The sequence below is a fragment of the Salvia hispanica genome, chromosome 2 (assembly GCF_029641045.1).
Source record: "Salvia hispanica isolate PSC_SH4W2 chromosome 2, Shi_PSC_v1, whole genome shotgun sequence".
Taxonomy (NCBI): domain Eukaryota; kingdom Viridiplantae; phylum Streptophyta; class Magnoliopsida; order Lamiales; family Lamiaceae; genus Salvia; species Salvia hispanica.
The window spans coordinates 13,429,753-13,572,341 of NC_142693.1; the positions used below are offsets into that span (position 1 = coordinate 13,429,753).

The 142,589-nt window shown below is 36.0% G+C and overlaps 13 protein-coding genes, 1 long non-coding RNA gene and 2 pseudogenes across 27 annotated transcripts in view; 7 read left to right on the plus strand and 9 right to left on the minus strand.

The window, feature by feature from the left end:
• The first annotated feature begins 6,267 nt into the window (after positions 1-6,267).
• On the plus strand, positions 6,268-7,172 carry LOC125202468 (uncharacterized). The gene is made up of 3 exons (XM_048100867.2): positions 6,268-6,396; positions 6,473-6,816; positions 6,899-7,172. The coding sequence occupies exons 1-3, from the start codon at positions 6,381-6,383 to the stop codon at positions 6,986-6,988; spliced, it is 450 nt and encodes a 149-aa protein (XP_047956824.1). The 5' UTR covers positions 6,268-6,380; the 3' UTR covers positions 6,989-7,172.
• Positions 7,173-8,745: 1,573 nt separating this feature from the next.
• On the plus strand, positions 8,746-14,570 carry LOC125207067 (protein ANTHESIS PROMOTING FACTOR 1-like; annotated as a pseudogene). Its single transcript, XR_016135939.1, has 9 exons — positions 8,746-9,197; positions 9,294-9,335; positions 10,221-10,450; positions 10,552-10,649; positions 10,713-10,844; positions 10,930-11,067; positions 11,166-11,250; positions 11,858-11,917; positions 12,528-14,570. The product of XR_016135939.1 is annotated as a protein ANTHESIS PROMOTING FACTOR 1-like (transcript).
• Positions 14,571-17,066: 2,496 nt separating this feature from the next.
• WUS (Homeodomain-like superfamily protein) lies at positions 17,067-18,862 on the minus strand. The gene is made up of 3 exons (XM_048103335.2): positions 18,338-18,862; positions 18,159-18,256; positions 17,067-17,610 (listed from the first exon to the last, which is right to left on the minus strand). The coding sequence occupies exons 1-3, from the start codon at positions 18,699-18,701 to the stop codon at positions 17,302-17,304; spliced, it is 771 nt and encodes a 256-aa protein (XP_047959292.1). The 5' UTR covers positions 18,702-18,862; the 3' UTR covers positions 17,067-17,301.
• A 5,645-nt stretch (positions 18,863-24,507) lies between these two features.
• On the minus strand, positions 24,508-28,639 carry LOC125201504 (RNA demethylase ALKBH9B-like). 2 transcript variants are annotated; one of them, XR_007172915.2, is made up of 7 exons: positions 28,378-28,639; positions 27,406-27,999; positions 25,984-26,069; positions 25,572-25,882; positions 25,416-25,487; positions 24,941-25,333; positions 24,508-24,698 (listed from the first exon to the last, which is right to left on the minus strand). XR_007172915.2 is itself a non-coding variant. In XM_048099650.2 (6 exons), exons 1-6 carry the CDS (start codon positions 28,547-28,549, stop codon positions 25,048-25,050), a joined length of 1,521 nt encoding a protein of 506 aa, XP_047955607.1. In that variant the 5' UTR covers positions 28,550-28,639; the 3' UTR covers positions 24,508-25,047. The 2 variants fall into 2 exon arrangements, 1 of the variants encoding a protein (XP_047955607.1); XM_048099650.2 differs by having other exon boundaries at positions 24,508-25,333.
• Positions 28,640-32,840: 4,201 nt separating this feature from the next.
• LOC125201182 (zinc finger (Ran-binding) family protein) lies at positions 32,841-37,733 on the minus strand. 2 transcript variants are annotated; one of them, XM_048099165.2, is made up of 7 exons: positions 37,450-37,733; positions 36,004-36,419; positions 35,230-35,293; positions 34,220-34,293; positions 33,929-34,104; positions 33,466-33,546; positions 32,841-33,192 (listed from the first exon to the last, which is right to left on the minus strand). In XM_048099165.2, exons 1-7 carry the CDS (start codon positions 37,619-37,621, stop codon positions 33,144-33,146), a joined length of 1,032 nt encoding a protein of 343 aa, XP_047955122.1. In that variant the 5' UTR covers positions 37,622-37,733; the 3' UTR covers positions 32,841-33,143. The 2 variants fall into 2 exon arrangements, with proteins under 2 accessions (XP_047955122.1, XP_047955123.1); XM_048099166.2 differs by having other exon boundaries at positions 33,929-34,089; positions 37,450-37,732.
• Positions 37,734-40,344: 2,611 nt separating this feature from the next.
• LOC125211073 (endoglucanase 2-like) lies at positions 40,345-42,552 on the plus strand. The gene is made up of 3 exons (XM_048110796.2): positions 40,345-40,673; positions 40,788-41,651; positions 41,967-42,552. The coding sequence occupies exons 1-3, from the start codon at positions 40,457-40,459 to the stop codon at positions 42,464-42,466; spliced, it is 1,581 nt and encodes a 526-aa protein (XP_047966753.2). The 5' UTR covers positions 40,345-40,456; the 3' UTR covers positions 42,467-42,552.
• Positions 42,553-43,564: 1,012 nt separating this feature from the next.
• LOC125222115 (uncharacterized) lies at positions 43,565-47,443 on the minus strand. 2 transcript variants are annotated; one of them, XM_048124575.2, is made up of 3 exons: positions 47,138-47,443; positions 44,609-45,471; positions 43,565-43,981 (listed from the first exon to the last, which is right to left on the minus strand). In XM_048124575.2, the coding sequence occupies exons 2-3, from the start codon at positions 45,466-45,468 to the stop codon at positions 43,807-43,809; spliced, it is 1,035 nt and encodes a 344-aa protein (XP_047980532.1). In that variant the 5' UTR covers positions 45,469-45,471; positions 47,138-47,443; the 3' UTR covers positions 43,565-43,806. The 2 variants fall into 2 exon arrangements, with proteins under 2 accessions (XP_047980532.1, XP_088921986.1); XM_089065860.1 differs by lacking the exon at positions 47,138-47,443 and having other exon boundaries at positions 44,609-47,116.
• A 5,658-nt stretch (positions 47,444-53,101) lies between these two features.
• Positions 53,102-56,883, plus strand: LOC125222122 (transcription initiation factor TFIID subunit 14b-like). Of its 4 annotated transcripts, none has more exons than XR_016135100.1 (7): positions 53,102-53,338; positions 54,145-54,233; positions 54,326-54,547; positions 54,633-54,817; positions 54,922-55,028; positions 56,321-56,391; positions 56,527-56,883. XR_016135100.1 is itself a non-coding variant. In XM_048124596.2 (6 exons), exons 1-6 carry the CDS (start codon positions 53,228-53,230, stop codon positions 56,614-56,616), a joined length of 804 nt encoding a protein of 267 aa, XP_047980553.1. In that variant the 5' UTR covers positions 53,103-53,227; the 3' UTR covers positions 56,617-56,883. The 4 variants fall into 4 exon arrangements, 2 of the variants coding, with proteins under 2 accessions (XP_047980553.1, XP_047980545.1); XR_007176478.2 differs by having other exon boundaries at positions 53,104-53,338; positions 54,919-55,028; XM_048124596.2 differs by lacking the exon at positions 56,321-56,391 and having other exon boundaries at positions 53,103-53,338.
• A 1,980-nt stretch (positions 56,884-58,863) lies between these two features.
• LOC125202601 (uncharacterized) lies at positions 58,864-60,192 on the plus strand. The gene is made up of 2 exons (XR_007173132.2): positions 58,864-59,563; positions 59,790-60,192. It is a non-coding gene; the product is annotated as an uncharacterized LOC125202601 (long non-coding RNA).
• Positions 60,193-63,138: 2,946 nt separating this feature from the next.
• LOC148931612 (auxin-responsive protein SAUR50 pseudogene) lies at positions 63,139-63,616 on the plus strand (annotated as a pseudogene).
• A 961-nt stretch (positions 63,617-64,577) lies between these two features.
• On the minus strand, positions 64,578-72,849 carry PRP39 (Tetratricopeptide repeat (TPR)-like superfamily protein). 4 transcript variants are annotated; one of them, XM_048120792.2, is made up of 14 exons: positions 72,690-72,849; positions 71,699-72,169; positions 70,963-71,066; positions 70,487-70,716; positions 69,755-69,922; positions 68,964-69,315; positions 68,328-68,471; positions 67,633-67,785; positions 67,433-67,549; positions 66,877-66,957; positions 66,522-66,671; positions 65,849-66,139; positions 65,451-65,555; positions 64,578-64,897 (listed from the first exon to the last, which is right to left on the minus strand). In XM_048120792.2, the coding sequence occupies exons 2-14, from the start codon at positions 72,123-72,125 to the stop codon at positions 64,805-64,807; spliced, it is 2,415 nt and encodes an 804-aa protein (XP_047976749.2). In that variant the 5' UTR covers positions 72,126-72,169; positions 72,690-72,849; the 3' UTR covers positions 64,578-64,804. The 4 variants fall into 4 exon arrangements, with proteins under 4 accessions (XP_047976749.2, XP_088920866.1, XP_088920867.1 ...); XM_089064740.1 differs by having other exon boundaries at positions 72,620-72,744; XM_089064741.1 differs by lacking the exon at positions 72,690-72,849 and having other exon boundaries at positions 71,699-71,790; positions 71,888-72,026.
• Positions 72,850-80,945: 8,096 nt separating this feature from the next.
• LOC125207077 (uncharacterized) lies at positions 80,946-86,558 on the minus strand. Of its 2 annotated transcripts, none has more exons than XM_048106292.2 (4): positions 86,271-86,558; positions 83,437-83,613; positions 83,235-83,344; positions 80,946-83,153 (listed from the first exon to the last, which is right to left on the minus strand). In XM_048106292.2, the coding sequence occupies exons 1-4, from the start codon at positions 86,322-86,324 to the stop codon at positions 81,086-81,088; spliced, it is 2,409 nt and encodes an 802-aa protein (XP_047962249.2). In that variant the 5' UTR covers positions 86,325-86,558; the 3' UTR covers positions 80,946-81,085. The 2 variants fall into 2 exon arrangements, with proteins under 2 accessions (XP_047962249.2, XP_047962241.2); XM_048106284.2 differs by having other exon boundaries at positions 86,253-86,558.
• Positions 86,559-88,479: 1,921 nt separating this feature from the next.
• On the minus strand, positions 88,480-91,366 carry LOC125214859 (uncharacterized). Of its 3 annotated transcripts, none has more exons than XM_048116054.2 (7): positions 91,198-91,366; positions 90,983-91,066; positions 90,821-90,905; positions 90,003-90,091; positions 89,265-89,376; positions 88,908-89,124; positions 88,480-88,737 (listed from the first exon to the last, which is right to left on the minus strand). In XM_048116054.2, the coding sequence occupies exons 1-7, from the start codon at positions 91,231-91,233 to the stop codon at positions 88,677-88,679; spliced, it is 684 nt and encodes a 227-aa protein (XP_047972011.1). In that variant the 5' UTR covers positions 91,234-91,366; the 3' UTR covers positions 88,480-88,676. The 3 variants fall into 3 exon arrangements, with proteins under 3 accessions (XP_047972011.1, XP_047972021.1, XP_088920256.1); XM_048116064.2 differs by having other exon boundaries at positions 88,480-88,762; positions 91,198-91,365; XM_089064130.1 differs by lacking the exon at positions 88,480-88,737 and having other exon boundaries at positions 88,764-89,124; positions 91,198-91,365.
• Positions 91,367-116,977: 25,611 nt separating this feature from the next.
• On the plus strand, positions 116,978-117,828 carry HIS1-3 (histone H1-3). The gene is made up of 2 exons (XM_048101331.2): positions 116,978-117,200; positions 117,280-117,828. The coding sequence occupies exons 1-2, from the start codon at positions 117,060-117,062 to the stop codon at positions 117,700-117,702; spliced, it is 564 nt and encodes a 187-aa protein (XP_047957288.1). The 5' UTR covers positions 116,978-117,059; the 3' UTR covers positions 117,703-117,828.
• A 19,341-nt stretch (positions 117,829-137,169) lies between these two features.
• LOC125187116 (pseudouridine-5'-phosphate glycosidase-like) lies at positions 137,170-140,503 on the minus strand. Its single transcript, XM_089063390.1, has 12 exons — positions 140,386-140,503; positions 139,528-139,624; positions 139,337-139,442; positions 139,148-139,258; positions 138,546-138,622; positions 138,388-138,447; positions 138,267-138,303; positions 138,060-138,160; positions 137,908-137,985; positions 137,779-137,824; positions 137,584-137,698; positions 137,170-137,501 (listed from the first exon to the last, which is right to left on the minus strand). The coding sequence occupies exons 2-12, from the start codon at positions 139,612-139,614 to the stop codon at positions 137,357-137,359; spliced, it is 963 nt and encodes a 320-aa protein (XP_088919516.1). The 5' UTR covers positions 139,615-139,624; positions 140,386-140,503; the 3' UTR covers positions 137,170-137,356.
• A 1,775-nt stretch (positions 140,504-142,278) lies between these two features.
• Positions 142,279-142,589, minus strand: part of LOC125196477 (homeobox-leucine zipper protein ROC8-like) — a 2,997-nt gene continuing 2,686 nt past the window's right edge. Inside the window, exon 8 of the mRNA XM_089063817.1 lies at positions 142,279-142,589. This exon is cut by the window's right edge and continues 49 nt beyond it. Coding sequence (XP_088919943.1) covers positions 142,279-142,589 — 311 coding nt within the window.

Here is a 142,589-nt window from a genome sequence, read left to right on the forward strand (position 1 = left end):
AAATATAAATTTTAGAAGTATTATGTGCATATAGAATTATGTAAATTTATTTTCATGTTATTGAGAATATGAAATTTTAGTTCTGAAAGATGAGGAATATGAGGCGCATCAAATTAATGAATCATTTTGGGAGAGCAGATAGGCGGGACGAATTTCTCAAATCCATACTAGTACTAGATAATTTATTAGTTACCATATTAGTCTCAACTTAACCTTAGTTTGATTAATTAGAAACGAAAATTCGAAGTACATTGTGCATGTGTTTTGTTGCTTGGAAGAAATAAATACGGAATACGAAGAAAGTTTTTCTTAACGACGTCGTTTAAATAGCAAATTAAAACATTTTATTCACGTAGTATTTTTCATATGTCAAATCATACATAATATCGTCCAAATCATACTATGAACAATTACGAAAAATATCAAAATTATGATGTATAAAATTGATTAAACTTACAAAAAAATGCCGGTTTGCATAATTTGAATATTACTACTACTCGTAGTATTTAACTTAGTGCTGACATATATTTAGCATAATAACCTGACGTTCTGACATGCTAAGCGATAGTACATGTAAATGGACACATTATAAAAATAAAAACACATTAATTAATGCCCCCCTTAAACACATTATAAAAATAAAAACACATTAATTAATGCCCCTTAAGTATTTAATAGTTGTTACAAAAAATGCTAATGTTTGTGGCAGTTGATAGGTTGCCAATATTGAAACGAGAGCTCAATGTTGAAATGTGGATATATTTAAACTTGTCTTTATCTTTACAAAATTTAAACTTCGCGAAAAGTTCGATTTGAAATGTGGATATTTTTAATATTTATTGTACTCCAAATTTTATAAGCTAAATGTTGTATTCTCGATACGAATCTACATCATCTAGTCCCTACACGGACATGTTTTAAAAGTCATTGAAAACTACATTCCGAATAAAAATTGTGTTAGTATTTCTTAGTAAAAATTAAAATATATTCATGATTTGATATATCAACCAAGTGAACCTCAACCAACCAATCCTAGTAGTAGTACATTTGAGTGTGTAATTTGCCGCGTGATGATTTTGATTATTGAGCAAGTCGTGTTGCTGACTTTCGCCGACACTGAAGTCATACTGCTGACTAAGTCATCCCATAGAATTTTTTTAGTTTTAAACGAAGCTATTTATCAGTCTACTGAGACTGTTTGTCCCATTCTCGACGCATGCATGACTTGATAGTTCATAGTTGAGACGTAAATATTAAATTCAACTTATTCTGTAGTACCAATCGAAACTAATCGATTGCAACTACACATTTTCGTCGAAAACGGTTCAAATAATATTTAGTTTTATTATTATTATTATTATTATTATTATTATTATTATTAAACTTAATTATGAAGTAGAATACTTCTGATCGGATAATATTGATACGGCAAAATTAATAAGAGATCATATGTTTTTTATACCAGTATCTCTATTATTTAGTTTAGTTATTGATATATTTTATCTTATATTTAGGATATGACATGATTTGATTGATTTACTTTAATTTAGTAAGATATTTATGTTATAACTATGTGTAGGAGACCATCATATTATTCAATCAATAATCAGAATTACTTTTAATTTATCTTGCTATTTACTTTCTTTGCAAGTTTATCATTCCAAAACCCTAGTTAGGGTTATTTCGGCCAATTCTCGCTAATATCTTGCCAATTCTTCGTATCAGTTTCGACCTCAACTTATTACTAGTACATGTTATAAGAGTATCGACCCCAAGTTATTACTACCACATGGTAATAAGAGTGATGGGATCAACGTGTTTAGGCATTATTAGCGTGGTTAGGCAATGCCTAAGATCATCTCAAATGAAATACTAAAACCTAAAATGGAGTAGTCATTTAGTTCTAATGGTGATCTAAAACCAATATCATTTTTGGTTTGAGTAAAGAAATGTCTATTTTAGGTTTACACTAAAACAAACCCAATAAATTTTTGAAATTTAATTTTGTGAGTAAAAGAGCATAATATAGAAAATATTCTTTTAAGTTTAAATTTAGTATAAATGGTTGTAGTAAAATAATTATTTAATAGTATTACATTACACTAAAATGAGTTTGAGTTTAGTATAAGGGCATGTTTGGTAGCGCTTAGAAACTCATAATCTATATCTATACTAATATAAAAGTCGAGTTTTTGGCTACATTTTGAATATTTAAAAGTTTTGGGCATGATATAAGATGTGGCTAATATATAAAATTTATGATTGATTATCATAATTTAAAGGCTAAGTTGTCGTTACTATCATGATTATGCATTTGTGTACATGTAGATTTTATATGTAATTATTGATGAGGTCGTTGCCTATCTAAAATTGATGACATTTATTATTTGCTAGAAATTTATGTTATATTTCAATAGATATAATGAAGGATTATAATCCAATCAAAAGCTATATTCACTAACGTATATATTTGTATACATTAAAACTTATTGAATTACAATCATAATGTCATTAATTAAAAACAAACGGTTTTTAAAAATTAATTATAAATAATTGGAGAAGTGAAAGGCTTTTTTTCAACTATAAATCTATGACATGTGGTGGCTCTAAATCCACAAACTCATTACGTTATTTCCTATTTCTATAGCATTTGTCACAGAATTTCTAATAAACTTTATTCTTTGGTTTCATCTTCCGATAAATATATTCTACGGTCTCCTATAAACGTGATTTGATAGATTTGATTAACTCTTATTGTTTATGTAATCGCAGGAATTATATACACTATGTGAATTGTGGTGTTGGAGGTAATTGCTTAATGCATAAAATTAAAACTTTTTTATGTAAGTATGAGATTCGTAGTTTACCTCACTCATTACATTATTTCATATTTCTATGACATTTATCACTTAATTTCTAATAACCTTTATTCTTTGGTTTCATCTTTCGACAACCTTTATTCTTTATTCTATGGTTTTCTATAATTGGGCTTGGATAAATTTGATTAACTCATTATAGGAATTATATACACTACGTGAAATGTGGTGTTGAATACAAATATTTAAGCATAAAATTAAAACTTTTGTTATTGAAGTATGAGATTTGTAGTTTATTTCGAGAATTGGTATTGAGATGTAACATTTTCCTTCATTTCAGTTACAGATGTAAATATTAATATAATATGTCTTCTAAGATAATAAAATTTGATATCGAATTGTTAGTTGACCGCAAACAAGGAGGAAATAGGGTTGAGGGTAAGTTACGGCGAATGTATATTTAGTGTGTAATTATTTTTAGGCTTGACCTTGGAAATAATTACATGCGCAATTATAGCAAGCAATATATATTTTTTGGCTGGAACGTAAGAAAGATTGTTTGAATTTTTTTGAAAATTTTAATTTGTATCAACGAGGTTGACTGTACTTGTGATTCCACTGTTAATAATGTGTATTAAAAAGTCTCCTTAGTATTGATGATTATTGCTTTGTTTTAATTTTTTTATGTAAATGGTATTCAAGTTATAAAATTATGATTGTTGTTTTGTGTTAGATATAAAAAATTAGTCATTGGAACTTTGATTAATTTTATAAATAATGCAGATTCCATACCATTATCTTAAAATGTGTATGCACTTGGTTGATTTCCAAATTTGTTAAATTTAATGTTTTGGGATGTACATTTAAATTATTTTACATGTTTGCGATTTTTAAACCTTAAATAATATAGTTGTATCGTATTTAAAAATAATTAATTTTAAATATAAATATATTTATGAAATCAAATTAATTCGTGCATCGCACGGGTGTGATACTAGTACCTCATAAAAACCCACCAAACTGGTCAACATCTCACCTTCTCCCCCATTTGGTAGCGGACGATTTTCTCTCAGAACCCAACACTAAATTCTCGGATCTCACCGAATTTGGCAACAATTTCAGCGGTTCCAGCAATTCTTTATACCAGAAAGTTTGATCATGTATTATATTTTCTCCGATATTTCGACTTCATGTTGTGGTTTTTTATTCCCAAATTAACCCTTCTAATTTGGCATCCCATTCGGCACCAATGACGGGTCAACCCCACCGTCGTCCGACGAGCACTGCCGGAAACTCCATTCATGGAGTTCCGAAATCCCGTGCTACTCCACCTTCGACCCCACGTAGCTCCGCCGTGACCCCGAGCAACAGATCCCAACCACAATCCTTCAGCCTTCGCCGGAAATAAAAGAAAAAGATAGAGAATACCGTGATTCGTGGGAAGAATAGTGAGAGAAATGGAGAGGGCATCAATGTCAGAGTTTCAGATCTACTGTGAAGAAGACGAGTAATTGTTTGATAAAATGGGCTAAATATTGGGCTTACTATTAAAATCAGAGCTCCTTACTTCATACTATGAATTGTGATGGGTACACTTTATTGAATTAAAATAGTTATTGATTAAATAAAACATAATTATATTTACAATTTTTTATTGGCGATAATTTCATTTTAACTTAATAGAATTTATAATCTTTTCCTAAATTATTGATAAACATTAAAGTGATTATTTTAAAAAATATTTAAATACAACTTAAAACTACTTATTTATAATAGAAAATAAACTATCTAAATTATAATATATTTTATTAAATAATTAATTAAATATAACTATATTTTATTATTTTGTACTATTATATTTTACCCCAGTTTCATGTTAATTTTCTTCAATTTGTTATAATTCTATTTACAGTTTTGCAAATTCGCATATTGAATTTAATTAATTTTTATCCATTTTGTGGCATTCATTTGATTTGATGAGTCAATTTTTTGTTTTTATTATTTGTATGGAATATTAAATTGGGATAAAAGAACTTCATTCCACCCAATTTATTTTCTGATGAAAAAGCAAGGCTAAATTTGTCAACTCAATATGTAATAGCATTTTCAAGTATAAAGACAAATCCCTATCAAATGATGTATTACCTATAATAAAATTTCTACCAAACAGCATATAAAATAATCGAAAAAGTCAAATATATGAAAACTTAATAAAAGCCATGGAAAGCTACCAAACGCACCCTAAAGTTAAATGGTTGGAAATGCTATAAGCATGTGTAGGGCTGCGGAATTATACCGAAATAACGGAATATCAGACTTACCATACCGAAAAAATACCAAAAATACCGATTTTTCGGTATACCGTAATTTTTCGGTATGGTATGATCTTTCAGTACAGTAACGATATTAGATTTCCTATACTGTGGTATACCACTATATACCGGCATACCGAAAAATCGGTATATACCGACGCTTCGATAAACCATTGATTATTAAATATATATATACCTACCTATATATATAATATTTATGTTATATTTATAGGATTATTATTATTATATATATATATAACCTTTATATTTATAGTAGATTGGATCCTCCATTTTAGTCTCATCTACAAGTAATATCTTTTGTCTAATTTATCAACAAGATTCCAAGAAATGAAGATAATGTTACTCATTATTTTATAATTTTTTTTTATTTGGTGGTCAAAGTTTTATAAATTTGAATATTAGAATGACTGTATGGAGTTTAATTATTTTATACCTTTTGAAGTAGTTGAACAATAGAATTAGTTTTTTTTAATATTTTAGGTATAATATACTTATTTTTCCGGTATAACAAATATAACGGTATGGAGTACTGAAGTTCGATATACCGAAAACATGGTATGGTAACGGTATAAAAAACTATCATACCAAATTTCCGGTTTACCGAAAAATTCGATACGGTATTGATATGGTGTTTTGTCATACCGTAACTTTCGGTACGGTATATGGTATGACACTCAAAGTACGGTATACCGTACCGAACCACCCCTAAGCATATGCACGTCCTTAAGCACCGAGCACAAGTCCATACTAAAATTCAAAATAATAATATAATAAATTAGAGAACTCACTAACTTGATTCTCTTACAAAATACTACTATGGTCTATGAGATGGCTGATTATCAATTGAATAGCGTGGATAAAATCGAGCATTATCGTTGTCCAAAATTGCAAAAAATATTAAAATAGTTCTCCGCCACCTAAGAGAAACCCAGCAAACTTTATTGGCCACACATTTTTATTTCCTATTTATTTCGGGTTGCATGGGCTAAAGCCCAATAGAAAGTGGGCCAAACAAAATACTAGTAATTGGTTCCGACCCATTTTAATCATAACGGCTAGTTTCCTCCGATTTGCCTCGCTCTAACGGTCAAATTTCCCGTTCCAAAATCCATTCTATCATAATGTTATTATAAAATCTTTCAATCCCCACCACCTCCCCAATCACCGCCGGCGATCGCAAAATCCGAACTTTCCGGCGACCCACATCATTAAATTCCGATCACTTTCTTCAATGGAAACCCCATCAAGTACGTTAATTCAGCTCCATTTCAGAAACCCTATAAAAAATCATAAACAATTATCTAATCTGTTTCCCTTTTTCAGTGAAAACTGAAGAATCATCGATGCAGAAAAGGGCCAAGCAAGATCGGTATGCCCTATTCGATATAACCAACGATTCCCCAATCGTAGGGCTTGCAATGGGTAGTCTGAAAACCCCGTCTTCGGGTTTATCGAAGACGAGAGTGAGCAATAAAGGGCGGTTCACCCGAACCCCGGGCTCGGGTGAAGCCCTCTTGAGAGGCCAGGTGAAGAGCCTTCTCCAGAAGGTCGAGGAAGAGGCGATGATCGCCCTCGAAAAACGGCCTTTCTTCAATCTTGATGCACCAACTCCTGCAAACACACCTCAATTGTTCAATCTTGATGGTGATTGTGATTTCCTCCCACAGGTTTGTGTGTTTGTTTGTTTGTTCATTAATTTTTTTCATGATTTGGTATTGAAATTTTGAATGTGTTGTTTTGTGAGAGAAGATGAGGAATGGTGCAGTTGATGAGGAGAAGCATGAGAGCGTGATCAGTAGGTCTCTGTTTCTTGATTTCATCTGTGGTGACATGCCATGACTTTGAAGGCTCATTTACATCATAGGTGTCTCTCTTTTGACACCATCTTTGGGATGATTTGTTTCCTTTGTTTGATTATTCACATAATTTTGTGATGGTTTGTTACTTGAATCAGAATCCAATTTTATTGAGTTAGTAAAGAATTGTGGAAATGGTTGGTTCTATATCCACAACTTTTTCTCAACGTGGCCGCAAATTCTACTATCTAATACTAATACTTGCAATCATACCGATTGACAATTAAACAGTTAATTGTCACAGATTCATCAAATTAAAACCGTCCAAATCGGCAATATCATTAATTAAAATCATCCTAGACATTAATTATAAATCTTCCAAAATCGATATTCAAAAGATAATACGCAGACTGATCAAATTAAAATCCATCCACCATTTGATTATATGCCAACTAAAACTAAATCAGCATTAAATTTGGGGTAATTACACCGTACATACAAAATGTTTCATCAATGTTTCAAATTAGTATAAAAAGTTTTAAGTTAGCATATATCATACAAAATGTTAAACTAGTGATTCATATTAGTACATTCCATCCAAATCACTTTTAACACCGTTACTTTTGTATTCAACTTCATCGTACATATTGCATTCATGAATTTTTAGAGAGAACTCACTCTCATTCGTTCCATCGAATATATTGCAGTCCATAATTCGTAGTTATGGCTCTCCCTCTCCCCTCCGATCCGCCGCACTCCACCCAACTTCAGCGCCAGCTCGCCAACAAGATGCTCAACCACCTCACCCGCTCAGACAATCCCCACAAGGCGCTCATGTTTTTCAAGCGATGTAGAACAAATTCTTTCCCATACACAGAGCGGCGTCGAGGCTCTATCTCTCAGTGAAGGGAAGATAATACACGGGCTGGCCGCGAAGCTTGGGTATGAATCTGACCGTTTTGTCCAAACTGCATTGTTGGGAATCTACGCTGATGGGCTAACATTGGAGAGAAGGGGGGTGGGAATGATGAAAAGTAATGGTGTGGGAAGGATGAAAAGTAACGGTGTTAGAGTGATTTGGATGGAACATACTAATATGAATCACTAGTTAAACTTTTAGTATGATATTATATTCTAACTTAAAATTTTTTATACTAATTTGAAACATTGATGAAACATTTTGTATGTATGGTATAATTACTCCTTAAATTTGAGAATATTTAGTCAGTAGTCCTAGTCGCAGTTGTAGAAATGACATATCTACAAGATCAAATTAAATGCAGTTAAAGATCATTTACTACACAGTATTGTCAATCGCATGTTGATTCTTAACACGTTTTATAATAGTATGAAATACACTTATCTAAAAGTACAATGGACCTATTCGGATGAGATGGGTCAAGCGATACACATTCGTAGAATTTGGATAATCTTTTGTCCCGGTACAAACTCACAAACATTCTTATAATTCCTGCACAATTTTTAAATAAATCCTAATCTACCAAATTAGGACAGAAAAAACCAAATTCAAGTAAAATAAGATGCAAAACTTTACGTAAAACTCACGAGATTTGGAACCCTGAGCCGAGTCTGTTCTGTTTAGTTTGCAAGATTGTATCTGAGATTAAATTTATAGTGTGTTCGGTTCATGAGATTTAACCTCACAATTCAATCATAAATGGATAATCATTGAATAATTAATCATAGCTAACCCTCTAAAATAATCTCACAGTTCAATCCTAAATTGTATCTTCATATTATTTTATCTTGAAAATCGAAAGGAAGAGTTCTTAAAAAAAACTTCCCGGCCGAGAAGTTAGTTTGCATAGTTTAACACAGTGGCAAACCTCCTTCAACGCCATAGCCTAATCCCCCATATCTTTGGACTTCTTATCTTCCCCTTCCACACCACACTTCCTCTGCAAACTCCATTTTTATCCCGCTTAAAAAACCCTAATTCATACCCCAATCGATGCCTAGGCTACCTAATTCGAATTGCGAGTAACTTGAGCTCCGAGGAATCAGTTTTTATCTCCGTTTATGAATTGTCAAGGATTCGGAGAAGCTCCAATGAACATCCTAATATGCATATTCAAATCTCCTTTCACTTTTCTCCGGATTTTTGTGTGTGTGTGATAGTCTGTAGCTGCTTCCGTTTGAGTTTATGCTACAATTTGAAGCTTGTTTAAACTTTTTGTTTAAGCTGGTCGGTATAGAGAAGACAATGTTTCATTGGAAGCTGGATTGGCTATGTATGCGTTCTTTGCTCTACTCTTCGTAATTTTGTTTATTCATTTACTGGAAAACTGTTTACCTTTTAGATGACCTTCATATTTTCCTTGCTGTAGGCTATTTTCCATTGCTCTTAAATTTTCGCACAGCTGTTGTAGGTGAGCGCGGGTATGATGGTTTTGAACATGTATTTATTCGTCAATTTTGGTTTCTGGTGTATAGTATTTTTCTGAAGACTTATTGAACTTTGATAAGTTGCTTTTGGATTGCTGAAATTAATGTTTAATATCTAGAACCGATTGGAATATTCAACGAGCATAGTTTTTCGTAGTGCTAAACATTTTTTTTTCAGTTGTTTTACGTATTCAGTGTGTATATTTTATATTAGTACTTCTTTTCCGCTGAATGGAAGAATCATAAGTCATCAGGTCATTTGGTAACTGCTAGCGATGATGAATCCATTCGTCTCTATGATTTGCTAATGCCACATATGGATCCTCTCCCCATTTGCAGATTGCAGTTCAAGTTTTCATGTTGAATTGTGCTTTCTATGCTATGCAAAATAGTGCTCTTTTGATAATAAAGAAAGCTTCATACAGAGATCTCTTTCTTTGTTATGCATACATATAAAATGACTTAAGGAAGCTATGCACTGCTTTGTGACTGTTATCTTCAACTAAATTCTTGTAATATTCTGACATGCAAACTTTTCACAGTGTATTTCTCTAGAGTCAAATTTATAAATGTCTATGAATTGTACATGGGGATTTATGGTTCTCTGGATATCCATATGCACCAAGTCATGTCACACTGTTCTCATCTTGCATCATGTGACAGCAATACTTATTATATAGTAATTGTGTTTTTCATTTCTGCCAACACAGCATATTCTTTTCTTATATGGGAAGGCATGCATACATTCTTGAGTGTAGTTGGAGTGTCATTATGAACTTTGATATTGCTTCACATCATTGAGTAAAGTTGGAGCCTGCTTAAGATTACATCTGCATGATATGCTAAGAGAGGCTTCTTATTGCATTCAGATTTCTGATGACAATCAACAGTAAAAGTTATGGGGTTGATCTGGTTAGCTTTACCTCTCGTCCTACAACTGTTATTTACTCATCAAAGAATGGCTTTTAGATAACTCATCTGCCAAAATTTTGATGTAACACATGCAAGCACTATCTAAACATATTCCAACAGAATCACTGCGGCTTCTTTCGTTGCATGTCAACAAGTACTTGAGGTACTTCAAGGGTCACCACGACAGGCATGCAATCTGAACCTTTATGTGGCTTACACTTCTCGGATTCGGCATTCTCTCTCTCTTTTTTATAAATAACAATGGAGAATATGATGTTGGTGTTACAGGGCTGGTTCCCTAAGTCTCTGCTCTAGAAATGATGTTTGTTTCTGGATAACTGAATAGAACTGTCTTGCTTTGGAACATAAGGGCTGAGAAATGTCAGGTGCAAAGTGTGAATTACATTATTAATTTGTTAAATTATTTTCTTATCGATCTTTATTAAAAGTGTCCCTATGGAAGTTGGGGTCTTCTATGTGTTCAAGGGAGGCCAGCTGCAACTTATGACGACCAAGGACTTGTTTTTGTTGTTGCCTTTGGAGGATACATAAGGATGTTTGATGCTAGGAAATATGAAAAGGTCAGAATATATCATATGAGTGAATCATCATACATCATTAATTATTTACGAAATTTTCAGGTTCTGATTAAGAAAATGTTTATAGGGCCCTTTTGACATATTTTCTCTTGGAGGAGATGTTTCAGAAGCCAATGTTGTGAAGTTCAGTAATGACTGAAGACTTATGCTTCTGACAACATCACATGGACATATTCATGTGCTTGATTCTCTCCAAAGAACCCTTGTGAGTTATCTTATATATTTCCTAGAAAACTCATATGTAATGTAGTATCTTCAATGGATGAGAGTGGGCTCTTATTTAAGCTTGTCATGTTATTCTAGTTGGCGACACAAAACGTCAAGCCAATTTCAAGAAATTCTACTTTGGAGGCTTCTTTCAGTCCTGAGGCAATGTTTGTCATATCAGGTTCAACTATTTTACATCTTTGCAGGAGACATTGATACTAATGCTATTCTGTAGTTTTTACATTAACTGGAGTTTCTTGGGGATGTTCTCTAATGGTGTTTATCTGTTCGATAAATAAACCATATACTATCTTATACAATCTTCAACAATGAAGTAATTTGTTTCTGATACACATCGCGCAAGAATAAATTAGTGCAACAATTACTTAAATTAATACTGTAATAATGATGGAGTAGTGGGAGTCATTACAAGGTTTAGGAAAATAAATTGAGCTGAAAATAGATTTGCGTCAGCGTGCAGAAAGAATGTTTGGGAATTATATAATAGTAGTCTGAAATGCCATAAAGATGAAGAATTCATGTTTCTAAATGTTATTTCTACTGGGATCCAGTTAAACCAGGCTTAAACTTTAGTATCATAATCTGGATAGAGAATGGACCTGAAATCTCTACACTATATTCTTTTAAATGAGCTTTAGTTGACATATTATATCTAACTAGGCCTTTTGCCCTTTTGATCCTTGTGAATGTGAGTTCATCTCATGAAGATGCCTCCAGCCTAGTAAAAGAGGCACTAACAATTTTCTTTTCCTTTGTTGCTTTTAAAGTACATGAAAGGTTCAAGAGATGGTAGCGTTTATGTTTGGAATGTTCGGAGTGGAGAAGAGGTATGCTAGGCTGATTTTATCGTAGTTCGTTTAATCTTCATTCTTCTTCTTTAGTACTATGCTGAGGGTTATCAAACGTTTTACATGACATGGTAATATTTTTTCAACAAGCTCATATGAAAAAAGAGATTCTCACCACACAAAGATTCATAAGCTGACAAGAGTCCAAGATGGAACCCGAAGGCTTTCATGCAAAAATGTATAATATACGCCTGCAGTTAATGCTGGAAAAACTTGTGTACAAAGAGTATTGTCAGCCTTCTGAAATTATAAAATTCTGTCTATATTGATATTAATTTGCTTTCACATGGTAATCCTTTTTCATAATTATCATAGTAAGTAGGAATTATTAATACTAGCAGTGTATGTCGGAAGGAAGTAGGAATTTGCACTGGCACCTGATCTGTGCTTTGCCTGCATGTTTATGGTGATCCCACAGAATGGCATGAAATTTTTTATTCACCAAGCTTTTGCCTTCTACTCTACGGGAACACATGGTAAGCCTTCTGAAGCATAATTATCATGTGCTGCTCCATCTAAACATTGTAATTTGTAAACTACTTTTATTGCTCGAAGGCTATATTTTCTTCATTGTTTCTACATGTTTCAGGTTACCAGTTGGATGAATACCGAAGCAGAATCTCCTGTAATCAAATGGGACCCAGGAAGCTTAATGTTTGCAACTGGCTCTTCTGAATTATCCTTCTGGATAACGGACTTATTAATACTAGCAGTGTATGTCTGAAGGAAGTAGGAATTTGCACTGACACCTGATCTGCGCTTTTGCCTGCATGTTTATGGTGATCCCACTGAATAGCATGAAATTTTTTATCCACCAAGCATTTTCCTGCTACTCTACAGGAACAAATCAGTTAAAGACTAAGAGATGGAGATTACAAACTATTGCTGCACTCCACGTGAGAAACTAAAGCAGTTTTATATGCTTTCAATATTATTCCAATTCATGGCAGCTTCTTGAGGTCTGGCGTGGCGCGTGAGGGACTATTATTGGAGTTGAGAATTGTTGAAGCAACAAGTCATCTTGGAGCGTCTAGTAGGTATTCCATGCAACTCTTACTGATCTGATCTGTTTTAGATATTTCTTTGTATATGATAGGTTGTGAAATGAATAGCTGGCGAGCCTACAATGCTCGAAAGATACTGAAATGAATATACTGAATGAAACAGAGTGCATACCAGTTGTTTGGTAACATTACTGAATAATGAAAGAATGGAAAACAAACTCAGACATCCTCTTACGAGGCCCATGCCAAACAACTAAAACTCAAAGACAAGATTCTCCTCTCAACTTCCAGAGGTATTTAGAGAAACGAAACCAAATTGGAATAAAGAATAAGGATACAACTTCTAACAAGAATAAAACAGGAAAAGATAAACATAAACTTAAAAGCTAAATGTTTTATAGTACTATGTAGAGGATAAACATAAACTTAAAAGACTGTCCTAACAGACTTTAATATCTAAATGATAATTCTTCCCATCCGTATCAGTATAAAGCTCGATATGTACAATCCTATGCTTCCCATATATGATAGCAGTAGAACATTGGATGTTGTAGCTATTTGACATATGTAGACTGATTGTTTCTCATTATGCAATTGAATAATGGCTTTGATTGTACATTAGAGTGGAGTATAATTTGTGTAGGACATGTGTAGACTGAGGTATCAAAACATAGAATTTGCTAGCGTATCACGTATGACTTCCTCAACCGGCTAGAGAATGCACTTGTTCATTTATATTTTCCAATAGATAACCATTCCTATATTGATAAGCAGGAAATGAATAGTATTTTTCGCTCCATAAAATAGCTGAAAGAAATGTAGGAGGAAAGAATTTTGTTATTAACTAGCAATGTAAAGCTGCAATTGAATATCTGAAATGCATCCTTGCTTTAATATCTCATTTGCTAGGGGAATTTGAAGTTAGATGAGGTCATATAGAAATCCTATTTTATTTATAGGAGTATTGTGCAAGGGTGTCATCAGAAACTCAGAATACATTAATGGTCCAGAGTAGCCAAATTATTAGCTAGATCCCCACGCTAGTAGTAAATTCTACCTGTTTCATGAGAGAGAGAGACAGAGAAGGAAGGTTCAGTAAGGTGAAAGAATATGGCAGTGATGGGGTTATTCTTGGTATTACGTAACAAAAGACATAAAGGGGGTTGGAAGATCTGAAAGTTGGATCTATGTATGAAACTAAATGTTGATGGATGAGGATGCTTCATTTCACATGCACCACTTACCCTTTTCTGGGCTCCCCTTATTTTTGGATAATGCCTCATCAATTGCCATAAAGCATGCAATTTTGTCAATCCAACTTCAGCAAACCACATCCATATCAAATCTTTCTGATTGTGACCTTCTTCTATATCATAATTCACCTTCTCTTCCTCTCATTTAATTTAGGTGACTAATTCTGTGACAGAATATTCACACATTCATGCCTGAAACTTCTATTTATATGCATATACAGCTCAGCCTCCTTTGGTTGGATGTACTAAAATTTCAATTTCTACAAAGGCTTTGTATTTTTAAAGTTTAGTTGCTGTGATTAGAGTTGATCTAGTCTAATGATCAATTATAATATTTGAATTTTATTTTTTGGAATACATATATATGGGGGGTGAGAGAGAGTATGTGTTACTTGAAGTTGTTGGCACTTATAATTGAGTGAATGCTCAATTTGTCTTGCATCATTTGGCCCACATGTCAGTTACATGGCCTTGTCTGTTATCCGTGCAACTATGAATTAACTTATGCTACATCCATATATCTTTGGCAAACCTATATAGTTAGGTGGTCGTTTTATTTTTACTTTAATTTTTTATTTGTGGACAATGTTGCAATGATTCAATCTTTACTCGGCTCAAATACTTGCCATTTTCCAATGTTGTAATTTTTTAGGAAATCAATGACTAGGTTTAGACAAAATAGTTAGAAAGAATTTTCAACTACCCACACAATTATTTGTTTTTCCAAAACCTAAATTAGGACTAGTGAATTACTAATTTTTTACAACATTTTCTATATGATTTCCTTGCGAATGTAAAAGTTACTAAAGAGTTGCAGATTAATATCTACATATGAATTTACAATAAACTCAAAATTAATTTATTATACTAAAAAGTACTGACATGCGTATACGGCCGCCTAGTCACGATTCTCAAACAGTGGCTTAAATAAAACATATCAGAGCCTTCGAATGAAGGAAGTAGTCAATTAGATACAAACCCTAAAGTTGTGTTTGATTTATATAAAGAAAAACACTACAAGAAATTCCTAAAATTTCGACGGAAAAACATTCATACAAATTTATGGCAATATTTGCAATGGACTAGGAAGGTGGCGCCAAATTATTGTGCTGCAATTATGCAAAATAGAAGTCACATACCTAGTTTGTGATACAACTTTGGTAAAATGTTTTCCCTTCAATTAATAAATAAGGGGCGGCTTAAGAGTTCAAGTCATCGTGAGAATAGATGATGAAAATTACTAAACCCTCTACAAAATTGAGTATATTACGACATTTGACAAATATAGTTTATATGATATATAGTAATATATTTTCAGTATATTACTAGGGATGTGATTAATTGCTAACTAATTATCAATCCAAAATTGAGACCAATTTTTAACCATTAGATTAGAAGATCTTGTGGTTGATATAATGTCAAGTGTAATATATTTTAAATTTAAATAATTATTAATTAAATTAAAAAGGTATTAATATCAAATCTTATATGTAGTAATTATAACTAACTAATTTCTCTCTCCTCAATATCATCTCAAATCTTTAAATTTACGTAATTCTCTCAATTTACATTATTTTTTCACAAAAAATATATCAAATTAAAGATAATTTAATAAGGATTCCAACGAGATCTCAATTGCATATGTTCCGACGATGTTCGGGTGATGAAATTTGATAAATTATATTTCAATTTTCGTACATGTTGTTAAGCAGCTTTTATCAACAAATGCAACAAAAATCCCAATATATTATAGGCAAAATCTAAATATTATGCATGTCCAATCTCAATAAAAATGTGTTGATATTTTCTTGTCCTTGTGTTGATATTATAATGTCATATTGTTGATATTTGTAATACACAATGTTGATATAAAAAAACACTCACGAAAATTATCATATGATAACATAATGACGATATTATCCTTTTGTTGATATTTTGTCTACTATTTATTGAGATTTGTGAGCTTTAATCTCATTCACTCATTTTAAAATCCAGGAGTGGAGATTTAGTCTTGATTTTAGATTAGGGTGCTATAAGCATTAGAATAGGACCCTATTACTGCATTTTGACACATATATACTTTATATGATAATATATTTTGAGACATGGATAATAATTATTAAGATAACAATTGCTTTATTTATATTTGAATGCGTGAACAATTGATAAGCACTAAATATAGTTAGATAAAGAAAACTTGTGATGGCCAATGCCAAAGAAAATTTGTAGTAGTTAAAATTAACATTAGAAAGAGAACAAACGTAAAGTGAGCTTGATAATAATGCATTATCCTTTTAATTTGCAACACGAATTTTGTAACATAAATTTAGATTAAATCATTTGTTTCTCAAGTAAAATATACAATAAATAACAACTTTTTTGTATGAGATGGAAAACAAAATTTCCATCCCATTTATTTATTGTACTATATTTCATGCTAGGATCCGGCGAGTGAGTTTTAACATTTTGATTGAAATTCTTTCAAAATTTAACGAATTATACGAAATAGTTACATTAATATAGTTTTCTGAAAATGGACAATTATAGATAGCTAACTGCCATTGACCTTTCTCTACATACTACTGCAACTAGTTTAGTAAATTACTGTTGGGATTGCTTGCAAGAACATTAAATACTCGAGTATGTCCACATCAATAATTTAATGTTACAACAGATAATTAATTGGGTTCTAATTTGCAAATATTGCCATTACATGCGAAATCAAATTCATATTGTATATATGGAGTATTAATAAGGTCATGTTGTAAATTCTGTAGTTAACTTACCCAAAATAGAAACAGAAAATCAAATTCTTGGATACTAAGAAAAAAACCATGTGCTATGTACAATTGAGCAACATAAATTCCTACAACATTCTTCAACCAAACTCATCATTAATAAGCTGACATATGCCAAGTTGTAATCAACAACCTGATTTGGGCAATGGGCATCACCCCCACAACATTAAGCATAATTAACTAATTACACATAGATTCATGAAAATGCCCTAATTTAGTCATCATCATCATCATCATCATCATATTATATGGATTAATAGCAATCAATTACTTTACAATTATTTCATGTAGCCCCAAATATTGAAGCCCTAGTGAGGGAATCCGGCTGCATAGGAGTTAAGGCTAAGTTCCAACGAAGTCCTAGAACCGGCGGCCATGGCATCGTCGCCGCGATGGTGCCACCCGTTGAAGTCCTGCTTGATGTCGCCGTGCATAGGGAAGAGCGGGAGGGTCTCGATCTCCGGCGCCTCCTCCTCATCCTCCTCAGCTGTTTCTAGGGTTTGGTCGTTGATGCTTCTTTTCCTTTCGAGAAAAGGGTAGGGAGAAGAGTAGGGATCAACCCCAATCCATGCAAAATTCTGCCCTCCCACATTTGCATTTGGTGTTATGGAGCATTCCTGCATAATTACATACAAAAATATGATCTTTTTTCAAGAATCTTAAACAAAAAATTGAGCATGATTACAAAGCATCTTAAGCTAATTTGGTCTTGCCCTCAATTTCTTGAAGATCAAATTCTTGATCTATAATTTGAACCAAGAAACCTGATTAGAGGGCTTCTCTCCCTCCCTCCTTACATTTTAGTAGTAAAGATAAAATTTTTGAAAATGAATTTGATTTGAACCAACAAATTTAAAAGGCTTCTTTGTGTTTCTCCACATTTTCATGAATCTAACTTAAAAGGGTTTCTCCCTCTACTCTCTCTCTCTCCTCATTTTATTGAAGATTCTTACATAAGAAAAGGCTGAACATTTGATCTTGTGTACCAATCACAAAATCAAATAGACAGACTGCTTTAGTTACACATATGGAAACTTATGTTTGTGTTGTATGTTGTCTGAAAGTGAGCCAACAGACACGAACTAATCAAAGTGGGAAGCAAACAAAACAGAAATCATCTGCCAATTCATGAGAATCTGTACTGCATTTTGTAATTTGTACTCACCCTAAAGCTTTTCTCCATGGCCACAGATCCATACCCATAGCCTCCAACATTCAGCAAATTACCACCCGCAGAGGAAGCAGATGAAGACGCAAAATTCCCTAAAAAAGCACACATCTTTCTTCAATTCACGGAAAAGGGTCACAGAAAAAGATGATCTTTCAACGAAATTCACAAAATACCAGGGTTTATGTTAGGGAATTTGCCGTAAATGTGGTGATCGGCGGAGGAGGTGGGTCTGTGCATTGGGATGTCGGCGGTGAAGCGCTTCTTCTGGCGCTCGCGGGCCTTGTGATTCTGGAACCAGTAAAAGACGTTTTTGCCCTCGATCTTGCCGTACTGCCTTAGCTTGGCGGAGATGCGCTGAATCTGCTCGGCGGTGGGAGACCTCACGCCGTTGTTGTAATAAAGATCCTTCAAGATTCTGATCTGGTCCGTTGTCGGAGTCCACCTCGTGCTGCTCTGCCTGCAGAGGAAGCTCGTCGTCGTAGCTTTGCCACCACCACCACCTTGATCTTCGTTTCCTCCCACCTGCTGCTGTTCCATGACTGAGAGAGAGAGAGAGAGGGCTAATTGAGTTGAGTGAGGTGGGATGGGAATTATAAAGAGGGAGGGAGAGAGAAGATGACAGGAGGGCACATGGAGGATTTGAGAGAGAGGATATCAGAGAGATATCTGGGAGAGAAGGACTGAAGTTGACAGAGCAAGGCTAACAAAAAGGAAGGGACAAAATAGGAACTAGAAAGGAGCAATTCAGACACCAATTGCTTGGATCAAAAGCCATCCATCATCAAGATTTTCTTCTCATTATTGTTACCCTTCTCTTCTTTCAATCACATGGATCATATCATTTCACACTTCACACACACACGCGCATAAAAACCCTCATTTTATTAGAACAAAAGATTGGAGTTTTAGTACAAATCATTGATGAGCTAGCCTAAAATTAAATCCCCATTTAATCTATAGAAAAAAAGATTGGATTTTTAGTACAATCACTTGATCCTAGATCAAAACCTAGCTCATTTTGCAGAAAAAGATTGGATTTTTAGTACAATCACGTGCCCTAAATGGAACCCTAATTTTGTAAGAAAGAATGGATTTTTTTTGGTAGTTAGAACCCCCATTTAGGAGAAAAAAAGGTTGGAATTTAAGTGCATTTAACCGACTGAGCCTAATTAAACCGTCATTTACAAGAAAATATTGGAATTTAAGTACAATCAGTGCAACCATTTGTCCCATTAACGTGTGTGTGTGTGTGGAAAGTTTGAAGGAGGATTATTCTTTTATTGGAGATTTGTAGAGAAGGTCCTTTCTTACTAAACAGATTTTTCGAGAGATATTCTAGTGTACTGTGAAAAAGGGCCTACAATCGTCTACCCCCATAAATGGTTTTCCTTTTGGCTGCAAAAGTTAAATTATTTTCTCTTTGAATAAATTAGGAAAAGTTGTGACAGAGAAATTAATTAGTGTGTGATTGAGACATTGATGAAAACAGGCATCTCTAGCTATCTGTCTACCTAGCTACATTTGTGCTCAAATGATTTAGTGTGTAATGAAGTCATTAGGGTTTTACAGACATCATCATATTATACTAAAACTTCGTTACCATTAATTGTTTGTGGATGTATGTGCCACAGGACTCGACATGATTAATCTACAGATCTTGTTGGAACTTGAATTGATGTTGTACATAAACCATGTTCTAAGTGTACATTATCTTTATAGGAGTAACACTAGTATTTATGTGTTTTAATTGGAACTCCATGGCTCCCTTGCTAGAGGCGATTATGAGGTACTCCCTTAATTTCCAACGAAGGTGACTTTTTTTTAAGGGATATTTTCAAAAAGTTTGGGTTTTTCTCACAAACTTTAAAATTGGCAAATAATATCATGAACTTTATCCCGGGTTTGTTTTTTCCTAAGAATGATAAAATTCTCCAAATAATATTATGATATGGATTTTTTTTCGTAATTTCTCAACAACAATTTTGAGAGCTTCAAGTTTTTCAATCTTTGAAGATATATAGTTTTTCTTGTAGCACTCCCTCCAAAATTGTTCTTCAATCTATTAAAATAACATGAATTTTTTCATTCGTGGAAAAAAACAAACTCGGGGTAAAGTTCGTAATATTATTTGTCAATTTTAAAGTTCATGGGAAAAATCCAACTTTTTGAAAGTTTCATGATATTACATTTCAATATCCCTTTTTTTAATTAGATAGTATGAGAGTTTATACACTTTTATTTTAAAGAGTTAAGAAAGAAAATGTTGTTGAATGTTTTATACTCCCTTTGTCCCAAGATAAGCGAGTCACATTTCTTTTTGGGACGTCTCACCGTAAGTGGGTCATTTCTCTTTTTAGCAAAAAAATCATCTCTCTTACGTTATTCTTCACTTACTTTATTTTATCTTCACTCCTCTACTTTTCTCTATCCACTTTAACTCTTTAAATATCAATTCTTTAAATCTTGTGCTCAAAAGAAATGATTCGTTTGTCTTGGGACGGAAGGAGTAGTAGAAAAGATGAATAAAGTAAGAGAAAAAAAAAATTATTAGATGTTTTAAAATAGAAAAGAGGAATAAAGTAAAAGAGAGAAAAGATTAGTGATTGTTTTAGATTACAAGAGGAGTATAAACTATAAAGTATGAGAGAAAAAGTTGTTGAATATATCAATTATTTCCTAATTACTTCCTTCGTCCCACAAGAATATGCACTTTTGGTTGGACACTAGTTTTAATGCATAATTAATAAAGTTAGAGATAAATAAAAGAAAAGGTAATTAAAGTTTTGTTAGTGGAGTATGTGTCTCACCTCATTAGAGAGATAAGAGTATCTAAATTTAGAAAATGCATATTCTTATAGTACGGACTAAAAAGGGAAGGGTTGATACTCCAAAAATTGTTGTTCTACCAACCTCCAAACGTTTTGCTCTCCAGTCTCCTCCCCGGTTATTGGTTGTGGATGTGCCACTGATGCACCTCACTTTGCCAAGTCTCATGTTGAGCTATTGCATTGCATTTCCTGATTGATTTTTCATGGTCTAAAGTTCCAAACAGGTTCTCCTATTTTTAACCTCCCCTTCATCCCTCTATCTTCCCATCCATAATATTTTGAAGGAGCCATGTCTCAAGGAAGTATAAAATAGATCTAAAAAATAAAGAAACATGTCCGTGAGAGGATCTAGGGAGAAAATAAACATTATTAGCTACTCTTTCCATCCACGAACCACGAACAAGAGTTTTGCTTTTTTTTTCTAGCACGTGTTTGAATAGATGTGTGTTGAAATTATTAATATAATATGTATCACATTTTTATATATTATTAATTTTATAATGAATATGAATTGAATTATTAATAGAATGTGATGTTTACTTATTATTTATAATAAAAATAAAATGATAATTCTATTAACCGACCAATTGACAAATATTTAGGGGTGATAATGAAAAATGAAAACGTGAATTTCTGAAAAACAAAAAGCACGCGCCCAAGTAATTAATGTTACGTACATACAGAGTCATGTTATGGTAATACTAATCCATTAATAATTAATAAATTTCAATTTTGTGTATAAAAATTATCAATACAAAGATATAATTATATCAATACAACATGTAAATTTAAATATCAACTCAAGGACATAAGTTTATCAACACAAGAAGATTGATAAATTTATATCTTTATGTTGATATTTTCAACGTACAAAATTGAAATTAATTATTACTTATTATCGAAAATTAGTTAATATTTGATCACACATCCGTACATGGCATATACTAATACCTAAACTATATAACCCCCTCTATTCATTCAAGATCATCGATATACAAATAACGTTTACCTGCTAATTACTGCAATATTGAGAGCACACAGTTATTCTTTTATAATAAGAGCATCCGCAATGGTCGGCTAGCGACCGGCTAGCCGATTCGTCGCGCTGGCCGATCGGCTAGCCGAACCATTGGAGTCGGCCAGCGCGAAATCGGCGAGCTGATCGGCGTGGGCTGGCCGATGCGCTGGCCGCCATTGTGGCGGCCCGATCGGCCAGCGCCGAATTTTTTTTTTTTTTATTCTTTTTTTTAATTTTTTTTTAATTCTTTTTTAAAAAAAATTTAATTCTTTTTTAAAATTTTTGAAAAACTATATAAACGCGATTTTCTCTATCTCTAAATTTGTGTATAAGAGCCACATCTAGCGATGGACAACAACAACTAGCCCAATACAAAATTAAGACCTAAAACAGAAACATGTCATACCCCCGTTCGGCTAGCGTCAAACTATAACAGATTCAAGGCGGCTCGTGTGTGGAAGCCCGGATTTTTTTTTATTATGTTATTTTTATGATTTTTAGTTAATGTACTTTTTTTTATTTAAATAAAATTAATGAATTTTCCCGTATATGTCTCGTAAATTTAATTCCGTATTTTAATCGTAATTTTAATTCCGTAAATGTAGTATATTTTGAATTATTTTTATTGCGGCTAGCCTATGGCTGGCCTAAATCTGATGTGGCAGGTAGATTTTTTAGTGTTACTGACGTGGCAGAGGAAAAAATGACTGGCCTATGACTGGCCTATTGCTGGCCTAAGCACCATTGCGGATGCTCTAAAGCACTCGAAATGCTTCAAGAAAAAATATAGTTAAAATAATGATGAGTACGCCTATAAGGTTTAATAGAATCCTCGTGCACGAGTGATTTTGTTGTTAGAGATTCCGAATCTTTCAACATAAAAACAAGTTTATAGTGTTTCGAGTTTAAACTAAAAAAAACAGTCCAAACTATTATGGCACGGCTCCAAAGGCATTTTGAGTGAGAATCAATGGATATCATGATTGAACATGTGTACATATAATTAGGTTTTATTATGTGGTGTGGATGGTAGGATTCATTTAAACTGAAGGGGAGATTGAGAGGAAAATTAGTCAAATTTAATTACTTTAATTAATGTCCTTCCTTTGTTTCAAGGTAACTAAGTCATATTTTTCTCGGATCATTTCAAGATAATTAAGTTTTTCTTTTAAATGGAAAATCTTATTCTCTCCTGCTTTATTACTGCTCTTATCTATATTATTATCTCTTACTTTACTATCATTTTTATAAAACGAGTGCAGAAAAATAATAGAAAGCGGAACAAAAGAGAATTTTTTTTCTTCTAATAGTTACTAATACTATGTTTCATACTTTATTCTTTCTCATTTTAACCTTTAAATATTAATTTCTTTAATCCAGTTTTTAAAAGAAACGTCTCAACTATTTTGGGACGGAGGTATACCTCATTTGCCTTGCAACAAGAACTACTAATTTAGATATGTATATATGTCGTGGATGTTTTGGTATTCATGCGTTACAATCATATTAGAGATAATAACAATATGAATAAATAGAACATCGTCACTACAAAAAAATCGAATTATTTTCTTGATTGTGCAAATTGCTGAACTGGGATAAAAGTTATTCCTAGTCCCTCCTTGAAATCATCTTCGTTCCACTTTTCTGCCTCTCTGTGATGGATTGGTTCAACTTTTGAGATTGCTTCCCAATTTTCTTTGATTTTGACACTACCATCATCATACTTTCTTAGTCTATCTATTAATTTTCTAGCTTTACAATCTTTTTGTCTCTATTAAATTTCTAGCTTTAATTTTCTTATATATGTGGTCATTTCTTAGTCTAATTACCCATCAACTAGCTGGCTGTATGATTAGGCAGTAAAAATCAGTCCTACTATTCCATCCCAAATCCTGGATAGCTTACCTACATTCTATTTTCCAATAACTCTTTTCTTATGCGTAATCATCTTCTTCTTTTCCCATATCTCCAAAGATCTCTCTCTCTCTCACACACACAGACACACATTCTTGCTTTTCTTGAATTGAATTATCGGAAAGTGACATACAAAACCATAAACAGCAAACTCTATATATCAACCACTAATACTTATAGCATCAAGTTTGTATTTAATGCTCTAGTTCAAAAGTTGAAAGCTACTATCCCATTGCAAATACAAGAACAACTATTTGAATAATTCTCCTCCTATTAAATTGCAGCAACTATTATATGCAGTGTGTAGTGTGCAATGAAAGTGTGTGTTGTGTGTGTGTGTGTATTTCATTCAATTCTTACATCATTTGTCATCAAACATAGGAGGATTGACAATTTCATTCTATTCCTTTCTTAATTTCATTCATACTTCATTCTATTCTACCTTCATTTCATTCCATCGTACCAAGAATGACCATAAATTATTGCCTTTGTGTTAAAACATCTAGGAAAAAAATGAAGCCCAGCATGATTCGGAGAATCCCTAATACTTATTTAAACTGATAACTCAATACAATAACAGTCATGAAAAAAACCGACTTAAATAAATATCCGTGTTCATCCATCCTCAAATACAAGCAAATTATGGAAGAAAAAAATAATTGAAAAACAATCTTCAATGAATTTCCCCTTGAATGGTTGTAGCCGTTTTCTTATATTCCAGCCAGCTTTCTAGGTTCGAACTTCGAATTCAACTACTCATTTTCGCAGCTGAGCCTGCGATATTAACACCACTCGGAGATGAACACCGTCATCATATCGTCCTATCTTCGAAATAGGAAGCACAAATACCACAACAGAGCATCCGAACACCCACTCACAAATTCACCCCCTAACTAACATTGACTCTTTTAAGTAAGGAACAGGACTCGGACAACAGTTTGCTGTAGCTATACGCAAAGCACACGCATCATAATAACCTTAAACCAAGATGCTTCCAGTGATAATTTAGATGATACCTGATGAGTGGCGACAGAGAGTCGCTCAACAGATATGTAGGGGAATATCCGAATATATATGAGACCACTGGGAATGCAGTAACCAACTCTAAAAGATCTTTCACTCATCAATATTCCAGATTAGACTGGAACCTTCTCCTATTTGGAGGGCCTTGTCTTGTTCGTCCTGAATAACGGGGATTTGGGTTTTCCGAAGCCAATCCTCTTCCCCTATCTATCCTGGACTCCCTTCCATCTGCTGGCCTTCTCGAAGCACGTCTGTTTCTTGAAGCATTATCCTTTCTGAATCTTTCCTCTTCATCCAGCAATGGTTGAAGCCCTTGCAAATCTGGTTCAGGAGTGTACCCGATTGGCCTTTTAGTTTCATCCATTCTCCTAAAGGTAATCGATATCCTGGTAAAAACACAGGGTAGGCATCAAATTTTGGTAGATTGTGTTGGAGAGAAGAAATAATCAATCTTCTATTTAACAATACCTTCTGGAAGGGACGGCTGGGATGCAATGTTTAGCCACATCAGCTCCATTTCCATTCAATACAAGAACAGATCTGGTCGGAAATTAGGGAAAGAAGATTTAGATGAATTGAAAGATCCAGAATAAAATAAATGTGTAAGGTCCATCATATACTTACCCAAGTGGCAGGGGAATCGCAAAATCACCTTCAAATTCACCAGGGCCAGCTATTTTCAAGTTCGACCCAAAAAGTATATCACACTCGCTAAGAAACGAGACTGTACAGAATGGCCTAACAAACTCATGATTGTCAATATGAGGCGGTATACAGTCCCCTTCTTCGTAGATATTCACGATACAGCTATCAGGCACACAAGAAGACGGCAAAACATGCCACCGGACAAGCCTTTTGATCATAACCTTGAACAAATGAGGCAACGGATCAACAATTTCAGCCTTGAGGATGCCTGGTGGATTTCCCCTTTTATCCTGCCATCCAATTATCATTACTATGGAATCTGATAGACATAAACTATTGAAACCACTTAAACATTATTTGCATATCAAAAGCAGCATTCCGGGGCACTTACTGTGGCATAGTTGTAACAGCAACCGAATTGAAGAGTTATACGCCCCTTCCCTCTCATCCACTTCTGAGGAGCGGTATATGTGCGCGCTACAATCAAGTACCATACAAAGAATCTTAATCAGTACAGTGCCTCAGGTAACTAAAAACTACTCTTAACTGTGGCAGAATAAAGATACTGGAGTATATCAGTTTGAACCATGGAACGGATCATATCAGTCATCAATGGTGTGGATCCAAGAATCCATCAGTGTAGGGCAACACTAGAAAGCATGAAAAGGGAAGGATTCTATTTTTTCCAATAATAAGCAGGAAACACCACATTCAGCCGAATGTTCTAGATATTTCATTGATGTACAATTTCCCAATATCAGCCACCTGTTTTGCATTAAACTTCTTTCTTTAATATTTTGAATCCCCACAATTACTCCTAACATCTACATAAAAAGAAGTTGAAAGTAAACAGAATAAAATTCCCTACTGCTTAAAAATCAAAAGCAAATACAGGACTATTTTATCAAGTCAACTCAATATTCCGGCAAAAGCATGGCAGAAAATAGGGATACTACAGTAAAATATCAACCGTTGTGTGACTCTGAAAATTGGTCATAAAAGGCCACAACAGATTTTGTCAATTTTTAAATTCCTTTATCTAGTCCACTCAATGCATCAAGTCATCAACTATCTCATTAAGCATATAAGTTACAAAGGTAATCATTCTTTAGCAACCAAAAATGAAAAAAAAAAAAAAAACAGAAACTCTAACAATCATTATATTCAAGAAATCCTGAGTGAGTTGGAAAGATTGAAACCCAAGACTTTGAACCAAATATAGAATCCTGGGGGAGCTATATCTTTCAGCAAATTATTGGAGTATATAATGCATGTAAACAAGAATGGTATGCAATATTTTGTAATGTAAGTTACAGAATGGTAGATATAAATCTCCCTTCTACTACACGATTATACTTACTTATTCAAGTTATTATATATTGCATAGATGTGCAAAAAGGTATACATCTAATTAAACCTTATATTAACATGGCATCTTCTACACTATGAACATGCATGTATGCATATTGAAAGCGAGGTATGAGATATGCAATTCATTCTAATATACACATTTACCCTCAATATATATGCCTATTTAAGAACACATTTGAAAATAAGAAATGGAAACCAAGAGTTATAAAACCATGTTTCCCTTAGTAAGGCATTTCACTTTACCTAACGGGAAAATGGATTTCATTACAAAGTAATTAAATCGACAACATAGATCACACAAAAAATAGAGATATGCTCATATAATGAGTCTTTGATATATAGGTATTCTTAATTTCTTACGATCATCATAGGCAAGGTAACTCAAATATTATAGCTGAACTAAACACATAATATATCACTCAATTATGCGATAAACACTCACATTTCAATTTTCCATTCCTTCCCATCTCTTCAAGCTCCTCAACGTAACTAACAATTCTTTTCTGCTCTGCTGCACTGAAGACAGCTTTATGTAGCTCCAACCCATCTACGATGTTTACAAGCTTTCCATTGATCCTTTCCAAACATATAAAGTCCTTTTTCCTTTGGACTCCAGAGAACCGAATGTATTCTCTCTGATCCCTTGACAATACCACCTTTGGCTTAGCTACAGCCACGGAGGTTCCCTCTGAAAAAGAATCATTCGCCTCAACAAGCCCATTGCTATCCTCATTGTCTTCTTCTGCTGCAAGCTCATCCTCCATAGCCATATCTGCCCAAGACTTTTTAAACCTAGGGCTTTGTTGCCGTGCTGAGGAGTTTAGCACTTCGCTTGTAGACGATGCTTCAACAGTCTGTTCTGATAATCGATCCGCCTCATCCTTCCAACTACCCAAAGAATGTGAATCATCATCATCACCATCATCATCATCATAGTTATCTGCACCGTCTTTTGCAATCCAGTCCGAACGGGCACTACAGTTACCCGAATCTTCCTTGCAGTTAATACTTGGTGTAGAAACAGCAGCATCCCGTTCTACATACACAAGTTTCAAGCTTAATTCAGTTGCTAAAAAAACTCACAAACTTGATAAAACCTATCGAGTTTTAGAAATTCAGGGGAAAAAAACTCTAATAAGTTACAATTCAGTCAAAAGAGGAATAGAAAAATCGAAATTCAGAGGAAAAGTTAAAAAAAAAAAAAAAAAAAAAAAAAAAAAAATCACAATTGCGGCCGTGAATACGTTTGAATAGCAAATATAAGCTGGAATTCCTAATTTGAATAGCCGAGAAAGATTCAGGATTTTATTGGAGAAATCTGAAAGGGAAAGAGAATAGCTTTAAAGAGTAGTAGTAACAATTAATTAGAGCAGCACATAGACATATGCAGGGATGATTAGGAGGAAATGGAGACCTGTGTGGAGAGATCGGATGGTGTGGGAGATGGTGTGGGTGCAAGATTGGCAGAGGCCGCGAGCTAAGAAGGGCAACCAATTGGACAAAAATTCGGCAGCGATGCGGACTTCGTTGTCGTCGTAATTGAGGAGGAAATCGTCAGGGTTTAGAGGTTTGGCGTGGCCAGTCATGGCGGATGAGTCGCTGCAGAGTCACAGAGAAACAAAGAAAGAGAGGTAGCTGAGTCAGTGGAATGAGTCTTCCTGTCAGATTGATGGTTGGTATCATAATCACGGTATGTATGCCAATTAGCTTAATAAAAAGTACTCCTACGATTACTAATTTACTAACATAACAAAACCAAAATCCAGCTTGTAATAAATTAATAATACTAGTAATTTAATATGGACTAATAAAAGTAATGAAAATATATATACTAGTGCTATTCATATTTATTATCGGTAAAAGTTTTTTAGTTATGAAGTGCTCTCTTTGTCCATACTTAAATAACCGGACTTTAAGAAATTAGTGCTCTTTATGCTATATTCAAAATAAAATACTAAGTAGTACTTTTCTTTTTTGAATTGTCTCGTGAAAATGATATATTTTCTAAAATGAAAATATCAACATTTCTTTTTTGTCTTTTTCTATTTAATTCAGAAAACAACATTATGCTTAAAAGCAATGTTTCAATATTAGTGGAACGAAATACTGATTCATTTATTACTATTAAAGAAAATTCATTTGTAAACACCGTAAAATGATTAAACGAGCCAGTATTTCAAAGGTGAAGGGAGTAATACATTTACATAATCAAAATCCCATGAGTATATAAACTTAAGTGCATAGTGGCACTGGCATGAATCTTTTTATGGTCCATAATTCACATAGTATATAACCAAATCACCGCATTATCAATCGCTAATAATAATAATAACTTGCAGGTCCATTTGATAAATGGAATTAGAAGTGAAATTGAATTGGAATTTGAGCATTCACCACGAAAGATCCTTTCAAATGGTCTATCTATCGAGGCCTATCTAACTTTCCATTTCATTTCCACGTCATCACTATTTTTCACACTTCTATATTAAATATGTTATCAATTTAATTAGATTAAAACTTAAAAATAATACTCCATCTATCTCATGTTACTTGCACTTTTCATTTTGCATCCTAAATTAGGATTGATTTTTTAGTATAATTAAATTAATATTTTAAGTGTATTGATAAATCACCTAATATAGGAACACTTAACTAACCCAATATATTAATTAAATACTCTTGTTCTTACTAAATATAGAAATAGTGTAAGAAGTTTGGGACGAGCCGAAAAAGCCAAAATCAAAAAGTGCGAGTGGTTTGGGACAGAGAGTATAATACTTGAAATAAATTTTAATTGATCCCAATATGTGACAAGTATTAATTAATTAGATGAAAACCTAAATTAGGTCATCTCTTATCTATAGTCCATTTATTTAATGAAATTATTGGCCCACTAATAAGCCCAATAGAATTAATAAAATTAGTTTAAATATACATTAGGTTACATTTTCTCTTCTTCCTCAACTAGCCGTATCTTCTTCGTCTTCCTCCAACATATTTCTTCTTCCTCTCTTCTTTCTTTCTCAGCAAACATAAGAAAAAAATCGATCATAGGGCCGATCATTGGCCCTATCACCACAATGGAGGGCCGATCGACGGCCCTATGGGATCGGTCATGGCCGATACACCCATTTAAAAATCGACCATTTTATTGTTGAACAAGTTACAGTAGAAGTAGAAGTAGAAGTAGAACTAGAACTAGAACTAGAACTAGAACGAAGGGAGTATTAAAAGTTACATTTACCATTTTTACCCCTTTGCATCATTATATTTGATCTACGAAATAAATCCAAATGAGACGTATATTCATTTGTCCGAGAACTTCATATTATTTGACTTTTTATGAATAAATTTAATTAAATAAATCATTTGTGGCCTTAATTCTTAAATACTATTGGGTACCAATTTTGGATTATGGTATGGAATAAGGGTAATTACATCATACATAAAAAAAATATTACACCAGTATTTCAAATTAATATAAAAAGTTTTAAGTTAGTATATATATACTCTTTCCGCCCCATTTGTTGGCACTAATTTCTTTTTTCGTCTGTCCCCAATTAATTGACACTCTTACTTTTTACAACTATTTGGTAACGAGCCTCGCATTTCACTAACACACTCAACTAACATTTTATTATAAAATTAATGCATAGTACTCAGTATATAAAAATAGGATATATGTTCCACTAACTTTTTCCACCCACTTTTTACTACTCCCTCCGTCACACAAAAGATATCACACTTTCCTTTTTAGTTTGTCCCACAAAAGATGTCACATTTTCATTTTTAGAAAAAGTTCTCTCTCACATGAATATAGAAATAATATTTTCTCTCTCCATTTAACATTCAAAATAAAATCTCCTAAAATCTCGTATTGTCCCACAAATGTAATATCTTTTGTGGGACGGAGGGAGTATATTTTTTGAAACGCATATCAAGTCAAACGTTGTCAATTAATAAGGGATGGAGAGAAATAGAATACTATACAAAAAATTTGATTAATATATCAAATTAATACATTCCATCCATTAACAATGTTACTTTTTCTTATTTTTCATACTAAATACACACCTCATTCAAATATTCTGTCCCTGATGATAATACAAGGAATATTATTGAGCTGCAGATAGCAAGCCCGAATAAGGAAAACTGATCTCCAGCTCTCAGGACTTGTCAAGTCCAATGGCTCAGCCTTAGCACCCCAGAAGACTACTTGTATGCCGTCTTAGATACCAGCCGTGTTACACACCCCCATGGCAATTCCTGCTTATCTTGGAGCCACATCCATATGGTTAATGGCAAATCCAGCTCTTCCAAGTCCCAAAAAACCAAGGGCCAGTGACGCACAGAGCACGACCCCATTAGGCGTTCCAAATAAGGGGAGACGAACCAACGCACACAAAGCCACCATGAATCCCACTGTGTTTAAAAGCTTTCTAGTTTTAGTCACATTATTCCCCTGGTAATCATGTAATCCACCATAATCTCACTCTCACCAATATTTAAGAACAGAAACATGTTTAGACAAGGAACCCATTTCTTGAAGACCTAGAATAGGGGTGGAAAAAAATACCGACATACCGGACTTACCATACCGAAAATACCGATTTTTCGGTATACTGTAGTTTTTGGTACGGTATCATACCGTACCGGAAGTTTTCGGCATTGTAACGGTATCAAATATCTCATACGGCGACGGCGGTATACCGTGGTATACCGAATCTTCGGTATGTACCATACATGCGATATACCGCAGTATACCGAATCTTCGGTATAATATGCAATATGTATAAACTTAAAATATTTAATATACATAATCTAATTAAATAGTACTATATAAAAGACCTCAAACCCTACTTTCAAATTTAATCCCTTCGCCCACATCTCACGTAGATTCATTTGGCACATATTTGAACAGTAACCTAAACTGTGTCTCATTTTATACTCCCTCCGTCCCGTTTTAGTAGTCCCGGTTGAGTTGGACACATGTTTTAAGAAAGTGTTTCAGTGTGTAATAAATAAATGTTGTAATGGATGTTGGGATCCACTTTTAACATTTTTTTACTTACTTTGTAGGCATTTTTTTTATTAGTTTATACCAATAGGGACTCCTAAAGCAGGACATTAGAAATTGATCAACCGGGACTCCTAAAGCGGGACAGATGGAGTATTTAATATTAATATCAATAGTTAGATTATGATGATATCATTAAGTTTAAGTTTAAATGTTATTTTAAATATTTTGGGTATAGGTTTGGTTGTTTTAGATTTGGATTTGAATTGTTGAAGTTTTATTGTTTTGGACTTTTTTCAAATAGTTGAACATTTGAAAATGTTACAGTATTTTAAATATTTTGGATATAATTTGTTTATAACATGTATAACGGTATTACGGTATACCATAAATGTACGGTATACCGCATTAACAAAATGATAATGGTATTGAAAATTATCATACTGAATTATCGGTATACCGAAGTCCGGTATACCAAAAATTCGGTAAGGTATCAGTATGGAATTTTGTCATATCACTACTTTCGGTACGGTATGCGGTATGACACTCTAGGCACGGTATACCGTACCGATCCACCCCTAGCCTAGAAAGCCAATTCATGAGTACATAAAGAGCATAGTAAAAAGTAAAATTATTTGCAACTATTGCCCAGATTGGCAAGCTGAAGATTATCCTCTTCCATGGAATTTTAACATGACATAATTTTGGAGTGAATAGGATGAGAAGTTTCAGAAAAAAAAATAAAGTATTAGTGATTTTAGACCGAATATACTAATTTGAAACACTAATTAGGACTTTTGTATGATATATGCTTACTCAAAACTTTTTATACACTAAACCCTAAAATTATCCCTAATAAATGAGATTCAACTATTTTTGCATTAATATCAATCGAATACAAATACTTCCACACAATAATACTTGGTAACACTTCTGCTATAATATTAAAGAAGACGAAGAAAAGGGAAAAAATATCCATAGTTCGTCAAATACTGCAAATTACCATCAGCCGCAGGCAGGCAACCATGATTGAATCTACAATACACTTCCAAACAAACACATCGCACCGCAAACAAACACATCGCACTGCAAATATCTGCAGTCTTCTTATTCCCTTGGTGGGAAATCACACGAAGCACAACACGCTCTCGGGGTTCACGACTCTAAGCAACACTTACGGGTTGAACAGGCACCTCTCTCATGCTTTTGCACCTGCAAATACAAAAGGGGCTATCGTAAACTCTCAACGAAGGTCAACTCGGTACCCCAAGTCCTCTTCATTCGATCACAGTCAGAAAGGTAAGAATATTTTAGTGAAATGAACAAATGGTTACACAAAATTAGGATCTACTCCAAAGTACACTTGGTATTGTTCAGGAAAACATGGGAAACTGGGAACAAAAGGGCTAATACTTTCCTAGCTTAGGATGTTACTCAGCAGTTTTATTATCTAATATGCAATCAACTTCAGCTTGAATTACTCACCTATTACATTGTTCTCGTGAGGCATAATTGTGATTATTGCAATTTGAACACATCCAATCCCCATCACGCCATTGCTTTGCTCTGCAGAGTACAACAAAGAAGGTAACCTTCAGGCATTTAAAAAGGTACTGTGAAAAATGAAGTCACTCCATGATTTTGTCAAATTCTATCAGTGTGTCACAAAGAAACCTAGGTTTGTGTATCTTACTTCTATATCAATATTACATTGATCATACAAAATTTGTGAGCATTATAAACTCAGTTTACCTTCAGTATTTTAAACTATTGCTCCAATATATGTGATTTCATTTGTCAGACAGATTTGTAGATGAGTAAAAGGAGAAAAAAAAAGACTAATAAGGACGGACGGAAAGGTAGCAGAGATACAGATAACCTTAAACTTAACAAAAAAAATGTGAAATTAATCAATTGCTGCATCTATAAAGCAGTCCTCTAAATTTACCCTTTCCCAACGTGTGCAGGTGCTGGTGCCAGGCGAGATACTTGAAGGTTAACTTGCCAATTTGGAGGAATTGGGGTATTAACACTGTGCATGGGAGTGTACATACTGTTCACTTGACTGCCACCACGACTTTGGAATGGGTCAAGCCCTGAATTTGGTTGCTGGAGCCCATATGCCTGTTAGTCATCAGATAGGACAAGAACGAAAAATAGCACCAAAACAATATAAACCGGGAACTATATCTGCTAGGAGTATATAAATTAAAGCAGATCCTAAAAATATATTCCATACTTGTCCAGCATTCAGTCTCTTATTATCAAAGTTGTGAGCAAATTCTTCAGATGCCAGGCGTTTTGTTCCATGAGCTTCAACAGAAGAGCAAACACAATATCACTAGTTTGTCCGGATAGTAGATCAGATCAGGACAGTTAGGTTACATCAAATATGAGTGCTGATCAAAATGTATGCTAGTAATAGAACAATGTAAGGTCAAAACATTATGAATCAACCCAAATATTTGGTGGTTGGAATAAGAGATTTGAAGTATTGCAACATATATGCTATGATTTCATATCCTCAAAGCCAAAATGAAATCTAGTTACTTAATATGATTCGAGTCCAGTAATGTACCTCTTAAAAATGAGTGTTGTCCGAAAGTTAAGTATTCATGTCGATTCTAGGTAAATCTCAAAATAGAATGTGGGAAGAGAGAAGCAAGTATTATGTCCTCTGTATGACCGTATCTTTGTTCAATGAATGATACATTAAAAAAAGTTCAAGATTTGTCAAGGGGTATAGGATATACCATTATTTCCTCACTATATGATTGTAAGCTCCAAACCATTTCCACATTTTATTATTACAATTTACTGTTCTCCGCAAGTTTAAAATGAACTCAACAATAGCCAATTGTTATGATGGCGTATGCTTCCCTAGATTTGAAACATAACGAAGTTTAAAACAAAAAAACACGGATGAATTGTAGGACTGATAAAAGATACCGCCTCTTCACATGGGTTATCTATAAAATAAAATAAAGGAAATGATATGCTAAAGGTTTCTTATCATGTAGAAAACCAAAAAAACTAAAACTATCTAGTCATGACAGATTTCAAGTTCATCTCCAATTAAACCATATATGAACCAACATCAGGTATGCTCAAGGAAAGGAAGAAAATGTATGAAAGCAACAATATACTAGAGGTCTAGAGCCAATGGATTCACTCAACATTATTGATTTGGAGAACACTGATATTACTTCTACTTTTAATCAGATTTAGCTAACAATCTTATACACACACCTGTTACAGGGCTGCCGAGAGATGCAGGTGCTGATATTGGTGCAGGGGCATTGCACTTTTTGCACTGCAAATGTAAAATTGAGATGAATAGGCTACAAGATTTAAATTCAATGAAAATGCACAACTCTAGCACTCAAATTCATAATTACATTTCTAATAGCAATAAGGTTTTCATAAGGAACATAAAGATGGGAAAAGTAACAGATCATTTCCTATTAAATTTCAAAGTCAATACTAGCAGCGAACTGCAGGCAATTAACATATTGATAGCAAACCTCCTCTCAAACTCAGCAACTGAGAGTTAAGGCGGCGGCTGCTGGAAATTCACAGGAAATGAACAGGGAGGAAGAAAAACAAATGAACAGAAAAAAGTAATCTCGATATTGCACTAAACTGATGAACAGAAAATAAAAGATATTCCTCAATTGAGGCCACCAGTAAACTATTGTCCTAAACTCTAGTAACTTTTAAGACACAGCTCTTCCATTGAGAGCTATTTATAACACTACAGAAAAAGACTCCTGAACTCCTAAACCAACTCTAACTCTAATAGATAAAACAGATCTCTAATAAACTACTAGACTCTATCAACAACCAATAAAGAATAAACAGATACAGATAACGCATAGAATTGCAGGGGACTATCCCTGTCAGTAACACAGCTGAATGATATGAATTATATATCTCTTTTCTTTTCAATAACTGATTTTATATCCACAAATCTGAGCAAAATTATCAGCCTGGGTGCTTACTGCTTACTATACTTGTGCATACCTGTAAACGTGAGGAATAATTGTGGAAACCACAAGTGCACATCCAATCACCACTACGCCATCCATTACCATTAGGAGCTGGTGGATGTAGATTTGCTTGGCTAGGATACGATAGTCCAGATATGCTGCCTCCCCCCAAGGGCCAATTAGATACTGACAGAAGTCCATAAAGATCACTAGGCTGGTTTCCATATTGATTGGCCCCTCCAATGGACCAATCAGAGTTCAAAGAGATTGATGGATGGATAGATCCAACATTCACCATTTGTTCCATTCCTCCTCGGGCCCTGGCAAAATAAGTTGGATGAGTAGGGACAGAAGCTCCGGGGATTGCAACTGCCGGCATTGCTGCTAGCTCCTTAGGTTGGCCACACTTTTTGCACTTTTCTCTTGATGCATAATTGTTGTTAGTGCAACCTATTGATCCATTGCACACACACGCAACCCAGAATGCAGCCACGAAGTAGATACAAGCGAAGAATACGCACGCCAACCCGCCATCCAATACCAAAATACACATACACAAAACATGAAACAACTCAACCTAATTGAAATCAACTTCTTCATTATTGTAAGAGACATGCTAAATTGTACAGCACTTGGTGAACAAATTAAGAGATTTTAACCAACAAAGATATGAAACATTGGCATGTTCATCACATATTTAGGACTTTCCATATGGAAATGAAAGCGTCACATAGTAAAAGGTGGAAGCATGAGAGGGATCATATTGAAACATTAGCAGTATTTGTGTAAACTGGAACAGATAGTAAAACATTAAGTTCATGGTATGTCCTCACAGAAAACTGCAGAAATTCATACAGCACATTAGACCAAGTACCAACTAACACTGTCACTACCAATTGTCACCTTTGAGCAGGATCCTAGAAACTCAATACACGAAGACTAAGTTCAGAAAATCTGATTCGGATAAAACCATCACATCTAACTGTATAAGGAAAATAAACAAATAGAGAGGGTTTTAAAGTTTTATATAGTGTTGTAATTGTCTCTTGAATGTTTGGGAAACTTAAATGATCATTTAACAGGCCTAACACCATCTTAGTAATAACCACAAACAGATGAAGAGCCTTTCAACAGCAATTAAACTAAAATTCACTTTCATAATCATATCTCAGCAGTAAGTACAATTAGACAGTTCCCACATAGTACTATATCTACTAAATAATTATCAGTCAGCATATCAAAATCAATTAGGTTCACAATCATCACTGACTACATTCAAGCATGAGCTGATCACTTCCAAGTTCGCGAGCTAGATAAGTGCAGCAACAAAAATTTACAATATGATGATAATCGCTACGGATTCTATACCCAATTCAACTCCACGAACAAAAAATCAGGCTTAAAAACAACTTCCGTTATCGGATTTCCGAACGGAGCAACACAATCAAATAGCAAAGGAATACGACAGTGGACAACATACCGGTGCAGATCCAGTCGCCAATCCGAGGAAGCCACTTGGAATCGGCAGGGGTATTGGTGTCGACGAGAAGCCGCGGCTGCTTGCAACGATTGCAGAAGGATCGGAAGGCATAGTTCCTATTGTGGCATCCGCCGCACTCCCAGTCGCCTTCTTTCCCGCCGCCGCCTGCCATATCCTTGTTTCTATACGTTAATTTTTCCGGCAACTAGCTCACGGTCTGGTGGAAGCTGCGGCGAATGTGTCGCTTTAAATTTGGGAAATCTCAAATCGCTGTATCTTCAGCTATCATTTAACTGTGACTTTGCACTCTAACCCTTTACAACTTCTAATTTTCAGATTGCACCCCTTAATTTTAAGGTTAAAGGATTGACCAATAAATAATTTGGATATAGATAGTGAATTTTCCAAAATAAACATTTTAATAAAAGTTGGTTCAAATGGAAAACTGTGGGATTTTTAACATAAAAAAGAAGAGTTAATATTATGGTTTAGTACAGTTATTGTCTGATTATCAAATATGGTAAGTATTTAGATTTATTCTTTTTTAAGGTAATGTTTATTGAGAGTTGATTATAGTTCGAACGTTTTTGTGGACCTACCAACAATTATCTAAAACAAAAATTCAGAAAGGAAAAATTGTCAATTAAATAATACTAACTTGTGGTTGACTTCTAGTTAATGTTATAATTTATAAAATTAGCTAATTAAAATTAAAATTTTGATGAAATTAGTTATTTAAATCATAAGGGGTCATTTGATACTACCTTTTACTACTGATTCATACTAGTCTCTGGTCAAATATAAATATTTGATACAAAAAATGTGTTTCTCGCGGCCCATGTAAATACACGCTTCTCAAAAAAGCCCGACACTTTTATCATGAATATCCCGATTATATTATCAGCATTCAGGCCAGGTATTTAAATCTGCATCAATTATCGTGTCAAGATTATATGAATAATTGACTTCATTGCCCTCAATTTCGTTCTTCCCAAGCTGATTTGCCCTACCATAATTTCTCTTTCTTGCTCAAACACACAGCTTGTGCGCAGTGAATGAAAACAGGTTAGTATCTCGTTCAATTTTTTTCTATCCTCATTCAACATTCTCGCGGATGTTGTTTTTAGGGCTGAACTAATTGCAGATTTCACTCGATTCGTGAAATTTTCAAGTTTGAATTATCTTCCCCCGCTTAGCAACTCTTCGATTATGCTTGCTAGAATCCTTGACACATACGATGAGTTAACCATATCTTCCCCTCTGCCATGTGTCTATTACAGTCATTTGATTTGTGTTGATGAATGTTTCCCTAAATTAATATGTGGTTTATTTTTTTATTTTTTTCAAATCTGTTCATCATCGCAGCAGAGTGTTTATTTGGTGATTTAACGAAGATGGGATTATAATCTTTTGGGATATGTTTGATTTAATTAAATCAGTTAAAACCACTATGCACGATTTTAATTTGAATTATTTGCTAAATGATGCAAATTGTATCCAGATTGGTTTAATTGATTTAGTTTTAGATTTTTGAGTTTTTCGATTGGTTGAATTGAACTAGTTTGCCAATTTATTGGTATTTGGTTGGTTTAATTGAACTAGATTTCATCCCTGCATCAGCATGTGTTGGCTTAATTGAAGAAGAGTGAGGTGTGGTTTGTGCAATTGCAGTTTATTTGTTTTGTTTTTATTTTTCGTGTTGGGTTGGTTTATGGTTTAATTGACGTAGATTTTTCTTGGTGGAAAATGCTTGTGATTACTCACTTAGATTCAATTCTATCAATGCAGAAAGAATTTGAATAGTAGATTCTGATATAGCCATAGTGATGGAGCATGCCGATGGACTGGGAGCTTCGCTGTGATAATCGTTGATATTATTCGCCTACATCAATTGCGCATTACGTGTTGCTTTCATACATATGGCATGTTGGAAGTGTCAACTGGGATTTCGTGAAACTTACCGTCTCTCCGACCTCAACCACGTTCAGCAAGATCTTCCAAGAAGCAGGCTTGAGCGGGAACTAGAGTAAAAAAAAGCGGCAATGCAAATGAGGAGAAAACTCAATCTATATTTTAGGTCAATATGAGAGCAAATAAGGTAGAAGCAAATTAGATTGGGGTAAAATATGTAAAGTAACAAGTCAGTAGTACAATGTCTTGTCTCAGACGGTGCTCTATCAAACATATGTGAATGAAACCAGGTAAAGGTTGTTTCTTGGTTAAAGTCAGGAGGAGCTTGATTATAATCTTAAATATTTTCTTGAGAATATATACATGGTAAAAGTATCAAACACACCCTAAAGTTTTAGTTAACTTTTGATTCTGGATAATATATCATTATTCTATATTATGATGGTCGATTTTTAGATGATTATTGGTGAAGATAAATGATGAAAAGTATAAAAATTACAATTCGTTTTATCGCAATTTTAATTGCACAATTGAGAAATTTACAAAAATTATAATTTAACTAACTGATTTATAAATTATAAGACTAACAAAAGTCAACGATTTAAATAGCAATTTTTAGACATAAACTTTATTATAACGACTTTGAGGGATATACGTAATTATGTATGCCGTGATGTAATCTGATACATCGATGACACTTTTCCTAAACTCTAATTTAATTAAAGTCAATGCATGCAACTAGAATGATTTTTCGTAATAATAATCTTGAAAATTATTTTTAAAAAATCAAACAAAACGATAAATAATTATTTTATTATTAGTATGATTTCAAAACCGCTTAAGTTGTGATTCAATTCAATTTCAATGAGTTAAGAATCGGCATCGTGACACGAGAGAGAGAGAGACAAAACACAGCAATGGGAATATATGGCAACAAGGATTCCACTTCCTTATTTGTATCGAGAAAGTGATGATTCACTCTCTCCAAAGACAAAGCCGTTTCGCCACTATCCTTAAACTAGAAGACCGTTCCATATCCTTGCAATTCTGCCCCTCCAAAACCAACTGCGCTGACTGTTCCATATCGATTCTAGGTATGGATGCGGAGAAGCAGAAGATGGTGAAAGGGTGGAAGTTGTGGCTCACTCTTGTGTTCATCGCAGCTCTAGTCATGGCCGCTTCTTACATCACTCTCCGCAAAGAATTCCGATCCTTGAACCTCTTCCATCATTCCCCGCGGCGCCCGGATCAGGCCGTTGCAAAGTACGCCGAGGCTCTCAGCATCGCATTGCTCTTCTTCGATGTCCAGAAATGTAAGTGATCATCAGTTTATTATACATGTTTACCAAAATTCATCTATCAATTTTCACAATCAAATTTGTTTATAGGATAACAGTATAACACTTATATATTGCTTCCAACTTTAGCTGGAAAGCTGGAGGAGAGTAGGATTAGCTGGAGAGGAGACTCGGGCTTAGAAGACGGGAAAGAGGAGAAGTTAGACATGAGCAAAGGACTCTACGACGCCGGCGACAACGTCAAGTTCGGGCTACCGATGGCCTTCACCGCGACGATGCTATCCTGGGCGATCCTCGAGTACAAGGACCAAATCAAACAAGCCAAGGAGACGCACCACGCCATGGATTCATTGAAATGGATCACCGACTATCTCATCAACGCCCATCCCTCTCCCAACCTCCTCTACGTCCAGGTCGGAGACCCCGACTCCGACCACAAATGCTGGCAGAGACCGGAGGCCCCCGCGCCGCCCCGGCCTCTCACGCAGGTCAACACCTCCCACCCCGGCTCCGACGTCGCCGCCGAGACAGCCGCAGCCATGGCCTCTGCATCGCTGGCGTTCCGGTCCAAGGACTCGGCTTACTCGAGATTGCTTCTGAAGCACGCTCGGGAGCTGTTTGTGTTTGCGGATACCTACAGAGGCTGTTACAGTGATAGCATCCCGCAAGTGCGGAGCTACTACAACTCCAGCGGCTACGGCGACGAGCTCCTCTGGGCGGCCGCCTGGCTCTACCACGCCACCGGAGATACGCAGTATCTCCGCTACGCTACCGTGCAAGGGAACTACTTTGCTAACTGGGGAGCGAAGACGTGGTTTAGCTGGGACAACAAACTCGCCGGAACACAGGTGCTGCTCTCTCGTGTCAGCTTTTTCGACTCGAGAATCGTTAGAGGCGAAGAGAGTATCGCGCTGCAGCTTTACAGAAGAACTGCCGAGCTCGTGATCTGTGGGCTTCTCCCGAACTCATCGACAGCTTTTCAGAGAACAGAAGGTTCGCTTCCCAAAAGACCTCATACTAATGAAAAAAAAAATTAAAGTACTTATATATTACTACCCCCGTCCCCCAAATATTGACACACTTTGACCCCGCACGGGTTTTAAGAAATGTAATAGAAAGTGAGTTGAAAAAATTGGTGGGAGGTGTGTCAACTTTTAAAGTATTAGTTTTATAATAAAATGTGAGTAGGAATAAGTTAGTGGAATATGGGGTCCACTACCAAAAATGGTAAAAAGTGAAAGGTGACAAATTTTCAGGGATAGAGGTAGTAATTACTTGCACATTTTCTAATTCGTGGATACAGTGCAGGTGGGCTTATATGGGTGGATGAGTGGAATCCTCTGCAGTACGCTGTGGGGTCGGCATTTCTAGCGCTGGTATACAGCGACTATATGGTGGCGACCGAGACGAGAAACATATACTGCGAGGGGGAGCTATACGAGCCACAACACGTGCGCAGCTTTGCCACTATGCAGGCGGATTATGTGTTGGGAGGAAATCCGATGCGGACGAGCTACTTGGTGGGGTACGGAAGCAAGTACCCTGAGTATGTGCATCATAGGGGTGCTTCGATCCCAAGGGATGCGACCACGGGTTGCAGTGACGGATTCATATGGCTCAACTCAACCGCGCCTAATCCTAATGTAGCAGTTGGAGCGCTTGTAGGAGGGCCGTTTCTCAATGATACGTACATCGACTCAAGGAACAATACTCGACAGATGGAGCCAACCATTTACAATACGGCACTCTTGGTTGGTCTCCTGTCCGGCCTCACAACCACTTCACCACTGCTTCGTTCCTTCTTATAGATAATGCACACTAAATACTACTTCCTCCATCCGCCATTAAGAGTCTCATTTATGAGCGGCACGGGTTTAAGAAATGTTAAGAAAAGTGGGTGGAAAAATGTTAGTTCAATAGGATTCTCACTTGTATATATTAGTTTTAAATTAAATATAGTGGAATGAGTTAGTGAAAAGTGGGACCCTAATACCATTTATGGAAAAAGTGAACCGGTACTCTTATTCGCGGACGGATTAAAATTGAAAAATGGGACTCTTATTCGCGACAGAGGGTGTAACTCCAATTACTGTTTTTCTAGTACTATAGACTGTATACAAAAGCTAGCTAATCCTGAATAGTAAATCATGGAATCGAATTGACTTTCTCAGACATGATTATCAAAGAAAAAATATATATAGTATTATTCTTTCTACTACATTATTATAATTATAATAATGAAACACAATTGTAATTTTAATTTAAATCGATTATTCATTAAATTTTTTAATATTAAGTCAATTAAAATAAAAGTGATAAATTAACAGCACAATGTCAACCTGCAATTGTGGCCTGGGTAGACAGAGCTCCCACCAATTTTAAATATTTCATCTGTCTAGGAAAAATTATCAGATTTTTCTTTTTTAATTTATTCAACTCATTTCTATTTATAAAATCTTTTCACCACTTTATCAATTACTCTTTCTTAATTTACTCATTTTTTTCCGACAAAAGTTATTAGTCTATACTAATACTCAAAAGGAAGTCTAATTATTTATTGGCAAATGAACATAAATTTAAAGGTTATGATGGTTTAGACCTGCCAGACCGACTTACACATAATTGTTTTTGATCCAATCCATAGGAATAAATAGAAAAGGCAAATCCCTTATGATACACGCTTGATTATTCAGAGAGTGACACACTGAACCCCAACTTATTGTTCCATCTGACCATCACTAGTGGCGTCAACGACCTAAATACACACATCAACAAAGAAAAACGAAAATACATATAACTGCACAGTTTTATATAAAGATTATAAAAGCATGAAATGTGAAGAAAAAACACTATCGATCTGTGGAAGTTAACAACTAAGACACCAAACAGATAACTAGACAGCAGGATAATCACAAACTGCACTGGGTAGAATGGAAAAGGTCTCCACTCTCCAACATTACAGGTTTTACATCCAATCAACCAAAAACTTCTCAAATAAGACAATACAACAAGATGAGTACAAGTTCCGTCGTATGGAAACTTGGAAATGAAAAATGAACGTCAAGTTCGATATGCAGGAGAGAGCTACAATGCGTAATAGGGTTGTTCAAGGATGGCAGCTCTATCAAATGAGTTAAGGATTTCAAAATTATATATTGGAAGCGTTCAGTGCCATGACCTTGCACTGCTCGTTCATGGCCACGAGTTGGGCCTCTTTCTTGTCCAGTAGAGCACTCAGTCTCACATTATCTTCCATGAGTTTCTGGACTTCGACTTCCTTCTGCATCTTCTCACTTTCCAATTGCGATGTTTTGGCCACAAGCCTGGTTGCGCCCAACAGAACCAAACAGTAAATTTTCCAGACATGAAAGTAGGTTTACAGCCTAATCTCCAACGGCAGAAATAAGTAATAGTAACTCCCAAAAAACATGTAGACCTTGTTTAACTCAAACCCCGTAACTGAAGACGCAAAAGAAAAAGAAATCGGGAAAATTCATTTAAATTTTGATATTTACATTCAAGTATTTATATTTCATTCACAAATCCTCAATATCAATAAAATGGATTGATTCTTAAAAACAAGACAAGAATCTTCTTGGCACATTCGTTCAGGATGAAGCAAGTCACTGTTTAACAGTTTATATGCTCATGTTGGTTGCCACTGTCTATAAAAATTAATTAAATCTTTGCATTTTACGCTAGCTTTCAGAAGTGGATAGTCTTCTAATATAATCTGTCTACTTCTGCTAAAAAGGAAGGGACTCAAATGACAAAGTGAAAACATGGAAGTACAAGAAACAGATATAAAGTTAAACGAGGAAAGTGGAGCTAAACAGATGCAAGAATCTGAATAACAACCATATAAGCTACCATATAGAATTGTATAACAAGGAAGAGCATGATACTAGTCAAAATCCCTAACAAAATGATAAAGGTTAGAGCACACTGACCGTTCAAAGTGCTTTTCAATGGCCTGAAATTGCTTCTCTGATGAAAGAAGTGTTTCCCTTGCACTAATCAGTGTACTGACATATGATTTCAGGGATTCAAATTCTTGCTTAACACGGCAAAGCTCCTGCTCATTCTCAGCAGCTCTTTGCCTTTGTCTTGAAGTTTCTTCAACCAGATCTTCTACCCTCTGTCTCATCTCGTTCAAAATAGTATTTGTACCCATTGCAAACTGCTCCATCTCCTCTAATTTTAGTGACATGTTATCGATTTGAAATGCCTTCTTTTTTATTTCCTCTTGTCCTACTGTTACCTTTTCCTTCTCCGTAACTGTTTCAGATTCCGCCATTATAGCTCTCTTCACAAGAGTTTCCATTACATCTGTAACCATTTGTACACTTTTGAGTACTTCGCTAATATAAACTCCATCTTGTTCATCAAGAGCACCATCCCGACTGCTAAGTGCTGTCCATGTTTCCTCATCTGCATGGTCGAAAAAAGAGGTATCTACATTTCTTGACCATCCAGACAATGGCACACCATTTTTATCAACAAGGCCCACACCCTCCAATTGTTTGATACCACAAGAGGTATGAGCCAAATGAGGAACCGCCATGATTCTTGCTTTTGATTTCAAGTATGTCAACAATGTTGCAGATGTTTTGACTCTATGCCAGAGAACTTTCAGCTCCTTCTTAGCATCTACTTCAGAGCCTTGAACACAAGCCTTTACCTCCGTAAGATTCTCTTGCAAAGCATCCACTTGAGACTGGCTTCTTCCTATCTCCTGCTTCAAGTGGGTCTGTGCGTTGGTCAACTGTGACTTCAGATCTGGCACGCCAATATCTTCCTCTGTTGCCATTACCTGCAAGATAGCTCTATTCATTTAGGACCTCAAAAGCCAATAATATAAGTCAGCAAGCACAAGAATATGCCACAAAATGATACTTCCTCCGTCCCTTAAAAATATGAACTATTTTCATTTTAGTTTGTCCCTTAAAAATATGCACTTTATACTTTAGGAAACTTCTTTCTCTCTAATGAGGTGGGACACATTCTCCACTAATAATACTTCAAACATTTTTATTCCTATCTCTCTTACTTTACCAATTGTGCATTAAAACCCGTGCCCTTCAAAAGTTCATATTTTTAAGGGACGGAAGGAGTATGAAGCAATCAATGCAACAATCCTTATCAGTGATTAAGTGTTTCAAGACTGATATTTTTATGGATCTAATGCTAGAAGATGGATACAATTTGTGTAAAAAATCAGACTCTTTGATCTTACAAATGTTTAAATTCCAGTAGACCCCATCTACACATTATATTTTACCTGATACCTCAACAGGAAAAAGCACACATGATAAGAATGAAAAATAGGCACCACGTGAGCAGCCTATGACAGGCTTTGTAGCTTTCTTCAAGTGATAGGAGCTGATATAAGGATAATGCCTTAAGAAAGAAAATCAGTAAACCTTTCCCACGAGGCTACAATGACATGCAACATACGAACCACACCAAAAGCAGATGCTTCCTAGTGAACGAATACAAATCATAGGAGCTTGTCTCAACATACAAAACTAACATCTTTTTAATTTCACAATCACAGAATCAAATATGTGGGATATTACATCCAGTTCATGATTCTTTTCGTGTAAAAGATTACAGACCCTATCCTGTTAAAAGAGCCTAATCTATGGCCGGGACAGTTCAAGACAATTTTCCTGAGCATGGACACCAGAGCCTAAAACCTAGAATCTGCTCTTCATTCAAAGTCATGCTAACGGCGAGAGAAGATAAAACTATGCACAGTTTCCTTATTGTTCTTCACAAATTTCTCATGATAGCATCAAGAAACTGCATTCTCAGCATAAACTCACAAGACAAATCTCAGATGGGCTTATGATGCTCAATCATAGATGAATGTAGTAAACATTTACAAAATATCTGAAAGAGAAAATACTTTTTCATCGATCTCCCAGTGCAATCATGAAAATGATTCAGACAATCATCCTCAAGCTCCAGTTTGGCACTACCACTTGAAATGTCTATTTAGCTAAACTAGATTTTGAAAACTCACCCAAGCATTTTAGCTACCTAAGTTCACTTTAAACAAGATCACAGAAGTACATAGAATAACAGAGGGGGTTGAGACAGATAATCCTAAGGTTACCTAAAACCCAAATTAGATTATCAGTTTTCCAAATCAAAGAACATAAAAAAAAATAAGTTCCAATTATTCACAATTCATATATAAACCTCATTTTCCAGTATTTCAATCCTTAACCGTGACAAAAACCATAACCCACCAACAAAATGATTACTTTAGCCAAAAAACAAATAGAGCTACATCTATTATCAAGATCCAACAAAATCATCATTTGAGCACATTTGCCAATAATTCCTAACCAATTCGAAGCAAAATTACGGAATGTTCCACAACCAGAGTTCCCAAACAAAATTCTAGAAGAAGATCATCGGCTCATAAATTGCAGAAGACAATTAAAAAGGCTACAAAAAGCATAAATTACGTGGTTGCTTTGTCGATATCTGGAAAAATCAGGAGCTTCCAACAGAAGAATAAATGGCGACGAAGGTCTAACAGGGATCGTCAGAAGCCAGGAGTAAAATTAAAAAATAAGTATAAAAAAAAGATGAGAAAAAAATACAGAGCCAAGAGAGAGAAAGAGAGATGGCAGGCCAACTGTGGTGCTGAACTTTTTGATTTGCTATCCGCCCATTCACCTTTTACAAAATTACTTCATCTTCAATCAAAGAAAAAAGTATATACTCTAATTTGATTTGATTAGAAGCAGCCATTGTTTGGAAGGAAATGGAGTCATCACTATTTCGGGAAATCAAGGTAATCAACTAATATTATTATATTGGAGTATATACTTTCAATTTTTAATCGTTAATTAGTTAATTGTGCCAAATTTTTTAATCCGATTCGTTTTTTTTTTCCAGTGAAATTTAGCAGGAACAAGATTCACAATTTTCAAATATTTAAAACAACTACTCCATAAGTATACATTAAATTCTAATTATAAATTTAGGTAATCACTTTATCAAACTACGGGAACTAATAGATTATCTGACTATTTCAAGCAAGTAACATACAAATGGGAACAGTCGCGGATCCAGGATCGTAAATAGGAATGGGCGAAATAAAACTTAACGCAAGCTCACAGAGAGGGGCGGAGCAACGTCGGAAACTATCAGAGGCCCCGTCTATGGAAAATTTAAGTTCGGGTCCATGGTAGCAGATCGTCGGGAAGGGCGGTCACCCCCTCCTGCCCCTCCCTGGATCCGCCACTGAATGGTAGGATTAATTTGGTTTTTATAACTATAACTAAAGAGTATCCGCAGCGGTGAAGAGGCGCATGCTCGTCCGTCTGTGCCATTGAGCACCGGCTCGTCCGTCCGTGCCGCTGAGCAGCACACGTAGCGTCGCCTTATTCGCCAACGGCATAGCCGTTGGCTTATTTAATTTTTTTTTTAAATGCGAAATTAATTAAAAAAATGTTTTTAAATAAAAAATAATCTTTTCCAACTTCCCAAAAAAATACTCCATATCCGTTTTCTCCTCACTTTTAATTTATTTTTCAATTTTTTCCCCCCAAAATTCACATTTTAATCTATAAATACCCCCACTTCAACACAAAAAAATCACATTCTCATCTATTCTATCATCATCTACATTCTCTCATCTTTTTTCCACATACTCTCTCATCTAGATTCCCACCACACTACACAATGTCCGGCTCCGGCGATTACCCCTCCGTCAATCGCGGTTGGAACCACGATTGGTTCGACTCCGAGGCCGGATTTAGTCCGAAAACGCAATTTACGGCCCCTCCTCAAACCCAAGGTTCGCAATTTTCGGGTGGCTACCGTCCTTACCCGGTGCACGACCAAAACGCCTCCGGGTTCGGGTGGGCACCCGAACCCAGATCGGGAGGGAGCAACAGCTCTACTCCTACTCCTACTTCTATTCCTACTCCTACTCCTCCTATTCGTGGCACCCGCACCCCGTACACTCCGGGTGAGATGATGGCGATGTTCAAAGCCTACTTGGCAGTCTCCGAAGATCCGGACGTTGGCACGAACCAAATCGGGGATACGTATTGGTGGCGCATCACTCGCCTTTACAAACCCGGTCGGGGGGAACCATCCCTCGCAATGAGAGTATGGTGCGCAATTGCGTCTACAGATGCAACTTAGCAATCGGTAAGTTCCAGGGGTACTTCCAACAGGAAGAGCGGGCGGCGGGGAGCGGCACGAGCGAGCTCGACATCATCAGTGCCGCCTTGGCGACCTACCAAAGCTTGGAGATGATACCGTTCAAGTACCTCGATTGTTGGCAGGAGGGGCGCCGACATCCGAAGTATAGGGGCGGCATAGTAGCATCCTCCTCCAGCTCCTCTAGCAAACGGACGAGGTCGGTAGCCCTATCCGACGGCGCCTCCAATGATGTGGCTACCCAGCTTGCCGGAACTAACTTGGGTAGCCCCGACGCTGGCTCGAGCAGTTCCCGCCGACTGCAAGGAAGGAAGAAGGCGACGGCTACCAGCCGTCGCGCCCCGACTCCAGCCGCCCCCGCTCCCGCTCCCGTTCCCTTTGTGCCTCCTCCACCCCCGAACAATTCGTTGTGGACCCTCTTAGGTCAACTCTATTTGAACGATACGTCTAAGATGACTCTGGATCAACTTGCAACACATGAGCAAATGATCCGGGGTCTCAAGAGGCAATTGGGGTTAGAGGACTAGTCTTCCACGTGTGTAATTTTTAATTTGTACGATTTTAATTATGTATTTTTTTATTTTCTAGGATTTTAATTATGTATTTTTATTTTTTAGTATTTTAATTATGTAATTTTTATTTTTTAGGATTTTAATTATGTAATTTTTATTTTTTTAATGTATTTTTATAATGTAGAAATGTTTTTAATAATTGGAGTATTTAAATTGAATAATAGAATGGTGGGACCCTTGAGCTTGTCCTTAGCTAAGAGTACGGATGTGGGTGTTGTGCTCTTAGCTAATGACAAGGAGTAAAAGTGGGTCCGGGCCCACTTCCATGCTCTTAGCTAAGAGCACGGATGGAAATGCTAATTAGTACTAGAAAAATAGAAAGGTAAAGCACTAAACATAACATAGCTAGGCAAAGAGAGAAAATTAATAGAAATATGATTTTATTATTTGGTTTATTAATCAACCATTAAGATATTTAATTATTGACCTCAGTGTTACTAAAGCGAGTCTCTAGACTTACAGTTTACATATAGGGGTTTGTCACACTTTATATGCATAACTAAAAAAAAAGTTTCTATTAGGATAAATTCACTAGTGTTATCCATCCTATTCTAATTTGTATTGCCTCTTTCAATTTTGTCACACGTCAATTGATCATACATAAATTAGTTGTAAAAGCGACCAAGAAGTTAATAACAAAATTGCTAAAATAAATGAATTTATTGGATATCAAAACAATAGTAATTAATAAAACATGAATAGTTACTCTCAAATATCTTTAATCTATACATATATAAAAGGCGAGTTTTGGCATTTTCTTGAAATATTTATATGTTTTGTCCTTATTCTGAAATATTTATAAGTTATGGACCAATTTGAATATTTTAAGTAACTCATGAATATTTATTTAGATATTTTAATGAGCATTTGACTAATTCTTAAAGCACTACAATGACTCATTGGTGGTTACAAATATTTAAATAGAATAATGAGCATTTAACAAATTTTGTAACCTATATTGTCTTGATTTTAAAATTATGATGTTTTAATTCCATGATCTCTCATTTACTAATTTTGTACCTATAAAAGGCATAGAATTGTGGATGAAATACAATATACACACTAATAAAACATTCTTCATTCTCTCTCAAGCTCTCAACATTTTATTACACATTTTAGGAACATTGTTTTGCTCGATTTTGGAGCCCTGTCAAGTTTATAGGTGCCTAGCAGGTTTGAGATGTTATATACGTTAGGAGGAAGTCGTTTTTATCTCTGGGGAAAATATGTCAATCCGAGAGCACTAACCGTGATGTAATTTGTCTTGCGGAAAGATGGTTTTTCTTGACTAATTTTCATTGTAATTTCCATTTCATTTATTGTTGTTTTTTTCCTTTGATTACAAAAGTTAGAGTACCGCGTGTATATGGTTCCAGAATTTTATCTCAATATTTCTTACAGTTCTTAGAGAGAGAAGAATTGTAACATCCTTAACTCAAACATACATAGTATTTATCTTCATCTTTACACAATTTATTATTTTTAGTAGAGAAATATGAAGGATTGTTTTAAACATATTTTTCAAAAATGTCAACACTTAATGTAGTCTCTTTATCATTGTCCAAATAATTGTGTTTGTCTCAATTCAATTTTAAATATGTTTAAGTTAATGTCTTTAGGTGTAAAATGAATTGAGGAGTATATATTTATTGAATTTTTTATTACATAGTAGTATATTTTTCTATTTTAAATCGTATATAATTATATTGTTTCTTATTTTAATTAATAGATTAACAATTTAAAATTGTATGACAAAAAAATATTCCGTCGTGCATCGCACGTGGGTTAAGACTAGTTCTATTAATTACCTACTCATAGACAAAATAACTAAAACAATAATTAACATTCTAAGCATACCGAGCAACTAGACAAATCTGGGGTTGAATACTACTGCTCCATTAGTTCCATAAAAATAGAGATATTTTTTAATGGTAGAATTTTGATGCATAATTAGGGCCCGTTCGGATGGACTATCATATCCCAGATATAATTAAACCCATGTTCGGATGGCAATATTAGATCCCCAACTTCATCCAAGACTTAATCAGAGATGGATTGTCCCGCGACTCTCAATCTCCGCCTCCCCCCTCCGACAAAACAATTTTTGGCTGCGACTAACATTTCTTCCTTGTTTAGCCTTTTCCTTTTTAGCCAAATCAATCTCTGCTATTGTCCAATTTTGCAAGAAACCAGGCTACGCAACCAATTTTCTATCATTCGGGTATTTCAAGAAAGATGATAAGAAAACTGAATTCCAAGATAGGTAATTTATCTCCGTTGTATGGTTTATGAAAGAAGGAAATGAAGTAATTTTTCATGGTTAGAAATTTGGATAAATGTTCTGATTTGTTGATCGCTTATTATTTTGAGAAATTAGGGTTTTAGTTGGTTGGAAAGTGGCATGATTTTGTCTTGGAAGTTCCGATGAAAAATAATTAAATTATAATTATTTTCTAGTATACTATAGCATATTAGACATATTTATCGAAGAGGTGTTTTTGAGGGCATAGTAGTAAATATGCAGTTAGTTGTTGTAATTAATATTTCAAATCAAAATGGCGCATATTTATATCAAAATTGTCCTATTAACCGAACAACTTTGTATCAACCAACATTCAATCCCATACTATATCTTATGACTATTTAATCTATGCAACCGAACACCACCTTAGTAAATATAAGAGAGGTAGAAAGAAAAAGTTATTGGAAGATGGTCCACCTCATTAAAGAAATAAGTTACCAAAAATAGAAGTGTACTATTTTCATGTGACGGATCAAAATGAAAATAGTCCTAGGTCGGGGAAAATAGTGGAATAATATTTATAAACTTTGAGGCTCATTCTACGTGAGTTATACTTAAAATAAACCAATTTCATTTTTTAGAAATTATTACTGTATCACCCTAATTATACGTGTACTTAAATATGTAAATTCACTACTAATATGTAGTACTAGTATATATAATACAGATATAAAATTCACTCGCACAAATTAGTTAAGTACCTAGTAATAGACTTATATATTCTCTCTTTTCGCAAATCCACAATAAATAATTTTGTTTGCAGATAGTTTTAATGCATGATTAATAGTACTCGTAAAATAGAAAGGATAAAAGAGAAAACTAGTGAGAACGTTTACAAATAATACTCCCCCAGTTCATTAGAAATAAGCTAATCGAAGATGACACAAGTTTTAATGCATAACTGATAAAGTATGATAGAAGAAGAAAAAATGATTGAAATAACGTAATGGATAGTGGGGGTCTACAAATTATTAAAGTGAAAATGGAGAAATTTTCTTCTATAAATAAATATGAACTATTTTATAGGAATGACGAAAAAGGAAATTCGGTCTATCTCTATGGGACGCAGGAAGTAATTATAAATTGATGGACATATCAATGAAAAATTTGAGATTATTTTTTGTAAAAGTATCAAAATATATAGTAACTTCTTCATTCCTTTAAAGTAGACTGCATTTGTCATTTTGGCGGGTCTCGTATAAATAGCCTAATTATATTTAAGAAAACTTTTTTCTCATTAATGAATACTTCAAGTACTTTATCTTTCTATTGCTCTTTTACTTTATTAATTGTGTATAAAAATTCATGTAGTTTATATGTCCACTATTTTTAGGGACGAAGGGAATATAAATTATTTGTGCAGAAAAAGAAATTTAATTCAACAAAATACTCAACCGTAGCCCTCTTCGGTTAAATGAATAAAACTATAAACCCTAATTTCTTGTCAAAATCCCTAATTCATCATAACCGAAAATCTCAAAATTCTACTTTTCAGATGCTCGGCAATGGCCGAAATAGTAGAAATTGACGGTCAGCCGGAACGAAATACCAATGAATCCACTCTAAAACCGCAGCGGATAAAAATTACTAGAGCTTCAGACGATGGAGACAAAAAGGTAGCTCTGACTGCACAATTTGATTTCCAATTTTAATTTTTGCCACAAAATCTGTAGCTTGTACGTTATTAAAGTATGTATACACAAGCACGCAGTATTTCTGTCGTAATTTTAGGTATTTATGGAATCTTTAAACCCTTAATCTGTTCCATCATATGAACTGTATATGCATAGGCGTAGCAAGTTGCATGAACAACATAGAGACATGAATGCATGAGTGAACGAACTTCAGTCGCACTTTGAGTATGTAATTCTTATCATTTTCTGTAGTAACGGTTAGTTAGGGGAATTTTTCAATCACAGTTTGACTACTTGGTTTTGGGGGGACTTGGATGAGGTCGACGAGTTTGTATATGTGTTCAATCAATCTGGACTTGCTGGCTTCAGAAACTAGATAAAAGCATGAGATGAAGCGGATACAACGAATAAATCCTTATATCTCGAAACTTGAGCTGTGTTACTGAACTATTACCATTATCGGACTGAATATGACTACCTTGTCTAATATTTTAAATTCAACGCACAAACGTAGTGTCACATGGTTTATAGATGATCGATTCTTTACGAGAACAAAACTGTATAATTTACAACTTAATCAGGTGCATACAATGATAATCTTTTTGAACTACTCTTTTCTGCTTATTGTAGAGGGTAAGGCATGATGAATCCCATGTCGTTGTCATAACTTTTTTCCTGATGGTCATTATTATTCAATTCCACCTAAATATGTATTGATAATATTTTGTATCATTAAGCTGGCAATTCTAGGAATTTAATGTAGTGTTTTATGGATGCTTGCCTTACAGATTTTGCAGAAGAGACTCAAAGATGTTGAAATCTGTGTTCCGATAGTGTATGGAACAATCGCCTTTTGGCTTGGTAGAAAGGCCTCCGAGTAAGTTGAATATCAGAGTTATATGCCTTTCCTGTGAATTTCATTATGTTTGTAGACTAATTAACTTAGTTGATGTCTTTTTTGGTCATTAGAACTCAGTCACATAGGTGGACGGTCTATGTCCGAGGGGCAACAAATGAGGATATTGGGGCAGTGATCAAGCGTGTTGTATTTCAGTTGCATCCAAGTTTCGAAAACCCTGTTAGAGTTGTTGAGTCTCCACCTTTTGAGTTGTCGGAGTGTGGTTGGGGTGAATTTGAAATTGCCATCTCTCTTTTCTTCCACAATGATGTTTGCGATAAGCAGTTGGACTTGTAAGTCTATTAGTTTTGTCTTTGAATATGCTCCTTTACTGCTCACCAGTCACCAATATAGTTGATAATGTCTTTCTGTTTTTAGGTATCACCATCTTAAATTATATGCTGAAGATGAAAGTGGCCCTCAGTCAACTAAAAGGCCTGTTGTCGTGGAAACATACAACGAGATAGTATTTCCAGATCCATCTGAGAGTTTTTATGCCCGTATCCAGAAACATCCTGCTGTAATTGTGCCTCGACTTCCAGTCATGTTAAACTTGCCCACTGGTAATGTCATTACTATCTATTTTGCTTCCATGTTGTTTTTTTATTCTTAGCATAATGGGAAACAATCTTATTTCTTCCTACCTTTTCTGGTACCTTTATAGAAGATCCTAATGAAAAGAAAGGCGATACCAAAGATAACCCGTTGAGTCAATGGTTTATCAATTTCTCTGAGGCAGATGAGCTGTTAAAACTTGCCGCTGCTCGACAGCAGGTAATGCGGTTTTATTCATTTGCATATTAGTTGGACCATAATTGCACGAGGACATGCCTTCAAATTATTTCTTATGTGTATGCCCATAAACTTCCATAAATTATAACTTGCTGCAGTGGTTGGATTATCCAAAATTTTTCAGATTGTTGTGACTGTAAAGTTTGATGTCAAAATGTCCTATTTGAATCATTGTTCTCATTTTTTCTTAAGTGGGTTGGCCGGTTGGGTCAGATGTTGGGATGAGTGAAAGCAGCCATTTCCAATAGTCAGAACAAAGTTTTCATTGTATGATACCAATCTGCAATTATTCAGTGAGACGAATAATTCTATCTTCTCTTAATATATGATCCTTCGCACCTGCCTACAAAATGGAGATTATAGATTATTTTGACAGGTGCTTTATAATTAAAAAATAATAGTAATATATAGAGGAATAAATTCTTCAGTATACCATAATTGTATAATCGTCTTATGAGATGGATTTTCATGGCATTTTCTAGAGCAGTAAAACAATTTTTATTGTTTCTTCCATGGTTGACGTGTGCAAGCATGAAGAGAATGTAGTTGCAACTTTAAAATTACTTAGGGAGTTACATGTGCAAGTACTGATAATTTAATTGCTTCCTTATCTCGACAGCTGGAAAGTATTTGAAACTAATTATGCCGTTTGAAACTATGTCTTCAATAGCATTATCAAAAGTCAATATTTATTACTTCCTCCGTCCGCGACTAGGAGTCCCAGTCTGCCATTTCGGTCCTTCTACGATATGAGTCCTAGTTCACTTTACTAAAAATGGTAAGTAGGCCCCACATTCCACTCACATTTTAATAATTTATTATAAAACTAATATATAAAAATAAGACTCGCATTCCACTATCTTTGACACCCACTTTTCTCTACATTTCTTAAAACCCGTGACAAACTCAATCGGGAATCCTAATCGCGGACGGAGGGAATATTTACTAATCATTTACACCTCTAATTAATTTCTTTTTGATATTCTCAAAAGAAATTAATTAGCCAGAATATTTAAGTCTAGAAGAGTTTACATTCATCCAACCTTAAATGTCAGAACCTGAATATGCATTAGTGTGCCCTGTTCCCTGGGTTTATTATGTTGGTTGTTACTTTGTGGTTTGAACTTTTGTTCCTTTACTATCAAACACTGAACTCATCCAAAAAATGTCCTATTCTTCCTTTATCATCTGTCATTTGCGCTAGCTGTTTTTTCCGTCTTCAATTGTTTATCTCTTTGTATTTACTATGGAAAAAAGTTGATTTGTGGGGGCAGGAATTGATGTAGTGCCCCCTCTTCCTGTGCTCTCCCTAGTGACTACATTGGGATTATTTGAGAAATTGAAGGTAGTTTGCTTTAAGTGCTACTTCTTCTAGAGTACTAGGGGATTATTTTGACTGTCACAATCAGACACTACTGTGTCTATTTCAGACATTGTCATAATATGGACAAACCTTCTGACTTTGTCAACATTGTGGTAGGTCCAAGCTCATATCATCAAGCTTAGAAGGCAACTGAGCGTCATCGATGGGCTGCCACTACAGTCATGGAAACCAGGCTCTAATTACTGACACGTAAGATGGTGAATCATGGTAAAAGGACTTCGGTATATGCCATGGATATGCACATATATGTATCAGCTTAGGGCAGGAAACCTGTAATTTGTGATAACCTTCTGTGTAGGCCATTTCTTATTTTTCATGCTCTCCATTTGCATTTGGGATTCGAGCACCGTTGTTATCTCGTATTAGAGGAGAAATTATTATTTGGCGAAAAGGCAGTGGCGGCATATTGTCTGTACAACACTGAAAAATATAATAACTTGCCTATGTTCTAGAGTCTCTTTGTTGATAGTTGAACTCAACATTTAATTCAGATTCATTTCCTCTTAGAATGTATATTAGGGGAGATGTCTCGAGTTGGATGCTCTTAGTCTTAGCAGCCTTTTACCACTTTGTCTCCATAAGTGATCTTGGTAGGCAAGAATAACAAAACTAACATGTCGCACATGCCAAGTTCAAAAGTCGTTGTCATAAACTAGACCTTCTAATATCTTGTAAAATTAGCTCCTTTTCTTTTCTGTCATTCATAAACTAGACCTTCTAATATCTTGTTGTATGACCACCTATAACCCAGCATGGACCAGGGACTGTAGACTGGTTTACACCAGATGTGTGTAACATGTTTAACTTTGTTTTTTGCTGTTGATTAGGAATAGGAGATATAAAATATAGGCAAGGTGGCTCTCTGCCCCTGGTCCCCCAGTACAATAGGAGATATCTAGTTTTCGGTCACCAGAAAATATGCTCGTTTCTGGTGGTGCTTGTTCTGGTTAGGAGGCAAGATTATTACAGGAATTTTATTCCTCTCCTGTGTTTGATTATAAGAATTTGGTATTGCACATAGTGATATATACCAGAGCATTTATCCTATTCTGCTACAACTGATGTCGTGAGGAGAAACGTGTTTGAACAAGGACGAAAGGCTTATGTGGTTGTGCAATGGTACCTCACGGTAGGTGTGGTCTAGTGACTTGGTCCAACTTTTCATTGATTATGCTGGTGTTCAATTTTGCATCCAACCACCTTCTTTTATAGGTATCGCTTTCGTTCCAATTAATAATGCTGTACAATGCCCCGGAGCACTGGTATGCTGTTCGTTTTGTAGCTTTCTCGCAAACAGAACTTGTGAAGTGCATCTAGAATGACTTCTGGCCTGTGCTCTATGATGCACTTAACGTATTTATCTACAGCAAAATGATAAGTAATTCATAACCTTTTTAGGGCCACTATATGCTTTAGTTGTATGTGTTACATTCTTACATGAGTTTTGTCTAGGAATATTAATGAGGCAACCTTTTTGTTTTCGGGCTGGATTGTCTCATGGAGCGGATCACCTACTCCAAAACACAATCCATTTCCTATTCCACACTCACAACAAAATACAATAATCTTATAAACATGAGCAATTTTAATAAGTGATGGCGGGTCCATTTTATTTTGTTGTGAGTTTGGGTAGGAAATGGATTGGTGTTTTAAAGTAGGTGATCTGCTCAGGTTTTTCTCCTCTCCTACATGGCGTTAAATTTATAATTTTTTTAGTTGGTTTATGGATGTCTTGTCTCTCTATAAATGATTTCCTTGGAAAAAAATATCTTTGGTCACTAAACGTAGGGTATAATCACGTATGCGACCAAAATGCCCCAAACACCTAAGGGTATTTTAGACTTTATGTAATTGCTTGGGTACTCGATTAACAGTTAAGTTTCTATTAAATACTCCTAATATGACAATTAAATTTTTTTTAATGTATTTGAATTTACATTTTTTCCCCATAATACATCAAATAATTTAAGTATATTTCTTCTCTATTAGTAACATAAATCTTTTTAAAGAAAATTAGATCATATTACTAAATACTAGTATGTGTATATTTTTTTTTGTAAGTCAGGCTTGGTAGTTGATGAACTTACTTTAATCCATTATATAAAAAAATATAATTAATTAATTAGTATAATTTTTTAATTATATATTCTATCTCAAGACATCAAGAAAAACGCTGTAGGAAGTAAGAGACAAGAAGACAAATCCGAATATAAAGAAAAATAACCTAAATACCATATTACAACCTAATAGAAACATAATAACAAATTGTGTATCCAAGAAGGATATTACAATCGGCATAGTTCAAGAAATATTTATGAAGTTAAACTCAAAGAAATTAGAGGATTTGTCTGTAACATTCCAGACTCAAATTATGCTATCATTTTATAATATATGTGTAAATAAATTGTCTTAGTATAATAGATATATTAAACGATTTTTATATAGGATAATATTACTAAATGGTGATTGTAGTTAAATATGACTACCATATATTTATATGTGATAAATTTTTTATATATATAAACATGTAAATTGAGTGAATAGAATTCTTTGAATTATTATGAGTACATACATAGTATATATCACATGCATGCAAGTAGTGAAGTAGTTATGTAGTCCGTATATGTATATGTTGAGTTAACTATGAAGTTAATTTAAATAAATAAATAGTACATGCAAAATAGAATGGTAACGTGTGTGTGCCTTGCATATTAATATACAAATGCAATAATGATAGGTGTCACAATAGTAGATGTATGCGTGTCCAATTTTCTTAATCATCACTTTCCTAATTTAAAAGAGAAGAAAAGAAACATATAATGTCAGCTATTATATTTAATACATGTTAGATGGATCACATCTAGTAAGTCGGCTTATACATATATATTTACGTGGTGTATTAAAAAAAAAAGAAGGGGAGAGGATTTGTTTTAAGAAGTAGGCCGACTCTTCTCTTTATAGACATATGTTGTATATTATTATACCGTTAAGAAAGAAAAATGACGGAGATATTTCTCTGGCAAAATAAGAAGATAGAGAGGGAAATGAGGGAAAAGAATTGGATTTTGTTCAAAGAGGTCAAAGATTGTAATCGTGAAATGGAATCACAGATTCGCTTAGAATGTGAAATAAGGTGGGTATAAATCTCATTTTTAATTATATATGTGCTGTATGATTGATTGCTATGTATTAAATTGGAGTGAATATTTGAATTATACGGTGAAATGTGATGGATATATGATTGGCATAAGAGAGTATAGTTTAAAGGAATTATTTGATGGGAAATATGATATTGAAGTACATGAATCATGTGATTAAAGAGGATCTGTGACTGTCTTGCCGTGGATCTGAAATTACAGAAGGGACCTATGAGTCCAAATACAGAGGGACCTATATCTGTCCAAATACAGAGGAACCTATGAGTCCAAATACAGAGGGACCTTCGGGTCATAGAGGAATCCCGGGCAGATACCAGGTTTGATTTGTCACAGAATAATAAATTGAGTAGAGAGGCATATGTATACGAATATTAATTTGTTTATGATATTTATTGCTCCTGGTTATATGTATTGCTTAAAGAGTATGTTTGATAATTGTGTGGTGGGAAATTAAAGGTGAAATTTATATACATTGGACTGTGGCTCATAGATATCAACGATAGAAATAGATATTGGTTTTTGAATGTATCTGATATGAGTGTTTTATATTTGAATGTATCTGATATGAGTGTTTTATTTGACATGTGGATTAATATTTTTAAAATTTCTTGAATTTATTTATTTAAGAATATATTTCAGAAGGGTTGAACTGTGACATTGTCTTTTTCATCTCTTAATATTTATTATGAAGAAGTGTATTAATTATTTCCATCAAAAGATTAGTTGAATCATTTCGAAGTCCATGGATCGTGCAACAGATTAAGAGTATGCTCACCGTTAGTTAGTTTGGCCATGCATTGAATTGGATTAAGCATGTTATTAAAGCATATTCAATAAGGGAAATGTTTTTAATATCCAATGTCTTTATTAGCTATTTTTTATCCATAATTATATTTGATGTGTAGACTATCTTTTATGTATATATTAGGCACACATCTCAAATACATATGCATATTACGTTAATACATTTATACTTTTTCTGTCTATAAAAAATAGTCTTATTTGTGGACCGCACAGATTTTAATATAAAATTGGTAGAGTAAAAAGTGAATGAGAAAAAATAGGTAAAATAAGGGAGATATAGACGAAAAGTGGGTAAAGTATGAGAGAGGAGAAAAAAATGGGTAAAGTCTGACACATAAACTTTCGATTTTTAAAAATGAGTCTATTTTTTATGAACATTCCAAAATGACAAAATGAGATTATTTTTCATGAACGGGAAAGTACACGTATTAGCCAATAGGTATGGGGTGTGTAATGCGTTATAATGCTAACTTAAAATGCTCTAAATAATAGTCATTATATCATCAAATCAAAACCTATTTAGCTCTGAATATCAATACAACCTAAAAAAAATGTAGGTGTCTCAATGTTAACTAACAAAAATTTAGTTATAACTTACTCTTCAAAAATGTCTCAACACTTTGATTTCATATAACTATTTCAATTAAAATTTTTTTACACATATCGAGTGACGTATTTTGATAATATTCTCGTAAATTTTCAAAATTTTTGATAAGTAGTTTAATATGAATATAGTTATCCTAATATGTCAATATAATTTATCGTACAATGTCAATATATTAAATTGTGTCGACATACTTATATCACCGTGTTGATATTTTAGTATAGCGCGATCATATGCCTTAAATTTGGTGGTTGTTATTATTCTTTTAAGATTAAATAGTACGGAGTAAAAAATAAAATTACTCATGAAAATTTAGAAACAATTAGATCTATATAAATCATATAATCACTAATTTGTTGTAGATAACATTTTAAGGAGAGTTAGTAACACCACTGAGAATTTTCCCCTCATATCATACTACATCGATATTATCTCAAAAATTAATTTAAATTATGGAAATATTAACATATCATCATATTTTGCTTGATTCATTCTTTTATCAACTTTTATTTAGATTTTCTAGTCCACATTGAAACATAATATCTGCAAATTTTCCAATAGCAATATGGAGTAATTAATTTTGAATAATTATAGATATTTTAATGAAATAGAGAATGATAATATAGAATTGAAAAATACGAAGTAATTAATTTTGAATAATTATAGATATTTTTTGAAATAGAGAAAGATAATTTAGAATTGAAAAATTAAGAAATCTTAAACCAATTTATTCATTAATATTTAAAATTTAGGACGGAGAAAGAAAATTGAAACCTTTTATTTTAACATAGAGGAAGAAGATGAAGTGAATAAAAAAAATAAAGCAAAATTAAATATTGAAAAGAGAAAAAATCGACAGAGCCACTAATGCTAAATAGCGAAGATTTAATAAGAATTTCTAATAGAAAATAAAATAATACTAGTATAGATTAGATTGGATTTGTTTGTTAAATTAAAAAATCAAAACTTATTATAATCCTAATAAACAGGGAGAGAGGATAAGAATGTCCAAATATAAAGTATTATACACTTCATAATTAACAAAAACGATAGAAAATTATGTATTAATCCCTTTTATTGCAAAGACACTATGTCTCATTATCCATTCAATAATTAAATGTTTTGTTACCAGGAACTTCAAATGTCATGATACAGTATATGTTGCAATTTTTTAGTTATTCTTAACATAGACATTGAAATAAGGTATTAGTACTAATCATCCTCTCTTAAGAAGAGACGTGGGCAATTATAGTTCAATCATGCACAAGAGTTTCCTATCGTTGGAACTGAGAAGGAACTTAGACCATTGATCTTTCTATGATTAATTAATGGTTGTTATGATAACAAAGTAGTATTGTGTAGAAAGCTTTATACAAATGAATATCTACTATAATCCATAACTGCGTAAACGAATAATTGTATATTATGGTTTAACCTAATTCACTTATTAATTTCTTCGTGTGAGATTAACAAATTGGACAAGTTTAGTTCTATATTCATTCATTTAATTCCTTGCAAATGCAACATCACGGTATCCTCTTTTTCGGCTAATCAGTCAAGGATATGATCGTACGATAATTAATGCATATATAATAAATATCTATGTAACATATAATTATGATGTGATCACAGATAGGTCTACATCAATTATCAAGAAGAACCAAAAAAATTGCACAAGTTTTGTCTCCTCATATTTAATTGCCAATTGAGTTTATTTAACAATTATTATAAAAAAAAAATACACAATAGCTTAGACAATTTGTAATAAAGAATTAGGACCCGGTTGTATTGTAGTATTGTCTTCGATAAAATTATGTAATTTGCATTCAAGATTGCTATTCCTCATTTTTATAATAATGAATTATGAAGCCACGTTTATTAATTTTAAAAATAATATTAAGGTAGGAATTGAGAATTTGAACATTGGATGGCCCTAGTGTCCTGTTGAATGCAAGAATGTAGGCCACACTAAAAATGGTTGATGACCACCATTCAACATGATTTCTTACGAAAAACCATGCAACAATTAGTTTTTTGCCCCCACAGTCCACATGTTTTTGTTTCTACCAAAATTTATTATTTCCCATTGTGTGTGTATATATATAAGAATCCCCTTTCATTTTCCCCATATCCTAAATTGTTTCTTATACTCTCAAGCCAAAAAGAAGAAGAAGAAGAAAAAAGCCCATGGCTATATGGAAAACAAACAAGAGTTGTTGTACTACTACTACTACTACTACCGCCACCACAAGTGCAGTAGCCCTCAGGCGCTCAAGCAATGGGAGGAGAAACGACGTCCCAAAAGGCCATTTTGCAGTGTACGTGGGCGAAAATAGGACCAGATATCTCGTTCCTATTACACTTCTCGAAAATTCCATGTTTCAGGCTTTATTGCAAAAGGCCGAAGAGGAGTTTGGATTTCATCATGATATGGGATTAACCCTTCCTTGCGATGAACAAGATTTTTGCTCTTTGGTTGCCATGATTAAATGAGTGATTTGTTAAATCTAGAACATAACATTCATATACTTCCGCATTGTTATTTTAGACTTAATTTGTACATGCTATAACTATCTATGTACGGCTTGAAAGATTGAGTACAAGTTTTCTTTTGTTTGCATGGAGTTTTGATAATACAAAAGTCTATATATTTTGGGGCGAAGATATTAATTCATTTAAGAAGGGCAAAAATGAAAAATATAGAAAAAAATTATGTTATGAGAAGAAGCATTTAGTTGTATTTTATATAGTAATAGTATATAATTTGAAATTTATCTATAAATATATAATGGTGGGAAAGGGTGAGGGGGCATTTGCGTCTGCTGCTTATGGGCTGGCTCCATCCTTGTATATATCTCAAAGTTTTGCTACATTACAAAATTATATCTACAACTTTTAGTATGTGTCAAAAGTTATTTCTCTGTTTTTTGTTTTCATCAAATATCTTAAACTTTTGCATTTTCTATAAAATGTCCCGCTATACGAAATTTGGCGACAAAACTTAGTCTATTGTGGAATTTCTCTTTCATCTCAACATATGGAACAGAGTCATTTTAGCATAAATAAGAATGCGTTTCCCTAAAAATTAGCGTTTTAAATAATTTAGACTGCACAAGCAGTTCCGATAGTAGAGAACAAAAAGAGTTGACATTATGTTCAAAATCTAAAAATTTTACACTATGTTATCATTGTGTTGAAAAGTTTAGAGTTAGTATATTTGAGTTTGCATTTTATCACTACCATATTTATAAATGTGCAATGTCCATAGAAATATATCATATGGGATGACACGGATTTTATCACACAATTAGTAAAGTAAGAGAAAATGAGAGTAATAAATAGCATTACCCACAAATAATAAAATAAAGGGGAAAAAAATTCCATAAATGAATATGTTTATTTCACAAGACCAATGGAAAACAGAGTGCATTATGTAGTCTGTGTTGATTGTATCTTCTGGATATATATAATGCTCAAATATTATATTTTCCTCAAATCTTTTATCACGACGATAACAGTAGAGCCTCCAAATCAACACTGCACAACAAAGACTAATAAATCTATAGGAACTTAAAACTAAATAGCCAGAAAAGTAGTTAAATTGTAAATGGAAATCAATCTTCTGCACGTAAGTATCTGAAGAGAAAGTAATCGATATTACAATGAGCTCGTCGTCTAAAAGTGTAAGCTAAACCCCCCATCCATAGCACACAAAAAACTCATCGTATCGGTCACTTATATCTTACAGCGTGTATCGGTCCTTACATCTTACAACCGACTTACAAAATTGGACCTATCCAATGCTTCCTTAGTAATAACCAGAGTAATATGCAGCGGAGGGGGCAGCGGGAGTTTGCTGGACCGGAGCTGCAGCTACAGCAGGCTGTGCATTGGGAAAGGCCTGCTCGATAACAAGGCAAAATAGAACTTCTCACCAATAATCTCTGTTGAATAAATCACCACTAAACACATAACAGGAAACAAAGGTAATCTTTGCTTCAATTTGACCATAGCACCTAATTATACCAACTGGTGTCCAAAACGTAGTATAATAAAAATCATCAACATATGCAAGTACTGATGAGATTAAATTGAAAAGAACAATAGCATTAATGTAGTTTGGAGATAACGTAGGCACCAATTTATCACTAAGTATTTGTGGACAACCAATTTCAATTCCCCAAGCAACAGGTTGTATTGATTCTGAATGAAGCTAAGATCTTGAAAGCAATCGCCATATTGTGTTGCTTTGGGGCATGTCAATGGTGATAAAATTTCAAAAAGGCAAAACTATTTCTTATATATATTCCTCATGCACAAGTTGAAGATAAAATAAAATGACATAAGAAAATTCACTGGAGCATGAACAAGTAAAGGGCAATTAGTGATCACAGCAAGAAAACTAGCACAACACCTAAAGTAATAGTACTACTAAAAATAGACTTTTATGTTACCTGCGCTTGGTAGGTCAGAGGATAAGTTCCATATGCCGTACTTTGAGGAACTGAAACAGATGCCTGTGGATGTGCATAATTTGCTCCATAACTGCCATATGCAGCCTATGGGCCAACAGAAAAATTATAAATAAACAAAACAATTGCAGCAAGTTGCATTACGTAGCAGCCTACAGGAAGTCAGGAAAGCAGAACATGAAGTAGTGAACAAAATAAGTTAGATTATTATGTTCTACAAAGACCTATTCGTAACCTCTTAATACAAGAAATACACCACGCGCACATCATCAAAATGCAGGGAAAATAAGCGCAGCATACTTTTCTCACTAAAGTTGCAGGATATTTAAATTTCATTTTATACCCCTTAACAAAAGAACGAAAAGATCAGTGAAATATACCTGTTGTGCATAATTCCACTGCTGTGCCTGAGTTTGTGCGGCTTGAGGCCAAGCTTGAGGTTGTACACCATAACCTGCAGGCCACTGATTTTGTGAACTAGGATACGCACCCATCACAGAGGGTGCAGAAGTCGAAACAAGTGATTTTGCAAGTTTTGTTCTATCTGAAGCTAAAAACTCCTCAGCATGACGTTTCTTTGAATCTGCCGTGCTTCTACGGTTCAAGAACAATTTTGAATGTCTATAATCTGCCTTCTTAACAGACATAGCATCTCCAAAGAGATCCAGGAACTGCAAATTTCAAATGTAACATCAGCCATGATATGATATGCCCAAACAAGACCTCTCATTCATTAATCCCAAATCGATGCAGTGTCTCATAGATAAAATTGAGACATTTGTGTGGTGACGTGAAAATTAAGCATTATATTTTTAGTATACAACATAATGCACAATAAAGCTACTTGTAGATAAAGTGCCAGTATAATTCAAATTTAAAGAAGTCCACATGGTATTAAAAAATGTGTGCCCATCATCATCATCATATCATGCACAATTATGTGCTCCACATCATCATAAGAAACTTAACAGTTGACTAGCCAACATAGGCACAGTTAATTTATCATGGCTCAATTTCAGATTCAAAAAATTTATGGAAGCTGAACTTCATTACCTCCAAGAAAATGCTTGACAGCTCCTCCCGGTCATCAACACTTGCAATACTAGGGTTCTCAGGACTAGGAACAATAAATTTCTCAACCAACGAATCTAGATATTCTATTTGCTTTGGAAGAGTCTGAATTGACTCTAAGTGTATCATTGCCTGCAAGAAATCAGATTTAACAAATGAAACCAAAGGGCAATGTTATGAGAAAAGTAGAAACACGTTTCTTTTTACATAGATGTGCCTATCAGTTTCTCTCTGCATGGCCATTTTCCCCTTGTTTTGTTACAAGAAAAAGAGAGATAACTGAAAGCTAAGCCACTAAGGACAGAATCAGATCAAGGAATAGCAAAAATCATAGAACCTCCAGCAGTGGTTTTGACAGTGGCGCACTCTCCACACCTCGAACAAGAATGTCTCTTGCCTTTTCAACATTGCGAGAAACCTTGAATAAAAAAAATTAAGGATGTATGAGATGTTGCCCACAAAAAAAAAAGTAAAAAAATCTCCAACGGTATACACAACCCCCACATGTCATTAAAAAGTCAGTGCTTCCAAACAATTCAATATGAGAACATTTACTAATATACTAGTGATAGTTAGAGGGATAGATAAAATAACAGAATTGAAGGGAAAGTTGATCTGTCAATGATAATGCAATGAAACACAAGCATTCTAGGCATAGAAAAAAAAAGATATGCTGAGCATACTGAAACTGAATTCTAATACAAAATATGGTACTACTTAACTACTTTAAACATAACACTGGTTTAAATAGCCTAAAAAACTAAGTTAACTCCTACATGCAAGCAATATGCATATAATATAATAATTGAACTTTAATAACAGGATACACTAGCAATATAAATGGAACACGAGCCAACTAGCATAAGAATGTAATATAAAATTACAAAACGTACCAAGAATATGAAACGTGAGTACTGAGCGAACAACAAAGATAAAGCTTGTGAATGTTCCTTTCCCTTCTCGATAGCAATTGCCTGCTCATACAAAGAACAAGCATCTTCCAACTTCCCCTGTGAAATGGGAAAACATTTAGTAAAAGATTTTGGCTGCATTATCAACCAGTAAACAGGAAAGCATAGTTAGAACATCTCACAAGTCGGTTTTCCATGTTTGCATGCTTTATTATTGCCTCTAGAAGACCAGGTGCAATCCCAGTGTGAACATGTTGATAAGCAGCTCGTGCTCCCGAAATGTCACCATGCTGTTCTTTAAATTGAGCAGCAAAAAGATGGATCTCTGGCTGCCTCTGTGTATATGTGACATAGTTAAACAACATTAAAACAAGTTTTAGCCCGCTGACCAGTCTAAATAACTGAAGTTATCATTTACAGCGGTAATCATTTAGTATGTTATCACAAACAACAATAATAAGTAAAAGCTCTCATAGGTATAAGCTATCTATATCCATATACTTAATGATTAAAACAAGGAAAATGTAATTAAGATCTGTAATAAAATAAAACAAAATAGCAATCAAGAAACCATCATACTCCCTCTAAGGCTCCGTCCTACTCAAGATGTCCACATTCTTGAGTGGCACGGGATTTTAGGAGGAGTTGTTAGGTGGAGTAAGTAGAGAGAAAATAGTAGTTGAATATTTTTAATGAGAGAGGAGAGAGGAATTTATTTCCAAATATTTGAAAATGGTCATCTTGAATGGGGCAAACTAAAAAGGAAAGGTGGACATCTTGAGTGGAACAGAGGTAGTATTTGACAATTCAAATAGATCAAAGGCCTAACAAATAATTTTTTACCATATTGATAATAGAATGACTTGAGCGATGCTACCTTGACAAATACTTGAGTAGCACGAGCAAGTGCATTTTCTACAAGCTCCATACTACCACTAGCTTCCATGCACAGGACATAACGTATCCAGAATTCTGGGTATCTAGCACACGCTATTAAACACCTTTCATAGAGCTTAACAACCTGAAAATGTAGATAGTGTTACAGATCAAACATCTATTTCAATATTATGAAAAGGACAAAAAAAAAGGAATGCGAAGGAGAAATGCACAAAGAATACTCCTCGCTGGCGGAAAAAGGGAGGCCCCTCAAATATGAAAGGAGGGACCCTCCTAGACTGACAGATAGTAGATGGTTAGGAAGATAACAACACACCTGCATGCATAACATTGGAACTTTAAAACAAAATTATTGTCATACTACACATCTGAACCCAGAATTTCGACTCACAAATGAGAGTTTGAGGTACTTAGCCTTATAGAAAGTAAACGGAAGGCCCAATGCTAGAGTCCAAGTTCAATATCCCAATTTTTAAGAAGCTTCTCCAATGGTTTAGCCAATAAAGCATATGATGCGGCAGATACTACTTGACTGTTAGTCAATGTATAACAAGGACAACTAAAGCTAATTGCAAATAGAAATTAGAAATTGTGCAAATCAAACACACTTGGGTACCTTATTGAAGTCATCTCCACCTTCTGTAAAATCAAGATAATTATGCCAATTTTCAAGCTCCGCAACATTGAGAGGCCTCACATGGAAATAGGGCCTCCTGATCGCTGTTTCAAAACCAATGATCTTAGAATCAAACTCTTTAGCTTTCTTATAAATCTCTTCCCTAATAGCAATGTACTTCTCCAAGTCCTCAGCATCTTTTAAGCTATCATTTGCAAACTTCGATGATTGCTCTGCAGCATTGGGAGGAATCTCTTCAACATTATCTTCAGAATTTGCGTCAGCAGCAGCTGCTGCTTCCTCAACTGTTCGCAACTCAGACAGAGGACGGCTAGCGACCAACTCTTTAAACCTGTAATAACATGTGCACAGATGTTCCCACACAAGGGTCAGCGTGCCAGTCAAGAAGAAAAAACCCACACCACAATTAAAGTGCACACTGAATACATACATGAGTGAACAGTCAGTTTAGGAGCTAAACTGAATGCCAGTTAACGGCCTCCATCATACTCCATAAAGGAAGGTTTAAAACAAAACACAACTCTAACCAAAGCAGGCTTGGGAAAATTATTCAGTTTTCAATTTTGTTTAAACTGCAACACGAATCAAAAACTGCCACAACTAACATGCAAGTGACACTGAATCTTAGCACAATCGAGGAGCATGTGTACAAGAGGTAGAAACTAAAATGGGGTTGACATGGCATAAATATAACTAACCCTCACTTCATAGCAAGTTCATTTAATATTAAACAAACAATTAACGTAACAGGCTAAAGTACAATATATTACCCTTCAAAATAACGATCCAGCTGCTGATTTGGAATCTCTAACACCCTTGTATAAATTGTGGCAACATGGGACCAATCTTGTTGTGAAATTTCATACTCTATGTATTTATCCCAGAGTGGAAAGCACAGATAATCTGTTCCAACATAAGCTAAGGCTCGTTCAAATAGCCTGAAACATCATAACAGTAGATGGCAGTAACACTCAGCAAAGATAAAAGGTAGCCAACAATCACCCAAAAAAATGTAGTGGACTAGTATCAACAAGGAACTATTCACTCAAAGAGCGTTGAGAAATCTGAACTAACAAATTATGCTGTTCATTTACCTTACTCAATAGAATCTTACACAGCTCGTCAGAGGATGAGAGATACAGGCCATCTTAGACTTACTGTGCAACAGCTTCAGGGCAGCAATTGTGTCTTGAAGCACCTCATGTGCCATCGTTACAGACAGAGAAATTTATTGGAAATTTACATTACTAACCCTAGGGAGAAAGTGTGACTGAAAGGCTGACAAGGCCATGTTACGATTGAATCCCAAAAAACTCAGCTACTAAATAGTAGCAGAGAAAACAAGGGTTTGCACATCAGGGAAAAAAAACTTGTCTAATGTGCACTCCCTACAAACCTTAACACCTCAGACTTCAGTAATGGCCGTTGCAGATGCTGAAAGCATGTTAGAGTGTGACAAAATAACCACACAGCTTGAATGAGTGGAGTTTTTAAGGAGTTACCTTCTAATAGTGTCAGGATCTCCAAAAGTGCCAATAGCGAAGACACAATAATGCAACCACATGTCCACAGAGTAGGTAACTCCTTGAACAGCTCGTTCATAAACTTCGGCAACTTTGTCCACAGGGCTGACACGTGCCTCGTGATCAGCATACTTCTTCCAGTAGCCATAGCATAGAGGAAATTCCGCCAAAAATGTATCATAAACTTTTCGAATCTTTGAAATATTTCCCTAAGAGTGAGAAGAAAGAACAGTTAGTTTAATTTAACATAAATCATAACTAAACATGAAGCAAGAGGAATCCCTGAACCCATTCAGAAGCAGTAACTAAAAAGCAAGAAGCACGTCACGGAGTAACTTGCACCTTATAATTCCAACCAATTAGCAAGTTTAAGTACCAAGTTTGTCACATTATAAAATAAAACTAACAAATGCAGAAGATCATCAAAAACCTAAACTTGAATCTATCAGACATACCTCCGATGTTCTCTCTGTTTCATCAATTAAGGCAGTCCAAGCATCAAAGTCCAGAGAATTAGTTGTTACTATGCTCCATAACCTTTCTTCTTCTGCACTGAGGGCTGCCAGAAAATATTTCAACACGAGAATCAGCATTCATCAAAAATAGTATTTGCAAAATTGCGCATTGCAAGGAAAGTGTGTAAAATATTCAACTGTTAAATAAAATTAATGATTTTCTTGCATTGAAAACTTTAATCGATAGAACAAAATAGTCAAAACCTTACATGTGGAAAATTTCCAGCCACCTAATTACGTAATTATAATAGTTTGCTGTTAAGATTAACTGAATCACAGTTGGTGGGAAAGTCCACCTATAGATGCATAAAATAGTCCAGGAAATTTCCCAGGAAGCAATTACAGAGCCATGCCAATCCACCATCACCGTACAAAAACAAATTATGCATTTCATCGAGTTAATGACCACAACCATCATTACATTTCTAATTATAGGGAATTTACTAAAACTTCACTGTTTATCCAACTAAAAGACAAAAAAAGCTTTAGACATTCCGACCTTATGACTTCAATTAGAGAAAAACAGAAAGACAGAGCAAACACCCTTCCAAAGATTTCACCATGCGGGAAAATTTCCAACTACATTCAAAACCTAATTCCACAAGGAAATCAGAATAATGGGATATAATTACCTAGCCTCTACACAGTTATGTTTTATAGCATCATAGAGAAATACCAGGGCCATCGGAAGGCTGATGCATAGCAGCAGTTTCCATAGCATCAGCTGAAGCAATCCCATTTTCAGAAATAATACCAGCTGATCCATCCCTGATCGTACTAACATCATTGCCATTCAGTGAAGCATCATAATCAGAAACTTGAGTTGAATTTGCTGACAAGTTTGCAAGACCAGTTAAATTTTCACCAGCATCATATGCCACTGCAGTATGGATTTCTTGCTCGGAAACATTTTCCGGTGCCACATGAGCACGCCCAGGGTCTGCATTCACTCCACTTGCTGAAGAAACTATTTCTCCTGTATTAGCTATGCCGCCAAGAGCAAGACTAGCTGCATTTTCAGAAGGTGAAAGAATGGAACTAGCAGCATCAGGAGCATTAGCACTAGCATCACTCTGAGCTACAGAAGATGCTTGTTCCATCATGGTACAACTTTCTCCCACGACACCAAGTTGGAACCCACAGATAACTGCAAAAAGTATAAGCATATAAAATATTTACTTAAGCGTGAAATAAATACTTACTGTATTTTACTGCATCTTACAAACTTACGATCAGTTTGATAAATATATCAAATAAATTTGAACATTATTTTTAAAGTCCTCTCAGTAAATCAAAAATGAACAAAATGAATACAAATTAAACTATTCGATTGAACATTGATACAAATAGTTATTGAATTACAGAATTTTTTGTTCTATTTGATTCCATGTGGATGCTATTTTATGAAATCACTCAAACTTGATTTACTCACGGTCCTTTCTTCACCTTTTCGTTTTCAGGCGATTTCTTTCTCAATTTATTTTTGAATGCTTCTTACTGAAGTAGTGTAGAGTGATGAAAATGCAATTCATATTTTTATTCATAGAAAGGAAATGCTAAAATTATATTGTGACAATAGTTGATACAAATATATTACTTGCACAGCATCAATATATATTTTGCTATAACATGATTGCATCGATAAGAATGATGTTGAGGACAATTACTGAGGCGGCAGCGGTGCTGGAGGGCGGAAGTTGAATAGGAGTCGGCGGGGCGTCCGAGGAGGCGCAAGGGAAGCGAGGCGGTGGAGACGGCCGGCGACGGAGGTAGGGTTATAAAGAGAGGTAGGGTTTGCCGTTGGGAAGGCTGATATATCTGAGATGAGGCGAAGTAAATCAATCACTTTAAAACTTATGGGTAAATGGGTCGGGTTATTTAGGTAATGGGTCCGGAATCGGGTCATTTGTTGCTCTTCACCAAATTGCTGGGTAGTAATTATTTAATTCATTGGAGGAATATAAATGAAGGGGAGTGGTGAATTGCTAATTATAATTAATTTAATGTTATAGGATTTTAGAAAATGTGTGGTCTACCATTTGTCATATATAATTTTTATTTTTATTAATACAAAAAAAGAGAAAAAAAGAATTTTTAAATTAGGGTTTGGAATGAAAATGTCAATATAGTGTTTCGAAAATATAAACACAATGCTTTATAAATGTCAACACAATGCTTTAAGAATGTTTTCTCATTGCTTATATTGACATTCTACATGTATTAGATTGACATATTTTATGTAGTAGTTGACATTTCTACTGTACGAAAAAATTTAAAAATTTTGAATTTTTTTTTAAAATTTGACGTCGGAACATATGCATGTAGGATATCGTTGGAATCCTTATGAAATTATCTTTAATTTGATATATGTTATATGAATTTAAAATTTTGGAATTTCTTTTAAAAGTTAGTTATAACTAAACATGTAGTTAATTGACATTAATATCCCTATTGATATTTTTTGAAATTAATCATATGGCCTTATTGACGTTTTTCGTTGATCGTATTGACATTCATGGATTAATGATCTAAGCCCTTAATTTGAATATCTAATGGTTATTATTTAGTTGTAATTAGCAATTAAGTTATGAGTTAACAATATAACACTCCCTCATAAAAGGATTCATATTTATTTTATACTCCCTCGGTCCCACTTTAAGAGTCCCGGTTGAGTTCGGCACGGGTTTTAAGAAATATAAAGGAAAGTTGGTGAAAAAAATAGTGAAATGCGTGTTCTACTTTTTATATTAGTTTTATAATAAAATGTTTGTGGAAAAAGGTTAGTGGAATGTGGGGCCTAATAACATTTATAGAATATTCCAACCGGGACTCCTAAAGTGAGACACCCAAAAATAGTAAACCAGGACTCCTAAAGTGGGATGGAGGGAGTATTAATATAGTACTCCCTCCGTCCATGAATATGAGTGCCGTTTTTCCATTTTAGTCAGTTTACAAATAGGAGTCTCAGTTTACTTTTACCATAAATGGTAATAGGTTCACATCTTAGACTAACTCATTCCACTCACTTCTTATTTAAAACTAATATATATAGGTGGGACTTCTATTCCATTAACTTTTTTTTTCACCCATTTTTCTTAATATTTTTTTTAAATCGTGCCGCCAACGAATGAGATTCCTAATAGCGGACGGGGAGAGTATAAATTAGTATTTGAAGTTTGAGGAAGTTATACAAAAAGTTATATTAATTTAATTTAACATATTAAATTTAGGAAAAACAACGCAGAATAACATCCTATCAAAATTCAGTCAATAATATGCATTTACATTAGACCAGAGGGCGCCACGACAACAACACTTTGCAATGCAATACTCGTCGCCTCTCCAAATCCAACATTACAGAGGGAATGCCATGTGCTTTATATATGGGAAAATTATTATTTAAATCACAATTTTTAACTGATTTCTGATTAATTTCACAATTTATAAAATTAGCTAATTAAATTAAAAAAATTGTTAATATCTCAATTTAACCATGTCATTGAAATTTTGATTTAATTTATTAGGATTTTCATACCTTTTTGTCATTATATATTCACTAATTATGTAATAATCATCTAAAATGGGTCGATCATAAAATAGAATAATGCTAAATTTATTCAAAAGTTAACCAAAAATTATAATTTAAATAATAAATTTCATCAAAAATTTAATAATTTCCTTAATACTTATTGTGAATTGCGCTTCCAATTCGCAAGATCGCAGACGATTGCAAACAATAAACCAGAAAACCAAAACAGCAAAAACACAAGAACAACGGAATTACGTGGTTCGGCCTTGATGGCCTACGTCCACGGAGAAAAAATGATCTAAGCTTTATTCAATCACACCAAGAATACAACGAGAACAACAAACGATCGAGACGATCAACGAAACACTCAAGCTCACGTACAAAGATGCTCTCTACAATTACAGCAAGAACATAATATGAACCTCACCAAGATAGTGTCTCCCTCTCTGATCTCTCTCAGCTCTCTTGATTTGCAGAAGTCTCTTTTTCGAGCTGCACTCTCCCTTTTCTCTAATACTAATCTGGAGAAAAAAAACGCTCCCTCAAAGAAACCCCAAATCTGTTATCGGCCGTTCTCCTTCTCAACTGATGCTGACCAAAGTCAAATACAACTTTCCATTATTTCACTCTAGTCCTCAACCTTCTTTTATTTGTTAGTTCCACACCCCCAACAAATCTCCACCTTGGAGCTAATGAATAAACTCAGACCATCTTCTCTACCATCCCACATCACCACTGAACCAAACTGACCAACTCCATACACAATTTAAGCTTGGAGCTGGGTAGTGTCTTAGTGAACATATCTGCTGCGTTTTCATCTGTGGAAATCTTAGCCACCCTTACAGAACCTTTACCAACTTCATCCCTTATGAAATGGAGTCTCACATCTACATGTTTACTTCTCTCATGGAAAGTGTGGTGCTTAGTCAGGCAGATGGCGCTTGAGCTATCACAATTCACTTCCACAGATTGTTGCTCAACACCAAAATCAGATAGAATTCCTTTGAGCCAAAAACTTTCTTTCACTGCTTTAGTTAGTGCTATATATTCAGCTTCTGTAGTGGACAAAGCAACTACTGACTGCAGAGATGACTTCCAGCTAACAGCAGCACCATAAAGACAGAACACATAGCCGGTCTGGGATTTCCTAGTATCTATGCTCACTGCATAATCCGAATCACAAAATCCTATCAGAGGCTCCCTTCCTTCCTGCCTTTGTTTCTTGAACATGATCCCATATCCTGTTGTTCCATTCATATACCTGAGGATCCATTTAAGAGCATGCCAATGCTCAAATCCAGGATTGGCCATGAATCTACTTGCAACACTTATAGCATGGCTCAGGTCTGGTCTAGTACATATCATAGTATACATGATACTTCCCACAATGCTGGAGTAAGGGATCCTTTCCATTTCCCTCTTCTCTGCATCTGTAGTTGGACTTTGGCTAGCACATAATTTGAATTGCTTAGCCAAAGGAATGGTCACTGGCTTTGAGGAGTCAATCTGAAATTTCTTGAGTACTCTACTGACATAATCTCTCTGATTCAGCCATAGTTTTCCTTCTTTCCTGTGCCTCACAATGTTCATACCTAAAATCCTCCTAGCACAACCCAAATCCTTCATCTCAAACTGAACTTTGAGTTGATCTTTTATCCTCTGAACTTCATCCACAGTTGCAGCTGATACTAACATATCATCAACATAAAGCAGTAGATAGGCCACAACAGATCCATTCTCTTTCTTAATGAACACACAATTGTCATATTGAGACATTTCAAAACCTATCTTCTGTATATAGTTATTGAAAGTCAAGTACCACTGCCTTAAACTTTGCTTCAAACCATAAAGAGACTTTTTGAGCAGGCAAACCTTATCTTCATCTCCTGGCTTGATGAAACCCTCGGGTTGTTCCATGTATATTGTTTCTTCAAGGCTTCCATGTAAAAAAGCTGTTTTCACATCAAGTTGGTGTAGCTCCCAATCCCTCTGTACTACGATTGCCAAGAGAATCCTGATAGAACTATGTTTCACAACTGGAGAGAATATTTCATTATAGTCTATTCCTTCCTTTTGAGTAAACCCCTTTGCAACCAACCTGGCTTTAAACCTGATGCTGTCATTCTGAAAAGCCTCTACCTTTTTCTTGAATACCCACTTGCATCCAACTGCCTTTTGATTATTTGGCCTCAAAACTAGAATCCAAGTCCTGTTCTTATAAAGTGAGTCTATCTCTTCCTGGATAGCTCTCAGCCACCTGTCTTTCTCATGTGTTCTCATTGCCTCTTTTTAGCTAGATGGTTCATGATATTCAATCTCTTCTGCCACAGCAAGGGCATAGTAGAGCATGTCATAGTCACTATACTTTGCTGGCAGCTTCCTGATCCTCTTAGATTTTTCTCTGAGTATCCTTGGTTGCTCAGGCTCTCTTGTATGTGGTTCTGCACTCTGATCATCTTGAGGTTGTGTTACACCATTAGGAGTGTCTTCGTGACCTTCTCCAACATCTTGCCCAGAAACCTCCACCTCAACTTGAGTATTCTCTGTTTCCTTCTTCAGATAGGGCATATCTTGCTCCTTGAAAATGACATCCCTACTGATTATAACCTTGTTATTACCAGGCTCAGTACACCATAGCCTATATCCTTTAACTCCCTTTTGATACCCCAGCATCACACACTTAAAGGCCCTGGCCTCTAGCTTGCCTTGCCTCACATGAGCATAGGCTCCACAACCAAACACTCTCAGCTTGTTGTAGTCCCCATGAGATCCATACCATCTCATATCTGGTGTGTCAAAATTCAGAGTAGATGAAGGACATTTGTTTATCAATATTGCAGCTGTGGCTGCAGCTTCAGCCCAGAAGCTTTTTGGCATACCAGAAGCAAATAGCAGACATCTCAACCTTTCTAGTATAGTCCTATTCGCTCTTTCAGCAACCCCATTCTGTTGTGGGTTGCTAGGCACAGTTATGTGCCTCTTGATCCCTTTTTTCTTACAGAACTGATCAAATTCAGAAGACAAGAACTCTAAACCGTTGTCTGTTCTCAAGCATCTCAAATAACTAGACTTCTCAGATTCTACCTCAGAGCACCATTCTTGAAATTTAGAAAATGCTTCAGATTTTTCTTTCATCACATACAACCACAATTTTCTAGAGTAGTCATCTATGATGGTGAGAAAATACCTGCCTCCACCTATGCTTTGTGTTTGTGCAGGACCCCAGACATCGCTATGGGCATAGTCTAGTGGAGCTTTGGAGCAATGCTTGGCTGTTGGATAAGTGAGCCTTTTGCTTTTGGCCAGTATGCACTCTTCACACCCAGTTATATCACTTGAGACCCTGCATCAGATGCTGTAATGAACTTCCTTTTCTCTAGCTCTCTCATCCCGGCATCACCAACATGTCCCAGCCTCATATGCCAGATTCTCCTATCCACAACCTCAGCTACATTTGCTTGATCAGTTACAACTTCTGCTTCAAGATAGTAGAGATTATTAACTCTTTTTGCTCTCATGAAGATTACATTCCCCTTTGAAACTTGCATCCTGCCATTTGTAGAGGAGAAACTGAATCCCTTTTTCTCCAGTGATCCCAAAGAGATAAGGTTCCTTTTAACAGCTGGAATGTACCTAACCTCAGATAGAATCCTGATTGATCCATCAAACAATCTTAGCTTAACAGATCCCATGCCTTTTACTTCGCATGTATGATTATCACCCAATATCACTGATCCTTCAGCAGCCTCAAGATTCATGAACTAGTGCTTATTCGATGTCATGTGGATGCTGCAACCTGAGTCCATAATCCAAGAATTAAGAATCCATCTGTCACTGATATTCATAATCTGACCTGTTTCAACAATCTCAGTCATGTCAGCAGTCTCAGCTGCCTTCTCATTCTCAGCCAGCTTCCTTTTCCACGCATAACAATCTTTCTTGATGTGGCCTGGTTTCTTACAGTGATGGCAGGATCTTGTTTCCTTGCCTTCACCCTGCTTTCCTTTCCATGGTTGATGCTTCTTCTGGGTCTTCTTCTTCCCAGACTTCTTTGAGTTATCCTTCACATTTAGGCTTTCAGCAGCAGTGTCAGTAGATTTTGATCCTGACCTTTAAATCTCTTTCAACTTCAGAGCAGAATAAACCTCTTCATAAGTCACCTTAGAATCCCTCCCAAGAAGGATAGCATCTTTGAATTGTTCATAGCAGCTAGGAAGTGAGTTGAGGAGCATTAAGGCATTATCTTCATCCTTGATCTTCTCCTCAATCATCTCCAAATCATCTACACACTTGCCAAACTCCTCTAACTGCTCAAGAATGCTCTTGGCCTCTGAAATCTTGAAATTGAAGAGCTTCTGTTTCAGATGAAGCCGATTTGCCAAAGACTTGGTCATGTATATGGACTCAAGCTTGGCCCAGACCTCTGCGGCTGTTTCCTCCTTGGAGACCTCCCTTAGAACTCTATCACTCAAACTCAGAATCAAGGTGCTATATGCCTTGTCTTGGAGCTCTTGGTTCTTCACCACAGCCTTCTCATCTTCAACACCTTCCTTAGAGTCTTTCCTACCCTTCAAGATTTCCCAAAGGCCATGCTGCATCATGACTGCCTTCATTTTAAGCTTCCATAACCCAAAATCATTGGTCCCGGTAAACTTCTCCATATCAAACTTAGCCATCGACATTGCAACAGATAGAAACCCTCGCGTTTCCCGCAGACGGCGCCAATTTGTGAATTGCGCTTCCAATTCGCAAGATCGCAGACGATTGCAAACAATAAACCAGAAAACCAAAACAGTAAAAACACAAGAACAACGGAATTACGTGGTTCGGCCTTGATGGCCTACGTCCATGGAGAAAAAATGATCTAAGCTTTATTCAATCACGCCAAGAATACAACGAGAACAACAAACGATCGAGACGATCAACGAAACACTCAAGCTCACATACAAAGATGCTCTCTACAATTACAGCAAGAACATAATATGAACCTCACCAAGATAGTGTCTCCCTCTCTGATCTCTCTCAGCTCTCTTGATTTGCACAAGTCTCTTTTTCGAGCTGCACTCTCCCTTTTCTCTAATACTAATCTAGAGAAAAAAAACGCTCCCTCAAAGAAACCCCAAATCTGTTATCGGCCGTTCTCCTTCTCAACTGATGCTGACCAAAGTCAAATACAACTTTCCATTATTTCACTTTAGTCCTCAGCCTTCTTTTATTTGTTAGTTCCACACCCCCAACACTTATATCGAATGCCTTGCCACAATGCTATTGAATTGGTGGCTCCGGTCAATCGTCTTTGCCGCCAATTGAAAGTTAAAACAAGTGGATGATTTTTTATAAATATTGAATGTGAGTTGCTGAAAATATCAAAATATATAAAATGTTCCCCTTTAAACTTCATCTCTCCCTTTCAAATCCCGCCAGAAATGACATTATCATAGTAATTAAAAGAATATTTTACTATATTACATAGCAACAAAAGACGTAAAGAGAAAAGGTGTGAGACTAATGATGAGAAAATTTGAGAGAGATATACTTAACCCAAAAGACGAGAGCGAAAATGTGAGAGATGGAAAATTTGTGAGGGATATACTTAATCGAATTATGAATGCAGTTTAATTTTTTTGAAATTAAAAATTTGTGGGTGCAAGAGAGGAGAGATTTTTCAAGGACTATTAATTTTAAAGTTTATAATCAAAGTTACATCGTTTAATATATTCAATTGTAACTTCATTTTGAATTCAGTCACGTACGTCAGTTTCGATTTTGCAGTTCGTGTGAAATTGGTAACAACAACAAAGTTCATAATATTTATGGTTAATTTTTAAATTCATAGAAAAATCAGAAATTTTGTCAAAGTTTGTAATGTTAATGACCAATTGTTCAATATTTAATAACTTTAATTTATTAGCGTCTAGTTTCGATCTTGAGGATCGTGAAAAATTGCCAATAACAATAATATTCATGATATTTACAACCAAGTTTTAAGTTCATATGGATCTCTAGAATTAGGCCAGGCCAAGTACATGGTATAGCTAACAATTGCCCATAAATAAAATACCATCATGTTGAATTGTATGCATATACCTATATATTTTGAGGATATATTTTAATATCGAGGAGACATGTCGTTTTCACATACTTTTGGTGGGCTATCCCATCCTGCTCAACCAATGATTGTATATACGCCTTCAACTCTAAATTGACACCTATACTCTTGACCATACATTGCACAAGTAAACTCATGGTTGTTTTAATTACTCAATGAAATGGAATACCATCAACCTTTTGGCTTCAAAATCATTGATTTATCATTAGCAAATGCAATCCATTTCCATTTGACAAAGACTAGAGGGCACTTGGTAAAAAAAATCTACACTATCAAAAACTGTATAAAAAAAAATCCTTTCAAAACTGTGGTCCACTTTTGCAATGGAGTAAGAAAAAAAAAAAACTGTATCTTTCTGCAGTTAAATAAGTTTAAAGGCACTGATTTAGTGTGCTCTATTTGTTGATAGCATTAGCTTCACCATCTCAGAAATAATGGCGATTTCCAAATTGCTCATTGAGCTTCATCCTCTTGGGTACTGGGGCCATGGCTACCGGGTTTATCGGAGCCTCCACAGCCCCATTAGCCTTCCACTGTCCAGGCACATCATGCTGGAACGAGCAATTGAAGCCGTTGCGACACCCTGTTGGGCTGGTGAAATATAGGCAAGGTTTCCGGTATTTTGGAACCGTTTCGATTTTGGTTATCTTATGTGCCCGTTCTAGTCCTTGCATGTAGTTACCAGATTGGCCAATCTTTGGGACATTGTCATTGCCAGTTTCTTGGATTTCTCCATGTTGTTTGATTAACGACTTGTGATACTGTAAGTCGGGCTTGTGATACTGCAAGTTGACTCCACGGGCAGGCATAGTCAGGGGTGGTGGGAAGGAGGGACGAAAGTTACCTGTAGCATTCATGGGCAAGGCGTGCAGATTCGTATTCATCACGGGAGGCAAGGTCAGCAAGGGAGGACTTCTTGGTCCCATGAAGGGTCTTCTATGTACCTCTCCTATATTTGGTGGCACTCCTATATTTGGTGGCATTGCATTGGGAGCAACCAGAGAAACCATTGGCTTTACCCAAGCCACATCAGGTGCTCCGTAATCATGAATCATTTTCTTCATAGCCTCCAAATTTACCATTGTGGAGTCCGCAGGCTTCACCGCAGTAATATCATGACCTCCATATTTTTTCACTAGTCTGTCGATGGTTGTCTCATCAGGTCTCAAAGGGGACGGCACTAGAGGTCTGACCATATGTTCCCGAGCATTTGAACAAGCAGTCACCTTTTTAGTCGGGCCATCAGGGATAAACCTTGGGGACTGACTCCGTCTTGTTGCTGCCTGTGATGTGTGTGTTGGTCCATGTACTGCACCCATTCCATTTGGTTTACTTCCAGCTTTGTTGATTTTTGTTTCAGCCTTAGAGCAAGGCAGGATAGGAGATTGATTCACAGGCTCTTTAGTGGAGCTGGATAGGATTACTTTGCTCCCTGGTTCATTACGCCAATTAGGATGTTTATCAACCACTGATGAGCAAGGCAGGAAAGAAGGTTGATTCACTGGCTCTTTAGTGGAGCTGGATAGGATTACTTTGCTCACTGGTTCTTTACGGCAATTAGGATGTTTATCAACCACTGATGAGCAAGGCAGGATAGGAGCTTGATTCACTGCCTCTTTAGTGGAGCTGGATAGGATTACTTTGCTCACTGGTTCTTTACGGCAATTAGGATGTTTATCAACCACTGATGAGCAAGGCAGGATAGGAGCTTGATTCACTGCCTCTTTAGTGGAGCTGGATAGGATTACTTTGCTCACTGGTTCTTTGCGGCAATTAGGATGTTTATCAACCACTGATGAGCAAGGCAGGATAGGAGCTTGATTCACTGGCTCTTTAGTGGAGCTGGATAGGATTACTTTGCTCCCTGGTTCATTACGCCTATTAGGATGTTTATCCACCACTGATGAGCAAGGCAGGATAGGAGATTGATTCACTGGCTCTTTAGTGGAGTTGGATAGGATTACTTTGATCACTGGTTCATTACGCTGACTAGGATGTTTATCAACCACTGATGCAGGTGTTGAGCTTGGCAAAGACGAGGATATGATTGCTTTGGGTGCAGGAGGAGCTTCTTCTTCAGGCTTTGATGTCCACCCGTTTCCATCCATCAATTTCTTAGTCATTTCTGGGTCGCTAAGAAACTTGATCAGCAGTTCAGTGTCGATATGATCTTTACTTGGCATTACTGCAGCAACAGTGGCAGCCGCAGCAGCAGCAATTTCCAGACCACCACTTTCGAGACCATGCGGTATTTGGGGAAGAGATTTACCATGAACAGATTGGTCTTGACATTCAGAAGGATCAGACTGAGATGCGGGAAGATCACCAGATACTAATGGGCATGAGGCCAGTGGTTGTTGATTGGTACTTGGGTTCACTGTCGCTGATGTATCATATGGAATTTCTGCAACTTCTTCAATAGGAATAATTGGGATGATCGGTGTCTCATTGTCATCATGGAAATTACCTTCCACTAGCAGCGAATTAACAGGGCTGTACGCAGATTGGATTTGCATGGTCAAGCTAAGAAGGAAAATTATGGGAACAAGTGAGAAAACTGAAAAATGATGTTACCTGAGATCAGTATAACCTACTTCCGACACAGCTGATTCCCTACACTTTTGAGGTTCTGCCTCCTGGCTTTCTTCACCAGAAGCAACAAGCCAACCAGTATGTAAAGCAAACTGTTGAAGAAATATTAGCACTGTTAGGTGAAACCAGACAATATATACAAATAACAATAGACTGATATAGCATTTCACCGCAATCAACTTACTTTGGAAGGGCATTTCCATTTTATCTGAGGAATGCGAGGGGACTTCCTTTCCAATTGCTTTGTGTTTAACGGAACATACCAAGCAAGGTGTTTTTTAGAGGGAACAACATTTAAATATGCTGGCTTTGGTTTAGTTTGAACTCTTGCTTGTTGATCCTCTAGTATTTGACTCTTTGCCTGGTCCATTGAAAATAAATAGCTCAGATCATGACACTATTTAACTGTTGCAATCAAATAACAATAAATGCCTTCATCAATCAATCCAGAATATAGACCCAATTTAAAAGACAACTCTCAAATGGAAGTAAACTTAGTATGAAGAGCTTTCTCCATGTAATAAGTGGCCACTGCTAATATGTGTCTTGCTGAAACATGCTTCAACCTTATTGCTCCCTCCAACAGCCAAAAAAACCTCATCTTCTATGCAAGAAGCGGAGTGGATTACTGACAGCAAGAAGCTAGTAGGCAACCATCTATTTTGCTTAATATGACTAAAGCTTTGGCTGTGCCTAATAGATCTTTCATTTAAAGACGAATAGTCGAATAATACTAAGAGTCATGGAAGGAAAAACAGAAAGAAGTTCATAGCTATAGCAGCTTAAAGTCAAAACATCTTGTAAATTGGGCATTTTCTAAACCTGAAGATGAGTGCAAAAAAAGAAATAAGTGTCATGTCTTATGAATTATGACAAACACTATTGAGACCTGAACAGAATTCACAAGCAAGAGCCAATCTACCCTTAAGCTATTAGTTGTTAAAAAAAGCGCTGCTCTCCAAGGAAAAGGTAGAGAAGTTGATACTCTAGAATTTAACCAAATATTAGACCTTCACTCCAATAACAATTTACAATTGAGGTCCAATTGAATTCAATATATTTCCTAAAACTGGCAGAGACCCAATATTTCACTGTGTGAATTATCGCGACAGGAAACACAAGGTTAAACATCTTCCCGACTTACTAACATCAGGATAAACTAAAGTCAGTTTAATTTTACCATAAAGAGAAATTACAGAGATGAAGGAAATTGACAGCCCCAATGGAAAAAAGACTGTACTATTAATGATGGAAGATTGTGAACCAACATTCTGCCAATAACTAACCAGAGGCAATTTTACCAAAACATGAAAAAGGGGATAACAAAAATATTATTGTTATAAACTTTATACACAATCTCCCAGCCATCAAATCAGAAGAGTGAACTGCAATAGCATGAGTAGTTCAAACAACTGGAGTGATGTATAGAACCACATATCTATTAACCAAACAAAACAACCCCAGGAACATGAGATAATATCACAACTCAGAAATAACTGATAAAATAAATTTTATAAGCCAGTAATTTCTACTTACAAGGTAAGATTATCAAATGTGGACCCAGCAAATGCCTATAGAAGTTATATTTAATTTTTGCAGAGAAATTGCCTTATAGTTGCTAGTGACAATTGATTCACAAATTAAAGGCAAAAATCCACATTCCTATTTTACAAAATTAGCTCATAATAGAAATATGCAAGATATTGCATACCTAAAAATGAAGACTAAAAAACCACTGCAGCTAATCATGAAATGCAAGTATCATCAATATGCTACGCGTAAAACAAAATAAAAATGTATGAGATATAATAAATTTGCTTAAGTACTCTTTGTACTCCCGAAACTTGAGTAATTCCACCGTAAGAATAAAGCAAGTGTGATCCACGCGCTCAATAGGTTAGCTTTTCTTTGTGGCTTCGAAGAGAATAATTATGCCGTTATGTTAGGAAAGTTATTTATCTTCATTTAATATGCAAGATACCCTTTCCTAATACCGAAGTTCTTTAATCATCAAGAAAAAGTGTGATTCACGTGCTTAAGGCGAGACTAGGATACCTTTTGTGTTCCTTTCATATAAAGGGACTACTAATTAATCCTACTACATCTTATGAAAATTAATTGCTACTCATAGGTAAAATCCACGTCAGTACACCAAACGGAACATATATTATGATCCCATCACGGTGTCATCCTTTTTCCATAATTTCTTAGTATCAGCGGTCATCATCAGCTGCCATTTATCATGTTCAACAACCCATGCCAAACCAGATCACATTTATTAAGCACATTTTCTTTTTCTGTTCTTATGTCAGCCTAAATTAAATCCGTCGTATATCCTATCAAACCTCTCAAAGCTAGCATGTAAATGTACTCCAGTTTCAGAAGATTCCAAATCATTCTCAAACAACCTCTTCCCAAGTATTAAAGTCCAACAAATGAACCACCTATGCCCAATACTATCGAGTCTTGTTTGGCCAACCCCCCCCCCCCCAACACACACACACACACACAAATAAACACAGACACCTTTCTCAGTAGCTTGTGTAGCTGATTCTGCGATGACTGGTTTCGTTAAGCATAACTTTGTATTTTTCTTTTAATGCTCTTTTAAGTTTCTACTATATGATATGCAAACACTCATTTCCACTTCCACATACTACAAATCAAACCACAAAAGGATTTATTTGCATGGGTTATCAACCATTCAAAAACTCCAAATGAATAGTCAAGAAACACAAATGTATGATGTTTTGCTCTCGTTTATACACAAAAGAAGTTACTCCACTTGTTTAAATTAGGAACACCCCACGCACATTCACACACCCTCACTCACAGAAGTTAATCAAACAGTCATTCATACATAAACATGACAACTAAGTGAGCTAACACAGAAATGAACGAATCCAGCATTACAAAAATTAAACTCGGAAGAATGATTAAATTAAAGCAGGAATCAAAATTAGCTCAGCACAGAAAATGCAAATGCAAATGCGTATATACTTGGCGGAGGTCGGCCACCTGCGACGGCGAAACCCTAGCGGATTTCTTCATTTCCCAATCTTGCACCACCATTTACCCCATACAAAGTTATCCAGGTTCCGTATTAAAACCCAATTCCGCCAAATTTAGCAAGTATTTGAAAAAGTTGTAGCTCCAGGTAATCGCAGGCAGAAAAGGAAACAAAAATTAAAAACCAATAATTTCAGATTGCTCGAAATCGAGAAACCCTACTTGGATTAACGAGCGGAGGTGGCGGGTTGAGTGTATGTATCATCAGCCAAGCGCACTGAGTGACAGCGATCACAGCTCAGCAAATGATAACATTTAAATGCAGATTGACTTTCGAATATTTTACGGCATTCTTCATTAGGCCTTCATCTTTACCTTCGCTGTAAACGAATCTATTGGGTTAAATGTTTTTTACCCAAATTGGTATACAATTGTTTTTTATCTTAAATGATATGGTATATTATTATACTTGCAAATTACTACTACTACATCTACCGGAATTAGTAAAATGATTATGTTATCCATAGTATAAACTAAAATGGTCTAAAAATAACTTTTGTTATTTTCAAAATCTAAAAGTTCTAAAATTAAATCTGAACCAACTACTTTGTATCTAATAGCAATTCAAATTTTATCTCTAATTAATAGTAGAATTTAATTATTTATTAATCACTATAGTATACTTCGTCTATATATTATTTGCTTGATCTTATCCTTAAATTACATAAGTCAATACAATTGATATCCTCCTTATATAATTATATTTATATATGTATGGTATTTAATACACATTTTATATGTATATAAAATATGGCAATTGACATATCCTCTTTCTTATACACGGTGGCGGAATCCGGAACTCGAAAAAAATGTAAGAATTAAATATATATTCAAAAATTTAATATTCTTTTATTAATATTCAAGTAGCACGCGTTTGATGGCCACAATAACTACAACTAAACTACTCCACAACATCGATAACATACTAACAAACTGTAGCTTTTTGTGATGAGGTATAGGGTTCAAACTCATAAATATTTTATATATTTATTTTAATATACATAGAATAAGATATAATATGTATAAAAAATATGTATTTAATAAAAAAATTGTTTTTACTAAGAAATACTATAAACTAGTAAAAATTTAGATTTCATAAGTATTTTAAATGTTTATTTGGAAATAAGAAAGTACTACCTCCGTCCCCCAAAATTTGTCCCACTTTGACCCGACACAGGTTTTAAGAAATGTAATGGAAAGTTGAGTTAAAAAGTTAGTGTATTGGGGGTCTTACTTTTATATATTACTCCATCTGTCCCACTTTTGGAGTCTCGGTTGAGTTCAGCATGGGTATTAAGAAATATAAAGAAAAGTTGGTGAAAAAAGATAGTGGAATGTGGGTCCTACTTTTTTATATTAGTTTTATAATAAAATGTGAGTGGAAAAAGGTTAGTGGAATATGAGGTCTAATACCATTTATGAAATATTTCAACCGGGACTCCTAAAGTGGGACACCCAAAAATAGTAAACCGGAACTCCTAAAGTGGGACGGAAGGAGTAGTTTTATAATAAAATGTGAATAGAAATGAGTTAATGGAATATAGGGTCCACTACCAAAAATGGTAAAAGTGAAATGGGACAAATTTTAGGGGTCGAACGGAAATGAAAAAATGAGGCAAATTTTCAGAGATAGAGGTAATAATATGAATTGATAAAATAAAGAAAGAAAAGAAAAAAATACGGAGTATGTTTTTTAACTGAGAGTTGAACCAAAAACCTTTTAGTTAAAAGGCTAATAACTTGACTAATAGGCTAATAGATTATGTATTGAAACTAATGTATTTCTACACTTGGAGTGGGCGATCATGATATTTTTCAGCTTGACTCTAGAGGAAATTTAGACTCTCCAAACGGTCACACCTGCCATGTATATTTGTCTAGGGATGTGATAACAAAAATAGTAGTAGTAATTCATTTTCAATACAAAACTTTAGAGCTATCTCAATAATGTTTATTAAAAATATAAATACAATGATATAAATTTATTAACACAATTTTGTGTTGATATGTAAGATATGTCAATTTACATGTCAACGCAATGACCTAAGTTTATCCACACAATTTTTTGTTAATAAACTTATAATATCTTTATATTGATATTTTTAATAGATATAGTTTAAATATGTATTGGAAATTAGTTAGCACCATAACACGATCCTATTTGTCCATGTACATTTTACCATAATACCATTTGCATATGAAATATGGCAAATGGTTAAGTCGGTACTTGTCCATGTACATTTTACCATAATACCATTTGCATATGAAATATGGCAAATGGTTAAGTCGGTACTTCACTTTTATAGATTCAGACATGAGATATAGTGTCAGACAACATAAAGGAGTACTACTACTTCACACTTCGCCGTCGGTATGTTGTTTCATTCTTGAATAACCAATAATCGAGCTCCATGAACTGTAAGGAAGCGAGGAAACTATATCTGAAAAGTGGCAAACTATTATTCATTTTCATGAATCGATCAATAATAATTAATACATAACTATGGTTACTTGACATAACTGCACCTTAAACGAATGTACAGCAGAAATCAACTAAGAAAAGAAAAGAAAAGGGCGAAAACTAACTATTGTTTCTCCTGCTGTGGAGACTGATTCTCCGACAAAGATGCTGCTAACATGGAGATGGTCTTTTGGTCGGTGGTGACTGCTGCTAATGGCCTTACCGAAGATTGCAGTGATTCTGGACCCTCGCTAGCTATTCTCTTGCATAATGCATCGCAATTGCTAATGACTTCGGTTAATCTTCCTTTTAAGTCTCCAAGTTCAACTTGCAATGAATGGACTGTACAATTAAAGAATTATCATAACCATTAGGCTTCTAATAAATGATACTGTATGAATACAATAGATATACTGGCCAACAGTGACCTTTCATCAGTCTCCAAAAATTAGGATTCAGTAGATCTAGGACATAGCAGATACCTTCTGATAGATGATTAGATGTGGTCTTCATTGCTGAGACTGAGTAATTGAAACGTTGGAGAAGCTTCACAGCCAGAGCATCTGCAACTTCTATTTTATTTTCAATCTCTTCCTGCATATTGAAGTAAGTGGATACAGAAAATGCATCAGTTTTTCCCTCCCTCTGGAAGTATTGAAGGGATTGAAGGCAAGCAAACAATAAAGTGTGAAATGAAGCTTCAAATTCTATGGAGGAGAACCGAACTTCTCCTTCACTATCTATCCTTGAAAATTTGTCCTCGGGACAAATTTATATATGCACTATAGAACCAATACATATGTCCTCAAGCACGTTTCACCTCCTGTGAGAATATGGTGCTACATTTGCCATTTCATTTCTCATCTGGCTTCACATAAACAAACAAAATAGATTGAGGCCCATACAGTGGCCAACCATCACACTGATGTTACAAGAAGCAGAACATACCATTCTCTTCTTCGCATTCCTAGACTATATATTATAGAATAACATGATTTCCCAGAAAAAAAAAGTGGCTAGCAAGCAAAAACTATGGCAATCTAAGACGATTGCATATGTTGAAGCACAACTTCTTTAATTGGATCAGTGTTGATCAACCACTTTTTTATGGCAAATAAGCATTCCCATGCAAACAAGTATAATGTACTAATAAAATGATCAGCTAACACACTGTAAAAGTGAATGACATTAACCCTCCAGCTTAGTAAGATAAGGCCAACCTGTCTTTTAGTTATCTTTTGTGCCTTCTCCTCCTGCCAATCACGATAGATTGTGAAAAGCTCCAGAAGCACATTAGGATCCAAAGTACCTAAACCAAATATAAAAGAAATATAAAAAAAATTGGGGGTCAAGCATACTGGCTGAGGCTATTATCAAAATGAACAGAATGGAAAAGAAAAACAACAAGAGTTTCCCATTCAGGTATGAATGCAAGAAAGTGACCACCAGATACGTTTTCCCTGAAATTACGCTAACGATGCTACATTTCTCATTCGCAATAAAATTGCACAAGGTTTTGACTTCTCCACTATTGACATACAATATTTTTACAACGAATTCCAACTGATCAATCATAACAAATACGAAGAAATATATAATAGAGATTTTCATTGCATCTCAGAATATCAACTTGATTAAGGCTTAGTGACAGGTTTCCTCAATTCCATCACATGTTAATAATACAAACAACGCAATCATCAATTTTGGTACATACAAAACAGAAGACATAGACACCATCACAAGCATGATCCCAGAAATACATTAATGAAATAAGTTGAAGCCTTAACAAAGAGCAAAGCAATTTATTCAAATCTATGCATGCTTTGATGCATTGAACTCCTTTATTCAAAATTAACAGTTATTGAAGCTGGAAAGCTAGATTAGTATCAGCCTCACATTCTGCACAGATCAACATAGCCATATGAAACAATATGTCACCACATGTAAACCTAATTTCCAAGTAGCTACTGCTGCAGTCACACCTAACACAAATTGATACACATCATCAAAGCAAAGAAAAATAAGGAGGCACTATTACCAGAAGTAGAAGGAGAAAATGGCTTCCGCACAAGGATATCGGTTAAGGTACTTTCCGCTGGGGCTGATGCCAGTATCGGAGTCGTCTGCGATGCAATTAGGGAAACTGATAAACACACCAAAATTAGGGATAAAATAAAATATGTATTGAGTGAAACTTTACGATTTTGAGGGATTTAAGCCTCTCTAAAATGGGGTCTACGCCCTCCGCGCGCTCTGAAACAGTGGTAATTCCATCCTCCGAAAGCTTGTCGCGACATACAAAGGCGATAATAGCAATAATCAAACGGAAAGATGCGAGGTATAAATGAAGAATTGGAGAAATGAAAATGGAGAGACGTAAGTGTAGTTGTGGAGATTGGGGTTAGGGCTTCTTACTCTGGAGCTCGTGAGAGATGATTCTGATGCGCCCATGGAGAAACAGTGAGGGTACCAACGAAGAATAAAAGCGACGACGAAGAGAAGAAGCCAGCTTACAAAAACAATGGAGTCAAATTCAAAATATTCTACAACAGAAAAACGAAAAAAAAAAATTAACTCAAATTTTTTGAGGATGGATGTAGTAGTACAGTTGTAGTAGAAGAGAAACAAAAAATCACGAAAAAACAATTAAACATTATAAGTTCAACCTTTATCCACTAAAATTCGTCCCACTTTAACTCGGCAAGAGTAATATAATGCAAAGTGAGTTGAAAAAATTAGTGGATCGTGGATCCTACTTTTATATATTAGTTTTATAATAAAATGTAAGTAGAAATAAATTAGTAGAATATGAAGTCCACTACCAAAAATGGTAAAAGTAAAATGGGCCAAATTATGTGGGACGGACTGAAATGGAAAACTGGAACGAATTTTGGTGGACGGAGATAGTAGTATAAATAAATTGTGAGTGTGATTGTGTGAATGAGTTAAAATGTAGATCCACTGTCAAAAATGGTAAAAGTGAAATGTGACAAATTTTTAGGAATGGACAAAAAAAGAAATAGGTGATAAATTTTCAGGGATGGATAGAGTACTATATATGAAAATGACTCAACTAGAGGGAACTTCCCGGAATAGAAAAATGACTCAACTATGAGGGAACAGAGGAAGTACATTATTCTCTTCTAACTTTACTTTCTCTTCGTTCTAACTATTACTCCCTCCGGCCCATAGTAAATGACATAGTTGAAGAATGACACGAGATTTTAGGAGATATTGTTTTGTGTGTTAGATGAAGAGAGAAAACAGAGTATATTCATATTAATGTGAGAAAAAACTTTTTTCTAAAAAAAATGTGACATTTTTTGTGGGATAAACTAAAAAGGAAAGTGTGACATCTATTATGTGACGTAAGGAATACTTATTTATTACTCCGTATAATTTTTGCAAAACTAAGTCCGTATCATTCTTTCGTGGTCTACTATACTACTACATCACTCCTTAAAAAAATTGAGTTGATTTTTTTTCGTTTTTCTGTTCTAGAATATTTTCAATTTGATTCCATTGGTATTAGAGCATCCACAGTAGCGGCTAGCCGATTCACGTCGCTAGCCGAACCATTGCAACCAGCCAGCCGAGAATCGACGAGAAATTTGGCATGGGTAAGCCGATTTGAGGGCGTTGGCCGCAATTGTGGCGTGCCGATCGGCCAGCGCCAATTTTCGTTTTTTTTTAAAAAATTTTCGAAAAGCTATATATACGCGATTTTAGTTTCATTTTCATTTGCACCATTTGTTTTAACGAGTTTTCCTCCTCTCTAAATTTCTGTACAAGAGCAACATCGAGCGATGAGTAACGCGGGTGGTAGCAGTGGTGGTAGTGGTGGGGTAACTGAGGAGTACGAACGCCAGATGAACGAGGCTATGGAGGCCTACATGAACCGCGAGCTAGAGCGGTACATGCGAAGGGTCGAACAGCAGGCAGTACCTCGCCCTCCACCAGTTGTCCACCGCCGAGCAGTGATTGATCGGGATCACGTAGCTGCACATCAGCGGCTATATGACGACTACTTCGCTCCGGACCCGCGGTTTCCAGCAACCATGTTCAGGCGGCATTTTAGAATGCGCAGGGAGTTGTTTATGCGTATCGTTGACGCTTTGGAGCGTCGATATCTTTATATCCGCTTCAGGCACGATGCGACTGGCAGACCCGGTCACACCCCTATCCAAAAGTGCACGACGACAATTAGGCAGTTGGCCTACGGAGGCGCGGCAGACATGTGGGATGAGTATCTCCACATCGGTGAGACGACTTCTCTGGAATCTCTGAAGTTTTTCTGTCAGGGCGTGATTCAAATTTTTGGTGAGCAGTACCTTCGAAGCCCTACCCCCTAAGATTGTTAGAATCTGATGCAGATGCACGGGGAGCAGCATGGGTTCTCCAGGATGTTAGGCAACATAGATTGTATGCATTGGGAGTGGAAGAACTGTCCAACTGCCTGAAAAGGAGCCTACACGACCGGCTACAAGGGAAAGAATCCCACGATGATCCTCGAGGCCGTAGCTGATTACCGGATGTGGATCTGGCATGCGTATTTTGGGGTAGCCTGGTCGAACAACGACCTCAACTTCCTCAACTCGTCGCCCCTCTTCAACAAGAAGTGTCAGGGCATCGGTCCAACCGTCTCATTTGTGGCCAACGGCAACCGGCATGATATGGGTTACTACTTGGTGGATGAGATATACCCTAGGTGGCCTGTCTTTGTGAAGACGATTAGGCATGCGGCGGATGACAAGAAGGCCTACTTTGCGGAACGGCAGGAGTCGGCGCGCAAGGACGTGGAGCGCGCATTTGGTGTGCTCCAGTCTCGATGAGCAGCAATTAAGGGTCCAACGCGTTTGTGGGATGTCAAATGCGTTGCTGATATAATGTACGCTTGCATTATCATGCACAACATGATTATCGAAGACGAAGGCGTACAACTGATTAGTTGGGCCAATGGCGATGAAGCCGGTCCAAGCCACCAAACGGCCACCCCTAACGTACGACATGGGGTACCTCTCGATGAAGTCGGCCGCCTCCAGGAATATGCCGACATGCGCCAAGTGGATGCTCATATTCAACTCCAAAAGGATATAATTGAAGAGTTGTGGGCACGGAAGACTGCACGACGATAGTTTTTTTTCTTTATTATGTAATTTATTTTTTTAAATGAATGTACTTTTTTTTAATTCAATTAATGAATTTTCCCGTATATATCTCGTAAATTTAATTCCGTAATTTAATCGTAAATTTAATTCCGTAAATATAGTTGTTTTGAATTATTTTTATTGCGGCTGGCCTATGGCAGTAAATGCTGACGTGGCATGTGGATTTTTAGTGCTGCTGGCGTGGCAGGGAAAGAGAGTGGCTGACCTATTCTTATTGTGGATGCTCTTATAAGCTGGCTTCTTCTCTTTGTCGTCGCTTTTGTTCTTCGTTGGTACCCTCGTTGTTTGTCTATGGCCAATGGGCGCTTCAGAATCATCTGTTGTATTTTCTCTGAGCCACATTGGGTGGCATACCGTACAAGTTGCTAAGCTAGAAGGAAATTCAGTTTTCACCGTGACACGCTACTTTAGCAATTGCAGACTCCAATATAGGCAAGGAGCCAAGGATACAAAAAAATTCATTTATAATATAGACATATAGTTAGTTAAGCAATTAGTAATAACCTAATCATTAATAGTTATGCATGTATGTACATGCTACTTTAGCAATTGCAGTCTCCAATATAGTTATGTTAACATTGTGAGCGCCAGCAATTCCGATAGTAACCAACGAAAATATAAGCGCTGGTAGTAATCCAGCCATGACTTCTCACTTGAATTCTGCATAATGAATGAAATGAATTTCAAGTTAATTAACTAATTACTACTCTTAGCTAGTACTTTGAGAGCCATTAAAGTCACCCATAATACATATGTACATTTTCACCTTCTTATATTTTGAATATTTAAAGCTGTATTTTAATACCCAGAGATAATTGAATGGGTTGCCCACAAAAATTCTTGTTTTTATGAAATCAAAAGCCAAAATGAGCATATAAAATTATACATAAAAAATCCACATAATATCACTAATCAACTTGGCAGTCTAGAATGCCCGAATCTCAGATCTGCCTTCCTAGACGTATAGTACTATAATAATAGGAGTAGAAAGAAGGAACATTGATCACTTTAGTCTCAAGACCTATGAAATTATATTACAGCAAAGTAAAAAAAAAAAAAATGTACTTATCCGATATAAATTGCATGATTTGCATAAAGTTAAGACGAGTTTGCTTGATGTGTCCAACTTATTTCGGCAGAAAACATTGGTATCAAACGATTCCATAGTGTGTGTGTGTGTGAGTGAGAGGACGGAGAGGAGAAGGTGGCAACGGTAAGGGGGAGGCAGGGACGCCGGAGCTAGGAATTTGTATAGAGGGGGCTAAGAATTTGAGGAGGGGTATTTAGTGAGAAATTAAAAGAAATAAATTTTATAAAAGACAAAGGTTAGTTGAATATGCAAAGATTAGTATGTGGGGACGGTTGCCTAAAAGTTGAAGCTAACTCATGCATATGTGTTTATGTGTTTGTATGTTTTTCTTAAACTTTTTAAGTTTTTAATTGTGTTTAGATCTAGGAGTCTGTCTAGAGTCCAAGGAGTCGGTCAGGGGATAACCTTGCTTGAAATTCGCCTTATTCTTTTTCTTTTCTTTCTTGTCTTTATACTTGAGGACAAGTATGGTTTAAGTGTGAGCAGTTTGATAAGGCTAATTTCATGCATCGGTTATATGGTGAAAAGCGTTACATTTTGCTTGGTCTAACACGGTTTATAAGCCAGGTGTGTGACAGAATCGCTAGATCAAGGAAGTGCTGGAGGAAACGATCTAGCGAAGGAATGAAGTAAAATGAGCAGAAGCTAAGGAGAAAAAAAAGAAGGCGTGAAGGAGGGAGTCAGTAGCTGAGGGCAACAAAGTCTATCTATACCTCGCTGGGCCCCACTCCAACGCCTATAAATAGAAGAGCATGCAACACACAAATCATCACTTTTTTGCTCACTCTTAGCTCACACACATAACACACTTGGGAATGGGAGATCTGGGGTAGTTTGGGTTACGAAGGGGTTCATTTCTTTAGAAAGTTTCAGTTGCAACACCGTCCGCGTGTGGGCGAAGATACAATCTCTTTAAATCTCAGTTTGTTTGCACTTTTACGGTCGAACTTCACTTTTGGGAGTCGATTCGGTTGTCGATGCTACTGATTATCTATTCACTCTGTTTGTTTGCGTTTATCTGTGATCTGTTCAAGTTGATTTACATAGATCCTGCTGTTGAGAGTTTATTTTGACAAGTTATATGTCGATCTCTGTTTTTGCTGCGGTAGTACTCGATCTGGGAATTTTGTTGATAGATCTATGGTTTGTTGATTTATTGGAGGTTGTTGTTTAAATCTGAAGTTGTGAAACGTTGGAGTTTGTGTCAGGCGCTTGGATCCGGAGTGGATTTAGCGTCTGAGGTTGGATCCGAAGCGAGGAGGTTGAGTTGTGCATGGATTTTGAGTTTTCCGCTTGCTTTCTGTTTTAATTCGTCTAGCATCTGTAGATCTGTTTAGTTCTTAATTGTTACTCATTAAAATGGTTTAGATTCAGTCTGCTCTGTTCCGATTTGGTTCATGTGATTTTTATTCTGAGTTTTTACGCAATTTGGTTGAAGAAGATGATGTCGCTGTTCGTTAGTACCAGAGTTAGTTGTTTTGCCAGCTTTTCGTCCGTATTCTGCTTTTTCAGTCATGGTCCCCACGGTCAGTTTGTTTCCCAGGTCTAGGTAATTAGAGTAGTTTCTTAAATCTAGCGATAGATCGGGTAGTTTTTGAGCATGCTTGTTGTTTCGCCTAGATCTAGCTGTTAGCGTAGCAGTTTTTTTTTTAAATTCCCAAGTTAAGTTTATTTTCCTCAACCCAAGAAAAATGCGTGGCAGCAGCCAACCCCAAAAACAAGTCCAAATCCTTGAACATGATTATTACGCATCCATCTCTGTGGGATCGATCCCTACTTCCCTATACTAGGTTTAGTAAAGTGGTTGAGAGTTTTTGAAAGAGTACTCTGTGTGTCCGACGACCAACGAGTTCCTAGACCGTGTGATCTAGAGGATTTGCTGGACCAAGGAAACCTGTTAAATTCCTTCTGTGCGCACCGTGAGATTCACCTCGTTTTCAAATGGCACCGTTGCCGGGGAAGGATGGCGTTTATTGTTATTGCGTTTAAGGATTTGGTGTAAATATTTTAATTTCTGTTATTTTCTTTCTCTTTGACAGTTTATGAACGCATGCTTTCATTCTGGAAGTTGGGCGAGCTCATCTGGGTCAAGGAGTGGCCAATACAAGTGGCGAGTCAAGGAATCTACATCTACCATCACCACCAGATCAGGATTGAGGACGGAGGATCCATTCCCGTTCGAGTCAGAGAGTGAAAAAGAGTGGAATTCGTCGACAGAGGAGAACCCGGAGTCGTCAACAGAACCAGAGCATTCCGAGACCGAGGAGGAGGAGGACCCGAATATGGCTCATCTGATAGATCCCGATCCGGAAATAGGGTCGCTCACCGCACATCTCGACGGTGAACCCGCTCATGCTATAGTCTCGAACCCACGACGGAGGGCGATTGATATCAAGACGAATGTACTCGGAGTTTTACCCACTTTCTCTGGGCGAAGGAACGAATGCCCTTATGAATTTTTGAACGAGTTCAGTAAACTATGCAGCATTCAAAAGCGACCCAACGAGGCAACAGAGGAGGACTACCGTCTTCGGGCAATTCCGTTTGCTCTCAAAGAGGAGGCGAACACTTGGCTGCTAAGGCTCTCACCGGACTCGATCAACACGTGGAAGGACTTTAAACTAGAGTTTTTGGATTACTTTTTTCCGTCCAACAAGACGAATGCCTTGAAGAAGGAGATTCAGGAGTGCAAGCAGGAATACGATGAGTATCTGAGTTCTTATTGGTCCCGTTTCATGGGGCTGCTGGATGTTTGTCCGAACCACAGGATGATAGAAGCGGAGACTTACTATCTGTTCTACTAAGGTGCAAACCCTGAATCAAAGGACTTGATGAACTCCTCGAGCGGGGGAAATTTTACCAAGAATAAAGCAAGTGAAGCTCGGGAAACCTTGGGAAGGCTGATCGAGGTGAAGAAGGCCTATGATAACCCGCGAAGCATATTGAGGAGAGGATCAGCCAATGCAGTAATGGAACAAGAAGACAAGAAGATGGAAGATAGGATCGATAAACTGGAAAAAGCCTTGCTAAATGCAATTGAGAAATGTAATTCGCATGCTCCAGTGGAAATTGAGAAACCCCCTGGTCAAGAGGAAAGGCAACTTCAACCGTATTACAGTCAGCCCTGCGAAGGGGAGTACCAAGCTCAAGCACATTCGATGGGAAGTTGTAATCCTGACGGAAGTTGGAACCAAGGAAGACAGAGGGATGCTCCATGGAGGACTCACCCAAACTTTAGGTGGACCGACCATGATCAAGGCCAGCCACCCCCACTTCAGCTCACGAATTACGCACATCCTCCGGAGAGGCAGTCCAACTGGTCAGGAAAAGGTTAAGAGGGACAATTGCAGCTGGGGTACAGGAATCAGGACAATACTAATTGGGGAAATAGGAATCAGAACAATCCAGGGAGTTCCTATGTGCCACCTCATCAGAGAAATAACCAAGGGAACTACTAGAATTCCCAACCAAATCATCAAGGGAATCAAGGGTCTGGTAGCCAGTACAACAACCATCAGGGAAATCAAGGGTCTAATAACCAATATAACAATCATCAAGGTAACTATCGTTGGAATCAAGGTCAAGGACCGAATTCTGGTCAATTCAACTCCAGACCACAGAGGAGTTTGGATGACATGGTCCACGATCTAGTGAATTCACAGCAGTTCATGCAGAGTAACCTACACTCCAACAATGACGTGGTGCACAAGTTACAAGATGCTCAGTCTGAACATAAAGCCGCCATGGATATGATGGCAAAGCAACTGTCCCAGATTGCAGTCTCCTTGAATGAGATGCGAGGAAATGAAGGAAAACTTCCTGCCACCGTCAAACCGTCAGACCGAGCAAACATTAGTCAAATCACCTTGAGATCTGGGCGGAGTTATGAATGGCCGACGTTGGAAATTGATGAGGAAGTGCCTATGCAGGCTAGTGAAGGAAAACAGAGTCAGCTGCATCAAGAGGAAAGCGCTAGACCCAGGGAAATCCTTGTTCAGGAAGACCTCCAGAAGGGAGAGTTAGGGGGATCCCTACCTCGACCAAGGGACCCATTCTTCCTAGACCCCGAACCTGAAGAAGTGAGTAAGGAAGGAAACAGGGGAGTTGATGGAACCCAGGTTGAGACTTCCACCAATGCAGTAAAGCGACCAAAGCCATTTCCATACCGCGGGGAAGCGAAGAAGAAAAAGGATGATACAGAGGATCTCATGGAGATTTTTAGCAAGTTGGAAATCAACCTGCCATTCTTGCAAGCCCTAAAAATGCCTGCTTTCAGCAAGTTCATCAAGGAGTTCATTGCAGGAAAGACCAAGCCAAATGGGAAGATTGTGATCGGGGAGAATGTGTCTGCTGTGATACAAAAGAGAAGGATGCCCTCAAAATGCACCGACCTAGGTATGTTTACATTACCCATCTCTCTAGGGGACATCAAGGTCGAGCTTGCTATGTGTGATCTAGGGGCATCAATAAATGTTTTACCGCTTTCGATCTATAAGAAATTGACTGGAGTGAGGATGGTTGCTACCAAGGTAGTGATCCAGTTAGCAGATAGAACTTGCATCTGCCCTGAAGGAGTGTTGGAAAATGTTATAGTCAAAGTGCATGATTTTCTATATCTTGCTGATTTTTATGTGATCAAGATGAATGATAATGAGTCTGCTGAGTCCAGTGGTGTACTTTTAGGGAGACCATTTTTGCGTACCGCTAAGACCATTATCGATGTCTTTGATGGAACAATTTGCTTGGATTATAACGGGGAGAAGTATACTTTTAGCATATATGAGGGGATGAAAATGCCTTTAGATGTTGAGAATCTATATGCTATTGATGTTATTAACCCCTTGGTCCAAGAGTATCTTGAGACTGAATTGATGCAGGAACAAATCGACAACTCGGAGTTGAGTCATTCGATTGACAGAGAAGTTGTAGGATGGTGTGCAGCAATGAACACAACAGAATTGACAGATGGGGAACTCACGGAGGCCATTATGGAATTCTGCAGAAGTCCCGAGTCAGCCAAATCTAAGGGATCGGCTCACGTGGCTAGTCTGGAAAAATCTCCTGGGTCTGGGAAGGAGGCGTTACCAGAAATTGCGAACAAAAATCCCCTGCCCCAGGAGACGAACGGAGCAAAGAAGGAACTGAAGACGCTTCCACCAAGCCTCAAGTACGCTTACTTGGAGGAAAATGAGACATCTCCGGTAATAGTCAACAGCAACCTGATCGAGGAGCAAGAGAAGGAGTTACTGGAAGTCATCAAAAGAAACAAGAAAGCAATAGGATGGACTCTCTCAGATTTGGTAGGAATAAGTCCGGATCTTTGTATGCACCACATTCGTTTAGAAGAAGGTGCGAAGGCTCATCGAGATGCACAACGGAAACTGAATCCGAACATGCGAGAGGAGGTCTTAAAGGAGGTGTTAAAATTGCTTGCCCTAGGGATCATCTACTCCATTCCAGATAGCGAGTGGGTCAGTCCTATCCATATGGTACCAAAAATATCTGGAATACAGGTTGTTAAGAATGAAAAAAATGAGTTGGTACCCACCAGACTAGTGACAGGGTGGAGGATGTGCATCGACTACAGGAAGTTGAACGAAGCCACAAAGAAGGATCATTTTCCCCTACCTTTCATTCATCAGATGCTGGAAAGACTGGCTGGTAAACAATACTTTTGTTTCCTTGATGGATATAGCGGCTATTTCCAAATCTACGTTGATCCAGAGAACCAAGGGAAAACCACATTCACGTGCCCCTTTGGTACCTATGCATACCGAAGAATGCCGTTTGGATTGTGTAATGCACCGGGAACTTTCCAACGGTGTATGATGAGCATTTTCTCGGATCTGTTGGAAGTATGCATTGAGATATTCATGGACGATTTCACCGTATATGGGAACTCATTTGATGCTTGTTTAGCCAGCCTTGATCTAGTGTTACAGAGATGCCAAGAGAAGCATTTAGTGTTGAATTTCGAGAAATGCCATTTCATGGTGACTGAAGGCATTGTCCTGGGTCACGTGGTTTCTGAGAGAGGTATTCAAGTAGACAAAGCAAAGGTGGATGTGATATCAAAATTACCATACCCTAAGAACCAAAAAGAGGTGAGAGGCTTCCTAGGTCATGCAGGGTTCTATAGGAGGTTTATCAAGGATTTCACAAAAATCGCGCAACCACTCACTCGGTTGTTACATAATGATGTGGAATTTGTCTTTGACGAAGGATGCGAAAGGGCGTTCCAGTTGCTTAAGGACAGGTTAGTATCAGCACCAATTATCAGGGCACCAGACTGGAACCATCCTTTTGAGATAATGTGTGATGCGAGTGATTTTGCTGTGGGAGCTGTCCTAGGACAGAAAATTGATGGAAAAAGCTATGTGATCTTCTATGCTTCCAAGACGCTGAATCGGGCTCAGAAAAATTATGACACCACGGAGAAGGAAATGTTGGTTGTCGTATACTCGTTTGAAAAATTTCGACCCTACCTCCTTGGGTCGAGGGTTATAGTCTTCACGGATCACGCGGCGATTAAGTACTTGCTGGCTACGAAAGAGTCTAAGCCGAGATTAATCCGTTGGGTGTTACTCTTGCAAGAGTTTGATTGGGAAGTAAGAGACAAAAGAGGGACGGGGAATAGAGTAGCCGATCACTTGAGCAGAATACATCAGGGGGAAACAGAAGAGGCCATACCCGATGCCTTCCCCGAGGAGCATTTGTACCTTCTGGAGAAATTTCCTAGACCACTTAACTAGGAAGCAGTTTTGGCTCTAACCGGTCTGGGGAATCGGATAAGGGGAAGCGCACACTGAACGCAGAACTGTGGTTTGCTGATTTAGCCAACTACTTGGTCACGGGAGAGATGCCAAGTTCAGACGAAGTTTCCCGGGCCCAGAGGATGAAGATTAGAAGTGAAGCTAAATATTACTTTTGGGACGACCCTTACCTGTGGAAAATGTGCTCAGATCAAGTGATTAGACGCTGCATTCCCGAATGGGAACAAAGAGTTGTGTTAATTCATTGCCACACCTTAGCATGTGGAGGTCTCTTTGGACCGAGGAAGACAGCGAGGAAAGTTTTCGACAGCGGTTTTTATTGGCCGACGCTAAATAGGGATGCCTTTGAGTTCTGCCAATGAAATTCAAATGACTCAAAGATGACTCAAAATATCTTTTTGAAAATCTCAAAAGTTTTGGACAGCGGTTTTTTTCCCTCCTTGAACACGCTAAATAGGAAAAGGAGCACATGGCAGACTCAAATGACTCAAATCTGCCATATTTTGAAAATCTCCAAAGTTCAAGGAGGGAAAAAGATATTTTGAAATTCAAAATCTGGCCGATATTTATGGAAGTTGTACGGTTGCTTACATCATGCCTGCAACCACACCATCTTTTCATCAGAAAAGCAACCGTCGTCTTTCTCTCTCCAATAATCCCGAATCGACGAAATCTGATTTACTCTCCCTTCACTCTACTTTCGTTGTCTCTCTCTCTAAAATAGAAACCCTAACCAAATTCGACCAGTTTTTCTCTCATTTTCAGATCTGCACCGATGGATTCTACCCAACGCACCGGAAGTTCACAAAGCACGGTGTACGACCCAGCTCTGTTGGCAGAATTGACGAAGAAATTGGGGAGCGTCGAGAAAGCAAAAGAAGTGTATGCCCTGTTCGCCGCTAGCCTGATGCTGTTTGCGCCGGTCGTACCACCACTGACGATTCCGGCAGACTCGGCTGCACAACCGGCGAATCTTCATGAAGAAGGACCGCAAGATTCTACATCTTAACATGCAGAAACCGCTTCACAAAAGGCGGAGGAAGAGGAGGCAGTACACGAACGGCCGGAGGGTGACGGACCGACGAACGACGAAACCATGGTGGAGACAGAAAGGCAAGAAACTGGGAATCCTAATCTTGAAAGTAGGGAAGTTTGTGAGGGGGAAACCCCTGTTTTAGATGAAGTTGTGGAGGGGGTAACCCATATTGTGGATAGTGTGATTGAGGGGGAAACCCCTATTTTAGAGAATGTTGCTGAGGGGGAAACCCCTTTGGAAACTGGGGATGAGACCCCAATTGATTTCAGGGGTGCGACCCCTGAGTTCGTGGAAGAGGGGGCGACCCCAAGCGGTGTCTGGGGGGGGAACCCCATCTATATTGAGGGGGCGACCCCGATAGTGGAACCCGAAGGGAAAACCCCGGAAAAGCTATTGGAAGAAGCAGATCTACTCACGACTGGAGTACCGGAGCCCGAGGGAGGGCTGAAATTGATTGTGGACCTGGTGGGCGACCGGGATGAAGATGAACCTAAGATTGATGAGAGGGCAGAAAGGAGGCGCACCAGGAGGAGCCTCCTCGATGAAGTCGATGACTTAGTTCCTGATGCTGAAGAGGCAGAGGAGCGCCGCTTGGCCAAGGAAAGGGCGAGGAAAGGAAAGGCGGCGGCGACCTCATCTACCCGGTCTAGGAAAGCTCCCTCCGTAAAGGAGGTCGAGGAGACCCTTTCTCCTATAACCGAGGAACCCTCTGTCGAGGAACAAGAGGAGCCCATCCCTGAACCCATCTATGGCTCTGAAGAAGCTGAAGAGGAGCCGATTCCAGGACGTCCGGAATCCTGGCCGACTAAAGAGTTGTTATAAGAGATGAGGCAGTTCGACGACCAAAAGAGGATCGCAATGTACAAGGAAAGATGTAGCGCTGGGAAGATGGCCAAATCTGGGAAGCAGTACAGCTCGAGGGAGCTTAAAATGATTGCATGTGACAAGGAATTCCGCGCTTGTATCCATTCGATAGGATTTGAGTGGTTATTACAGCACAGCCAGGAGTGGGTGCCCGTGGATCTAGCAAGGGAGTTTTTCTCCACCTTTCGTTTGAAGAACACCACTGATCTCGATGCGAATTCTATAACGTTCAGGCTTTTTAATGAAGAGTATGAGATGAGCATTCGGGAATGGTCTCTGCGGATGGGTTGTTTACCCAAGCCGAGGATGAAGATGGGGCATGGAATGATAGGATGGTTGGAGTGCCGAAAAACACACCCGGTTTCAAGGTGCAAACGGCATGGGAACCGATCACGCACCCCAAGGCGGGGACGTTTAAGTCCAGCTACTCGAAGGCCTCCCACATTGAAGACCGAATTCTCCACTTTGCTCAGACGTTTGTCAGTTACAACTTGATGGGTACCGCTAATTCAGCTCTCACAACTACCGACCTATACTTCTCATGGTGCATGGCGAAAGGCGTGAAGGTGCACCTAGGATAATGGCTGGCTCAGGCATGCCACCAAATGACGAGCAACCCTGCGCGTCATATGTATACCTACCACCTCATCGCCGCCTACCTGCAACGAAACATAGAGATTAAAATTGCTAAGGCCGCTCCGTTGATAGTCATGTGCGAACCCTCAGAAGTGTTCAGTGTTGATTATTTTTTCGACAAGGGGTTGCTGCAGACTCACGGCACCAAGACTCTCTTCTACTCGTTGGGAGATAAGGTGAAAGCAGAGCCGGAGGAAGCCGAGGAAGCCGAGGAAGCCATGCCAAGTGAAGAGGTTGAAGAGCTACGTAAGGAAGTCCAGGATGTGAAGAAGGAGATGCAGTGAATGAGGAGGGAAATGATAAAGGAACTTGGTGGGATCAGAAAGGAATTGAACGGGAATCGGGAGGAAGTGAAGACCCTGAGGGGCAACATTGCAGATTTGGCGGTGAAATGCGCCAAACAAAATGAGCGAATGACGGAAGCGGTGGAGCTTTCAATGAAAATGTTGAAGTGGATGCAGCAGACGCTCCCCTTGACCCAGTCGAAGGCAACTCCTGGGTCCAGCAGTGAAGTTAAGCAGCTCATTCAGAGCAGTCCCTCCGTCAGGCAACCGCAGCAATCGCTCAAGCAGTTGATCTCCCCGCCCGTTCCCAAACAAGTTTCAGCCCCATCTAAATCAAAGTCTATAGTGAGGAAGCCAGTACTCGAACAAGCAGCACAGGAGGAGGAAGAGCTGGAGCAGCCAGCAAAGAAGAAAGTAAGAATGACCCGACCCGGAATCCCACCCCAGTCTGGCTCTCGAGGGAGCCAGCAGTGAATCACCATTCCATGACCAAGTAACTTTTAATTTTCATTCTTTTAGTTTTTATTTATTTATTTATTTCTGTTACCTATGTGTGTTTTATAATTGTTTGTGTCTTCTCCCACTTAGCCCACTGCGTGGTCTAAGTGTGAGAAGTTTGTGTTTTCTGTTTTCTTGTATTTTTCTCCCACTTAGCCCAATGCATGGTCTAAGTGTGAGAAGTTTGTGTTTTCTGTTTTATTGTGTTTTTCTCCCACTTAGCCCAATGCTTGGTCTAAGTGTGAGAAGTTCTGTTTTATAACCTGTTTTGTTATTTCGCATTGATCTCTCTGTTTCCCCCCTTCACGACGATGGCTTGGGAACAAGCTTGAGTGAAGTGGGAGGGGGAGAGGAGTCAATGCATTACTTTGTCTGCATGTTAAGAGTCTGTAGGTCTAAGTTTTGTCGCATGAGCCAGTGAATATAATACGGCATGATTCCCTTAGTGAAAGTAATTGAAGATAGGAGGCATTTCAACTTAGAAGCTTTTTCCTTAAATAAGCCAAGTCAATATGAGTGAAGTGAGAACGATGGAGGATGCCCTTACTTACTTAATTGTGAAGCCCTACTATAATAGTGAGTTATAAGCCTTAAATAACTTCGAGCTAACACATGATTAAGGGCCACCACTGAATGCTTAGGGAGAAGAGCTGTGAAGGAGAAAAAAAATGGGAAATTGGGTTATGAAGGTATAAGCTGGACGAAGTCCAGGGTAAGGTGTTATAAGCTAGACGAAGTCCAGAAGAGAGGAGGAATAGAGGAATAAGCTGGATGAAGTCCAGGGAGAAAAAAGAAAATATATATATACATATATATATATATATATATATATATAAAAGAAAAAAAAAGGAGGAATAAGTTGGACGAAGTCCAGAGGGAAGTTGTCTAGAAGGCAGGAATGATAATAGCCTGACCCAGGAAAAGGAAGAACTCTCATAACCCGACGCTTCAGTAGTGTAGCATTAACTTAAGAGAGAATCGATCCTAACATTCCTGGTGAGCAATGAGTGATCGAGTGAATCCAACAATCGGGTAAGTAAAAGGCTATCTTGACAAGCTGACAGATTGGCTAGGTAAAGGAAGGGAAATGGCCTATTTGGAGGAGTGCAACCTATTGAATTGACCTTAATCTTGTGGGGACGGATGCCTAAAGGTTGAAGCTAGCTCATGTATATGTGTTTATGTGTTTGTATGTTTTTCTTAAACTTTTTAAGTTTTTAATTGTGTCTAGGTCTAGGAGTCGGTCAGGAGATAACCTTGCTTGAAATTCGCCTTATTCTTTTTCTTTTCTTGTCTTTATACTTGAGGACAAGTATGGTTTAAGTGTGAGCAGTTTGATAAGGCTAATTTCATGCATCGGTTATATGGTGAAAAACGTTATAATTTGCTGGGTCTAACACGTTTCCTAAGCCAGGTGTGTGAAAAAAAATCGCTAGATAGAGGAAATGCTGAAGGAAATGGTCTAGCAAAGGAATGAAGTGAAGTGAGCAGAATTCAAAGGGAAGAAGGCGTGACGGAGAGAGTCAGTAGCTGAGGGCAACAAAGTCTATCTATACCTCGCTGGACCCCACTCCAACGCCTATAAATAGAAGAGCATGCAACGCACAATATATCACTTTTTACTCTCTTTTAGCTCACACACATAACACACACTTGGGAATGGGAGATCTGGGGTAGTTCGGGGTTACGAAGGGTTCATTTCTTTAGAAGGTCTCAGTTGCAACACCGTCCGCGTGTGGACGAAGATACAATCTCTTTTTAATTTCGGTTATTTTGCACTTTTGCGTCAAACTTCACTTTCGGGAGTCGACTTGGCTGTTGATGTTACTCGTTATCTTTTCGCTTCTGTTGGTTGCGTTTAGTTGTAATATTTCGAGTTGATTTATGTAGATCTTGCTGCTGAGAGTTTATTTTAACAAGTTTTATGTCGATCTCTGTTTTATTTTGATGTTGTGGTACTCGATCTGGGAATTTGGTGATAGATCTGTGGTTTATTAACTGATTGGAGGTTATTGTTTAAATCTGAAGTGATGAAGTGTTTCTGTTGGGAGGAGTTTGCGTCGGACGCTTGGATCCGGAGTGGATTTAGCGTTTGAGGTTGGATCCGAAGTGAGAAAAGGAAGTTGTTAGATGGATTTGAGTTTTCTGCTTGTTTCCTGTTTTACTTCGTCCAGCATCTGTAGATCCGTTCAGTTCTTCATTGTTATGCATCAATTTGATTTAGATTTAGTTTGCTCTGCTCTGATTTCGTTCATGTTGTTTTCCTTATGAGTTTTTTTACGCAATTTGGTTGAAGAAGATGATGTCGCTGTTAGTTAGTACCCGAGTTAGTTATTCTGCCAGCTTTTCATCCGTACCCTGCTTTTTCAGTCATGGTCCCCACAGTCAGTTTGTTTCCTAGGTCTAGGTAATCAGAGTAGTTTTCTTAGATCTGGTGATTGAGCAGTTAATTTTTCTTGCAACGTTCTCTTGTTATTTCGCCTAAGTCTAGCTATTAACATAGGAGTTTTAAGATTCCCAAGTCAAGTTTAATTTATTTCCTCAACCCAAGAAAAATGCGTGGCAGCAGCCAACACAAAAAACAAGTCCAAATCCTTGAACATGATTATTACGCATCCTTCTCTGTGGGATCGATCCTTACTTCCCTATACTAGGTTTAGTAAAGTAGTTGAGGGTTTTTTAAAGAAGTGCTCTGTGTGTCCGACGACCAGGATTTCCTACGACTAACGAGTTCCTAGACCGCGTGATCTAGTGGATTTGCTTGACCGAGGGAACCTGTTTATTCCTTCTGTGCGCACCGTGAACACATCCACGTACTTTCAGACGATCAGAAGAGGACCGCAGTGTACAAGGAAAGATGTAGCGCTGGGAAGATGGCCAAATCTGGGAAGCAGTACAGCTCAAGGGAGCTTAAAATGATTGCATGTGACAAGGAATTCCGCGCTTGTATCTATTCGATAGGGTTTGAGTGGTTATTACAGCACAGCCAGGAGAGGGTGCCCGTGGATCTAGCAAGGGAATTTTTCTCCACCTTTCGTTTAAAAAACACCACTGATCTCGACGCGGATTCAATAACGTTCAGGATTTTTAATGAAGAATATGAGATGAGCATCCGGGAATGGTCTCTGCGAATGGGGTTGTTTACCCAAGCCGAGGATGAAGAGGGGGCATGGAATGAAAGGATGATTGGAGTGCCGAAGAACATGCCCGGTTTCAAGGTGCAGACGGCATGGGAACTGATCACGCACCCCAAGGCGGGAACGTTTAAGTCCAGCTACTCCAAAGCCTCTCACATTGAAGACCGAATTCTCCGCTTTGCTCAGACGTTTGTCAGTTACAACTTGATGGGTACCGCTAATTCAGCTCTTACAACTACCGACCTCTACTTCACATGGTGCATGGCGAAAGGCGTGAAGGTGCACCTAGGCTATTGGCTGGCTCAGGCATGCCACCAAATGACGAGCAACCCTGCGCGTCATATGTATACCTGCCACCTCCTCGGCGCCTACCTCCAACGAAACATAGAAATGAAGATTGCCAAGGCCGCTCCGTTGGTAGTCATGTGCGAACCCCCGGAAGTGTTCAGTGTTGATTATTTTTTCAACAAGGGGTTGCTGCAGACTCATGGCGCTAAGACCCTCTTCTACTCGTTAGGAAACAAGGTAAAAGCAGAGCCTGAGGAAGCCGAGGAAGCCATGCCAAGTGAAGAGGTTGAAGAGCTACGTAAGGAAGTCCAGGATGTGAAGAAGGAGATGCAGTGAATGAGGAGGGAAATGATAAAGGAACTTGGTGGGATTAGAAAGGAATTGAACGGGAATCGGGAGGAAGTGAAGACCCTGAGGGGCAACATTGCAGATTTGGCGGTGAAGTGCGCCAAACAAAATGAGTGAATGACGGAAGCGGTGGAGCTTTCGATGAAAGTATTGAAGTGGTTGCAGCAGACGCTCCCCTTGACCCAGTCGAAGGTAACTCCTGGGTCCAGCAGTGAAGTCAAGCAGCCCATTCAGAGCAGTCCCTCCGTCAGGCAACCGCAGCAATCGCTCAAGCAGTTGATCTCCCCGCCCGTTCCCAAACAAGTTTCAGCCCCATCTAAGTCAAAGTCTATAGTGAGGAAGCCAGTACCCGAACAAGCAGCACAGGAGGAGGAAGAGCTGGAGCAGCCAGCAAAGAAGAAAGTAAGGATGACCCGACCCTAAATCCCACCCCAGTCTGGCTCTCGAGGGAGCCAGCCCCAGAAGTGAATCACCACCCCTTGACCAAGTAACTTTTAATTTTCATGCTTTCAGTTTTTTTTTTTTTTTTTTTTTTTTTTTTTTTTATTGTTATTTCTGTTACCTATGTGTGTTTTATAATTGTTTGTGTCTTCTCCCACTTAGCCCACTGCGTGGTCTAAGTGTGAGAAGTTTGTATTTCCTGTTTTATTGTGCTTTTCTCCCACTTAGCTCAATGCTTGGTCTAAGTGTGAAAAGTTTGTATTTCCTGTTTTATTGTGCTTTTCTCCCACTTAGCCCAATGCTTGGTCTAAGTGTGAAAAGTTTTTATTTTTATAACTTGTTTTGTTGTTTTGCATTGATCTCTCTGTTTCCCCCCTTCACGACGATGGCTTGGGGACAAGCTTGAGTGAAGTGGGAGGGGGAGATGAGTCAATGCATTAAATTGTCTGCATGTTAAGAGTCTGTAACTCTAAGTTTTGTCGCATGAGCCAGTGAATATAATACGGCATGATCCCCTTAGTGAGAGTAATTGAAAGTAAGAGGCATTTCAACTTAGAAGCTTTTTCCTTTAATAAGCCAAGTCAATCTGAGTGAAGTGAGAACGATGGAGGATGCCCTTGCTTACTTAGTTGTGAAGCCCTACTATAATAGCGAGTTATAAGCCTTAACTAACTTCGAGCTAACACATGTTTAAGGGCCACCACTGAATGCTTAGGGAGAAGAGTTGTGAAGGAGAAAAATGGGAAATTGGGTTATGGAGGTATAAGCTGGACGAAGTCCAGGGTAAGGTGTTATAAGCTGGACGAAGTCCAGAAGAGAGGAGGAAATGGAGGAATAAGCTGGACAAAGTCCAGAGAAAAATAAAAAAAATAAAAAAGAAAAAAAAGGGGGAGAAAATAAAAAATATATATATAAGGAGGAATAAGCTGGACGAAGTCCAGGGGGAAGTTGCCTAAAGGGTAGGAACAGTAATAGCCTGACCCAGGAAAAGGAGGAACTCTCATAACCCGACGCTTCAGTGGTGTGGCAATAACTTAAGAGAGAATCGATCCTAACATCCCTGGTGGGGAATAAGTGATCGAGTGAATCCAACAATTGGGTAAGAAAAAAGGCTACCTTGACAAGCTGACAGATTGGCTAGGTAGAGGAAGGGAAAGGGCCTATTTGGAGGAGTGCAACCTATTGGATTGACCTTAATCTTGTGGGGATGGTTGCCTAAAAGTTGAAGCTAGCTCATGCATATGTGTTTATGTGTTTGTATGTTTTTCTTAAACTTTTTAAGTTTTTAATTGTGTCTAGGTCTAGGAGTCTGTCTAGAGTCCATGGAGTCGGTAAGGGGATAACCTTGCTTGAAATTCGCCTTATTCTTTTTCTTTTCTTTCTTGTCTTTATACTTGAGGACAAGTATGGTTTAAGTGTGAGCAGTTTGATAAGGCTAATTTCATGCATCGGTTATATGGTGAAAAGCATTACATTTTGCTTGGTCTAACACGGTTTATAAGCCAGGTGTGTGACAGAATCGCTAGATCAAGGAAGTGCTGGAGGAAACGATCTAGCGAAGGAATGAAGTAAAATGAGCAGAAGCTAAGGAGAAAAGAAAGAAGGCGTGAAGGAGGGAGTCAGTAGCTGCGGGCAACAAAGTCTATCTATACCTCGCTGGGCCCCACTCCAACGCCTATAAATAGAAGAGCATGCAACACAAAAATCATCACTTTTTTGCTCACTCTTAGCTCACACACATAACACACTTGGGAATGGGAGATCTGGGGTAGTTTGGGTTACGAAGGGGTTCATTTCTTTAGAAAGTTTCAGTTGCAACACCGTCCGCGTGTGGGCGAAGATACAATCTCTTTAAATCTCAGTTTGTTTGCACTTTTACGGTCGAACTTCACTTTTGGGAGTCGATTCGGTTGTCGATGCTACTGATTATCTATTCACTCTGTTTGTTTGCGTTTATCTGTGATCTGTTCAAGTTGATTTACATAGATCCTGCTGTTGAGAGTTTATTTTGACAAGTTATATGTCGATCTCTGTTTTTGCTGCGGTAGTACTCGATCTGGGAATTTTGTTGATAGATCTATGGTTTGTTGATTTATTGGAGGTTGTTGTTTAAATCTGAAGTTGTGAAACGTTGGAGTTTGTGTCAGGCGCTTGGATCCGGAGTGGATTTAGCGTCTGAGGTTGGATCCGAAGCGAGGAGGTTGAGTTGTGCATGGATTTTGAGTTTTCCGCTTGCTTTCTGTTTTAATTCGTCTAGCATCTGTAGATCTGTTTAGTTCTTAATTGTTACTCATTAAAATGGTTTAGATTCAGTCTGCTCTGTTCCGATTTGGTTCATGTGATTTTTATTCTGAGTTTTTACGCAATTTGGTTGAAGAAGATGATGTCGCTGTTCGTTAGTACCAGAGTTAGTTGTTTTGCCAGCTTTTCGTCCGTATTCTGCTTTTTCAGTCATGGTCCCCACGGTCAGTTTGTTTCCCAGGTCTAGGTAATTAGAGTAGTTTCTTAAATCTAGCGATAGATCGGGTAGTTTTTGAGCATGCTTGTTGTTTCGCCTAGATCTAGCTGTTAGCGTAGCAGTTTTTTTTTTAAATTCCCAAGTTAAGTTTATTTTCCTCAACCCAAGAAAAATGCGTGGCAGCAGCCAACCCCAAAAACAAGTCCAAATCCTTGAACATGATTATTACGCATCCATCTCTGTGGGATCGATCCCTACTTCCCTATACTAGGTTTAGTAAAGTGGTTGAGAGTTTTTGAAAGAGTGCTCTGTGTGTCCGACGACCAGGATTCTCCGACGACCAACGAGTTCCTAGACCGTGTGATCTAGAGGATTTGTTGGACCAAGGAAACCTGTTAAATTCCTTCTGTGCGCACCGTGAGATTCACCTCGTTTTCAAATGGCGCCGTTGCCGGGGAAGGATGACGTTTATTGTTATCGCGTTTAAGGATTTGGTGTAAATATTTTAATTTCTGTTATTTTCTTTCTCTTTGACAGTTTATGAACGCATGCTTTCATTCTGGAAGTTGGGCGAGCTCATCTGGGTCAAGGAGTGGCCAATACAAGTGGCGAGTCAAGGAATCTACATGTACCATCACCACCAGATCAGGATTGAGGACGGAGGATCCATTCCCGTTCGAGTCAGAGAGTGAAAAAGAGTGGAATTCGTCGACAGAGGAGAACCCGGAGTCGTCAACAGAACCAGAGCATTCCGAGACCGAGGAGGAGGAGGACCCGAATATGGCTCATCTGATAGATCCCGATCCGGAAATAGGGTCGCTCACCGCACATCTCGACGGTGAACCCGCTCATGCTATAGTCTCGAACCCACGACGGAGGGCGATTGATATCAAGACGAATGTACTCGGAGTTTTACCCACTTTCTCTGGGCGAAGGAATGAATGCCCTTATGAATTTTTGAACGAGTTCAGTAAACTATGCAGCATTCAAAAGCGACCCAACGAGGCAACAGAGGAGGACTACCGTCTTCGGGCAATTCCGTTTGCTCTCAAAGAGGAGGCGAACACTTGGCTGCTAAGGCTCTCACCGGACTCGATCAACACGTGGAAGGACTTTAAACTAGAGTTTTTGGATTACTTTTTTCCGTCCAACAAGACGAATGCCTTGAAGAAGGAGATTCAGGAGTGCAAGCAGGAATACGATGAGTATCTGAGTTCTTATTGGTCCCGTTTCATGGGGCTGCTGGATGTTTGTCCGAACCACAGGATGATAGAAGCGGAGACTTACTATCTGTTCTACTAAGGTGCAAACCCTGAATCAAAGGACTTGATGAACTCCTCGAGCGGGGGAAATTTTACCAAGAATAAAGCAAGTGAAGCTCGGGAAACCTTGGGAAGGCTGATCGAGGTGAAGAAGGCCTATGATAACCCGCGAAGCATATTGAGGAGAGGATCAGCCAATGCAGTAATGGAACAAGAAGATGGAAGATAGGATCGATAAACTGGAAAAAGCCTTGCTAAATACAATTGAGAAATGCAATCCGCATGCTCCAGTGGAAATTGAGAAACCCCCTGGTCAAGAGGAAAGGCAACTTCAACCGTATTACAGTCAGCCCTGCGAAGGGGAGTACCAAGCTCAAGCACATTCGATGGGAAGTTGTAATCCTGACGGAAGTTGGAACCAAGGAAGACAGAGGGATGCTCCATGGAGGACTCACCCAAACTTTAGGTGGACCGACCATGATCAAGGCCAGCCACCCCCACTTCAGCTCACGAATTACGCACATCCTCCGGAGAGGCAGTCCAACTGGTCAGGAAAAGGTCAAGAGGGACAATTGCAGCTGGGGTACAGGAATCAGGACCATACTAATTGGGGAAATAGGAATCAGAACAATCCAGGGAGCTCCTATGTGCCACCTCATCAGAGAAATAACCAAGGGAACTACCAGAATTCCCAACCAAATCATCAAGGGAATCAAGGGTCTGGTAGCCAGTACAACAACCATCAGGGAAATCAAGGGTCTAATAACCAATATAACAATCATCAAGGTAACTATCATCGGAATCAAGGTCAAGGACCGGATTCTGGTCAATTCAACTCCAGACCACAGAGGAGTTTGGATGACATGGTCCACGATCTAGTGAATTCACAGCAGTTCATGCAGAGTAACCTACACTCCAACAATGACGTGGTGCACAAGTTACAAGATGCTCAGTCTGAACATAAAGCCGCCATGGATATGATGGCAAAGCAACTGTCCCAGATTGCAGTCTCCTTGAATGAGATGCGAGAAAATGAAGGGAAACTTCCTGCCACCGTCAAACCGCCAGACCGAGCAAACATTAGTCAAATCACCTTGAGATCTGGGCGGGGTCATCGCCAGTGAACTGCGTCTCCACTGGGGTCGACGTGTGAGACGAAGCCGTCAAAAAATCAAGAGAGGGACGATAGACCGTGTTCCCCTCGGTGGCCCCTGCATCTCGGGATGCATACCGTGCTGCATCCCTCCCTGCCACATCATCCCCATCATCTGCTGCTGTATCTGCTGCTGCATCTGGGGCATACCTCCCCACCCCGGTGCTGACTGTCCGCCGATCCCCTGCCCCCGCCCGGCATCCCCCCCCTGCTTCCCCCCGGCGCTCCAGCCATCATTCCCATCAAATGCCCCCAAGGGACGTTAAACCCTGGGCCCATCTGGCCCCATCCAGATCCCACGGGTACCGTGGGCGTATGAGAGCCGCTCGTCGTGGACTGGACCCGTTGTTGTTGTCCATCGCTCGATGATGTTCTTGTACAGAAAGTTAGAGAGAGAGAAAACTCGTTAAAACAAGTGGTGCAAATGAAAATGAAACTAAAATCGCGTATATATAGGTTTTCAAAAAACGAAAATAGGCGCTGGCTGATCGCTGGCCGATCGGCACGCCACAATGGCGGCCAGCGCCCCTGAATCGGCTAGCCCACGCCTATTCTCTGGCCGACTGCAATGGTTCGGCTAGGCGATCGGCTAGCGACGCGAATCGGCTAGCCGGCATTGTGGATGCTCTTAGTGAGAAATTAAAAGAAATAAATTTTATAAAAGACAAAGGTTAGTTGAATATGCAAAGATTAGGTAGTAGGAATTTGAAGAAATTATGTATGCATATGCAAAGATTAGTTGGATGGACAAAGAAAAGCATAGCAAAAGTGAGTGAAATTTAGGAATAGGTAACATGCAATGTATTCATACTATATATAAGTAGCAATTAATTAATGATAAATAATGCATGTTTGGTATTCGGATAAACTCCTAATGAATCCAATTAGGAGTAGTATAAAGGATCCTCTTCAAAGCTTTCATTTACGCACACTGAAGAAAATAAAAGAAAAGGCATATGGAGTACCTAGGTGGGGGAACGAAGATGTTGGAAAATAAAAGAAAAGGCATATGAAGTACCTAGGTGGGGGAACGAAGATGTTGAAATTCGGTGTGATCTGTTGTTTCATACCTAGGTGGGGGAACGAAGATGTTGAAATTCGGTGTGATCTGTTGCAACAACAAGCAGAGAATAAGTTTCAAACGAATGAAACTGGAACTAGGACTCCAAAGTTGCATATATTAAGCTATTCATATAATCAACTTTATACTTTTATTCAAACTTGTAGGAAGTCACAAGCAAATAATAATCAAGACAAAACCATTTTCATGTACTTAAATAACAAGATATTAGTAGTATTTATTGGAAAAAGTAATTGTACAGTTGATATACATTCACTTAACTGTAGTTTTTCTTTTAAATAATGTTGCTGAATTTTTTAAAATTAGAAAAACAAGTCACAAATCTCATAAGTAAGAAGAAAGTTTGGGTGTACATACAGTGACAGTAGTGAACAAAATTGAAAGTTTGAAAACCGCGCACTCAAAAAATAGAGAAATTGCAGCGAGAGATTAGAGAAATTTTGAATACAAATTCAAATAACGAATTAAAGAAAAGAAGAATGAAATGCTACATGCTTACGTTGAAAAAAAAATTGAACTTGAATTCTAAAATTATCAAAATCATGCCATCGATGACTAATTACATAAATAAGAGTTCGTCATTAACTGTGCAAATAATTAGGAGTACTAATTTTTTGAACCATTTGCAAATTGGTAACTCATAATTTGATTTTGATGATCACGGTAAAATAAAGAACCCTGCATAAGTAAATAAAACGAAGACTACACTATGAATACCTCAATTAGAATAATGTCGTGTTATAAAACAGATATTGAAACGATGACGGCCACATCATCATATTCTTCCCACAGCCTAGTCAATGTTCTAGCCAAGCAACAACGTAACAATAGCCTAGCCAATGCCTTAGCCATCCCGAGAAAAACAACGTCAATAACAATAACAACGAAATGAATCGGAGAAAAAAAACATAGAACAAAATGGTAATAGGGTATTTTAGAAAAAATAAAAAAAATACAAACAAAATCAGCTAGCTGATTGTTCGCTCACGCCCTAACTGTAAGGCGTTGTTTTCTCGTTCTTTTAGCTAGCCTAACGCAATAGCGGTCTAACTGAACGCCCTAGCCGCACACCGGTTGGCTAGGGCGCCTCCTAATCCGCTATTATGGATGATTTTAGTTATATCGTCAAAAAATACACAAAAGAAACCAACGTGCAATTATAGAACCGATGAAAATTGAATTATAGTAATACTACTATCATAATAATTACTCGAGCTTACAAATACTCATTAGTTGACAAATGACAATATTAAAAACTAAACAAATAAAATTTGTTGATATGTAGTAGGAGTAGAATATATTGGAACACAAAAAGCCCAAGTCAGAACCATTTTTGATCATTTCTACCGACATTACAATCACAATTTCGTAACATTCAATCCCCATAACAATTCCCATTTCATTTTCATAAAACATGTAGCAAATTCTATGCCATAATTAAGAAAAAAAAACACACAACCAAAAAAATAAGTAAACCCCCACATTCTTTTCGGATAAGGAAGGCAACGCATCAATCCATTTCCCACCCCAATCAACGTCTCTCACAACTCCACGTGGACGCACAGATTTTCCCACGACTAAAATCCTCAATCCCCACCAGCACTTACTGACCAATCAGAGCTCACCGTTCTACCTCACGCGGATCGCGCTCCCCTATTTAAACGCAAAGCCACGCTTGCGTAGTTCATACATTCAAATCATTTTCAAAAATCCCCAAGTTTTTCAATCAATCAATCGAATTATATCGTGCTGAAATTGAGATGACGGTAGCCGAGCAAGTTAAGAAGCCTACGGCGGCGAAGCCGATCAAGGAGAAGAAAGCAACCAAGGCAGCGCCCAAGGCGAAGAAGGCCGTAGCTGCGAAATCCTCCAAAACCGCCTCTCATCCGCCTTATTTCGAGGTAATTTTTGTTTGATTACTTCAATTTCTCATCGCTGATTGCTTCAATTCCGATTAATTATGTTTTCAAAATTGCGCAGATGATTAAGGAGGCGCTGTTGGCTTTGAACGAGAGGAGCGGTTCGAGCCCTTACGCGATTGCGAAGTACATGGAGGACACGCACAAATCTGTTCTGCCGGCGAATTTCAGGAAGATTTTAGGGCTCCAACTCAAAAACTCTGCTGCGAAGGGGAAATTAAACAAAATCAAGGCCTCGTACAAGTTGTCCGACGCCGGAAAGAAGGCGGCGGCGACGAAGCCTGCTGTGAAGAAAGCCGCTGCACCTGCCGCTAAAAAATCGAAGGCGGCTGCTGCTGTGGGAACTAAGAGGAAGGCGGAGGCGGTGAAGAAGGTGGCGGCGAAGAAGCCTGTGAAGAAGGCGGCGACTCCGGTGAAGGCGAAGCAGCCTAAGAGCATAAAATCGCCTGCTGCTAAGAGGGCGAGGAGGGCTGTTGCTGTGTGAAGGGATTAAGGGTAGTTTGTGAAGTAGGTTTTGTAGATATTTGTTTGGAATCAAAGATATGGATGGTGTTTGGCAGTTTTATGGTTTGTATATTTTTGTTTTGAATGAATGCTTCTTTCATCTTCATGGAGTGACCTCTTTTTTTTTTTTTTTTTTTTTTTTTTTAGTTTACAGTATTTTTTAAATCTCCATCTGTTTATGCTGTTGTTTTTAATTTTCTATTGAACTTTCACACAAGTTATATTGTGCCATAAATTTTGAGAATGATGTATTTGTTTAAATCTAGAAACGTTGGATGATTATTTTCCAATCCAAATTAATTACTCCTTAAAAACTCTATATTGGGAATTATATCTTTCCTATAATGAGAGCTTATATCTTTTCTGCATAATCACTATTTTATATTTTTCACTTTTAATTTTTTTTCAATGATTTATAATAATAAGAAATAAAGACTAATGATTTATAATAATAAGAAATAAAGACTAATTCAATAAAAAGCAAATTTTATATATATCTTTTCTAATTATCACTATTTTATAGTATTTTTCACCTTTAATTTTATTTCAAGAATTTATAATAATATTAACTCAATAAAAAAATAATTTTTTTTTTAAAAAAGTCCTATATTTAAAAAGTCACAGAAAAAAAATAAAAAATATTATGATCAGAGCGAAGTAAAATATAGAGTTAGATAAAATGGTGTCGGATAAATGTGAATAGTTAGTGGAGAATGGTTAAATATAAGGTATAAATAATGAATAAAAATTAAAAAAATGGAAAGAAGAGGAGATCGGCTGAAGCTTGCGATCGGCGCAAGGGTGGAGGCGGTTGGGGGTGGAGACGGCCTCCCTCGCCACAATGGTTGAGAGGCGGGGGGGGGGGGGGGGGGGTCGAGCGTTAATGCTCTAATGTACTTATAGGATAGATATTCATATTTATATAATAAATATTTTTTATTTATATGGTAAATATGTTCAAAAATAAATAATTGTAGTTCTTTGGATTTTGTGATTTAATGCTTTGATTAATCCCATAAAAAAATCATTTAATAATATAGGTTATTAGTCTAATAATACTTAACTAATAATATATCCCCTCCATTCCACAGTAATAGAGACATTTCATTTTCTGCAATTGTTTTGAAAAAATGATATTAAATAGTTAAAGTGGAGAGAAAGTAAAGTAAGAGAGAAAATAATGGTTACCCTGTGAGAGGCGATGGGGGGGGGCTATCGCTCGACCCCCATGGTTAATGCTCTAATGTACTTATAGGATAGATATTCATATTTATATAATAAATATTTTTTATTTATATGGTAAATATGTTCAAAAATAAATAATTGTAGTTCTTTGGATTTTGTGATTTAATGCTTTGATTAATCCCACAAAAAAATCATTTAATAATATAGGTTATTAGTCTAATAATACTTTAACTAATAATATATCCCCTCCATTCCACAGTAATAGAGACATTTCATTTTCTGCAATTGTTTTGAAAAAATGATATTAAATAGTTAAAGTGGAGAGAAAGTAAAGTAAGAGAGAAAATAATGTAGAGAAGAGTCTTATATACAATATTCTCTTTCTTACTTTACTTTTTCTTCACTTTAACTATTTATAATTATTTTTTCAAAATGAGTGCACAAAATGAAATGTGTGGAACAGATGAAGTATTATTTTTGTAAATTAATATAGCCACAACTATTAAATTCAAAGGCGGTGATTTATGTTGTGTTTGATAATAAAGAGCCGTGAGGATCATAATACATCCCATAATACACCCCTATGTGTACATTTTAAATTAAGCTTGTTGTGCTTGTTAGTTACGTATTGTCATATACTCCATCTGTCTAATAATAGATGACACACTTGGGAATGACATGATTTTGTGTGAGATGTGAAGAGAGAAAATTGTACTCCCCCGTTCAATAGAAGTATGTCATATTTTTTTTTTCGTCCGTCCCATACAAATAGTCCATATCCTTTTATAGTATTCCTTTTTCTTCTTCTCTTTTACTTTATCACGATTTCAACTCTCTCTCTCTCCACAAATTATATATTTAAACCTGTGCTAACCCTAAAGGGTCTATTTCTATGAGACGGAGAGAATATATTATATTAATGTGAGATGGAGCTTTTTCCATATAAAAAAAGATGAATTTTTTTTTGGAAAAACTAAAAAGGAATGTATGAGATCTATTATGGCACAAAAGAGTATAATGAATTTCTCAAAAGACTAGATCATAAAAAGCTGAATGTGATAGAATGGTGATTTATTCAATTGTAATCACCCATTATTACATTTCCTAATTCTCATAGCGGGTTCTTATTATATAGAAAAGTCACCCAAGATTCATGGTATTCATCTCTTTATTTCCAAAGAGTATGAACAATAGCACGAGTTTTAATAACTAAATAGAAAAGTAAGAGAGAGAAATGATAGTGGAAAATAGAGGTGTCAAGTGGTTGGGCTAGCCCGACCGGCCCGATCCCGGTAAGGTCCGACGAGATTTAGGCCTTAGCCCAACCCAGACCCATGTCTGTGACGGGCTGGGCTAGGCCATGCCTGGGTTTTGGATTACATAATGGGCCTAGCCCGAGCCCAGTAGAAAAGTGGGCCGGGTCGGGCCAAGTTCAAAATTTTTATATATCTAAAGAAAATGGCACTATATGTACAAATAAAACAAATGACATTTATATAATTCAGGTTTGTGTTAAAATGACAACCCATTTTAAAGTGACACTGTGACACCACTTATACAACAATATTATAAACGCACTTATACAACAATATTATAAACGCTACACAACAATATTACAAACACTACACAACAATCTATAGATTGTTGTATAGTGTGTCGGATATTGTTGGATAAGAAAAATTGCTGGATAAAGCCAACAAATTGCTGGCCGTCTCTTTTAGATTTTTTTATATTTTTTGCCACGTGGTAGCTTATTATTCGTCTACGTGTACAAATGATTGGTTAGGAATGGTGGTATGATATTATTTTAAGGGGTGGTGCACCCGCCCCATATAATTCATATCCAAAGATTTACAAATTTGTGTATCATATATTTATACACACGCATAATTCCACGAATTTAGGAATTATTATATCTATAATTATGGAATAATATTTACTAGAGATAAAATCAATCAACATCTAATAAATAATTAATAATTGATATCTATAATCATACAAATCAAATGAAATTATGGAAATCAAATTTACCATTAATTTTAATTTTGATTGAGTATTTGAAATTAATTGAATATTTTTGCATAATATTATTAATAAAATCTATAATTATCTAATACTCCATATTAGAAATGGATATGTATGAAATAATTTCCAATCTCCATTTTATATATATACACGTAAGCTTAGGCATAATACATACATATATATACGCAATGCATACACCTAAAGAACTAATCCATCACTATATTTATGAAACTATTTATATAAAAGAATAACAACTAATCTATCTCTATATGCAAATCAAAGTAATTATAACACAATTAATTCTAGGATATAAGAATACTATTTTTAAAAGAGAAAAATAGTTAACAATTAATCTCTATAATTATCAAAATTAAATTTATTATTCCATTCGTCTCTGAATATTTGTCTCATTTAATTTTTTCTGTAACCGTTTTGAGAAAATGAAAATAAATAGTTGAAGTGGAGAAAGTGTAAAGTAAGAGAGAATAATATAGACAAGACACTATTCTCTCTCTTTTTTTATGGTAAAGCACTATTTTTTTTTGTTTTACCCTTTCTCCACTTTAACTATTTATTATTAATTTTTCAAAATGAGTGCAGAAAATGAAATGTGACAAATTTTCAGGGACGGGGGAGTCTAAATTTTGATTTGGATTGATTAACTAAATTCATCTATTGATAAATAGTACTCCATCCGTCCCACTTTAGGAGTCCTAATTGAGTTCGACACGTGCTTTAAAAAATGTAAAAGAAAGTTGGTGAAAAAAGATAGTGAAATGTGGGTACTATTTTTTTATATTAGTTTTATAATAAAATGAGAGTGGAAAAAAGTTAGTGAAATGTGAGGCCTAATACAATTTATGAAATATTCCAACCGGAACTCCTAAAATGGGACACTCAAAAATAGTAAATCGGGACTCCTAAAGTAGGACGTAGAGAGTAAAATAAAAGAATATTGATGATTTATGTACAAGCATAAAATAAATTTATCGAAAGAATTAAGAACATAGTAATACTAAGTACATAAATGAGGTTTTGCTAAGCTTGAGCTCGGGCCGGTCCTGGGCCTGGGATCCGGGCCGGTCCTGGGTTTGTGCAAAGGCCCAATTAGAGCCGGATTAATCTACTCAGCTCAGCCAAGACCCATTTTATTTCGTTGGTAGTCCCGGCCCATTTGACATCTCTAGTGGAAATAATGTTAGGGGTGAGTGGGTCCACACTATTGTAACGGTGTAAGTTGTTAATGGTAATGATATAAGTTGTAAATAAAATGATGTGTAGGGGTAGTATGTTATTTGGATTTTACGAAACTAGAAAGTTCATACTTTTCAGGGACGGAAGAAAAGGAAAATAATTCATACTCTTTGGGAACGGAGGGACTATATGTTTTTAGAGCGTCTTCGACCATTTCGCTATTTTGGATTGTTCACGATTTATAGAACCATTTACTTTATTTCATTTTTAGTATACGAACCTCACATTCTATCAATTTTTTTACACTCACAATTCAATATAAAACTAATACTTTAGAAAAGTCCCACATTCACTCACTTTTATCATTTACAATTTTTTTTTCGAAGTTAAACAATTTCTTAAAATCTGTGGTGGATGAAAAAGGTTTTTTTAAATGCAGGACATAGCACTAATCAATCCAAAAAATTTATTCTACCGTAACACAAATATCTATAGGTACTCTCGATTTATAAGGCAAAAATAATAAATTAGACTTTCTTCGTCCAGTATAAGCGAGACGTTTCCTTGTTTTTCATCTAATTTAGAAAAATGATTATAAATAATAAAGTGTTGATAAAACTGGGACTAAGGAAGTAATATATATAATTAAATAGATATCAAGATTAAATATTTCAAAACACTATTTCTATAAAGACAATCAATCAAATTTTTTATACTCTTATATCTAAGGCATAAAAATACGTGGTTCGGGACAATAAATCAACATTTTTCTTTGATTGGTCATTGAAATAGTTATGGAATTATGTATATATGAACCCATGTATATTCATTGGGCTCAAGTCCATATCTAACTATTTGTAGATCGCATATAGTGATATGAACTAAATTGATTTTATATTTATAATATTTATTATTATTTGCGGTTAAACATTGAAATAAGATAATGATTTTCTAAATCAAAAAATAAACATAATCTATTACATAACTAATTAAACGAATTATTCTACTGTTACGGAAATCATTTATATATGGATTATATTAATTCAATCATGGAATATATTTTTCAAAATAAAAAATCTAGTTTTATTTATTCTCTATGCTAAAATCTTATTTCTCAAACTATGTACACCTTTTTATATTAAATTTCATATAATATTTTAAAGAAAAAAAAAGTTGTTATAATATTTTCATTATATTTATAGTCATTTTAGTGATGTTAGATGAAATTACAAAAAGTTAGCAACAATTACAAGAAGTTAATTTACTTAGAAATAATTATAATTGTAATAAATTTAAATATATCATTTATTCTTATTATTTTATTAATTACGAATTTATTTAGATAACAATAATATAATTATTTAATTTATGAATCATTAATCTAAAAGTATATATAATTAGTAACATTATTTTATTATTAATTAATAAATAATTAAAAAAGTTTTGCTGTAATTTTAAAATTATAAACTATATACCAATATATTCAATTGCAATAATAATAAATAATTATAATCATAATCATATATATTACTATACTAGTATTTATGATTGTAATTACTCCGGTCTCTATTAAATGTCCAATATTTGATCTGTGCAGAATTTAGGAAATTATTTAATTTTGTAAAGTAGATGAAAAAAGTTAAATATGGACTCCACTTTTATATATTAGTTCTATAATAATTGTGAATAGAATGCAGAGTCCATGTACTAAAAATAATAGAAGTGAGATGAGATATTTATTAGAAATCAATAAAGAAATATGAAACATTTAATGTGAACAGGAAATTATTAATAAAATATAAAAAAAGTTTCAAATTTGATTTCAATTTACGGTATAAGTTTAAAACTCTGACAACTTTTATTGATTTTCAAACACATGATAATTAATACTCCCTCCGTCCCCGATTAAGAGTCACACTTTTCCATTTCGGTCCGTCCCCAATTAAGAGTCACACTTCATTTTTACCATAAATAGTAAGTAGGTCCCACATTCCACTAACTCAATTCACTCACATTTTATTATCAAACCAATATCAAAAAATGGGTCTCATATTCCACTAACTTTTTCAACCAACTTTTCTTTACATTTCTTAAAACCCGTGCCCGGTCAAAGTGTGACTCCTAATGAGGGACGGAGGAAGTATGTAAGAAATCATATTACAAAAAATAATAATTATTTTTATGACAACAAATCGCCCCATAAAAATTTACTGGCCATGATTTAGAGCATTTACCGTTCAGAATAAGATTAATTGGTTGTTACACTCTAATTCACTTTATTTTTCTCGAGCCGCATTGGAATCGATAAAGTGAGTAAAATGAGGAGAGATTTATTTAAAAAACTGCCGAAAAAGATTACTAAAATTATTTTGGGAAGCCTTCCGATTAGAAGTATTATAATGTGCAAGTGTGTTTGTAAAATTATGGTGCGATATGATAGAAGAGGATGACTTTGCAACCACGTATACTCCGAAACCAGGCTTATCATTTGCTACTAACGATAGATGTTGCACAGTCTGTGATGGTGAGGTATTCGACCCATTTTTCCGATTCATGATTTATAAACATAGAAATGGTGATCTCTATCCTGCTGTAATTGATTCAATTAATGGTTTGCTTTTGATTTTGTTGCGAAATGATCGTGCTTATATTCTTTCCGTATGCAATCCAATTACTCGTGAATATGTTGTGCTTCCTCCTGTTCCTAGTCAACTTACGGAAAAATATAATTACATATTTGGATTTGGAATCAGCAAATTAAGCTGTAAATGTAAGATTTTATGTGAGGATGGATATGGTGGAATTTATATATGCGATCTAGGAGGAGGGTTGTCACCCTCATGGAGAATCATTTTACAATTAGCACCGGGCAGACATACAAGGTTCATGGATACTACATTTTTTAACGGAAATCTTCATTGGTTGACGCTGAATTACGAGAGCAATCACATGATTTGTTGTTTTGATCTTGAAATTGAGCTGTTTACCCGTTTTTCTCTTCCTCCTCGTGTTTATCATGATGAGGAAGATGGACTTCGTGAATATCGGCTCTATGTTTTCGATGGTCAGCTATGTGTATATGATATTGTAAATTCTAACTGTATGGTTCAATGGAAGATGAACGTCTATGGAGATGGTAATTCTTGGGTTAAGGGAAGTACGTGGCGCAAACCTGTACGACTCGAGGATTTACATTTAGATCTCAAAGTTCGGTCAAAGAGTTTCTCCGCAATGAACATGTCTGAGACGTTATTCTTATACTCCAAAAGCACAAGAACTGCTAAGGCTTATGATAATCTTCAACGATCTACCTATTCCAATGTCGTTATTTATACACCAAGCTTTTATTCTCTCAAGGCTATGGGGGTTCACAACATTCAATTATTAAAATTTAAATCATCTAAGTTTTTCGAAGGGTCTACGCTCCAAAGCGCTTGATATATTGTACGATATGAGACACTATTTTATTCCATAATGTGTAATTTGTTTATTTTATTGAGTCGAGTATAATCTCCTTAATGGATGGATGTGATTGAAATATAGTTTTGGCCTTAATTTATAATCTATCTGTATATATTAAAGGTGGGTGGCCTTTAATGTAAATCTTTATGTTTTGGATTGTATTGTAAAATTTAGATATTTTGATTGGCCTATCCAAAAATTAATTCAATTACTGTTACAATTCACCGATTATAAACATTATTTAATTCAATTCAATCTCATACACTAATTATATTTCATCCGTAGAAATAGAATAGATGGTTATACTAATTTAGAGTGCTAAATGTGGCATGCAAGTTTTCTTCATAAAGGTTTATAAAGATTTGGCAGTTACATATTTTTAATAATTTTGATTTAAATAATAAGCACTACATATCAACCATGAAATTGGGGTTACACAAATTAGAGATTAACTTTGTAACTGCCACGTTATTACACATTATTAGAAACTGTATTAATAAAAATTTAGTTTATGTAAATTTTAAAACACTATAATTGGGCTTACTAAATGTATGCTTACTGCTTATTAATTGTGTCTGTAATTGCAATGGTTGTAAAATGGTTGTCGAACTTCTTGTCAAAATATAGAAAACTACTTGCAAATCACCACAACTTTTATTTTGAATTTGTTGGACGAAATCTAGCTGCTCGACGAGTATTCGCATATTTAGCTGTAGACATTATGCCTTTTGAAGTCAAGTTATTTTTGTCACTAACCACGTTGAGATTTAGAACATAATCAAACATAATATAATTAATTATTATTATAAGCAGTGGCGGAGCCAGAAATTTCATAATGGGGGTCCAAAATTAAACATGAAAAAAATTACATTAATTAAATTATAAAGTTCAAAATATAAAGTTAAATGCCATCACATCACAACATTTGTCTTCTATTCTTCATCTTGTGAAATTGTTGCATAATAGTTTCATTGGTAACTTTAACAAACACATCCTTTTTCATATAAGGAACTAAGCAATCATTCAACTGATGAAGAATCAACGGAAGAAAATTTCTTGAAATAACGATCCATATACCTACGAAAATAGTCAACACTGATTAAGTTTGCAAAATATAAATCATACACAAAAAAGGATAAAGTTCATCTTATGCTTCACAACTAAAAGAATAAAGAGTAAACAAAATATACAATATGCTCAAATCTAAAATGTTGCTGTCACAAATCAAATAGTGTAAAGTAATACATACACATCAAATTAAAAATAAGGGTTAAAGAATTTCAACACAGAACAGCCGTAGCCATTGAATTACATAAGCTATCTTCTTTCATCCCATATGAATTTTATGTGTGCCAATTCAAAATCTAGAATATGATTATTTAGGTTTCAATTTACATAACTATTGCAGCCAAACAAAAAAACAACATATGTAGAAAAATAAATTGAATCATATTTGAGTTTTAAAATATACCTATTTTTATATAACTAGATTTCAGATTACACTGCAGAAGGAGTAGAACGGCGGCAGAAGGAGAAAACTAATTAAGAGGAAATGATTTATGGAGTACTCCATCCGTCCACCATAGGAGTCTCATTTATGGACGGCATGAGTTTTAAGAAATGTTAAGAAAATTGGGGGAAAAAAGTTAGTGGAATAAGAGTCCAACTTGTATATATTAGTTTTAAATGGAAAAAAGTTAGTGGAAAGTGAGACCCTATTACTAGGTAAAAGTGAACCGAGATTTCTATTCGCGGACGGACTAAAATAGAAAAACGGGACTCCTATTCGTGGAAGAAGGAAGTATAATTTTGCTATAATCTATCTTTAATATTATATATATATTATAAATTATAATTAATAAGAAATTACTAAAATACCCCTAGTTTTTTTAAAAAAATAATGGGGGGACCATGGGCCCTCCGGCCCCACCCTTCCTCCGCCCCTGATTATAAGCAAATGTTGTCGTACAGATAAGAAAATCATTAAACGTAACCAAGCGGCATTTTAGTTTGAGAAATCATACGAATATTATCCAAAATCGGTCACAAATCAATTTGCAATATGGTAAAAAAAACATATAACCGATTGGGTAGCTACTAAGTACTACAAATTTCCATGAAATATGTGATACATTAATATTTTAAGAGCACAAGTACCGCATAAGGAAACAATGAATATGAAAGCAGTACAAACAATGTAACCAAACAATCCGTGATAAAAAAAATCAATATCTAACTATAATAACAAAATAAGTCCCCTAAAAAGGTAACAAAAACTTTGATATGCAATTCGTGAATTAGGGGCAAGCAACAAAACAATTGTATACAAACAATCTGACTATTCTTCTTCATCCATCTACTTGCAATTCGCAGAGTCGTAGTGGCCTAATTCCCCATAGTTCCTTCACCTATGTACGCAATGGTTTGTTTTTCAACTTACTAGACTTCTATTTTGGCGATACCAAACGGCTGGCATTTCCATGTATCGAAACCAGAAGCAAGGGCATAAGCGTTGTAGAAAGCAATTGCGTCGTCTATGGTTTTGAATTTCTGGCAACGAATGGTTTGTGATTGTCAATTGTCAGGACAATTAGGCACACAGAAAACTGTATAGCATAAGAAATACTCCCTCTGTCCCACTAGAAATGAAACGTTTTTCTTTTTAGTTTGTCTCATTAAAAATGAAACGTTTCCTAAATTGAAAACATCTCCATCTCTACTTTTTCATCTCTCTTACTTTACTCTCTCTTCATTAACTCACAAAATTACACTACATAATAGAAACCTGTGTCGATTTCCAAATGTTGCATATTTAATGGGACGGAGGGAGTATATAACAATTGATTAATTATGAAAGGAAAAGGGCATCGTGGCTGAAAACACAAATACGAAATGACTGTTACAATAAGCAAAATATAATATATACACAAGTAACTAGGCAAATATTACTAAGCAATCAACAATACGAAGTAATGGTTGATTATTACATCATAGCAAGTACATCACACCTCGACATATATTTATAGCTTTTCAAACCGTTTAATGAAAAGACTATCTATCATAATCTAAAGTAACAGTTTAATGAAAAGACTATTTTGCCCTTTTGGCGTGAAACTGTGAAGCTATTTTGTTTACCCTTTTGGTCATTTTGAGAATTGACAACCATTGGACAAAAAAAAGTAGAAATAATTGGACAAAAATTGGTCCAATAAAACAGTGGCTTCTCAAGCAAGATAAAACATGTTACTGACGTAATTTTGATTTCTATTTCTTTTTTATGCTTCTCAAAATATTGTGTTTATGTATATTATTAAAGTTTGATAAATAAAATATCTTAAAATTATTATTGTTGATTACGATACTCATTGTTGCAATATGGGAAAAAGTATTTAAAAAGTTTTAAAATTTATCTTAAATTTATTAAAAAAATCTCATATCACTCAATTCATTTAGCATTTTCAATCTAAATTAAAAAAAAATCACTACTATATGCATTCCATATGCTCATACATATTTTCTTTATTTGTATATCTTATTCTAATTAACTCATACTATTCGATCATTAATCATATATATTCTCTTTGTCATTAATTGTATTGTTTTTACTCCACTTAGATTATAAATTAAAATTGTATAAAATCGTTTGCCAAATTTGAAATATTTCATTCATTAGGGAGTAGTATATTCTCATTTAGGATGAGACAAGATAAGTACATTTATATTTTTTTAAATCTTCACATTTATATTGAATTTATATTTGGCTACACCAAATAATAATTATGAAAAATGAAGCTAAATTAGTTTCATTATTAAACAAAGAACAATATTGCATAACAAGAACATGCTTATTAATACGAATACATATTGAATTAATATCAATATCAAACCAAGAAAAATATTGCATCACACTAACATTTTTTTTTAAAATTTTGGTGTTACTTAAATTCAAAAGGGAAGATAAAATGTATACTACCAATATTGCATAACATTAATTGTTGTTGTGTATAGTAATATGCAATAATAATTTTAATATATTAGTTTAATTATATATATTGAAATTACTTATAAATATATATTTATATTTAAGATATATAATTTATAAATATATTTATATTTAAATTACTAGAAGTGCACATAGTTATAATTGAACTGATTTTGTTAATCGAAACTGGTGAACTATTTATTCGTTTAAATAGTTTGTTTTTTTTATTCTTTTGTAAATAGTAGTATTACATTTTTCTTTATTTGTATGTCTTATTCTATTTCATCCACACATCTCATCTTTTATTATTTCTTTTATTTTATACTACACTCATCAAATATTGAAATAGTATACAATCATGTGCTAAAATAAGAAATGTTTCATTGAGAATGGGTTGAGAGAAGTACAATTGTACAAATATTTTTTTGTTGTTTACAATATTACAAATACTTATTTTAATTAGTTCTTATCTATAAATATATTTTTATACTTATTTACTCTATATTCTTTATTTTAAGTTAATATATCTTCATTATTAAAAAATTATTTATCCTGCACAGGTGTTAACACTAGTTAGTAAAATAGGAATGAAGTATACATGAAGGAAAAATACTGCTAAGCAATTTCGTAACTACAAAAAAACATTATATCAAATGGTTGTAAGCAATTGCGATAAAAAAATATAAGATAACCACGGATCAAACAACATGTATTATTGTGGTAATATGGTAGGGACTTGAAATTCTAGACACGAAACAAGCAATGTAGCAAACATATACAAACAATTTGGGGATATTGGCATCTAATATCACGAAACTTTTAAAGTTCGTGATATTATTTGCCAAATTTAAAGTTCATGGGAAAAACCAAACTTTTTGAAAGTTTCGTGATATTAGATGTCAATATCCCAACAATTTGATAAGCAAAATCCATTACGCGGATTAACCAAAACAAACATGAAATATGCAGTCGTTGGATATGAATTTAAATCCACGAGTTTCAATTGCACATGAATTTCAATTGCAAATTCAGAAAATTAAAGTGGCGAACGAAAACAATTTTCGATCGAATTGAATCAGGGGAATATACACAACCAAATTCTTGAAATGGGGGGTGGGGGTGGGGGTTGAATCGCAAAACATATTCACAAAACTACAGTTCAAATTTCTGGATTAAAGATAAAAAAATGAAGTTGAAGAATTTCTTACTTTCTGGGAAGTCAACAATTCCATCAAGATAAAAAAGCTCATTCTCCTCCATTAGTTGAATGAATTGAAGATTGAATGAATATTTGGAGAGGTTGAGCGTCAATAATTGAAATCAGTGCAGCCAAAATATGCTTCAAATTATCGTAAATATATTGCAAACTTGAAGAAAGAGAGAAGAAGAAATCACGTGATTTAAGCCGGGAGAGAAACCAATGAAATTGTTATTCCATCTCTGTCCTTCACCGGTATTTTCTGACTTTTTTTAAAAAATTTATAAATGATAATCAGCCACATGTCAATCTAAGAATGAATCTGCTCCCATATCTAACCGTACACATTGGTGGTACAATGTCATTTTTAAATGTGTTGTCATTTTAATACTCTCCACGTAATTAATTTATTATTTTAAAAAAATTAATACTCCTTTCATCCCTTTAAAATAGACTACATTTGTCATTTTTGGACGTTCCTTAGAAATAGACAAATTTTATTTAAGGAAGTTTTCTCTCTGTAATGAGGTGTCTCATTCTTTTCTAACAATACTCCAATTACTTTTTTCTTTTGATTTCTCTTTACTTTACTAATTATGCATTAAGATATGTTGTTTTAAATGTTGTCTATTTTTTAGGTACGGAGGGAGTATTTAAATAGTCAAATACGAAGCTTACTCCCAGGGCGAGTGGGTGTCACCACCCATTAAGAAAGATCCGAGTGGAGAACTGGCTCACCCCCACCACCCCACCTCCTCTCCGCAAGCAGCTTGCCGGGAGGAGACTACCCCCATGCTGTGACGAGTCCAAGCCATTTTTCGCTCGCCATTATTGATGCTCTTAGCCCCTTCTATCATATCACGCCGTGATTTATAAACACACTCAGAATACTGTAGTGCTTCTTGTTGGAATCTATGCCCGGTCAATGAACTTTGACCAATTATAATTTCAACGAGATATTTAATTTTGTGAAATTAAATAATATAGTGTCGATCTACGTTCGGAGTAGATGACCATGGTATATTTATTTTCTCAAATCCGATTCCCGGTGAGTGAGAAATAATGGATTAAAGTTGTGCAAAATTGCAAACTTAATGAGCTATGAGAGAAGCTTAGGGAATAATTAAGAGAGTTAATTATCCCACATTGGAAGTTACAACCTTATTAAACTAGTATTTAATAAGAAGGATTATTACATGTAATAATTATAGTGGACTAAAATGGGCTGTAAGAGCCCACACGCGCGCCGCCCGTCCCGCCGCGTGCCGCGAGCCCGTGCCCTTGGACTTGGATCTTGGATCTTGGCAATTGGTCTTTGGGTGGTCTTTGGGCTGGTCGTGGGCTTGGTGCTTGGGCCTAGTTGCGGGCTTGGCCCAAGTCTAGTGGGTCTAGTTCTTTTTAGACCACCACTGTTTCCACGTCAGCGAGCCAAGCCGGATGCCACCTCGTCAGTATGACGCGGTAAGCCAACGTGGCTGACACGTGATAGTCCATGTCGTGAACGAATCTAGAAGCTTCTAGACTCAGCCTCTCTAGCTCAGAGCGTGTAACGGCTCGTAACGCCCGAACGTTACAGTTCGTAACTGACGACCGTTACGGTCTAGCATTAATGACGGCCATTATGGATGTTGACCACCTGCTGTGGACCGAGCCTATAAATAGGCTAGCCATTCCATGCATTCTACACACATCAAACACTAGAAAGCATTCTGCATCATAAGCTCTCTCTCTCTCTGCATTGTTCTTCTGTCGAAGCTCTGCCCTCTCCTCCATCCAGTTCGCCGGAGCTCTGCTGATAGCGGTGCTGCTTCACCAGAGACGCAGCCGTTTTATCTTTGGGGACGAAACGCCAATCCGAAGAGCACTACCGGGGCGTATCTCGTCTTGCGGAAAGAGGCCTCCTCGACTCGGCTATTTCCTGTTCTAAAGTTTGTAGTTTCGATTTCCATTTGTATTTTTCGTTTCAGTTCTTTTCTGTATTCCTTTTTGGGTTGTATTACGCCCGATTATCTCTTGTAACTCCCTAAAACCAACACTTCTAAACCGGGACTCTCTTAGTAGGAAGTCTATAGTCATCTCTTCCAATAGATTTGTATACATATCTTCTTTCATTTCAGAATCAATCACACCAATATCACATTTCTATAGAGTAAATTAGTCAATGATTACAAAGTAACATATTTGGGTTTTCGTGCAATAAGTATTTAGGTAGAACACTAGAAGTCTAGAACCCAATTCCTATTGTTACTAGGATTAAAAAACGTAGTATATATTTGGTTTTAATGTCTATTTATCTTTTTATAAATCTATCCAAAACTTATTAGTTATTGATGAAATCAATGTTTTAAAAACCGGACCGGACCAGCCGGTTCGACCGGTTGGACCGCGAACCGGTGCGTAGTCCGGTCCAATTTGCACTATAAAACCAGTAGCACATCAAACCGGCATGAACTGCCGGAACCGGCCGGTCGGACCGGTCTGGCCGAGAACCGGAAACCGGTTTTCTAGATTTTTAAAATTTTTGTAAAATTTGAGTTTGGTGGGAGTTGAACTCATGACCTATGAGTCAAGAGACCAACATCTCTACCACTCCACCACATGTACTTGAATGAAATATTATGAGCATTAATTATTGTTATACATTAAACCTATAATTTTTTGTCCACACAAATTAATAATTTGTGTTTAATTTTATACTTTTAAATAATTACTATTAGTTGTGATATGATTAATATTAACTATCCATCACTAAATTCTACTTTTATTTGTATAATGTATATAAATAATAGATTTTATGTAAGATTTAACATTGTAGTATATATATTATTAACATAGTTTATTACTCCATATTTACTAAATAATACTCCAAACTTATTAATAATTCATGTTTAATTTGTGTATTAACTAATAATACTAATATAGTATATATTTATCCAAATTAACTAAAAATTCATGTTTATTTTTATATATTGTCTATAATATTATTTCACCACATAAATATTTTTAAATTAATATAAATTTTATTTATTTATATATGAAAAATATTGTACTTTTTTAGTTATTCTAATTAATAATTTATGTATTTAGTTATTATTTAAATTTTATCATTCACTTATTTTAAATGCTCTTCATATTTAATTTATATACAAAGTTTAATAGTATATGTTTTTGTTATATATTACTAATTATAATTTATCACTCATTAAATTTAATATACTTTGTATGGATATATTTAATTATATATATTTGCAAGGTAAAACGGTTCGACCAGTGATTGAACCGGTCGGACCGGTTGAACCGTGAACCAGTAGTCTCACCGGTTCACCGGCCGATCCGATTTTTAAAACATTGGATGAAATCTTGGTTTGTCCCCAACGCAAATACATGCATATTGTTCAGTTAATAACACGAGTCCGATTCTCTAATCATTTTGTCTCTTTACACATATTTCTGCTATTTGTTGGACACAAACATTTTCATTATTTTGTCTTTTATTTGTTGTTATATGCTTCGAGAAATTTAAGATTTAAAATTAGGAATCACTGTGAAAATAGGAATACATTCAATCACATTATAGAGGCACCGATCAGAGATGGTCTGGGACTCTGGGTGTAGAAAAAATTAATGCTTTCTATATCACTTGAAAAAATATTTTTGTATGATTTAGCTAATTGATTAGGACTTTATATAACAATTTTACATAAAATATGAATAAATTTGAAGACGTTATTTAAAATTAAATAAAAAAATAAGTTTAGTCGGGACTTTAGCCTTTGACATTCTCATTTGGACCAGTTTCATGTCCTAATCTCATCTCATTAAATCCAATTTAAATGAATTGCAGAGATTATCTGTAAAACAATTTAAATTCGGGCTTTTAAGTTGGATACCCAAATGTATAACGGATCGGATATGACTACCATTTTTCGGGTGCTGATACCCGTTATTTATTACTAATCGGGTGATTATGCCCGTAATTTACAACTAATTAAATCCTCTTCTGAATAGAAACCGTGTACTTATGTACAGCTGTTTCCTTTTTGACAATTTATATCGATCCTGTAAGCGAAAATGTGTAAATCTGGCATTACATGAATAATTAAACGATTCCTTCTATTGTTACGGAAATATTTAAGTATTATTAGTTTAATCATGGAATAGATTAAATATATTCTTCAATTAATAAATTAATTAAGAAATTTTAATATAATTTAAAATTATAAATTATACTCCCTCCGTCCTATAATAATAGCGATTTTGGGGACAACATGAGTTTTAATGTGAATCGGTTATATATGTGAGAGGTAGAAAGAACAAATGATTGAAGTATTGTTAGTGAGGAATGTGACACACTTTTTAAGAGAGAAAGATTTACTAAAAATAGAAATGAGCTATTTTTATGGGACGGATAAAATGAAAAAAAGAAAATTAATTTTATTGAAAGGAGGGTACATATATTCAATTACAATAATAAAATTAAAAAGTTAAGTTGAGTGAGATTGAAAATAAAGTCTAATAGAGGAAAGTAAGATAGGTAACAAAATGAGAAAGATAAGTGTGTTTTATTTAAATAAAATGGGAAGTGATATAAGATTAATGAAACAGGGGTGGTAATGAAACAGGGAGTACTATTACTTTATGAATTAATAACTTACTGAAAAATCTGAATATGATTTTTAAAATTATGAATTCAAGTTCAAATTGATATTACGAAAAGCCATAATACCCAACAGTATTACGTTTATGACAACCAAAGCGCCTTAGAAAGATTTACTTGACAAGATTATAGGCCATACAGAATAAGATTCACACTAGGTTAGTATTATAAATAGGACTTGAAGGATGATCATTTTGTTCATCAATCATCCACCACTTCTCCACTTTAATCTCATACCAACTTTTTTTCTCGAACCGCACTGGAATGCCACAAAGTGATCAGTCTGAAATGGAGGAAGATTTATTCAAAAAGCTGCCGGAAGTGATTACTAGAGATATACTGAGAAGCCTCCCAATCAGAAGCATTATAACTTGTAAATGTGTTTGTAAACCATGGTGCAACATGATACAAGAGGATGACTTTGCAACGTCGTATACTCCGAAATCAGGCCTGTCTTTTGCTACTAACGACAGATGTTGCACAATCTGTGATGGTGAGGGATTCGACCCATTTTACCGGTTCATGATTTATAAACATAGAAAGGGTGATCTCTATCCCGCTGTTATTGATTCAATCAATGGGTTGCTTTTGATTTTGTTGCGAAATGATCGTGCTTATATTCTTTCCGTGTGCAATCCAATTACTTGGAATATGTCGTGCTTCCTCGTGTTCCTGGTCAGCTTACAGAAAGATACAATTACATATTTGGATTTGGGATTAGCAAATTAAGCTGTAAATGTAAGATTTTATGTGGGGATGGATATGGTGGAATTTATATATGCGATCTAGGAGGAGAAATGTCACCCTCATGGAGGATCATTCCAGAAGTAGCACCGGGCAGACATACGAGGTTCATGAATACTACATTTTTTAACGGAAATCTTCATTGGTTGACACTGGATTGCGAGAACAATCACATGATTTGTTGTTTCGATCTTGAAACCGAGCTATTTACCTGTTTTTCTGTTCCTCCTCGTGTTTATCTTGATGAGGAAGACGGACTTTGCGAATATCGGCTATATGTTTGTGATGGTCAGGTATGTTTATATGATATTGTAAATTCTAATTGTATGGTTCGTTGGACGATGAATGTCTATGGAGATGGTAATTCTTGGGTTCAAGGAAGCATGTGGCGCAAAGCTGTACAACTTGAGGATCTCCATTTGGATCTCAAAATCAGGTCAGCGAGCTGTTCATATACTCCGAAAGCACAGGAATTGCAAAGGCTTATGATAATCTTCAACGATCTACCTATTCCAATGTTGTTATATATACACCAAGCTTTTATTCTCTCAAAGCCATGGGGGTTCAAAATGTTCAATTGTTAAAATTTAGATCATATAATGTTTTTGAAGGGTCCACGTTCCAAAGCGCTTGATAGATTATGTTGTTTGATATGAGAAACTATTTTATTCCATAATATGGAATTTAGATCATATAAGGTTTTGTAGTTTCTTTGTTGGTTTTTTTTCAGATTGTAAAAGACGGTCGAACTCTACAGGGTTATAAATGTTTACTGATGTAATGGTACTTTTGTCAAATTAGTTAATAAAGTTTGATGTGTTTTAAAATGATTACTGTGCTTTATGCTTCATGTTATTTGTAGTTTAATTCAATTTGTTTAATTATTATACTTCATGAGCTGCGTTATTTATTTATATCATGCTTAATAATTACTTTAATGTCTCTTTTCTATTCACAAAATTAATGACAGAACAAAAAATGAATGCACATAAACGAGGCATGAGAAAATAGATATGCAACGTTTACTGAATAGACAGTACTAATACTTAAGTTGGTAGTTGGTAGAAAAAGTTTAACAGGTAATCAGGTACCTAAAATAAGAGTCCCGACAGTTGGGTATCAAAATATTTAAAAGGATGTTCATTCTTGTACGGAGAAATAGTAGGATAAAAAATCCAACACTCAAACTAACCTTCATTTTGTTGTTGAGAAAGAGAGACTGCAATTTGAGCGCCTACACTTGCAATAAAATTCATACGGAGAAAATATTTCACATCTTCTGTTTTAACCTTAACAAATTCATTTTTGTCGTCACCAGTCAAGTTCAGGGCCCTGTATCAATCACAATCACTTTGTTGAGCATATAAGAAATTACAAACATCGAAACTATTCATTCACATCAAAGACAACATACCGAGCTTCACTCGTCGCTTTCATCATTGCTGACGGTCCTTGAGCAGATTTCACGCTGTCGGGAATATTGACCGCAATGAAAATTCCAGTCCTCAGCATAATTGCATTGTGTGCGTCTGCAAAGTTTAAGAACATGCATGGTTTGGTTGTTAACACAAGATAATGAAATATACTCCTAATAACAAATTAAACATACCAATCAGTCGAGCACATTCCTCGATTGAGTCCAGACGACAAGGTGCCTGTGTTTTTGGACAAACATCATTAGGCACATGTAATACCTTAGCAACTCACACTTATAGTGTAATGGTAATTGAGGAGCTACCTGACAATTACTCGATTTTGTCTCAAAAGTAGGGAACTCACTGGTCTGAAATGCAGCAGCACAAACTCCTTGAAATTCCTGTATTACACCAAAGCACACATCAGTATATATATGGTATTAAACAAGTGCATGATAAGTAATTAACATCTTACCAAATACTCCAACATCCTAGGAGTATCATCTGCTAAGATTGCACCAGTAGAAACAACAGCAACTGATGTCCTTCCCAACTCCGTCAGATCGGAAGGAATATCTGTAGAAAATACATATGACCGATGTTGTCAACTCAACTAAAGTAAAACCAAGTACTACTAATCCACTATTTCAATGTAATTCTAATCATAACATAAACAACTTACTGCTAATCCCACAATTCACAACAATAGGGATCCCCACCTGCACAATAACCATATATATATACACTTTTCAATCTATATCAATTTTTGGAAGAAGAAAACAAATATTCACAATTTGAAGTACCATGTTAGCCAAAAACATTGTTGCTGAAACACTAGTGCCACCTCTTTCTCTCTTGGCTATCTGAAAAAGATGCCAACAGTTCAACTCATAATCGCATATTAAGAATCTATTTCTACAATTGTTATTTATGTAACAAAAAAACTTAATTAAATACTCACAACGTGTGCAATGTCCCTACATGCGGTCGTTTGAGCATCTACATATGCGAGCCCTTTAAGTTCCTCTTCAGATAAACCTATTAGTAATATGATGCAATGCATTAGTCATTTCCTATTATTTATGTTCTATCTCATTTAAGAAACACAATGACAACGGATTACCAGAAAATAATAGGTTAAAAAAAAAAGAGATTTCATGGAAGGATAGAGAATAATACTTAGATGTCTAAATAACAACCATTTAGCTGATTGATAGAAACTTGGTTCATAAATGAAAGAGTGGATAAACACATTATGCCTGACTACACGTCGCTAGGAAGATGATGATATACTACAATACAGAGATGAAAATATGGTATGTTAACATCTACTATAATTCAAATTACAAAAATCATAAAACTCTGCAATTCCTTAATAAAAACTCTTGACATACCACCACATAGATGAGATGATAATACACTACAATACAGTGATGTAAATATGATATATTAACATCTATAGAATTCAAATTACAAAAATTATAAAATCTGTCAGTTACTTAATAAAAACTTTTTAAATGCATGCAAGCTAAAAGAGAAAAAAAGAAAAAGAAAACAAATTACCTATGCAAGGCACACCATCCAAAATAGCAACAACGGCAGGTACAGCTCCATTCCTTCTAACTATGGCTTCCAACTCTTTAACTGCCAGCAAATTCTGAGGATATGGAAGTCCTACGAACAAGATATGAACAAGGGTGAGGGTGAATGACATCCATTTACGAGAAACAAGTAATTCATCGCCATACGTACCATTAGAAAGCATTGCCGATTCAATAGCAACCACCGGTCTCTTACGTGACAATGCTTCGGAAACCTCCGGAGATATCTTGACTCTGCTTCCAGTGCCAGCTTCATCCTAAATAAACAGTATTCCAAAAGTTAGTATTCCATTTAAAGTAAACGATGATCAACATTTTTGAGAGGTAGGACTAGGAATGTACCTTTGGAATTGGAGTTGAGGGAGTTGAGTTGCGGAATAAGTTGATGATCCTAGCGAGGAATACGTTGATGATTCGAACTATATCCATTTCCTTGCAACTGGACAACAAAAAATAACTTTAGGCCTCAATAGTTTTTTGGGCTAGGTTCACTTCAGCTTATTTAAATGAAGATATGGGCTATTAGCTAAGCCCAAATTTTTTAATTATTACAACATGATCCAATGTCTTTTCCAAAATTCAAGGATAACAAAATTACCCAATCCCAGCTGCATAAATTGTATAAGTCAAGTTTACCGATCTATACTCGTTTGATTCACAGGCCAGTGGAGTGCTGTTTCCTTCAAATTAAGATACAAATTATAATCTATCACTGGTTTTTGATACTACAAAATACTCTAGCTAATTTCTCTCTTTATGTTTGATAGCATAGATTAAAAGGAGATGTAGAATCAAAATGACATTATTATCCTCCAAAGATGTATCAAATGACACCACTGTCCATTATCATTATAGGAACCTGATATAGTATATCTTCTTCACATGTGTCTCTCTAAATAAAAAAATAAAAAAAATAAAGTGAAACTTCTTCTTCCCTATATTTCCTCTCTATTCATATTTTCATATCAACCAAACACAAGGAATAGCAAGGATAAAAGCTACAATCATCCATTTGTTTCAATACAATCAAACGAGGAAGGATATTTAAATTCACATCAAAATTCAATATTTAAGCCAGTGAAGATATGCATAATGTCGATGCAAGATGGAAAAATCTGAGCATAATATGTAAAGAAGAAGACAGACACAAAAAAACAGAACATAGATTTCAAATATGCAGGTAGCTACACATCGACCTACCTCAGAAGTATGCGGGATCTTGATGAAGAAGAAGAGGGGGAGAAGAGAAGAGACGGTGTTCTTTCTCTTTTCTTTCTCAGATGAAGTTTGAAGAAGGAAGAGTTTCCATCAATTCCAGCTATGCATAATACTACTACCCTACGAAAGAAGTAAAATGTCGTTTTACTATTACTCAAATGGGATTTATTTTTATAACTAGAACTACTATGCAAATTAGTATACCCCCCAATTATTGTTTGGAGCAATTTTATTTTGAATGTGAAACTATTTCATTTCAGTATAATAATGAATGCCTAATTCTCGTGAAATACCCTGCATTTTTTTTTATTTTTTAATCAACATTATAAAGGTTTGTTTTGATTGGAATGCATTAAAATGGAGTAATCTTGATTGCTCCATGTATTTTTTACTTCCTAGTCATACTTGATTCTTCCACTTTCTTGAGTACAATTATTAGTTACTCTTTGTTTTGTTTTATTTTATCATGAATCATTTTTTAGTAGTTTTTGTGCCAATTCATAAATCTGCATATATTTTTTGAGTTAAGATTAAGTGACAATAATTATTTTTGTATGATTTAAACTAGCACATTTGAACCATAGGTTTGTGAGGACATATGATCAATGAAGAGACACGAAATGTAAATGTGAAATATAAGTATATTTTCTATGGACATGCATGCACGTCAAACTAAAATAAGACTTAGCATTGTTGAAAAAAAATCCACAATAAAAAATGAAAAAAAAGAGTGGTAAATTTGACAGGTCAATTAAAAATTACTGCGTATTTTTCCAATTTACTGGATGAAATTTTAAAAAGTCCCTAGCAAATTAACAACCATTAAAGAAAATTACAAATTACAAATAAATCATGATAGATGGTCAATCCTGGTTTCTCCCACATTTTTTAAAATCTGAAAATTAAACCAGGAAAAATGAAGATTTTGACAATTATCTCAACCATCTCGTTTTAAACACATGGACGAGTTGTGATTATACACATTAACTCAATTATTTAGGGTGATACTCCCTCCATCACACAATAGGAGTCTTAGTTTGGTTTAGGTATGTATTCTAAGAAATGTAAAGAAAAATGGATTGAATAAGTTAGTGGAATGTGAGTCTTATATATATTAGTTTTATGATAAAACATGAGTGAAATAAGTTGATGGAATGTGAGGCCTACTTATTATTTACAGTCAAAGTGAAATAAGACTTTTACTGTGAGACGGACTGAAATGACAAAATAAGACTCTTATTGTGGGACATGGGGAGTACATATTTATGTTGTGGGTAGCATGTTTGAATCGGCCGGCATATAAGTAACATATTTTAGCTGAAAATGAGATGTTACGATCGTCTACTGCAACATTATTTTTGATATTTTCCGCTTTGGGTCAAACCCGTACAAATTTGTTTTGAGTCACTCCCAAAATCTGACCCTAACCGGGGCTCATCCAAGCCCGACCCAAAGTCATTTGGGTTCTAATATCACTTGTTAGAATCGTCGACTGCAACATTAGTTTTGATATTGTTCATTTTGGATCAAAATCGCACGAATTCAAATGACCTCAAACTAATTAGATTGGACATGAATTATATAAACCTTCCAACTTTCCTCACTTGTAACCCAACATATATAGGGGATGGAATACGGTGAGCTTTTTGTATTAAACATATTAATATTGGTACAATGATTTGAGAAAGTGAAGACAAAAACCAAATTGGAAAGTAGCATTAACTTGAATTAATCTAATGAGATGTGAGAATAATTTAATTGGTCAAAAGTTTTTAGACTATGAAATACATCGAGCTTTTAGAATTAACATTCTAATTTTGGTACATTTGATAAAGTGAAGATAAAAAGCAAATTGGAAAGTAGCGTTAACTTGAATTAATCTAAGTCAGGACAATGCAGAGCCTGTTTAATCTTCTGAACAGTGGAGCTTATAAGGCTATGAAGAGTGGCGACAGACTCCATGTTGAGCTGCTTCGAAACCGAGTCACTACACACTAGCATCTGAAAAGCAACGGTGAGCAGTGAACCGCAGCTTCTTTTCGAGCCCTCGACCCCCCTGCGGCCATCCCCAGAGATCACGTATCCTGAGGGCAGGATCGGTATTGTCATTATGTCTTCGCCGTCCACCACAGAGCTCACTGCCGTGAGCTCCACCGGGGCGTATATTATGCTTCCTCCTAACGAGT

Bases quoted from the DNA above. Each gene is read 5' to 3' on its own strand.
- PRP39 (XM_048120792.2), bottom strand. From the start codon at position 72,125: ATGATGGAACAAGCATCTTCTGTAGCTCAGAGTGATGCTAGTGCTAAT. The intron at 66,672-66,876 runs GTTCTATGATTT...GATTTCTTGCAG, and splicing joins TGTCAAAACCACTGCTGGAG to GCAATGATACACTTAGAGTC. The intron at 64,898-65,450 runs GTAACATAAAAG...GTTATCGAGCAG, and splicing joins CTCTGACCTACCAAGCGCAG to GCCTTTCCCAATGCACAGCC.
- LOC125202468 (XM_048100867.2), top strand. The intron at 6,817-6,898 runs GTTTGTGTGTTT...TTGTGAGAGAAG, and splicing joins ATTGTGATTTCCTCCCACAG to ATGAGGAATGGTGCAGTTGA.
- LOC125201182 (XM_048099165.2), bottom strand. From the start codon at position 37,621: ATGGCAGGCGGCGGCGGGAAAGAAGGCGACTGGGAGTGCGGCGGATGC. The intron at 36,420-37,449 runs GTATGTTGTCCA...ATGGATCAATAG, and splicing joins TGGCGACTGGATCTGCACCG to GTTGCACTAACAACAATTAT. The intron at 33,547-33,928 runs GTAAATTTAGAG...TGTACTCTGCAG, and splicing joins CCTGCACACGTTGGGAAAGG to AGCAAAGCAATGGCGTGATG.
- LOC125201504 (XM_048099650.2), bottom strand. From the start codon at position 28,549: ATGACTGGCCACGCCAAACCTCTAAACCCTGACGATTTCCTCCTCAAT. The intron at 26,070-27,405 runs GTGAGTGTTTAT...ACTTGATTGTAG, and splicing joins AAGGAATGGAAAATTGAAAT to CGCGCACATATACCGCTCCT. The intron at 25,883-25,983 runs GTAAGTGCCCCG...ATTGGATGGCAG, and splicing joins GCTGTTACAACTATGCCACA to GATAAAAGGGGAAATCCACC.
- LOC125187116 (XM_089063390.1), bottom strand. From the start codon at position 139,614: ATGGATATAGTTCGAATCATCAACGTATTCCTCGCTAGGATCATCAAC. The intron at 139,443-139,527 runs GTACATTCCTAG...CTGTTTATTTAG, and splicing joins CCTCAACTCCAATTCCAAAG to GATGAAGCTGGCACTGGAAG. The intron at 137,699-137,778 runs GTATGTTTAATT...TAAACTTTGCAG, and splicing joins GGAATGTGCTCGACTGATTG to ACGCACACAATGCAATTATG.
- LOC125214859 (XM_048116054.2), bottom strand. From the start codon at position 91,233: ATGGGCGCATCAGAATCATCTCTCACGAGCTCCAGA. The intron at 90,092-90,820 runs GTAATAGTGCCT...TATTTGGTTTAG, and splicing joins ATTTTCTCCTTCTACTTCTG to GTACTTTGGATCCTAATGTG. The intron at 89,377-90,002 runs GTTGGCCTTATC...TTCAATATGCAG, and splicing joins AAAAGATAACTAAAAGACAG to GAAGAGATTGAAAATAAAAT.
- HIS1-3 (XM_048101331.2), top strand. From the start codon at position 117,060: ATGACGGTAGCCGAGCAAGTTAAGAAGCCTACGGCGGCGAAGCCGATC. The intron at 117,201-117,279 runs GTAATTTTTGTT...AAAATTGCGCAG, and splicing joins CTCATCCGCCTTATTTCGAG to ATGATTAAGGAGGCGCTGTT.
- WUS (XM_048103335.2), bottom strand. From the start codon at position 18,701: ATGGAACAGCAGCAGGTGGGAGGAAACGAAGATCAAGGTGGTGGTGGT. The intron at 18,257-18,337 runs GTATTTTGTGAA...GTGCTTTTTTAG, and splicing joins ATTCCCTAACATAAACCCTG to GGAATTTTGCGTCTTCATCT. The intron at 17,611-18,158 runs GTGAGTACAAAT...GTAATTATGCAG, and splicing joins CCATGGAGAAAAGCTTTAGG to GAATGCTCCATAACACCAAA.
- LOC125211073 (XM_048110796.2), top strand. From the start codon at position 40,457: ATGGATGCGGAGAAGCAGAAGATGGTGAAAGGGTGGAAGTTGTGGCTC. The intron at 40,674-40,787 runs GTAAGTGATCAT...TTCCAACTTTAG, and splicing joins CTTCTTCGATGTCCAGAAAT to CTGGAAAGCTGGAGGAGAGT. The intron at 41,652-41,966 runs GTTCGCTTCCCA...GATACAGTGCAG, and splicing joins AGCTTTTCAGAGAACAGAAG to GTGGGCTTATATGGGTGGAT.
- LOC125207077 (XM_048106284.2), bottom strand. From the start codon at position 86,324: ATGGTGGTGCAAGATTGGGAAATGAAGAAATCCGCTAGGGTTTCGCCG. The intron at 83,614-86,252 runs GTATATACGCAT...TCAATGGACCAG, and splicing joins AGGTGGCCGACCTCCGCCAA to GCAAAGAGTCAAATACTAGA. The intron at 83,154-83,234 runs GTAACATCATTT...ATCTGCGTACAG, and splicing joins GTAGGTTATACTGATCTCAG to CCCTGTTAATTCGCTGCTAG.
- LOC125222122 (XM_048124588.2), top strand. From the start codon at position 53,228: ATGGCCGAAATAGTAGAAATTGACGGTCAGCCGGAACGAAATACCAAT. The intron at 54,234-54,325 runs GTAAGTTGAATA...TTTGGTCATTAG, and splicing joins CTTGGTAGAAAGGCCTCCGA to AACTCAGTCACATAGGTGGA. The intron at 55,029-56,526 runs GTAATGCGGTTT...ACATTGTGGTAG, and splicing joins TTGCCGCTGCTCGACAGCAG to GTCCAAGCTCATATCATCAA.
- LOC125222115 (XM_089065860.1), bottom strand. From the start codon at position 45,492: ATGAATAGAGCTATCTTGCAGGTAATGGCAACAGAGGAAGATATTGGC. The intron at 43,982-44,608 runs GTCAGTGTGCTC...GGGCGCAACCAG, and splicing joins ATTGAAAAGCACTTTGAACG to GCTTGTGGCCAAAACATCGC.